The 141,967-nt window shown below is 34.0% G+C and overlaps 14 protein-coding genes, 3 long non-coding RNA genes and 1 other non-coding gene across 28 annotated transcripts; 10 read left to right on the top strand and 8 right to left on the bottom strand.

The window, feature by feature from the left end:
- Window positions 1-33,272: 33,272 nt before the first annotated feature.
- Window positions 33,273-33,734, bottom strand: LOC135144723 (transmembrane protein 50A-like). The gene has a single exon (XM_064076779.1). It carries the CDS (start codon window positions 33,732-33,734, stop codon window positions 33,273-33,275), a length of 462 nt encoding a protein of 153 aa, XP_063932849.1.
- Window positions 33,735-43,480: 9,746 nt separating this feature from the next.
- LOC135144738 (eukaryotic translation initiation factor 3 subunit J) lies at window positions 43,481-45,658 on the bottom strand. The gene is made up of 6 exons (XM_064076800.1): window positions 45,323-45,658; window positions 45,175-45,263; window positions 44,865-44,972; window positions 44,508-44,811; window positions 44,319-44,455; window positions 43,481-44,226 (listed from the first exon to the last, which is right to left on the bottom strand). Exons 1-6 carry the CDS (start codon window positions 45,333-45,335, stop codon window positions 44,176-44,178), a joined length of 702 nt encoding a protein of 233 aa, XP_063932870.1. The 5' UTR covers window positions 45,336-45,658; the 3' UTR covers window positions 43,481-44,175.
- Window positions 45,659-46,076: 418 nt separating this feature from the next.
- Window positions 46,077-48,048, top strand: LOC135144682 (probable splicing factor, arginine/serine-rich 7). Its single transcript, XM_064076736.1, has one exon. It carries the CDS (start codon window positions 46,237-46,239, stop codon window positions 47,935-47,937), a length of 1,701 nt encoding a protein of 566 aa, XP_063932806.1. The 5' UTR covers window positions 46,077-46,236; the 3' UTR covers window positions 47,938-48,048.
- Window positions 48,049-48,275: 227 nt separating this feature from the next.
- LOC135144805 (protein KRI1 homolog) lies at window positions 48,276-51,112 on the bottom strand. The gene is made up of 8 exons (XM_064076886.1): window positions 50,914-51,112; window positions 50,558-50,867; window positions 50,202-50,501; window positions 49,997-50,153; window positions 49,727-49,939; window positions 49,537-49,675; window positions 49,401-49,489; window positions 48,276-49,352 (listed from the first exon to the last, which is right to left on the bottom strand). Exons 1-8 carry the CDS (start codon window positions 51,020-51,022, stop codon window positions 48,384-48,386), a joined length of 2,286 nt encoding a protein of 761 aa, XP_063932956.1. The 5' UTR covers window positions 51,023-51,112; the 3' UTR covers window positions 48,276-48,383.
- Window positions 51,113-51,133: 21 nt separating this feature from the next.
- LOC135144807 (protein C1orf43 homolog) lies at window positions 51,134-52,526 on the top strand. The gene is made up of 4 exons (XM_064076888.1): window positions 51,134-51,580; window positions 51,629-51,791; window positions 51,843-52,062; window positions 52,110-52,526. Exons 1-4 carry the CDS (start codon window positions 51,383-51,385, stop codon window positions 52,342-52,344), a joined length of 816 nt encoding a protein of 271 aa, XP_063932958.1. The 5' UTR covers window positions 51,134-51,382; the 3' UTR covers window positions 52,345-52,526.
- On the bottom strand, window positions 52,190-61,106 carry LOC135144804 (focadhesin). The gene is made up of 12 exons (XM_064076884.1): window positions 60,709-61,106; window positions 60,457-60,660; window positions 60,233-60,407; window positions 59,894-60,179; window positions 59,070-59,844; window positions 58,816-59,019; window positions 58,526-58,767; window positions 58,032-58,477; window positions 57,726-57,983; window positions 53,092-53,294; window positions 52,722-53,019; window positions 52,190-52,672 (listed from the first exon to the last, which is right to left on the bottom strand). The coding sequence occupies exons 1-12, from the start codon at window positions 60,975-60,977 to the stop codon at window positions 52,523-52,525; spliced, it is 3,510 nt and encodes a 1,169-aa protein (XP_063932954.1). The 5' UTR covers window positions 60,978-61,106; the 3' UTR covers window positions 52,190-52,522.
- A 71-nt stretch (window positions 61,107-61,177) lies between these two features.
- Window positions 61,178-62,437, top strand: LOC135144808 (vesicle transport protein USE1). Its single transcript, XM_064076889.1, has 6 exons — window positions 61,178-61,314; window positions 61,385-61,533; window positions 61,585-61,709; window positions 61,758-61,927; window positions 61,976-62,117; window positions 62,167-62,437. The coding sequence occupies exons 2-6, from the start codon at window positions 61,385-61,387 to the stop codon at window positions 62,202-62,204; spliced, it is 624 nt and encodes a 207-aa protein (XP_063932959.1). The 5' UTR covers window positions 61,178-61,314; the 3' UTR covers window positions 62,205-62,437.
- Window positions 62,155-69,108, bottom strand: LOC135144806 (gamma-tubulin complex component 4). The gene is made up of 9 exons (XM_064076887.1): window positions 68,877-69,108; window positions 68,372-68,826; window positions 68,136-68,322; window positions 63,674-63,973; window positions 63,362-63,620; window positions 63,130-63,307; window positions 62,875-63,082; window positions 62,750-62,818; window positions 62,155-62,703 (listed from the first exon to the last, which is right to left on the bottom strand). The coding sequence occupies exons 1-9, from the start codon at window positions 68,925-68,927 to the stop codon at window positions 62,431-62,433; spliced, it is 1,980 nt and encodes a 659-aa protein (XP_063932957.1). The 5' UTR covers window positions 68,928-69,108; the 3' UTR covers window positions 62,155-62,430.
- Window positions 69,109-69,302: 194 nt separating this feature from the next.
- On the top strand, window positions 69,303-100,085 carry LOC135144851 (E3 SUMO-protein ligase PIAS3-like). Of its 6 annotated transcripts, none has more exons than XM_064076979.1 (10): window positions 69,304-69,442; window positions 69,500-69,649; window positions 70,131-70,297; window positions 70,359-70,500; window positions 83,785-84,189; window positions 85,267-85,507; window positions 85,558-85,792; window positions 85,845-86,008; window positions 98,891-99,058; window positions 99,112-100,085. In XM_064076979.1, exons 2-10 carry the CDS (start codon window positions 69,623-69,625, stop codon window positions 99,411-99,413), a joined length of 1,851 nt encoding a protein of 616 aa, XP_063933049.1. In that variant the 5' UTR covers window positions 69,304-69,442; window positions 69,500-69,622; the 3' UTR covers window positions 99,414-100,085. The 6 variants fall into 6 exon arrangements, with proteins under 6 accessions (XP_063933053.1, XP_063933049.1, XP_063933050.1 ...); XM_064076980.1 differs by adding an exon at window positions 69,991-70,083 and having other exon boundaries at window positions 69,304-69,649; XM_064076981.1 differs by adding an exon at window positions 69,738-69,792 and having other exon boundaries at window positions 69,304-69,649.
- On the top strand, window positions 86,016-90,539 carry LOC135144853 (THAP domain-containing protein 3-like). 3 transcript variants are annotated; one of them, XR_010283243.1, is made up of 5 exons: window positions 86,016-88,304; window positions 88,399-88,531; window positions 88,588-88,671; window positions 88,723-89,690; window positions 89,977-90,539. XR_010283243.1 is itself a non-coding variant. In XM_064076986.1 (4 exons), exons 1-4 carry the CDS (start codon window positions 88,088-88,090, stop codon window positions 88,988-88,990), a joined length of 702 nt encoding a protein of 233 aa, XP_063933056.1. In that variant the 5' UTR covers window positions 86,016-88,087; the 3' UTR covers window positions 88,991-90,539. The 3 variants fall into 3 exon arrangements, 1 of the variants encoding a protein (XP_063933056.1); XR_010283244.1 differs by having other exon boundaries at window positions 88,723-90,326; window positions 90,377-90,539; XM_064076986.1 differs by having other exon boundaries at window positions 88,723-90,539.
- LOC135144854 (uncharacterized) lies at window positions 90,188-91,113 on the bottom strand. Of its 2 annotated transcripts, XR_010283246.1 has the most exons (4): window positions 90,990-91,113; window positions 90,813-90,936; window positions 90,365-90,764; window positions 90,230-90,318 (listed from the first exon to the last, which is right to left on the bottom strand). It is a non-coding gene; the product is annotated as an uncharacterized LOC135144854 (long non-coding RNA). The 2 variants fall into 2 exon arrangements; XR_010283245.1 differs by having other exon boundaries at window positions 90,188-90,764; window positions 90,990-91,108.
- A 3,712-nt stretch (window positions 100,086-103,797) lies between the features above and the next one.
- On the top strand, window positions 103,798-105,171 carry LOC135144800 (uncharacterized). The gene is made up of 2 exons (XR_010283236.1): window positions 103,798-104,736; window positions 104,803-105,171. It is a non-coding gene; the product is annotated as an uncharacterized LOC135144800 (long non-coding RNA).
- A 6,373-nt stretch (window positions 105,172-111,544) lies between these two features.
- Window positions 111,545-116,143, top strand: LOC135144722 (uncharacterized). The gene is made up of 9 exons (XM_064076778.1): window positions 111,545-112,175; window positions 112,871-113,068; window positions 113,147-114,126; window positions 114,169-114,330; window positions 114,403-114,643; window positions 114,715-115,365; window positions 115,417-115,607; window positions 115,855-115,955; window positions 116,017-116,143. The coding sequence occupies exons 1-9, from the start codon at window positions 111,545-111,547 to the stop codon at window positions 116,141-116,143; spliced, it is 3,282 nt and encodes a 1,093-aa protein (XP_063932848.1).
- Window positions 116,144-117,250: 1,107 nt separating this feature from the next.
- On the bottom strand, window positions 117,251-121,390 carry LOC135144575 (luciferin 4-monooxygenase-like). The gene is made up of 6 exons (XM_064076600.1): window positions 121,067-121,390; window positions 118,568-119,118; window positions 118,194-118,505; window positions 117,789-118,143; window positions 117,571-117,736; window positions 117,251-117,514 (listed from the first exon to the last, which is right to left on the bottom strand). Exons 1-6 carry the CDS (start codon window positions 121,190-121,192, stop codon window positions 117,384-117,386), a joined length of 1,641 nt encoding a protein of 546 aa, XP_063932670.1. The 5' UTR covers window positions 121,193-121,390; the 3' UTR covers window positions 117,251-117,383.
- Window positions 120,201-120,274, bottom strand: Trnas-gga (transfer RNA serine (anticodon GGA)). The gene has a single exon. It is a non-coding gene; the product is annotated as a tRNA-Ser (tRNA).
- Window positions 121,391-123,318: 1,928 nt separating the features above from the next.
- Window positions 123,319-130,474, top strand: LOC135144576 (luciferin 4-monooxygenase-like). The gene is made up of 6 exons (XM_064076601.1): window positions 123,319-123,581; window positions 128,085-128,629; window positions 128,680-128,991; window positions 129,039-129,393; window positions 129,452-129,617; window positions 130,282-130,474. The coding sequence occupies exons 1-6, from the start codon at window positions 123,456-123,458 to the stop codon at window positions 130,410-130,412; spliced, it is 1,635 nt and encodes a 544-aa protein (XP_063932671.1). The 5' UTR covers window positions 123,319-123,455; the 3' UTR covers window positions 130,413-130,474.
- A 4,965-nt stretch (window positions 130,475-135,439) lies between these two features.
- Window positions 135,440-138,389, top strand: LOC135144721 (uncharacterized). Its single transcript, XM_064076777.1, has 2 exons — window positions 135,440-138,281; window positions 138,325-138,389. Exons 1-2 carry the CDS (start codon window positions 135,440-135,442, stop codon window positions 138,387-138,389), a joined length of 2,907 nt encoding a protein of 968 aa, XP_063932847.1.
- Window positions 138,390-138,861: 472 nt separating this feature from the next.
- On the top strand, window positions 138,862-141,184 carry LOC135144780 (uncharacterized). 3 transcript variants are annotated; one of them, XR_010283226.1, is made up of 6 exons: window positions 138,862-139,146; window positions 139,256-139,543; window positions 139,599-139,801; window positions 139,857-140,283; window positions 140,364-140,782; window positions 140,841-141,184. It is a non-coding gene; the product is annotated as an uncharacterized LOC135144780 (long non-coding RNA). The 3 variants fall into 3 exon arrangements; XR_010283225.1 differs by having other exon boundaries at window positions 138,862-139,543; XR_010283227.1 differs by having other exon boundaries at window positions 138,862-139,543; window positions 139,846-140,283.
- Window positions 141,185-141,967: the final 783 nt, after the last annotated feature.

Below are 141,967 nucleotides of genomic sequence, written 5' to 3'. Positions count from 1 at the left end.
AATATATTTTGACTAAAAATTTATTATGTTCTTTATAACCTTAAAACATCTGCAAGATTTCAAAGCATTCGGTTTTGTAGTTCCTGATTAAATCAATAAAATAAATTTACGCATTCATTAATTTTTTTGAGTCACCCTGTATATGCAAATCGAAAAAATTTGAATGGAATGATAAATCGCAAGAAGAGACTCACCATATTTTGTACATTTTAGATAGGATTTATTCAGCAAAATTTTGTGGTGACGTCATAAATTTTTTAGGGGGGACGACCAAATACATTTTGATCAAAAATTTACCATGCTTATGATAATTTTAAAATATCTTCAAGATTTCGAAGCATTCGGTTTTGTAGTTCCTGAGTAAATCAGTAAAATAAATTTATGCTTTCATTTATTTTCTTGAATCACCCTGTATATGCAAATCCAAAAAATATGAATTGAGTGATAGATCACAAGTACAGACTCATCATATTTTGTACATTTTAGATATGATTTATTCCACAAACTTTTGAGCTGACGTGATCAAGTTTTTGGAGGGGATAAGCAAATATTTTTTAACTAAAGATTTATGATGCTCTTTATAGCCTTAAAACATCTGCAACATTTCAAAGCATTCTGGTTAGCAGATTAAAAATTAAATTTCAAAATGTTGTTTTATAATTTTGATTTTTTTTTCCAAAAATCTGGACGTTTCGGGTGAAAAGTCGATTCAGAGTTGTAAACTACATGTGTAGGACTATGTTATTTTATACAATTGAAAACCCATTTACTATGTACAATTTTGAAGTGACGTCATCGCATTAGTGGTGGGGATGATTAGACAAATTTTGGTTAGCGTTTTACCATCTACATGATATTCTTAATATAACTACAAAATTTCACAACAATCGGTCGAGTACTTTCGGAGATTATCTGTCTAATAAAAATCCGGGACGGCAGACAGACAGACGGACAGACGGGCAGACGGACAGACGGACAGACGGACAGACGGACAGACGAACAGACGGACGGACAGACGGACGGACAGACGGACAGACGGACAGACAGACGGAAATGGGAGACCTATTTCTTCGTCTTCTAGGGGTCATGAAAGATCGAGAAAACGTAAAAGTAGAGAGTCGGCCGACGGACTCGATTACAATACTTCCTTTGCTTAAGCTCGGGAAGTAAAAATTGGTCTAAAGAGTTTAGACAGTACTTCCCTCGCTGTCGGAAACGTGACGACGGCATGCCTATTTTTTACTTCCCGAGCGAAAATATTTGCTTATCCCCTCCAAAAACTTGATGACGTCAGCTCGAAAATTTGCCGAATAAATCATATCTAAAATGTACAAAATATGATCAGTCTGTACTTGTGATCTATCACTCCATTCATATTTTTTGGATTTGCATATACAGGGTGATTCAAGAAAATAAATGAAAGCGTAAATTTATTTTACTGATTTACTCAGGAACTACAAAACCGAATGCTTCGAAATCTTGAAGATATTTTAAAATTATCATAAGCATGGTAAATTTTTGATCAAAATGTATTTGGTCGTCCCCCCTAAAAAATTTATGACGTCACCACAAAATTTTGCTGAATAAATCCTATCTAAAATGAACAAAATATGGTGAGTCTCTTTTTGTGATTTATCATTCCATTCAAATTTTTTCGATTTGCATATACAGGGTGACTCAAAAAAATTAATGAATGCGTAAATTTATTTTATTGATTTAATCAGGAACTACAAAACCGAATGCTTTGAAATCTTGCAGATGTTTTAAGGTTATAAAGAACATAATAAATTTTTAGTCAAAATATATTTGGTTATCTTCTACAAAAAACTGATGACGTCAGCTCAAAAGTTTGCCGAATAAATCGTATCTAAAATGTACAAAATATGATGAGTCTGTACTTGTGATTTATCATTCCATTCATATTTTTGGATTTGCATATGCAGGGTGACTCAAAAAAATTAATGAAGGCGTGAATTTATTTTATCGATTTAATCAGGAATTACAAAACCGAATGCTTTGAAATCTTGGGAATATTTTAAAGTTATTATAAGCATGGTAAACTTTTGTTCAAAATGTATTTGTTCATCCCTCCTAAAAAAATTGATGACGTCACCCTTAAATTTTGCTGAATAAATCCTATCTAAAATGCAAAAAATATGATGAGTTTGTATTTGTGATTTATCATTCCATTCATATTTTTTAGATTTTCTTAAGAGGTGGTTCAAAAAAATTAATGAAGTCAATTTATTTTATTGATTAAATTAAAGGCAACACTTATTATTAGTATTACACCCCAACCAACCCAATTTGGTAGACACAAAATTTGTTAAAGGAAAAACTCGGTTGAAACTTAAGGGTAGCACGCTTATTTACATCGACTTTAACATTACAGACCTGCATTTGTTTTATGCGCTCACTTGGTTCCGCGAATGTGAAATAGACATGTTTATAATCAACCAATTGTGAATTTCACCGTCAAGAAACCCAATGTTTTATATAATAAGCGGAAGTCGAAGCAATAAAACCGATGGTCGTTTTGTTTACAGTTTCTCTGTTTGACTCTCACGTATGCTGTTACGCTTGTCATCTTAAATTAAGAATGTTTATACATAAACGATTTTCAGTTGCCTTTCATATTACTAGAGAGCGGATTTTTGTCGGGCTACGTCACGATTAAAGGTGGGGACGCGCTGGATCGTCGGGACTCAGTAGCGGGTGATAGATAATCAAACGGCTAAGTAAATGAGAACGGGAATTAACAGCAGAGTGCAACGAAACAGCGTTATTCTAATCTCAAATAAACGAAGTGCAGTCCGCAACCGCAATGAATTCGCATCCCGTACGAGCCGTACCGAGTTTGGCCTTGCCTAGCCCGACAGAAATCCGCTCTCTAGATATTACACACCGGCGCCGTATACGTGAGTAAATTGTTTCGTTATTTTATTGATTATAAGAAATCAATATTCAAAACGACCCAATTCATTTTCGCGAAAATTTGGGAATACAATAATTTTATTCTTAGTATTACACTACATCTATCCCAACTGATATACGTGTCCTTGCAAAAATGTTGATGACGTCATCACAATTTTTTTTTAAATTCCCACTACAAAAATGTAATGAGAAAAAAAAAACACAATAGGCATGCAGTCGTCAAGTTTCCGACAGCGAGGGAAGTACTGTCTAAACTCTTTAGACCAATTTTTTTTTCTCATTACATTTTTGTAGCGGAGTATTCTAAAAAATTTTTGCGATGACGTCATCGACATTTTTGCAAGGACGCGTATATCAGTTTGGATAGATGTAAAAAAAAATAGGGTTGGGCGGTTGAAATGTATGTGCTGCGTAGGTATAGACCACGATAGACCAGTGGCTCGCAACCGATGTTACGCATCGTGAAGAAAATTATAGTAGAAACGTGTCTGTTGTATACAATAAAATTTTACAATGTCATTACGAGGGTTTGGCTAAGCTGTTCACTCATTGAGTGTCCCACCTCCTTGGCATGTTCAACCAGAAGAAGGGTAGCTAAGAACCGCTTCGGTTACTGGTCTTCCACTTTTTCAGTGATAAATCACAATTATATGTGCATTTTTTCGAAAAAATTTTGGAGTGGCGTGATCAATTTTTTAGGGGGGATGAGCAAATATATTTTGATCAAAAATTTACCATGCGTATGATAACTTTAAAACATCTCCAAGTTTTCAAAGGGTTTTGTAGTTCCTAATTAAATCAATAAAATAAATTCACGCATTCATTAATTTTTTTGGGTCACCCTGTAAATGCAAATCCAAAAAATATTAATGGAATGATAAATCACAAGAAGAGACTCATCATGTTTTGTACATTTTAGATAGGATTTATTCGGCAAAATTTTCAGGTAACGTCATCAATTTTTTGGAGGGGACAAGTAAATATATTTTGACTAAAAACTTATCATGCTTATTTATCATAACTGTAAACCATCTGCAAGATTTCCAAGCATTCGGTTTTGTAGATTCCAAATTAAATGTCAAAATATTGTTTCCTAATTTTTATTTTTTTTCCAAAAATCTGGACGTTTCGGGTAAAATCTCAATTCGGACTCATAAACTACATGTTAAGACTATGTTATCTGATACAATTTAAAACCCATTTACTATGTACAATTTTAAAGTGACGTCATCACATTAGTGGTCAGGAAGTTTAGACAAATTTTGGTTCGCGTTTTACTATCTACATGATACAGCTAATGCAAGCGCAAAATTTTACAACAATCCACCCAGTACTTTCGGAGATTATCTGTCTAATAAAAATCTGGGACGGCGGACAGACGGACAGACGGACAGACAGACGGAAACGGGAGACGTATTTATTTGTCCTCTAGGGGTCATGATAGGTCGAGAAAATGCAAAAGTAGAAATTCGGCCGACGAGCTCGATTACAATACTTCCTTTACTTTAGCTCGTGAAGTAAAACAGTTTTACAGGGTATGTCACAGCTATGTGAGATATCTCAGAATCTATAGACTAATAAATATTTTAAATGATTTCTTAGACTTAACCAGATCTTAACTTACTACAGTAAGTTTAGGTTATCAGGAAGAAAAGCTATTAAATTTTTTAAAAGACTTGAAAATCGAAGCCTTGTGCTCTTATACAGAAAGGCTTTTCTTCAGATATAATGTCATTAGGCTAGTACTAATGATGGTTAACATTACGAATTTATAAATATAGTTTTGTATTCAGTTTGTATCTGGACACTACACAAAGAAATTTGTTTACAAATTGTGATACGTTTTGTGTAATTCTTTGTATTAACTATCTGATCTTCAATAGCCAACAAAAGCCTTAGCTTTGACATGCAAACTGGCTTTTTCAGCTAAATCAGTTTTCTTCCTAACATGATCATCGCCTAAATCGTTGAAGAATTTTACGCTTTGCCCATCAATTAGGTTTTATAGTATCTGTATAGGGTGTACTTTTTCGATATTACATAGATGTAAGAGTGTGTTCTGAGACTTGGTTGTTTTATAAATTTTCGAAGTTTTGGAAACCTCTTTCTCAGTTTTCTCTTGATAAAGGGGAATCATTCAATGGATGGTCTTCAACGATGTGTATATTGTGCGAATTTTTTTTTTTTTTTGTATTGTTCATACTTTCTAATTTAGTTTTTGACCAATCAATTATTCCAAAAGAATATGTGAGTAACCGACCATAGAATGTGTTGATTACTTTCATGAAATATTTTTTCGTTTAATTGTATAAGTATGTGTATACATGTATGTATGGATTTATTATGAGATACTGTTCTTTAAAAGTTTCATTTTAGTTCACAAACAGTTATGCGTTATTTCTCATGTGCTTCGATGATTCCCCTATTCCGTCGTACATGTGCTGCTGAACACCTCTTGTGACTGCTTTACACCAAAGCACATGCCTGTGTCTCCAGAAAACTTCTGTTAGATTTAACAGTTGACGAACTGAGTTTTCGTATTCGCATATATTTCTATATCATCCCTACTCGTGTATAACAAGTAACTTAGTTTTTGGTTTGTTGTTAATTCCTATATTGAAACCTTAGTTGCAGCTATTGAGGATGTCGAAGAGAAAATTTATTGCCAAACAGTATACCGCACATGGTGAAATCCTTGGGAGTCGAAACTCCCACTTTTCCCGTCTGTCGGCTCTAAAGAGTGCCCAAAAGGAAGACTACTATAAAAGAGCTTTTCTCTACTTGAGTTCAACAGCAATGCGGAGGACGGCATCCGTCCGGTGGGGACTGGAGCCTACCCTAAAATGCCAACTTTTATCTACCGAGGGAAAACCTTGAACAAGTAGGTACTGGTAAACGATCGCCAGAATCTCCTGACATTGCATGCTGTAGGGTAGTCATAGCACCCTGAGCCTTCGGAGCTCACTCCCTAGTTTATACCATAGGAGGTGCAGTTGACTAAGTTGTTAGTGAATATGAGAAAAGGGTTGGATGAGATGCGAACTACAACTGAGTTAACTCGCTCTAAACATCATACTACCTGAATACCTTGCGGACCCGCAAGTGCTCCACATTTGGTCAAACGTTTCTACATTTCCATGTGCCAGTTTCGTGCAGTGGTTGTCCGTAAGTTTAGGGACCGTATGGTGCAGTACACTGTGCTCCTGAGTTCGACCCCGGCCAGTGCATCACTTTGCGACTTGGTCAGCCTTGCGGTTTGTGATTTGCAAACAGGCGGATTTGTTAACTTCTAAGACGTGAGAAGCTTTGTATTCGCGTCTACCTCCCTATAAAGTTGTACTCCAAGGAGTAGTCTCAGTAAGTACACTTTACAGAAGTTTAACTGTCGCTTGGCTTCCTATACGGGTAAGGCGAACTCACAACTTTCAATACTTAAATCTCTCCAGTGCAGTGTCCAGTTCGAAGAACCGGACATTTAATGCTTCGTCGGCCCGGCGACCATTTGTGGCAGTCTCGTGTCACTCCACATCTAGCCCTGGGCCCGTCAAAATGGTTCACCATGGCCGGGGTACCGGCGAGGTTAGCGTGGTAACTAATTTTCCGCTTTCCCCGTCAAAAGTTCTACATGACGGAAGAGATAAAAATATCTTCAAGCCTGCGCACTCGTTCGGCTTGCATGTACTCTTTGGCGCCCCAAGGTTTCATACCGGGAATGGTACTAACTGCGGCAGAAGTAGCAGGTACCAAATTTTAGAGCACTTTTACAACGACCTGAAGGGTTTGCCAGAGCTCCCGTTTGTGAAAACAGCCTGTACTATGAGAAGGTAGAAGCTGACATAAAGTAAGAGAGACTTTGTCTTCGCTTCTTTCTTCCATAAAGTTATGCCCTACCGGTCACAGTACTAGATAGGATCATACTGCTCCTCTCACGCTCCCCATACAGAGGTAACGCTTACCAGTCTCGGTTTTCCGGTTCCAGAGTCATCATAAGCTTTTTCGTAATTGACGGAAGCAATATACATATGTATGTATAAGTAGGTACCTATATTTCTCTTTTCTTTACTTACTTGTTCACAGATACTGGATTTAAACTAATTACTGCTAATTGTTCTTTACAACCGAAGGATCCTTTAATACATCCCGTTTGTTCGTTAATGATGACTGAATTATATTTTTTGTTAAGCATGAGGTCAGTATGTCATAAATTGCTAAGAAACATGTGATATATCTGTATTTTAATGGATTTTATTGTTATTGCTAAAATGAGGAAAACTTTGTTAGTAGGTATTTACAATAGGCGTAAAATTAGTTAATAATTAATTAATTTAAGTATTACAAATTTAAATAATTTAATACAAACACTGTATTAATTACTTTGCTGACATGGTTGCCTCGTTCTCACGTTGACGTTTCCTAGGATCTTTCCCTGTTCTTGTTCCTAATGAACCGAAACTTAACATGCAGAAACAAGACTATCAGCCATGACTTCCACTAAAAGCTTCCTTCCCTCCTTGACTAATTCAAATCATTCGCTACTTATTTAAATGAACAGTAACTCGGCATTGTTGTGTACGTGTAAAAGCGCACGACAGGATGTAACAGAACGTAACGCTACCAAATTGAGCGACAAAGCATTGTGTGTCTTCTATATTCAAAGGATGATCCCCACTGATTTACTCCGTATGATTCTCCTCGGAGATCCGAGTCGATGGAGTTGTTGTACAACTATTTTCGAGCTGATTTATATTGTCAACGCTCTTTTAGTCGCGAGCGAACATCCCAGAATCTCTAAAACCACGTAACGATACCCTCAAGACCCGCTTTTTTTGCTTCTAGCGAGGATAAAGTTGAGTTTTGATATGAAATGTTCTTGTCAGATGGATACTATAACTAAGTTCGTCCCCTCAGGGGCACGGAGACGGAAAAAGTGCCGCACTTCCTCTCTAAACAGTGATTTTTTTACGGATGAAGGAGGATGGAATTGATAAAAAGGAAGGCACGGATGCGCTGCGGAACACCGAAAAAGCTTGTCATCTCTATTCTCTCAAGAACAATAAAATGTCGATTTCACACCAGTTTGTCGCGTCCTGTCAACAGCGCGGAGAGATGGGAAAATACAATAAATGTTAAAAGGGGTGACTATACGGTAGTGGTGGTTTTTTCATAAGAGCTTCAATTTTTTATGTCTTTTACTTTCAGAAAATAATACATTTGGTTATTTGTAACACATGTTTTATGCTTCTCGAACGTAAGCTAGCTCTAACAATATGGAACAGTAAGTTCCCCGTTTCCAGTTTTATCGCGATAATTATTGCAGCTAAAACAGTTACGTTATCATCACTGTGTCAATTCAAAATCAACCAATCAGAACAGGATTTTCTATACGTTTACTAAAGGCGATCCTCGAGTTGTAATTCGATCGATTTCCAATTTCAACGAAAAAATAATTGATGAATCTATTTTAGAAAAAGCAGAATCATTGATCTGCTTTAAAAATAGTGTATAATTTGTTTACACGTTTTCATTTACGTTTTGGTAAAAAGTTTCGTAAAAAGGATAATATTTTTATTAAATACACGAGATGTACACAAACGAATGTTGGAAAGTCATTAAATATGGGTGGCTTTGTTTTAACTGTAGTTAGTGTACAGTGGTAGAAGAAGTTATTTTATAAAAGCTTACTTTTCTGGTTGCTTTACCACTTGGCAGCACGGTTATTAAATAAACTATTTATTTTAATCGTTCATTCGTGTGGTACTTTTCGTTCGACATAACAATTCTAAACACAAACAAAACTGAAATGGACGTTTCTAACCGACAAAGCATTAACTGAAATCCATGTTTATACTGTGTCGATTTCCACTTTCAAGCAAACTCATTTAACTTCTCAAAGTCGTTGTCTCGAATATTTGTTTGCTGCTTTACTACTTCACAACAGTCGGCTAGCCATTTTGTGATAATTCTCAGATTACTGGGTCTGGATTCACTCGTGAATTTTACAGCAGTTGTATTTAAAGTAGAAGGTAATAATGCTAACAATAACTGTGAGAACGAAAGGTTGGGCGATGGCAGTTATCCGTACAAGCACTCGAAGAGTTATACAACCAGTATTACATTACTTTCAGAATATACATAATAATAAATTATTGCATATTACACGATTTACACGTACAGGTTGTTCTAGCTGAACTGAGTTACTAAATTCACATACGAAGTAAATCGTACAGGATGCGTACAGTAGTATTCAAAATCTGAGTAAAAAAAATGTTACGGCATATAGTGACATAGTTAAAGTACCTAAGTAGTAACTATTCGCTTTTAAACCTGACAATCATCTTTGCTAAGTTCCTCTGTCAGTTACCTCAGTTGTGTCCTATTTTACGAATTATTTAAGATGTTGGTATTCTGTAAAAGCGAAGTTAATAATGACAAATTATTGATTAGTACACAAATTGTCAAAAATGTTTGGGTTCAAAAACAGTACTACCACTTTTTACTCCTAAAGCAAAAGTAGGGAATAAGAAAGACAACTAAAAATCTAGCATTAGCTAGAGAACGATTTCATTAACTATGCGTTTTTTAGAATCGGGCGCGTTGACTTCATCATTTGATGCACTACACGAAGACAAAAACGTGTGACTCTCAAGAGCAAAATAATTTTAACACAAATATTGACACTACATTAGCTCTTCTGTGTTGAGATTTTATCGACCAAAAGAGAGCTAATTAGAAGTAACTTAATGATAAATTTTCATTCCATTAAAGGAAATATTAATTACACTGGAAACAGATTTTAAATAATAATGATAATAAATTTATTAATGTATCAATGATAGTTTTAAACATGTGTATATATAAATACATAAAACTCGGAACAGAAGTCCTTATTATCATAAAAAGCTGCATGCATCAGCATATTTTTTATTTTCGTCAAAAATTGATTATGAGGCAGGAAAACAATTTCTTTCGAAATTTGGGTGAAGAAATGTATTCTTTAATAATAATTAACAACCCATCTGCTTTGATGAAATGTGAGGTAGTCAATATCAATACGTCCTTTCAAACGGACGTTGTTTGGACGTATGTCTGCTCTCCGAATATAATCTCTCCTATTATCTCTCATATAACTATAACCATAATATACATAGCGATGAAATTGCAAGAGTCTTTTTATTAATGAAAACTGATTTTGCGTCATTCCTGTATCCAAGACCAGAAATTATTCTAATAGCATGTCTCTGAAGTCTGAAAATACGTTTTGTATGACAGCTATGCCCCCAAATTGCATACAACGCCACTGACTGAAATAAAGAATAATATGCTGTTAGAAGAAAATCAAAAAACACATTTCCAGCTAATTGTCTCAAGACAAAGATAGACTTGCACAATGTATCTGATAAGATTTCGATATGAGACTCCTAAGAAATTTTACTGTCCAGTGTGTACCCGGATACGTTGTTATGCATGTATAAATTTAGATTTCCCATAGAAGAGACCATAATAAATGTTTTATCGTCATTTAGCATTAACTTGTTTGCTTGAAACCATTTCGAGGCGTCCAACCGCGGACGATCCACTAAGAAATCTAGATTATCGAGTTGGTATGCCGTTATGGCTGTATCATCTGCATACAGAACTGAATCCGTTACAATAAAACTAGTAAGATACTACTTACTTATATAAATGATCAATTATATATAATAAGAAGAGTAATAAACCCAGCACAGACCCTTGAGATACACCATATTTCAGAGTAGTTTCAGATGATACAGTGTACTTATAGTGCGTTAATTATGACCTCATGTTAAATATTTAGTTCTCTAAAAGTATCTCTAGGCAATACACAGTCTAACGCCTTGGAAAGATCACAGAAAGCTGTCCCACTGTATTGCTCGAGTTCAACGCCATCAGTTATGTGTGTGACTAAGTCTGCGGTAGCAGAAGTTGTAGACCGCCTGGTCGGACACCAAACTGCGCAGAGGAAAAAATATCATTTGCCTTAGGTATAGAAATGTAATAATTTCTAATTTTTGCTAAGCTTGGTATAATTGAGACTGGTCGATAATTTAAAACGTCATCAATGTTATCCTTTTTAAAGATAGGTGCAACTTATCCAGAGTGAGGAGAAGTATTAGAAGAATGGCGAAGTGATCCTAATTTAGCCCCCAATTCAAATGCATCCAGGGGCGACGTGTAAAAATAATTTTCATTCAAAATAATAATATGTAGGTATTACATCGTTCATTGATTAAATACATCCCTCTACAAATCTGCTGATAAAGGGGGCGGCTTTCCTTATTTACTGGTGTCTGATGTTTGTAACAAGCTCTTAGATTTATATAAAAAAATTGGTCTAAAGAGTTTAGACAGTACTTCCCTCGCTGTCGGAAACTTGACGACTGCATGCCTATTGTGTTTTTTTTCTCATTACATTTTTGTAGTGGGAATTTAAAAAAAAATTGCGATGACGTCATCAACATTTTTGCAAGGACACGTATATCAGTTGGGATAGATGTAGTGTAATACTAAGAATAAAATTATTATATTCTCAAATTTTCGGGAAAATGAATTGGGTCGTTTGAATATTGATTTGTAATAATCAATAAAATAACGAAACAATTTACTCACGTATACCTACGTATCAGAGGCAACTGAAAATCGTGTATGTATAAACATTCTTAATTTAAGATGACAGGCGTAACAGCATACGCGAGAGCCAAACAGAGAAACTGTAAACAAAACGACCGTCGGTTTTATTGCTTCGACTTCCGCTTATTATATAAAACATTGGGTTTTATTTTAATTCTTGACGGTGAAATTCACAATTGGTTGATTATAAACATGTCTATTTCACATTCGCGGAATCAAGTGAACGCATAAAACAAATGCAGGTCTGTAATGTTAAAGTCGATGTAAATAAGCGTGCTACCCTTATGTTTCAACCGAGTTTTTCCTTTAACAAATTTTGTGTCTACCAAATTGGGTTGGTTGGGGTGTAATACTAATAATGAGTGTTGCCTTTAATTTAATCAATAAAATAAATTGACTTCATTAATTTTTTTGAACCACCTCTTAAGAAAATCTAAAAAATATGAATGGAATGATAAATCACAAGTACAAACTCATCATATTTTTTGCATTTTAGATAGGATTTATTCAGCAAAATTTAAGGGTGACGTCATCAATTTTTTTAGGAGGGATGAACAAATACATTTTGAACAAAAGTTTACCATGCTTATAATAACTTTAAAATATTCCCAAGATTTCAAAGCATTCGGTTTTGTAATTCCTGATTAAATCGATAAAATAAATTCACGCCTTCATTAATTTTTTTGAGTCACCCTGCATATGCAAATCCAAAAATATGAATGGAATGATAAATCACAAGTACAGACTCATCATATTTTGTACATAGTAGATACGATTTATTCGGAAAACTTTTGAGCTGACCTCATCAGTTTTTTGTAGAAGATAACCAAATATATTTTGACTAAAAATTTATTATGCTCTTTATAACCTTAAAACATCTGCAAGATTTCAAAGCATTCGGTTTTGTAGTTCCTGATTAAATCAATAAAATAAATTTACGCATTCATTAATTTTTTTGAGTCACCCTGTATATGCAAATCGAAAAAATTTGAATGGAATGATAAATCACAAGAAGAGACTCACCATATTTTGTACATTTTAGATAGGATTTTTTCAGCAAAATTTTGTGGTGACATCATAAATTTTTTAGGGGGGACGACCAAATACGTTTTGATCAAAAATTTACCATGCTTATGATAATTTTAAAATGTCTTCAAGATTTCGAAGCATTCGGTTTTGTAGTTCCTGAGTAAATCAGTAAAATAAATTTACGCTTTCATTTATTTTCTTGAATCACCCTGTATATGCAAATCCAAAAAATATGAATGGAGTGATAGATCACAAGTACAGACTGATCATATTTTGTACATTTTAGATATGATTTATTCGGCAAATTTTCGAGCTGACGTCATCAAGTTTTTGGAGGGGATAAGCAAATATATTTTGACTAAACATTTATTATGCCCTTTATAACCTTAAAACATCTGCAAGATGTCAGAGCATTCCGTTTTGTAGTTCCTGATTAAATCAATAAAATATATTTACGCATTCATTAATTTTTTTGAGTCACCCTGTATACGCAAATCCAAAAAATATGAATGGAGTGATAAATTACAAGTACAGACTCAACATATTTTTACAGTTTGGATAGGATTTATTCGGCAAACTTTCGAGCTGACGTCATCAAGTTTTTGGAGGGGATAAGCAAATATTTTTTGACTAAAGATTTATGATGCTCTTTATAGCCTTAAAACATCTGCAACATTTCAAAGCATTCTGGTTAGCAGATTAAAAATTAAATTTCAAAATGTTGTTTTATAATTTTGATTTTTTTTCCAAAAATCTGGACGTTTCGGGTGAAAAGTTGATTCAGAGTTGTAAACTACATGTGTAGGACTATGTTATTTTATACAATTGAAAACCCATTTACTATGTACAATTTTGAAGTGACGTCATCGCATTAGTGGTGGGGATGATTAGACAAATTTTGGTTAGCGTTTTACCATCTACATGATATTCTTAATATAAGTACAAAATTTCACAACAATCGGTCGAGTACTTTCGGAGATTATCTGTCTAATAAAAATCCGGGACGGCAGACGGACAGACGGACGGACAGACGGACAGACGGACGGACAGACGGACGGACAGACGGACGGACAGACGGACGGACAGACGGACAGACGGACAGACGGACAGACAGACGGAAATGGGAGACCTATTTCTTCGTCTTCTAGGGGTCATGAAAGATCGAGAAAACGTAAAAGTAGAGAGTCGGCCGACGGACTCGATTACAATACTTCCTTTGCTTACGCTCGGGAAGTAAAAAAAACATTACAATCGGATCCAGTACTACTCAAACTACTATTTCACCCTCGCGGTTACACTCTAAGATAAGTGTGGTAATTTAGCTAAAGGTGTCTGCCCTTTCGGGGAATTGGGTGTTTCAAGAGACTGTGGTAGTAGTTATAACAACAATATATAGTGAACCAAGAGCTATAAGGTTATATGGCCATCATAAAATCATCCCATTGTGTCGAAGTTAAGTTGTTTACAATAGAAAAGGTTTTAGGGTCGTAAATAACGTGTCCACTGCAGCGCAACCGGCTCTTGTGGTTTCGTTCAGGGGCGGCTTTCACTAAATATGAAAATCCACCACTCCACTATTTCTTTACTACCTGCAGCCGCTGAGGGTTCCGAAATAACCAATCACTTTGAAAGCCGGCCCTGTTAAATATGAGCAAGAAATGTTTAGAAGATGATTTATTGCCAACCGGTAAGCTTAGTGCGAACCACACAAAGAGGGTATTTATTTGCGGTCAACTACTTCTATGATAGCCATATAACCTTATAGCTCTTGGTTCACTATACTTGGACTCGCACTGGCTGAGCTTGTGCTCTTTTGTGTCCCCTCGCTCCGATTGGAGTCACCGGGGAAAGTTGGTGCAATCCAGCACTAGGACTAGGCGGACGCAGAAGATTACGGTATAGAATGGATGAAAAGATCCTTGAGTCACCTGATGCTGGAAAAGAATCTTTAGTCACCCTACTCTTGGCCTTTGTCGTGACTTACTACGATGTTGCTTCGATTCAGTTTTTAACTGTCCCTGACTCGGCAGTAGATGAATCGACAAGAACAAAATGTCAACCGGTAGATCGCGGCTCGCTTCTTTTCTCTATGACCGCTACGATGTTTACACGGTCGCGCCTATACAGCGGGTCGCGTGAAATGTGCACAGATGTGTTTCAGTACCCATGGATAAACCACAAGTTGACACATCTATTATTTTACACACTCTATGTTAAGTTTGATGGATTATGAATAAGAGCAGCGGACAGTCGTTTTGTAGTTTTATTAAATAAATAACAAGTGTGTTCTAGAGCGAGTATGATATTATGACCGTTAGGTCCAGAGATTGAATATAAAGAGTATGTTAACCGCTTGAAGAGTGCTTGAAGAGTGAATGATGAATAGTGAATGATGTTTCCTGTGTTTCAAGGTGGTGGTGGCCCTGGCTCCCACCCTTACGGGTGGAGAGGGGTGAAACAGGTCCCCGCCAGAGGCACTAACATACCCCCCGCCTTGAAACAATTACATTGTTTTAATACCAAATAATAGAATGTTAGAGTGATAACATGATATCATAATGATCAATTCAAATGAGAATACATGAGTAAGATTTACTACAATTAACATTGTATAGAATGGATTAACAGTGATTATACAATATGGGCAATAAACTAAGAATAGCGATTTACAACAAGTTGCCCACATACAATAAGAATGAATATAATTTATAGGTACTTGGAATACACCTGAAAGAGAGATTTACAACTCTTTATCAGGTACAATACGAGTGGACAGACGTTATTTACAGTAGTGTGTATGTAATGAGTTAACAGATAACCAGAGCCCGAATTAGTAAATGGAAATACCGTTTCCGAATTGGCGCACTTTATGATGCAATTTCGACACTGCACAAACACTACGCGAACCAGATCGTCTTTGCCGCGATGCACTTGCACTATTCGTTGTAATCGCCACCGCAACGGGAGCCGGTTGTCTTCTTTGATCGGTAGTACCAGCGCTCCAGTGCCGGGAACGTTTCTTGAGAGGGTTTGCCACCTGGATCTCCCCTGCAGCGTCGTATGATATTCCGCGGACCAGCGCTTCCAGAAATGTTGGCGACAGGATTCACTCAATTGCCAACGGGAAAGGATGTTGACAGGAATAGTAGTGTATTCCTTTTCTACTGGAGTTGTCAATGGATGGCCAACAAGACAATGGCCCGGAGTCAGTGCGGCTGAATTAGTAACGTCGCTGGAAAGCGGCGTCACAGGGTGCGAATTCAGGACAGCTTCAATCCTGACCAAAAGCGCATACATCATCTCGTACGTTAGATGGTTGTATCCGATAATGCGCTGGATGTGAGTTTTTATGAATTTAATCCACGCTACCCACAAACCACCAAAATTGGGCGCACGCGGGGGAATTAAAGTCCATTTGATATTTTCTGGTTTTAGCTTATTCTGAAATTCTTTCCCTACTAGCAATTCGTTTAGCTTGCGCCTAGTACCTACGAAATTTGTGACGTCGTGACTAATGAATGCTGCATATAAGAACGATTTTTTTTTGTTATCCCACCTGATATCTAAAGTTTTATTATTGTATTGTTTGTCAGTTATTAAACGATTACTGTTGGATGTAGCCTGAGCGCATTCTTGTATATCGGGACAATTAGACGACCATTTACTTATCTTGGAACTTGCCTTCGCTAGAACGGTCTTTAACTCGTCTTTGGGCTCGATTAATTTGACTAAAGAATTTGAAACGAACAATGCCTTATCGACATAAAAACAATGATTGTGTTCAGGAGATTCTAGCCACATGATTTTTTGATAATTGCGGTCGTCAGAGTGAAGCCAACCGCACCGGTACATCTTCGATATATCACATGTATTGATATGAATTAAAGTAGTTAAAAGTTCGGGTTGAAAAACGGGGCCGGTTAATAAGTTGTCATTTAGGCTTAAATTGTTTGAGCTAGGATTTGAACGGTCAACAACCTCGCAGAGTTTATTGGAAGAAACGTGGGGATTTGAAACACAATTGTGTGGCAGGTAAATAGTATTATTTAACGAATTTTCGTTAAGTACCTTCAGGTGTACAAGGTCTAGGTACTTCCTTAGAAAGATAATAAAACCCTCGGTAAGTTTATGGTCACGACCCTCTGTGAACAATAACGGTTGGAGAACCCCTTCTTGGAAATTTCTTAATTGAAGTGGATTTTTGAAATAAGGGACTGTGGAACGACCCAACTTTCTCTCGACTGATAATAGCCACTTTGTGTGCATTTTTACGGAATTCTCTAATTGTGGCTGGTTTTCCGAGAAGAGGAGTTTAATTACGAAACGACCATCGGGTGAATGGCCGGTAGTATTTTGAAAAGGGGTTGCAAAAACAGAGGTTTTAAGACCTTTGCTTAATAACCTGCTTCCGGTTTTGACGGTTTCAACTTCCAAGAAATGAGAAATGATTTTGCTCAAACTAATCTTGTGATGACGGGAATTTCTTAAATGCCCAAAACTGCCATTAAGAATCAACCCCAGCGCGGTATTTTGAAGCGCCGGTGGATTTTTCATAAAATGATTTTGTATTTTAAGTTCGGCATTTTCTGAATGTTTATTCTTATCAAGAATTGCTACGATTGACGTGTCGATGCTATGAATATGTAATTCCAAAGACTTGCCCAAATTTTCGGTGATGAATTGAGATTTACTCCCGATGTCCAAGAAAACGCGACATTCTTTTACTTTACCTGATTGGCCCATTACGCGAATCAAACCGGTGGATAAAAGTACACTAGACGGAATAGCTAAATTACATTTCGAGGTGTCTTCAGGATTATCGGAATCCTCATCTGGTTTATTTTTGATTTCATTTTTGGGAAGGTTATTGTTTGTTTCTGCGTGCAAAAGCGTGTGGTGCTTCTTATGACATTGTTTACAACGCCTTGATATGTAACAATTTTTCGCGACATGATTACTTCTTAAACAATTGAAGCAACGATTCATTTTCTTTATTTGTTCCACTCTACCGTTGGGCGTTAAACTTAAAAAATTTGTACAATTGAATATGTTGTGCATTTGGGAACATATAAAACACGGGATTGATTGATTATTGCTTACTTGTACCTTCTTTGTGTTTGATTTTAATGATTTACCCAAATATTTGGTTTTGGATTCACATTGTTTACCGGTATCCAATAATGAGCTACAATCTTTCAAATTATCTGTATGATTTTTTATTGGAACTAACGCGGTGTCTGATTTTGGATTGGATGTGCTATCTATCTTAGTTTGGGACATGCCCACAGAGTTGCAAAAATTATTATCAGGATGATTTTTCGGTTTGTTGGATATTGAATTTGATAATAATTTGTGAGAATTCGGTATTAACTTATGCGTTTCTGAAATAATGACTTTTTTGTTGTCGATAGTTTTATACTTAATGAATAGTGCAGGGGTAAACTGCACTTTAACCGGAGCATTGGTAGTCTTATGAAGTTTAATGGGTTCTCCATTTAGCATGTTGTCCACCTTTATGGGTTTTAGATTTTCACAACGTTTTTCGAGATGAGCATTGTTAGTATTTACGTTAAACGAATTCGGGAAAGGAAGATGATACAACAAATCGGCTTTTTTGATTAGAGCGGTATATAATTCCGATATTTCATGGATATAGGTTTGCACGGGTCCGAGATTATAAACTGCGGGTTTGTTAGATTCTTCGCTACTCGTGTCATCTAAAAATACCACGATTTCCGATTTATGTTCAACTATAAGATTTTGTACGTTAGATTGTACCCGTTTCAAATCTTCCAACCTGCATCTTAACTCGCCTATTTTTTGGTGGTTTGTAACTTCCGAGATGAACTCCGCATGTGAATGTATATCATTAACAAGAACGATAAATTTCCAGAGAGATTTGTTATTCGACATCGTCAGTACGAGAATAATGAACTACGCAAAATGGACAAAACTAAAGCCTACCTGAGTTTCTTGATGAATGACCCTCGATGATTTGCACTGCACTCGCGGCCGTTACCGATTTTTGAATACTTGATGATTTAGGTGGAATGTTGAATTCCAAGCCACGATGATTTATCGAACTACACTTATCACTTATCACTGTTACTGATTTTCTGTCGCTGATCCGGCTCGAAGGACCATGTTAAGTTTGATGGATTATGAATAAGAGCAGCGGACAGTCGTTTTGTAGTTTTATTAAATAAATAACAAGTGTGTTCTAGAGCGAGTATGATATTATGACCGTTAGGTCCAGAGATTGAATATAAAGAGTATGTTAACCGCTTGAAGAGTGCTTGAAGAGTGAATGATGAATAGTGAATGATGTTTCCTGTGTTTCAAGGTGGTGGTGGCCCTGGCTCCCACCCTTACGGGTGGAGAGGGGTGAAACAGGTCCCCGCCAGAGGCACTAACACTCTATATAGCAAAATTTCGAGATAACGTCATCGAGTTTTTGGAGGAGATCATCAGGATGTTTAGGATAACTCTAAAAAGTTTGCAGCATTCTAAAAAAAAATAATGTTATTGTTCTACTTAGTTTATTTTTCGAAAAATTTAGATACCTAAAAGCAGGCATATGGAAGCATATTGCTATTTCATAAAATTGATATAGGCTACACCTGGCAAAGTTTCGAAATGGTAGGGACAAATAAACAAACAAATCGCCGATACACAGACAGGCAAACATGAGAAAGACATGTTTGTATTGTACAAACGGTAAAACGTGGAGAAAACATGTAATTACTATTTGTCGAATGTCACTGCTTATAAAATTTTCGTAGTTTATGCATTGAAAGAAATATGCAAAAATTTTCACGTCTAGTACTAGAGTGACAAATTCGACAAAAAAGTGATCAACGTTATATTACTTATTTATGCTTCACTAAAATATTAAGCGATGTATATTTTTCTTATTGTTCCCACATTAAATAGGATCAAGATATAGCCTTCAAAATTTAAACGGTTTAAATTTACATCGAACCGCACTTTCATAAAAATTTGTCATGAAAATTCAAATATTGACCAAACATGAGAGACTCAAAATATATTTAAAATATTTCCAATAGATTTCCTTTAGTCCACAAATGTTATGTAAAACTACAGAAGATTTAAGGAGAATAACCACAAAATGTTATAACCACCATCACGATACAGCCCACCATAACTGCAAAAGATGGCTTTTCCCATAAACATCTCGTTCTTCCATAAACCTCGCCGCGATGATCAAAAATAATTACTTTAAAAGCAGGTAGATCTCCGGCCATAATGAACAAACTGCGCAATAAACGTCGTGTTATCGCCAGTTTCAAAAGGCACCTCAGAGAAATTTTCCACCAATTTACAAACTTTATTTTGTTGTATTAGCATAAAAACGATATTACTTTTACGGCGTGATGGATATCCTGCCCGCCCACCCACGACGAACGCGTCAACAAAAGCTATAGCCAATAACCCAGCTTTTCCCTCTCAGAATCAAAGGGTGAGCTCCGAAGCCTCGAGTGAATATTGGAGATGAAAAAATAGCAGTAAAAATTGCCAAAACTGCACATATGGTTAAATTAAATTTCTCGCCGGATTTTGATGTGTAGCTAAAAATTTTTATAGTAGTCCATAACTTTTTTATTCGCCATCATTCTATCCCGTTTTATATAACCGAACATAAAACCCACGATTGCTCTTTATAATGGAATGTGCCTTATTGAATTTTTTATTGGTTGATATTGTTGTTATTGACGGTAGGAATGTATTTTGTACTTTGATTTATCTGCATGTAGTGCGCCCGTAAGCGCACTACCATTTTAATTACTGTTAATTGAACTATTTGCATACTGCTCAATATAATTGCTGTTTGTAAACGTAACATTATAATCTCATGTACACGGTAATTTGAACAACAAAATCATTACGTCATTTTTAATGCGACTTTATGGCTTCATAAAATAAAATTGATTAATTAAAGTCTTAATTAACATCATAATGTTGCTAATTTATGTGGCAGTAATAACTCCAGTTTTCTATCTACAGTGCTGTAAAACGAATCTTGTGCTAAACATTTCCCCCAAAAATAATTTATACAGTAGCGAATTGAAAATGCAAATTTAATAATTTATTTAAGACTTTTAATTCAAAGTTTAGAAAACCTAACAATTTCCTGAATTAAAGTGTCGTCATTTGTAAATGCAAATAAAATAACTAATAATAATAATAAAGATTTCTAAATATTATACCACTTGCAACTAGACGATATTACATCATTTAGACAGGTCTTCCTTACTTCACTCTGACTGATAACAAATAAAACACAACTTCCTCAATACCTTGCAGTTCTCAGGAAGCTCTTCCTGATCAAAATCTGGTCGTGGATTTCACACAAGTGTAAGAAACTGTTCAAAATCACACCAGTGAATGTTTACCGAGTAACATTTGATAAACTGAAGAAAAAAATCAGTAAAAACACAAAATTCCCAAAAACCATACAGTAAATATCCAGCTTTTGTGTCAAGAAAGTTTCTCATCTTCTAGAATACTTAAACCAGTTTACTTTCCAGAATTGACAAATAGACTTATTTCAATTACAGATTTTTTAATATTTTGTTTGTTTTTTTATTATCTAGGTCATTTTGATATCTAGAAAATAACTAACTCTAGATAATTGAATATAGTACCTTCTTAGAAATTTCAAACAAATTAGATAAAAGGCAACACTGTGTAAACAATTCTAAAAGATAGAAGACATGATTAAAGGATAAGTAACACCATATGATTGAAAAAAAAACCTCTTCCAGTAGGCCGTGCAATGTATTTTTAAAATAATGATGTTAGCATTGCAACTATTTAACCCTTTATTTGACAGTTATTTAAACATAATTGTCAAACTCAACAAGGAATGAGTTGGTGTTGCCATGTTGACAACAAATTTTCATTTGTAGCCCCAAATAAGTAAGTTCTCTTAAGTTGCGAGATAATAGATTTTTACAATAAATGTGTAATTTTCCATCACCAGATCGTTGAAACAGCCTGTAAATTAACTGAAATAAGTATAACGTAGGATAAAAATAGTCATAATTTTGCTGGGTTTCAGAATTTCAGTGAAATTAAATGAAATAAAGACAAAATATAAAATTTAGAATTATTAAAGAAATATATCGGTCCTGGAATGACGTCATCAATTTCTGAGCAGGGATGATGACATTGATAACCATTTATATTGCACATTTCGCACTAATGACTGCAATAGTTTCGGTAATTATTATTCACTTCAAAACTTTGAACACAAAAATGAGAATCTCAATTTTTTCACATGAAGCAAAACGCCAAAAACATAAAATTAGACAGTCGTCAAAATATAACATTTTAGAACTTTTTAAATCAGAATTTATATTTATTTTTCAAGCGATAAGCTAAAATATGTACTGAAATAGTGTTGCTGGAATAAAGGACTAGTTTGGTGTTTTCTTTATATTTCGTAGTATATGAGAGTGCAGATTTTTTGTTTTGTTTTGTCTGCCGTTTGTTATGGTTTCTATCTCGGCGTCTGGGTTGGAAAATTTTTAGATGGTGGTTCTTGCAACTTGCCAACCTTTAAATCTTTCTGTATTTAAAGATTAGCAGTAAAAAAGCTAATCTCTAAAAAATTGATCTTATTATCTGAAACAAAATAGTTAAATATACACCGTGACAAACTCTTTTACCTTTTCTGTTTTAGGGCGACGTATTATCCTAAAAAAGTTCAGTTCAATAAATTTACAAGTTTTTCCAAAAGTTATACTTCCAATTTCTTTGAAATTTTGACTTAATTCAGTTTTTAGTCTACTGTGTTTGTATTTTCTGTAAAATAATGTTTCAGTTTTCTGTAATAATTTTTCAGGAGCATTATTGTATACAAATAAAGATACAGATATTATGAACTGAAAGTTAAAATATATATGACACTATTTATTACAAATTTAATAAAAAGAAAAACGTACCTTGAAATATTATAGAATTCATAATCAATTATTGTTACTTACTGGTATGTACTTGATTCCAAAAAGAAACAAATTTGTGATTAATACTTAAGTAGCAGTATCTACTTTGATCTACAATTAAAAAATTACTTTTTGTGCTGGTGGTCCAAATGGCCTTATAAACGATAAGTTAGGACTTAATACGCGAAATGACATTTTACATTAATGATTACATTTTTATTACTTGAATGTTCTGCAGTAACGAAATTATTTTTATTATTATTACTAAAGCTGATAATAGTGATGCTCCTCATTATAGTATTATCTATTTTTACTCTTGGATTGACTACTTTTGAATTGTCGATCTTTCTTTTAATTTCTTGTTTGTAAAAACCGACGTTCAAACACAAGCATAATAAAACTAAATAATGACCTAAAATAAATCTTGAAAACATTTAGATAAATGCGGCAGATAAATGTGGAATAACATATCCCATCATAATTTATTAGATCCGAAAATAAATTTAGTAACTTTCATTTTTTATTCGTTTCTATAATTGTAATGATTGCTATGACTATAAAACTTATTTATTACTCAACAAAAATTAAGGCTTTAATGACAGCGAAGCGTACAACGCAGGACTTTTTCCCGACCTGGGGCCACACATCTAAATTAGAACTAAGTAATTTTTTCGAGAGGAGATCGGCAAAGATTACTTCTTTTTTTGTGTACGGAACACACCTTGTTACGGGCAAGCATGTTCAGTTTTTGCGAACACATCATCAACACGCAACTGAAATATTACATCTCTTAACCCGACTAGACCTATCACACCTGCCCAACCGTAGACAAAATTATGAGGTACATTAAAATAAGCTTTTTATGTTTATTTGATGGGAAAGTGTTGGTCAAATTAATATAATTTATAATGATTATATATCCGACTAATGGACTACGTGAGTAATGATTTTATCAAATTTATTCACGTATAAAATAATTCATTCTGAAAACAGCTTTAATAGGTTTTAAAATTCATAAAATCATTAATAGCAGAACGGAATAAATATGTTTATAATAACGTTAATTATAAATTATTGTGTTTGTTTGCCGCGAATAATAAATTTTGTGTAGGTACAGTCCGCGCTGAAGGCACGAACCTGTTTGGCAAAAATGTAGAGAATGTAGTCCTAATTTAATCACCGTGTTTGGTGTGTTTGATAATGAAAAAAATCTTGAAACCAATTATATATGTAATAGCATCAAAATGATTCAGTTTTACTAAATGAAAAATGATTTTATTTGCTTTTGATTTCGTCCTTTAGAGATGACCAATCGAGCAACTCTTCACAGATATTCCACATGTTTGATACATTGCAAAAGTAAATAGTTCAGATGATGTCATATGTGTGCATAGATTTATTTATTAGACGGTGATTAAAAAAATTATGAAAAACATTGATTTTATGAATTCCTTGAGATTAGTAGAAATCAGAACTAAACAGTACAATAAAACAGACTGTGTACATGAAATAACACCAACTGAAGAATGTTCATTACTGGGAATATAAACATGTAGACAATAATGAATTCAGAAGAAAATATTCCCTGTAATGAACTTAAATAATAAATAGTTTTCGAGATACGCATTGTAATTATGGCTGAGCTGATGCCCACACAACCATTCGTCGTTTTTTTCTTTGAAGATAACAGACGACCCATTCCAATAAACAAATTAAGAAAACCGTATAAAAAGCAACACACAACATCTTGTTCCGACAATAATAAAGCTTTTATGAGCATCGAACGAGTCCTAGATTGTCGAGTGGGACAATGACTTTCATAAAAAGTGCCGAGTCCCAAAGAAGATAACAATCTTGATGCACTTTTAACATTTAAAGCTAACAAAGTCAAACGTCGATCCTTCCAGATTAGTCCGCGTCCACTTTATATGGTCCTCAACTAGTTTTTACCGGAACACAGAACAATAATGCCGTTTTTAAATCGATCCGTTCATAGTTTAAGCGGATTTTCAGAATGAGTATATCATTTTTTGCCATCGAGTTTTGTCCTTTCGCTTTTGCATTCTCATTCTTTGCCATATAGAGAGAAACGGGTTTAGTATGTGTGGGCTGCTTTCTTGAGGGATCAAAGCCAAGTAAAAGTCAAATAAATTCCAATCCGTTAGACGTGAGATTAAGAGATTTGAGGGTAATTTTTATGGTTGGACGTCTATTATTAGGTGTAAGGTAGGGTAATTTGGCGCCTACACGAATCGTGCAACAGTGGTAATAAAGTTATCTTTTATCTAAATAATGAACAAGTCCGACTTCTCTATAAGGAAATACTTGTGTAATTACTTACTCTGATATCGTAGAAAATCAAGAAGCATATAAATGGGTGTTGGTACTTATAATAATTACACTTACCGGCTTTTGATAATCTCCTTGATCTTCATATGAAATTGCTACCAGTGGTTATTGTAATCTAAACAAGAAATCTCCTCACTTTTGTTTTTTTTTAAACAACACTAACTGCTAAATAATTATAGCCCGCGGCTTGCTTAACATTTTTCGAAAGCTGACATAACTCATCTAATTATGATAATAGTTTGTTCTTCGAAACCACGTCTAACGCACTAGGTAGCATTAAATTGCTCAATTCTTTGTAAAATGCGATTTTAATAGTGCCATTTGAGCATTATATGATTTCGAGTCGACATAAGTAATACATAAATGTTCGGATTAGTAGAAATACTCATTTTCATAAGAAGTTTGGAAAGCTAGTTTCTCGAACACGACTATGAGAATGCATAAGAATACGCACAACGTGTTTTGTAAATAATTCACACGAATGTTTTAAATATGAAATACATACGTTTTTTCTTAGACATCTTTTAATGCCACCAAGAACTAATTTATTTGATGTTTTTAGCATAGTTACGAAAAGATTTCAATAATTTTTTGGATTGATGTAAAAAGTAAGAAAAAGAGTTCCAGAATCTGTTTTAGTTGCGTAAGGTATTTATGGATTGGGATTCTTTTCTTAAATGCCCAATTCATTCGTAGTAAATTATGGAGATTGACAATTTCTCGGTTATCTGTTTCACTGAGATCAGAGAATGCTTGTTTATTCGTGGACAGTTTCAAGTGGTGTCTTATACTTATAATTGTCAATGGAATGAACAAACAAATTCTGGTTAGTACTTAACCATCCACAGGAAAGTCTTAAATTACACACAAAATTTTGCAGTAATTGGTTCAGTTTTTTCAAAAATTAAGTCTCTAATAAAATCTCTAATAAGCAGACGATAAACAGACGAAAACGGCAGATCCGATATTTTCATCTTGTATAAGTCATGAAACGTCTAAAAACATATAATATATAATCGGGGACCAAAAATAATGTCGCTATTACTTGCAACTGGCAAAAATATTTCTTAATATAATATTATATGTATGACCTGTATCTTTGTTAAGTTTATTTGAGCTTAGCATCCTAGATGACACGTAGCTAGCTAATGCGTAACTGGAGCTTGCGACTGCGATTTATCACCAAAGTTTTAAGAGAATTAACGTAGACGGGGTTAGGTGTTTAGGATAACGTTTGCCTTTTCGACAAAATAAATAAACATTTCAAACTAGCAAAACTAGCACTAATTATTTTAAGGCTTAAAATGGATTTTCTTTGTAACTTTTACCAGAGTAAAAATAAGTATGTTAAAAATGGAGTTAGGTGATATTTACAGATTTATGTTGAAAACGTCGAATACGTGTAGAGGGAGAAAATAAAAACAGTCTGTTATTTATTCAGAATTTAATTTAATTTAACATTGAGTAGTTATGTTTTAATTTATTTGGTAATGTGAGAATGTGACACTACCAAGATTATGTATATTATGTGTAGGACTTTGAAATTGTTTGAAATGGTGTAAAAATGGTAAAACGTTAAGCAAAATTTCCCTGTTAGTTCTCTCCAAATTTGCAAATTTACTAGCACTCTTTCATAACTGTGTGGCCGTGCCTGAGAGCCCCAAGAACCCGGAATAATAACACTTAGGGGTAGCTGCTTTTTATTCTCACTCTTAACTGTCTAACCTCTCTTCTCACAATTCCCCAGCGCGCACTCGCCTAGTGCCCGCGCTGCCAACTTAACATATCAAGCATCCCTACATCCCCCCTCTTTTGTATTATTCTTTACTTTAAACTAGATTTACAAAACTAAGATATAACTATTAAAATAACAACGTATCTAAATAATATAATACTAGAAAGTGGCTTAATCTATCACAAAATCTTTAAATCTGCCTGGTGGTTTTTTCGTGCGGTTTGGTCTCGCAGAGACGGGAGGTGTTGGCGTTTTTGGTTGTTTGTTGGTTGGTGAAGACATGATCTCTGGCTCAGAATTTCTTGGGGGATTTTCACCCAGCTCTGGTAGTTTTTGCAAATGTTGTCGGTTTCTTCTGACCTGGCCATGAGGAGTCTTTACCCAGTATGATCTTGGTGTTTCATCTGGCGTCTGCACCATTCCCTCTTCTTTTCGATGAATAAGCCACACTCGATCACCAGCTTTCAGCTCCGCATTATCTTTCGTGCGATGCCGTCTATCGTAGTGATGTTTTTGTCGTTGTTTTTCTGCCTCCATTTCTCTCCTAATTGCTTGATGGTTTGGCAGCTTTGGTACCAATCTTCTGCTTATTGCTGGCACCCTGTCCCGTAACTGCCTGCCAAACAACAGCTGGGCTGGGGAGGCTCCGCAGGATAAGGGAGTATTTCTGTAGGCCAGCATGCCCAGAAATGGATCCTCGTTCTTCTTCAAGATGGTTTTCAATAGTTTGACTGCACTTTCTGCTTGTCCATTACTCTGCTGGAATTCCGGGCTGCTGCTCACCCATCGAAATCCGTAGTCCTTGGCAAAAGTTCTGAACTCGAGGCTGTCGAACTGTTTACCATTATCGCTTCTTAATTCTTCCGGAATTCCATGGTGCGAGAATATGTCCTTGAGATATTCTATTGTTTCTAAGCTAGTCAGTTTTTTCAGCTTGCGAATTTCAGGGTATTTCGAGTAATAGTCCTGCACCACTAGGTAATTCTTTCCATTGTAGTAGGCGAGGTCCGCACCTAGGACTTTCCACGGACGGGATGGTACTGTGGAAGGGATCATTGGCTCGACTACAGGCTGGCGGTGCTTGATACAAGTCTCGCAATTTTCAACCATATCCTTCAGATGTCGGCGTATTTCAGGCCACCAAACTGTTGTCTTCGCTTTTTCCAGACATTTGGGCGTGCCCAGGTGTCCATCGTGTAGTACTCGCAAACATTGCTTGCGGAGGGCCCTGGGAATTACTAAGCGATCTCCATAACAGATTAGGTTATTGTGGATTTTTAATTCGTTACGAAATTTAAAGTATGGTGTCACGGCAGTAGGTGGTTTTCCTGGCCATGTTTCTACTACAAATTTCTTCAATAGTTGCATTTCTTGATCTTCCTCCTGATGTTTCCGTACCACCTCTTCTGAGCAGGAACTCGATGATAGTTCTGTCAACACTGCGTTGATATATATTTCCTGGTCCTTAAGCGCTGAATCGCCGTCGCGGTCGCCTTCGTGTAGAGGTGCGCGAGATAACGCGTCGGGTACATGGAATGTTTTTCCCGGGACGTATTGCACATCATAATTAAACTTTAACAACCGCATTCTTAGTCTTTGTAATCGGTTGGAGAGTTTATTAATTTCTTTCGTCGTTAATATCACTAACAGCGGTTTGTGGTCCGTTAGCACTAAAAAACGCGATCCTATGAGAAATTGCTCTAGCCGTTCGCATGCCCACGTGGCTGCGAGTGCTTCTTTTTCGATCTGAGCATACCGTTGCTCCGCGTCACTTAAGGTTTTGGAACAAAAGTACACTGGTTTCCAGTTGTCGTCATTTTGCTGTTGTTCCAACACAGCTCCAATTCCAAATGCTGAGGCGTCGGCTGCGACTCGTGTTGGTTTGTCGACGTCATATTTTGCTAATACGGGAGCTGATGCTATAGTTTCCTTTAAATTCTGGAATTCTTCCTCGTGTTTTTCTGTCCATACAAATGACGTGCTGTTTTTTATCGTCTCTCGTAGATACTTGGTTTTCTCGGCAACATTGCTAATAAATTTCGCGACATAATTTACCATACCAAGAAATCGTTTGACTTCTGTTGGGTTGTTGGGTGCTGGATAGTCACGAATAGCTGCTATGCTTTTTGGGTCAATTTTGATACCTTCCGCTCCAACAACATATCCCAAGTAAGAGGTTTCTGATTTGTTGAATTCACATTTGTCTTTGTTGAGCGTTAAACCGTGTTTCTTCACTACTGTTAGCACTTTGTCCAAATTTTCATTGTGTTCTTGACTGTTTCTGCCCGTGACTAGAATATCGTCAGCATGCACGTGTATCCAGTCAGACTGAAGTTCTTGTATTATTCCATACAGTGTTTTTTGAAATATTTCTGGAGCCGATGTTATACCGAAAGGTATTCTTCGATACATGTATCTTCCGAAAGGTGTTATGAACGCGGTGTATTTTCGTGATTCCGGTGTAATTTCCAGTTGCCAAAACTCGGAAGAGAAATTTAATTTCGAAAATAACTTGGCTTCCCTCAATTTGGCAAGCGTTTCGTCCACTGATGGGAGCTGATACCGTTCTCGTCTCACGAACTGATTTAATTGCGTAAAGTCTGCGCACACACGTACTTTACCGTTTTTCTTTTGTGCTACCACCATAGGTGCACACCACTCTGTTGGACTGTCCACACGTTCGATCACTTCTTGTGTCACCATTTTGTTTATTTCTTTTTCCACTTGCTTCATTAACGGAAGGGGTATTCTCCTGGGTGTCGCAATGGAGAATGAAACTGCGCCCTCCTCAACACAGATCTTATGCTGAAAGTTGTGTAACTTCCCCAAACCTTTGAATACTTCAGGCTTTTTGCGAGAATTTCTTCTTTGGTTGATCGCTTATTTTCTAGCCTCACTTGATCGATCATTTTTATCTCGTTTCCCAACCGCTGTACGATCTGTAGTTTCAGCAAAGCTGGTTCTCCCAGAAGGTTTTCGTTCGTGTCAGCGACGTAGGCTTTAATGACTTCTTGTCTCCCACCTATTTCTAAGGGAATTTTTATTTTGCCCAGCACAGGACATCTGTTTTGGCCCAAACCTGCTAATACTGTTCGAGTAGGTTTCAATCTGTAATGATTTTTTTAATTTCTCTTCATAGTCTTTTGAGGTTATGACCGATTCCTCAGCCCCTGTGTCAAGTTTAAAGACTAATTTTATTTCACCACAGTTGAGAGTCATGCGAAACCGGCTGGATCGCTGCACTCTGTTCACCTTAATAACTCGATAAAGCTCATAGTCACTGTTGTCAGTGCTACTTTGATCTGCTTGTACATTTTCATTAATTCGTTTCGTTCGGCACTCAGACCCATAGTGACCAATCAGTCGACATTTTCTGCATTTTTGGTTGTTGGCTGGACATTCTGTTCTGGGATGGCTTGGTTCTTTACCACAGCGCATACATTTGTTTCTGTTTTTCTTTTTTTCTGGTCGATTCCCTTGTTCTCGACTACTTTTCTGCTTTTGTGGCTTTTTGTTCTTGACAGCGCCTATATGCACCCCCTCTCTGAGCTCTTGGTTTTCTGTTTTGATCGTCTCAGCTTGCATAATTTTATTTACCGTCATTTCTAGGGTTAATTTTTCAGTCAATTGTAGTGACTCGGATAATTTTTGATCCCGTATGCCCACTACAAGTCGGTCACGAACCAATTCGTCCTCTAACTGTCCGTATTTACAGTCTTTACCTAGAGCAACAATGGCAGTAATATATTCTTGTGCGGACTCACCTTCTTTTTGGTTTCTCCGATTGAACTTGGCTCTTGCATAAATTATATTTGTAGTTCCAACAAAGTAGCCAGTAAAAAATTGTTTCGCCTCTGCGTACGTGTCGAATGAATACTCGTCTTTCTTTTTCGTTTCCAGAATCTTCGTGACTTTCTGGCCCATGTGGAGCAAAAGACTATTTATTTGTACTTTCTCGTCTGCTGTGTCCAACTTTGTCGTTATTCTGTAGCGTTCATAATGCGTTAGCCATGCCGTCCATTCGTTTTTGTCGAAACTAAATGCTTCGGGAGCCGGCACTGAATTAATTACGCTTGGTTTTGCAGTTGAGTGCAGATTCTGGAGCATTTGTTGTAGGACGTTCAGTTGTTGGCGTAGGTCAGCGATTTCCTGCTTATCGTCGCCGTTGTCCGTCATTTTGTGGATTTTCTTGTTTGTTTCTTTTTCGAACTTATCCGTTGGTTGTTTTCACACCTGACACCATGTGTGGCCGTGCCTGAGAGCCCCAAGAACCCGGAATAATAACACTTAGGGGTAGCTGCTTTTTATTCTCACTCTTAACTGTCTAACCTCTCTTCTCACAATTCCCCAGCGCGCACTCGCCTAGTGCCCGCGCTGCCAACTTAACATATCAAGCATCCCTACAATAACCCTGCCAACTAAATTTTAGCAAGACACTGAACATAAAATATTTCTTTAGCTATAATAATACACTTCTATTTTACTTTTATGCAAATGGGTTATCCTAAAGATTAAGTTTCTACCATCAAACTTTTCAAATTTATTTCATAGATTAATTTATGGATTGATATAAATACTCATGAACTAAAATGTATTAATTCATTGACACGCAAAATTGATGACGTCACCTGCAAAAAAATTAAGAAAGATACCTACAGCAAAAATAGCTTCTTCGACACATGCTTCCTTTTACTCTATCTCATTTCTAATGAAAAAAAGTCGACGATATTTGCTACGTGACTTATAAAGATTTTGTAAGTTAAAATCAGTGGTGTAAACGGGGTTCCGAATTTTACATAAATAATCGAAATATAGTTTTTGAAAAATGAGAAAGATGATAATAAACTAATTTAAAAATTGCTCTTGCATTATATAAAGAAAGTTATGGATGAGTTACGAGTATATTTAAAATTTCATAACAATGAGTTTGTTAACAACGATATATTACATTTTGAAAATGCATAGAAAATCCCATGCGTAAAAGTCAAGACGACTTCCCGTAACAGACATGCTACAATTTAGATCTAGCTGTTTCTTTTTCAAGCAAAAATACTAACTGTGTTGCCAATTAGTTCTTTAAGAAACGTCTAGAACAAATGGTCAACTGTGACACATTTACAGTATGTTTAAATACCAGGGGCGGCTTGTCCTATGAGGCAGGTGAGGCAGTGCCTCACCAATGAATTTTACGCCTTATTAGGATTTTTACTATTTTTTAACGACACATTTCGGCCAATGATTTGTGTCTTTTTTCTAAAATTTTAAAAATAAATATGGAAAATTATATTCTTATTTTTATCTCAGTAGGTACCCGTTGCTCCCTTAATTAAACAGCGCGCTGAAACTCTCGACACAACATGTATTTTGTGACGCGAATGAGGCAAACTCGGAGCTTGCCTCTACAGGGGACATAGAAATCATATCGTTAATAGGCAAGCAACCTGCAATACACTCATAAGCGGTATGAGTTGAAAAAGGACAAAAATGAGGCTAGCCTCATTTCCGTGCTTGCAAAAGAGATGGACAACAATATTTGCGCGCGGAGAACGTGCGACTAAAATGCAGTCTGCATTTGCAGAAGTATTCAAAATTAGGCCGTTAATTGTTTTGCCACAAATCTGTGTGTGTATAAATTGATTCAAAATTTCGGTAACAGAATTTTGTCTTAAAAGTGCCTACGTTTGTGTGTGTCGCGTTAGTGCTTTGTGCTTGTCATAATTTGATTTCGGTAATCGTTATTTAAGATTACGAGTAAATCGAAATTTTTCTCTACTAATGTTAAATGACAATAGCAGTTCTGTTTTTTCTACTTTCACGTATGATGATAAATTGTATGTAGTTAAGGAATTAAAACGGCCGGTTCCTGGTTTGAGTAAATCGTTAATTATTGATCTATAAAAAAGTTTAAAATAAATCCAGAGTATATATATTTCATATGTTTTTCGTTTTGTTTTTTGTTATAAATCAAATAGGTTTATTTTATGTTGTATTTGATTTTTTTCGATATGTTTTCTTTAAAGTTTATTTTAATTTTGTTTTTTTTTTTTAAGTTATATTAGTTTTTTCTGACCACGTTTCCCTTTCCTTTTGTCCTGTCATTCCCATCCTTTCCTTACAAGAGTTCCTTACACCTTCACGTTGGTTCTTGGTGGACAGTTAAATGAGTTTACAAATTTGTTTATTTGACTAAGTAGAAAATATTTAAGTAATCTTGATTTATTTATATTTTGGAGCGTATTGTGCTTTGCCTCATCAACTTTTCAAGTCATGAGCCGCCCCTGTTAAATACTGTTATAATTTATGTAATACATATTATATACAGATTTTATCACTAAAGATAATCATAGAATATCCTCGAATGTCGAATGTTACTTCCAACTTCATGCAATCTTTACGAAGTTACTAAAAGTGTTTTCTACTTCCTTCAACATAAATTTGGGATTTTATTGGTGGCACTTAGCCTCTTCTTCCTTTACATGTTTTAGAGCCCAGTTTTTGCAAAATTTTAATAAGTTAAAAATAGTAGAAACTCAAATGGTATTTCTTGTATTATCATTTATCAATAACTATTCAAAACCACTCCATTTATTGTTAATTTAATGCCCTCATTAGAAATAGTCCGATGACTTTGTACACTTCAACAGTACGGTGGCAAAGAATATAAACAACGTCTGTAACAAAATCCCAAATCCTGGCCACTTGTTCACCTGTTCTTTATCCAGCAGATAATCGTTAAACAGAATATAAGACGCACCAATTACAGATCCAAACGATACCATAAATCCGACCAGAAGACAGGTTCTGATTATCAAAGTTCCACAACAAGTGTTTGACGCATACAAATTAGGCTGCTGGATCAAACTGATCGGTATTAACATGACGATGACCATACCGGCAGTAGCGAATAATCCGGGCAGAAATTCACAGACGTCGACCAAGTTTTCAGCTATTAGAGCGATCATGATCCACCATCCGGAGAAAAAAAAGAGACTGGCCGTGCAGGCGAGGGCTGCGTTGAATTTTAATGGAGATACGTCGCCGATACATGGGAGAGTTAACACTTGGTACATTGTAAGGAGGTTGCGAAATTAATCAGTTTTTGACATTTTATTGATTTACATGTCAGTCGCGTAAGTTTTGGGATGGAAAAATTCGATGTGCTCTGAATGCCCTGAATAGGAAGAAAAACTATAGACAGTAACGATACTGATGGTATCGGTATATATAGTGAAGACTTATGAACTTTAAATATAATGAAGTGTAATAAAAACAACATTTGTCATAGTGCAGTTTTAAATTGACGATTACTTCCCCTTTAAATGTGAGTTAGGAGCAGTTATAAAATATACATTTGAAGATTTGTGCGCTTTAGAAGTTGAATTTAAAATATATGATGTGTATAGTAAGTACTAGGATTACGAAATACCCTACTGAAAATCATTAAATTAGTATGTATTAAGGCGTCCTTTAATTTTTGTCTTCTCATTCATTTAAGTATTACAGGTAGGACCTACTCTGTTTATCTGGTTTTCTTCTTTCAATGCTTTAGAATTTTAGTTTTAGAATTTTTTCGAAATATTTTTGTTTGATTTTAAGCGCATTATTCCATTATTTGCCTGCGCTGTATATATGTATATAGGTACATATATACAGGGTTAGTCACGAGAGAATTACTTCTGAAAATTATTTTTACGCAACCCACAATACGAATACCGTGTACCACTTGATACTAACTGAATTTAAAATAAAATGTTTAATCCATGATCGCTTTGAGTTTGGCATCTCATTTTGACAATTGTGGAAAAGGAGGTTACGCGAGTGTCCATGGTGGTACCGCAGCCAGTCGACGATCTTCTTCGGCACCGCTAATAAATTTGTCAGTGTGTCTCTTGATCTTTTGCAACCGATTAATCACGAGAAAATTATTTCTAAAAATTCCTTTTACGACATTTTATTCAAAGGTTACAACATAAACTCAAACAAGTAAGTAAATAATTTAACTACTAATCTGTTGAAAATGTTGGACATTTTGGGGGGATGCTACGGCTTTTTTGTAAATGGATGGTCGAAGAAGCCCAGAGGTTGCAGATTTGCATTTCGAAGAGGTTCTAGGTGACGCAGAGATGGCGAATTAACACATGCACATTAGCGGCGAACAACATTGGTAGAGCACTTACGGCTTCAGTATAGCCCAGATTGATCTGACCGTATGTCGTCGATCCAATGGGGCTCTAGAGCCGAGTCAACGATGAAAAAAAAAATGGTAAAAATTAATTAACGTCAAAGCGACACTGCCAAAGTCAAAGCAATCATGGATTAGGCATTTCATTTTAAATTTAGATAATATCAAGTGGTACAGGGTATTAGTATTTTGGGTTGCGTAAAAATAATTTTCAGAAGTAATTTTCTCGTGACTAACCCTGTATGTTACTGGACATAAAAAATATATTACCAAGTCCAATGTTGCAGTTCTAGGTATTTATAATGCGGTTCTGCTAAATAACACAGAAGCTAAATTTATGAAGTTCCTATAACTTTATAGATGTTAGAGAACTTTACAAGTACTTAATAATATGCTTGCATATCAGCAGGTCATATTTTTTTTTGAACTAAAAAAATAAGACAAATGTATGTAATAGTTCTAAACCTCCACCGTTTACCATGTTTTATTGTGTAATATGTTACACTAATAAACGTATTAAACATAACAATATTGTATTCATGTAATTTTAAAGAACTGAGAGGGTTATTTATGAAATAATCAATAATCTAAATCAGTTATTCATTCTGCAGAATTGCTTTCCCTCGTTTAAATAAAGAATGATTCATCTAATTTTTGTAAAGTTGTAACAAAAACAGTATACCATTGTAGTGAGTGTTTTCTACCACACCTAAAAATTGATAGGTACCTATATGTACTTATCCCCTCTACAAAGTTGTTGACGTAATCACAAAGAAGTATTAAAAAATTCGCCCGAGGATGTGTGTGAGGTTGATTGTTGCAGATGTGAGAGGATGGCCGTGTAAATAACTTTAGACATTTATATTTATATAAAACATGGCACTAGTTGGCTCAATTATCATGATATTTCATTTGAAAAGTATCAAACAAAATTATTTGGGCCGCTACATTTTGGAACAACAAAATATTTCTAGAATTTAAAATATCATCTTTAAAGCAAACGCTCTCGACAGCTACTGAAACAACATCTTTTTATGTTCCATAGTAACACAAGGCTTTTTTGTCTTGATACTGACATTTTATGGTCAGGAAAGAGTTAATAACATTTAATTTTCTTTTAGTTTGAAGGTTGTATGCTCCGTGATCACCAAACGAAGTTATAAGTTATTTAAATTTTCTGGTGAATTATCCTGAAATTATTGTTCCTAGTGTCCTAACTTGCATATACATATGTATTTATTATGTAAAAAATGAAAACCGAAAAACACGATAATTTATCAAAAGATGTGTTTTTTATGAGAAATGCTAAGCCTGGAATTTAAGCAGTTATTAGAAGGCTCATTATTTTGACAATTATTCTTGTTTAATAAACAGACCTATAAGGAATTCACGTTCGGTAGATGTAACTAGATTTGGTAACTTTTTTTTTAAGCTGTGTAACTGCGGACATAATTGTTCTAGTGTATAATGTATTACTGGAGTGTCAGAAAGTAAGTATCAAAAATGTGACATTTAAGTAAGTAAAGGTCAAATATCGAAAATGTGATGGTTTTGTGGTAATCTGGTGAATCCATTTTTGAACCAAGGAGAAAATCGCATCCCTCTAAAAGCCCAAAGAGCAACCCGCATGTAAAATTTTGAATCTTTTCCCTTCACTAGTTTTTTTAGGAGGACAAGCTTTAATGTCATCATCATGGAGCCACAATTTCACCATGGATCCGTTCTGGTATATCCATGTCTCATCCAAGAAAATGAAAAGTAAATCTTCACCACAATCACGCAATTGGAGATAGGTACCGCCTTAGAAATTTGATTCTGGCAGCTATAAGGGCCAATTTTGAATCGAACATGTTAAAATTTAAAGGTTGTTAAAAAATAAACAACCAATCAGCTTTATGAATTTAATTCGTTACCATGGAAATTCGCAATTTAACACCCTTTAAATTTAACAGGTTTGATTCAGAATTGCCCCTATAACGTGTTTAAAATGTGAAAAACTTCGCCTTCGGAAACCTAAATTTATACGTGTATTACGTACAATTATTTTCAAAGCCGAGTGTTTTACCTCTTACAAAACAATAACGATTATATAAAACTTAAAAACCAATTGTAGAACGGAACCAACAAAGCATGTAGGTATATAAATCTGCGCAGTCGTCTTTCTGATTCTGATTATAATATTAACGGCACAAGCGCCGCTATATCTGTATTATTTTAAAATACGAAAAACACTCGACAACACTAGCGAACTTTACGGAGAATATTTCTGCCACCAGTTTAACTGTTTCCGTTTTACCCATTTTTTTGAAAACCACGAAATATTTCTTGTTTCTTTTCCTTTAAAATGAGCTTTCTCGTGATTACTTTTATGGAAATTGTTTCCATGCTGTATTTAAGGATTTTCTTGAAACGAAACGTGTTGAAATTAGAAAAACTTCGGTTTTTTTTGCACACAATTCAGATTTGACATTTGAATTAGAAAATTAGACAGTTGATGCCAATCTTAAATTTCTAGTGATCTTAAGATTGCAACTTAACCACAGAAAAGTTTCTGTCAGTTACTTCTACCGAACGTGAATGCTTATTAATAATTTCAAAGTTTTAGTCTGTTTTCCAACCTAACATCAAAACAGTTAAAAAACCTTAAAAAATACTTACAGTTAGCTCAGAACAAATCGGTCTGTTTAGGATAATTTGATTTTTAGGTTTAAAACTATAAAGTTAAAAATATCAATGTATTTTCTGTGAATACCAATTCAAATTATTGAAATTTCAAGATTTGTTTCCTGTTCTTAAAGTAGGTAAGTCTAAGTATATTATAAAAGCTAAAATTCGCTTTGGGCTCATAAGGCTCATATTTCAAGGCATTTTTTTAAGTTTATACTACTTATATGTACCGGCTGTTTCATTTTTACGTAGGTACAAAATCAATAAATTTTCGAATTATTAAAATGAGTCATATTTAATTGAATTCCACACAGAGGGAAGACTGGGCAGTTAAAAGTGTGCACGCTTGTCTTAAGTTAAACCCGTACTCTCTAATTGCCCACACACAATCACTTCAAAGTTAAATTGTAAAATGTTGTTACGCAATTTTAGTATATTTTTTTTAAATCTGGATGTCAAGAGTAACAACACGGATTCATAAACTACAAATGGAAGAGTACGTTATTTTATAAAATTTAAGTAACATTTACTACTACAAGAGTTCAGAACAAATAGTTATTTTGAAGCAAAAACCTCAATTTTAGGTACTTTGCATAAACATTTACACGAAAATTTTAAATATTATCCTCCTCTTATTCCGAAATAGGTACACGATATTTAGAGAATCATAAAATCAGTTAAATTTTTACCAATTTGTCCTTTGTTTTTACTTCAATTTTTCACCATTTTGTCTTCTGTTCTTTTGCTGTCTACACAGGACAAATTAATTAATATTTTAATTCTCTTAAAAAAAAAAAGGACAATATTGCCGTGTCATAAAATTGTATCGTTTTGTTTGTTGGTTTCATTCTGAAGAATCGTTGCATAAAACATTTTTAGTAGGAATTTTTTCACGCAAAAAATACTTGATGACTGATTTATTTGGTGTTTTACTCTGTTTTAAGAAAATATCATAAAAAATGTAAGACAAATAACATACGATATAAATATAATCTAGCTGTAATCTCTGAACGTATTGTATACATCAACGTATACGTATTGTTGGTTGTATAACAATTTTTTGACTTTATTTTTATTTTTATATATTTACTATTTTTATTATTAGTCATGATACAAGTAAATATGGTATGGACCATGGTAGAAGAAAACATGGTATAGGCATACGCATCTGGTGTGACGTCAAGTGGGGTGAAATTAGCGCGAAATTTAAAATACAATTCGTTATCCAACAACTAATTGACGTATTGGACAGAGCAATGACAACTCAAGCTGAAATTCCCTAGACTTCCCTAGCGAAGCTCACAAGAGTCACAAGGTCGTTGATGCCACCTAACGTCACAAATGGATGCGCAGACCATTTTTAAATTGGTACATCGGATGCCTATACCATGTCTCCTTCTACCATGGTATGGACATCCCATGAACCAAAACTCGTCTTCTTCTGCGCAACGTTATCTGACGTCATGTGGAATGAATGACCTTCCACTTCTGTGTTGACATCTGATGTCAAATATCAATTTTAAGGGTTATGAGGCAGTTATGAGTTTTTGTGGTTATGAGGGTTATTGTTTATTGTTACCAAACTGATGCGTAAAAACAAATTGGTGGTTTGCTAGCGACCTAGCGTTGTTAAAAAAATAGCGGGGATGATAGCAAATAATAAGAAAATATGTATATTTCAGCCGAAGATACTCTGCAGAATAAAAATTGTGAAACATTGCAAATTGTTTTTACACTGATTGTGAATAGTAATAATAATTGTACAAAGAATCTCGTACATTTGGTAAGTACAAACCAATAATTTAATACACAACTATTAACCAGTATAGCGATCCTGTTACTGTCATTTGGCCGTCAATTGCCTTGGTGGTAACACGTCTTCCACGACTGTTTGCTGGTTACCGGTGACACTTTCTCGTTGAATAGGGCTGGAGTTACTTTGGGACTGGAATAGTGTTCTTTCCGGTCCGTTAACTCAATAATTCTAGTACAGTCTGTCGTAACCTCAAATCGTAAACACATAGTTGACAGATAGCGAAAATTACTAGCCTCGCGCTATCTTTGTTTAACACATAGGTTAGGTTCCTCTCTGTCGAATTCCGACCACAGGCAGTTTGCCGTACTTTCTAAAAGTAGTAGTAGATCTAGTGACTTTAGTTGGGCTCGGTAAATATTTCAATTTCCCGCCTGAATACAGCCAGGTGACGTCAGCAAACCTGCGTATGTCCATACCATATTTACTTGTATCATGTTATTAGTATTAAATTTATACCGTTGATCAGAAATAACTGAGTCTGTTGGCAGTAGTTTCTTAACAAAAATGTAAACTTTTCTTTCGTTTATGTTGACACAACGGAAGTAATTGTATGACAGATATGTCAATCGTGACATGTCATAAGTTTAGATCGCTTAGATTATCTTTTGAATACATTTTGCAAATTAAAATGTCAACAATCTGTCATTTTTGACAGCTGAGAACCAGAAATTATACAAAACATCATGATATTAGCTGTTCAAAAATTAAAAGACCACTTAACCGACAACATTGTCTAGAGAGATCTTTGGTGCCCAAATGTGCTGTCGCTGTCAAAAAAATTAAGGTCCTCGTTCCCTCGTTGTAGATTTATTACTCGGGACAACAAACAGTTGAGAAAGATGATATGATTAATAAAATAGTACTCATAATAGCCTTTGGATCCTATGTCATGACAACAACAAAAAAAAAAACGTTGTAAACAATAACTGGATTTTTTTTATCAAAATGTAAAGCAAAGATACGCAAGAGATTCGTGATGCTCCTGAAGCTGCTGTACTGAATTTGTGGCCTCTTAAATTAAATTTGTCTATGTATTTCTCTCCCTAGAGAGCAAATGTTCTGTTTTTCTCCAGATTTTGCGGTCATAGAAACCGACTTCTACTCCCGCGAGTACAAAGAATACATATATTTTTTCTACTCCCAAATGTATATTCACACTTTTCTAAATTGCATACTGAATGGAAATCTTTGCAATTGCAGCTAATTGAACGGATAGGAATTCATATCCTAACAAGAAAGGAGAGAGCTAAATAAGGTAAGTTAGAATAAATTGGTTTCTTTCAGGTCGGATGTTGTATTTTTATACAAAGGCAAGGTGTCGTATAGACTTATAATTCTTTTCCCTTCGTGATCTAGTAAGAATATTCACATACTACAAAAAAGTCATTACATTAAAAGCTCCTAATAATAATAGCGACAACCCACAGCGCTTCTTTCCCGAATTTACCTTATCTTCGTTTTGCTCGACCGACACTTTCTGCGCAGATATAGTATTTAACATTACTAGCATGGTAAAAGGGTTTTTACTGGCGGACAGAAGGAGCCAGTAAAAACCCGTTACCTTGCGTGTATTGTTCAATATTTTATTTGTTTTTCACTTGGAAATAACTATTATAAACTATTAAAAACTCTAGAAGGTCCAATATTTGAGAAACATCGTATGAGCTTTAGATTAGACGTATTGCCTTGGAAACGCACGTCAGCATGGCACTTATCATAGCACTTATTGTGTTGTCTACTCGGTTGTCTAGTTCTGTCATTTAGATTTTTCGATTTATCGTTTTCGATGTATTGAAATGAGTGTGGCGCAAGCTATATTACTGAGGACGCAGCAATTGTAAGTGAAAATTTGCCTGAATCAACTTTGGATGTCATTTCAACTTATAATAGTTTAAAATACATGGCTGTATGAGCACGAGCAGGGCTGTAAAATTTTTACAGTCTATAGCCAGTTAAGTGACATTTTCATGTTGAATACAGTGACTTGGTAAATTGATGTTTACAAGTGAGGAACAAATAAAAAATGTTATTTGTCAATTAGAAAGTGATAATGATTTCATAAATTGATTTGTATGAATATGATTGCAGGGACCACGAATAATAAATAGTAAGTAGTGTAAAAACTGTTTATTTGGTGAAATACAATTATTTGTAGGTATTGTTTAGTCAATAATGTGTTAGTACGAGTGTTGTTAACTTTTTAAATAATTGACAGTTTAATAGTTGTCATCACTGTCATTATGACAATCTGTGTATAACAACCATAACAACCTACCACACAAACCTAACATATCAACAAAACTGCGGTGTGCAAGATAAACAACGTTAAATATAGTTGGTTGTAGAAAAAGTAGACTAATAAAATAATATAGTCCTACACATGTAGTTTATGACTCCGTGTGAGTTTTTACCCGAAACGTCCAGATTTTTGGACAAAAAATCAAAATTACAAAACAACATTTTGCAATTTAATTTTGAATCTGCCAAACTGAATTCTTCGAAATCTTGCAGATGTTTTAAAGTTGTGATAAGTATAATAAATTTTTAATCAAAAAAATTGATGACATCACTTCAAAATATTGCGGAATAGATCATATCTTAATTGTGCAAAATATAACTCTATACTTGCGAATTATCACTGCATTAATATTTTTTAGATTTGCTTATACGGAGTGTCTAAAAAAAATTTATGACCGAGTCAATTTATTTTATTAATTAAATCAAGAATTGCAAAACTGAATATTTTGAAATCTTGCAGACGTTTTGAAATTGTTGTAAGCATGTTAACTTTTTAATCAAAATACTTATATCTGTTCATCAACCCCAAAAAATTGATGTCATCGCAAAATTTTGCCGGATAAATCCTACCTAAAATGTACAAAATATGATCATCAGTCTATATCTGTGATTTATCATTGCATTAATATTTTTTAAATTTGCTTATACAAGGTGAGTCAAAAAAATTAATGAATCAGTCAATTTATTGATGTTTCCTTCTCCTTTGCCACATTATACACCATTCTGTAAGCTAAGCGTTATGGGTGTAAGATGTAGTGACTTGTTTTCCAAGTGGAAGTCCCGAGTATGAATCCTACAGTGTTACAATTTTTTTTCCCCATCAAAACAAAAAAGGCACTCGATTTTCTCTACAATGTGAGAATACAAAATTTGAAAGAATATCTTGCAATTGTTTTTTTTTGTTTCTTTTTTTATAACTTGTTATAGTAGCCTGCATAGATATTGTAGCCGTCCATAGAGTCGAAATTTGCGAATAAAAATAAAATAAAACCGGTTCAAACGGAGCCGACGATGGCTTGCAAAGTCTGACATCACTCTGGCACACGTTGCACAGAGACGTATTTAATGTTAAATGTCATTTTTTCCGTTATGATATAATCTGTTTAATTTCTGAGCTGAATCTCGTCAATAAAATCGAAGCTCTGTTCACTGTACACAAGTTGTGGTATGGTATATTCATCGTTGCGGAGGCAGGTGGAGCGAAAAACCTGGTCATCTTAGCAGCAAACACGCCTATAAACTAGTCCACGTGGACTGTTTGTTTCCTGTCATATTTTAGTTTGCTTGAACCAATTGTGTTGCACCAAACGGTTATTACACTTGTTGAAATAAATTTTCAAACTTCCATCTTTCTCTAATTCATCGGTTTCGTAGCTGTGTGACAAATCGTTTGTCGTAGATAGAAAATAGTAAGATTACAGTGACCCTAAGATTTTGTGCAAACAGCCTTAAATACACCCCTGTGTGATATGACGCGTGCCGTAGTGACAGAACTTGCAAGCCGTCGTCGGCTCCGTTTGAGCCGGTTTTATTTTATTTTTATTCGCAAATCTCGACTCTATGGACGGCTACAATATCTATGCAGGCTACTATACAATATACTTACCTGCTGCATTTTTTAGTAGGTGCCCAAACTAAAGGTTTTTGTTTAGAAAATTTTGAAGTTACCAACACTTACGTTGCTGTTTCTTTTTGTTATGTTATCAAATCCTCATATCTCATTTGATTTTTGTAAAATTATATATGGAAATATCTAACTCTCAGGGTGTAACATCATTTATTTTTAAATTAATACGACAAAAATTAAAGCGAGCAAGAAAAACATTTTCAGGTAAATAATAATCTCAACGCAATTAATTTCTAAATTTAATTTTCTGAAAATAATTTATAATTTAACACATTAAAACCTATAACTACAAAACAAATCAGTTCCAAATTAACTAAAAAAAAAAATTATGCTAACTTTTAATATTCTCACAGAATTACGTTTAACAAAAACTAAGCACCGTTATATGCGCAGTCTGTCATTTCCTTTGATATTAAAAGACAAGTAACAAATTAATGTACAGCGTTAAGTAATTAATTCCAAAATTTTTTTAACTGTATTATTCAAAACCATACTCTCACTATTCACTACGTACTTAGAGAATGTACAAGTTTTGAAACTTTAAGTGACTTTACCATTAAAAAAATAACATCCTTGAAAATGTATATTGATATTAACAATTGCATCAAATCCATTAAATACAAGTTGTATGCAAATCTGCCATACAATAAAAAATTGCTTCATATATTACAATTTCTACACCTGTAGCAACAAAACCAGCAAATTAACATATTAAGTTAAAATACGACTATTAATTAGTATACAAAACACGATTTCAATAAAAAAAAATATGTTTAAAAAAAAAAGAAAACATATTGCATGATAAAATACACTACACCTTCATTACTTCCTTTTAAAAATACCATTTATAATTTAACAGTTAACTGTATGTATTGAAGATAATTATATTTATTAAAATCCTATCTAAAACTCTTCAATCTGCTACATGAAGTCATCATAATCATCATAGTCATTTACATATGCTGATAGAGGCTGAAAGAAAAAATTGAATTTGAAGTATTTGTTCAGTGAATAATACTATATTATCTCTTTATTTACTTAAAAAGATATATTATCACACTTACATTTCCATCGTCCAATTTTAATTTGGCTTTCCCTTTGCCCTTATTTTTCTTTGTTTTTTCACCCTTTTCAATTTTTTGTTTTTCCAAATATAGATTATCTAAAGTATTCTTAATTTTCTTAATATCTAATGAGGACACTACAACATCCACATTAACCATAATGACTCAAACGCTATAAATAGTACTTACTAGTGGCACAAAGATTTCTTAAAAGATTTTCAGTGAACTGTGGATATTCCGTACTTTTAGATAAAGGCAGAAGCTTCTTAGAGAGGACGTCTGTGAAATCTTGAAACTCTTCCTTGGTTGATGGTAGGTCGAGACCCTCCAGTCCAGCTGAAGTGTTATTTGCGTTTCCATAACCAAATGTAGTTTCAAGTGCTAATTTTAAATCCGACTCTTTCTCCATCTGAATTTTCTCTGCCGCTGATATCTCTTGCTCTTCTTCCTGTTGTTCCCTCAGCCTTTTTTCAATCTCTTCTCTCTTACGCCTCTATTAATCCAGTAAAAGTGATTTTTTTGTACATGTGAATCAACAATACTTACTTCTTTTTCGGCAATTCTGTCCTGTAGTGTTGGTTTTTTTGCTTTGGGCTTTGAATCTTCAACTGGAGTCTCAACAACTTTTTCTTCCTCTTCATCTTCCCAGCTCTCCTGTAAACCACATTCATTGTATGCTCATCAAAAACTAGATCACAGGTAAAAATAATATAACTTTCACTACATCATGAGGCAGTTCTGTGATCACTAAAAACTTGATGATTCATCAAGTAATCACATATTTATAACTTTGTTGCCAAATAATGAAATTTAATTAACTCTGCCAAAGGATAAACTTATAAAAAAAACTTCTTACCTTGACGTCCTCATCTTCGTCCTCGCCTTCCCATTTGTTGGAAGCGAGCACACCAGGTGTAACTACTGGAGGCTCGAAATTATCGTCGTCTGAAATATCCCCGTCATGTAAGCAACTTCATAACGAAAAATACGTGTTGCACACTTACCCCACGATTCCATATTGTTGAAAATAGATTCCAAATTAGCACAAAACGACCTCAACCTCTAAATTCACGTGTGCTAAATGTGCGACTGCAATAAATTCCACCAGATGACACTGTCAAAGTGTCACCAAACCCACTTTTCTCGAAGCTTCCGCGAATTATCTAGGATATAGATATATCAAACAATACGTTTAGGCTTTTTGTGTCTTTGGCAAGAAGCAGAAAAATAACCGAAATTGTTTGAAAACGTCGAATTTACAACCGAAAACGACCCTCGAACACCCATTTCACTTTGACACTGACGAAGTACTAACACGTTGCCAACATAACTGTCAATGTAACAACTGAAAGGAACCAAACCTCGATTTCCTTGATTATTCTTGCTTAATAATAAATTCACAGATACGTCACATATTCTTGAAAATGTGTTAAAAACGCATGGCCCGCACTTAATTTAATTATTTTGCTCTGTTTTAAATTAAAACATAAAATTAAATTATACAGAGCCGGAGTGAACACAAAGGACGCATCTTTGTTTTTCGAAAATACTTGTTTCATTTTGATAAGGTAACGTTTTGTTAAATTTGTAAAGGAATAGATCAAGGTTATTTTATAGTGATACTATAGTCATCACTATAAATTAATCTTGGTTTCTAGGCTTGTAATTCAAATTTTATCCAATCCGGTCCTGATGTTAGAACGAAACTTTTTGTTAGTAACATACAGTTGATAAGTTGGCAACATTGTAAGTTGTCAAATGTCAAAGGGTCAATTCTAGAAGCGGAGCGCCGTAGTTCGTTCTCGTTCAGTTTCGGTTGTGTATTGCTGTAAATGTATCTTCTACGTTAAAAATCGTTTACATTGAGATTACTGCAAATGGTGTAATAAGCTAATAAGTATTTCAAAACCCAATAACCATGGTTGTTGGTAACACAAAAGTGGTCCAAGTGACCAATATAGCCCCCCAAGCTACCAAGGATCAAATGCAAACGCTTTTCGGCTATTTGGGCAAAATCGAAGACATTCGTCTGTACCCTACAATTCGAGATGTCTCATGTCCTGTGCAGTCTCGAATTTGTTACGTTAAATTTGTAGATTCAGCCACAGTAGGTGTAGCCCAACACATGACCAACACTGTATTCATTGATAGAGCTCTGATTGTAATTCCTGTCATAAATGGAGATATTCCTGACGAGTACTATGCCCTCGAGATGACAAGAAATGGTACAATCGTTCCAGGCTTTAATGTCAACGAACCTAAACTGCCCCCGCATGTAAGTAATTCGTTTCAAGGTACTGGCGAAGACAAAGTCGTGGTAACGACAGACCCACATTTAATTGACAACGGTCTGGCACCGTATCCACCTCTACCAGCCAAGTACGACAGCATTAAAGTGGAAGAAACCCGCCGAACTGTTCAACTTGTCAATGTTGACCCCACTATTCCATCTGACGAAATAATCCAATTTTTCACACAAGCTGGAGAAGTCAAATATGTGCGCACCTGTGACGTTCCGTCCGACAACGCCACACACATTTTAATCGAGTTCACAGAACAACCGAGCGTCGTAAACGCCCTAAAATTAAATGGAGAGGACTTCAAAGGAAAACCCTTGGAAATCATCCATGCCATTCAACCAATCATCAAACCTCAAGCGAAAAGCAATGAAGCCGCCCAGAAGGAAATAGAAGAAGCAATGTCCAGAATTAAAGAAGCGCAAAACATGATCAACGCATCCATAGAACCCGTCATTGGAATGCTGACCAAGGATAAACGAAGTTCACGCAGATCCAGGTCGAGATCCAGAGGTAGAAGGCGTCGATCGCGCTCGAGATCCCTATCACGTGGCTCTCGCAGCCGCCGCCGTCGCTCGACGTCACGGTCACGCAGATCCAGATCTCGCGATCGTCGAAAACGCTCGAAATCTAGATCGAGGAAGCGGTCCAGGTCGCGTTCGAGGCGATCACGCTCCAGAAGATCCAGATCTAGACGATCGCGGTCTAAATCGGCGTCGAAAACGAGGACTAGACACAGATCCAAAGAAAGAGAATCGAGAGAATCGCGGGCTAGGTCTAGAGACAAAGATAGCAAGACGAGAGATCGTTCGAAGGATCGCAAGCGAGAGAAGGACAGAAAGTCGAAGGAAAAAGAAGTCAGACGTTCAAAGGAGAAAGAGCCGAGTAAACCGAAGGAAAAACCGACTAGGGAGACGAAAGATAAGAAGAGCGATAAAGAAAGTAGTATTGAAGCTGCAGCTGAAAAGAAGAGGTCGAGGTCGAGGTCGCGCAGTCGCAGGAGCAGGTCGCGGGATCGGAAGAAGGAGAAGGATAGGAAGAGATCGAGGTCTAGGGGAAGGAAGAGGACACCGTCACCGAGGCCCTCTAGGAAAAGGAGTAGGTCCAGGAGTCGAGATAGGGATAGGAAAAGGGACAAAAAGGATAGGAAAGATAAAAGAGAGCGGTCGAGGTCAAGGTCGAAAATTCCGAGAAATTATGATGAAGAGGAAAAAGGCTTTGATTCTGAAAAGGAGAAATCGTCGGCTAGAGAACCAGATTCTACCAACGAGAAGGAGTCATCAGAAAAATCTGATAATATGGATATTTCTAATTCACCATAGCTTGATGTATAATATATTAATTCGTTTTTTCTCTAAATGTAAATTTAACATAGTATGTTATAATTTTACGTTTGTATCTATAGCTCTCAATTAATAAATCGCTTCAAACTCCTTTTTTGTTTAAATTTTCATGAACGGTAAAGAAACGCATTTTTTTTTAACATCAGAATCGTTGGGGAATTTTAATATAGTAGGTGCCCACATGACACAAAAAATCAGAAATTGTTTTTTGTTTTATTTAAAGAGTTACGCACCAAAGTAATTGTTGTTAAACAACACTTTACAGGGTCAAGTCTGATTAATATTTGGAAACTGAACTTTGCTAAAAATAACACACATTATTCCACAGAGAAAGTGTATTCTGTAGAAATACAAGACTGTAACTTTTATAAGAATTCTGAACATTGCAATAATATAACATTATATTAAAATGTAAAAATTAACAATTACAATTTTCCATATTTCAATTTATTTTTGAACTTTTTAGGATTAATTCCATATGCTGACAGCCTAGCGTCAGATATGTCTGGAGTTTGTTTTTTCTGTTTAAATTCTTTTTTCCTTTTTTTGTTTGGAATATTATCATTGCTTGCATTTGTTGAAAGTTTCCTTTTTTTACTGATCTTTGTTAAGGCTTCATTGTTTTCAACAGCACTGTTGTTACTTTGTGCTTTCTTGTTTTTCTTCTTCCTTTTCTTCTTTTTATTTTGTTTATTTTCAGACGCGGTATCTTTAATATCTACCACCTTATGATCTTTCGTGTTTTCAGAAGCTTCTACTTGCGTTTGTTTCTTCTTCTTTTTCTTCTTTTCCATGTGTCCATTTATAAACTCTTCGTTCTCTTTTTGTTGTTGCTCTATACTTTCACTTTTTTCATCCTCTTCCGGTTCAATTACACCCTTTTTACATCTAATTTTTTTCCCTTTCTTTTTTTTCTTACCAATAATCTGCTTGGTTTCTTCAATTTTTTCACCTTCATCATTTTCTTCGCTTTCAAACAAGCTTGGCAAGATTTTCTTTTTCAATTCAATATTTTTGCCTTTCTTTACATACGCGATTTGATCATATTTTTCTACATGATCAGGACGGTGTTGTAAAGCTTTTTTTAGGGAACACCACTTATTTAATTCACGATCTTTTGCCATTAATATTTCTTCAACAGTTAATCCGAAATCGTTTGGGGCTACTTTTCTGTATTTAAATTTGCAAGGTATATCACCTATTATGTCCTCACAATCAAGCTTGTAATATTCATCTAAATATTCTTCATATGATTTGTCATTAGGATCAAACACCGGTTTTGGTTGGCTGACAGCTTTAGCAAAAAGAGATTTTCTTTTACGTTTTTTCCTACCTTTCGTGTTTTCTATTAATTCTTGTTTCGCTGCAGCTTTTGGGTCATAATCACAATCCATCTACAAATGGAACATTAGTAGCACAGTTGATGCGTTGCATTTACTTACATTAAAGTCTTCATCTTCACAGTGAGGTACATTATCTTCACTTAATTCACCTGCTTCACCTTTGTCTCCTTCCCACCGTTCCCAGTTTTCTACAGAAAAGTAATAAGAGTTTTGTTAAACTATTTTTCAGTGTTACCTAGTTCTAAGTACTCATCAAGTTCTGGAAATACAGGTTTGACATTTTCTTCAGGTCCTTTGTAGAATTCATCATTGAATAAACTCTGCATTTTTTTGTCGTGAGCTTCAGGATCAAAATCTCCCTCTAAATCTTCATCCTAAAAAATTACAAAATAAATATATGCATTTCTCTACTTCAAAATTGTCACTTTAAATTCTATGTCATCATTTCCCGTGATGTCTTTTAACTGTTGAATTTTATCTTCAATTTCTTTTTTTTTTAGTTCTTGAAGTTTTTGTAATTCTTGCATCTTTTGTTCCTTTTCTTTCTGTTTTCTCTCTTTAGTTTCAGCCCTCTTAAGTTTCCTCTTATCATCTGTTTTTCTTAGAGAATGTTCCATAGTTCTTGGAAAACGTTTGATCTACAATCAATTAAATTACAAATAACTTCATGTTATATTAATATTTAATACACTTACAAATTCTTGATCAGGTTCCTCAAATCTAAAATTATACTTGTGTTCAAATTCTTGTTGTTTTTCTATTGCATCTTCATCCTCTGATAAATCCTTATCAGAATCATGTATTATTTCTTCATATGTTGGAATATAATTATCATCTTCTTGGCTCAAAAATCTAAAATTATTATTAAAGTCCTTAATGGAAACAACTAAATGTTCTTACTTTTTCTGTAGAATGTAATCCCTCAAAAATTTTTCCCCTTCATCTAACTCTGGATTATTCCAATAATCCTTAAGAGGTTTCAAATCGGCCTCTGCTTCTTTATCATCAATTTGGTCTTTCTGTCCCGCCAACCATTCTAAATATTCAGCTTCTTCTTTCTGTTTCTCTTCTTCAGTTTTATGCCTTACTTTAAGTATGCCACCCCATTCCCCATCCTCATTTTCATTGTCAGACATTTCATTCAATGCTTGTTTAAAACTTTTTTTAATTTTCTTTTGTTCCTCAACATATGTAGGTGAACTATAAAAATAAAAAGAATATGATGAGCTATTTCTCCCAAAATTTTTTTTACTTACACAGATCGTGAATTTTCTTCTTCCTCACTGTCACTAAATTTTCCATTTGTTTTTAAAATCATCTCTCTTTCATAATCATTTATATATAAAGGCTTTTCTTTTTTGGTCTTCTTTTTATTTACTTGTTTATCTTCCGAATCATCAAAAAATTTCACATTTTCATCATATATCCGCGGATCTTTGTTCTTCAAACATGATAACGTTTTAAAAAACTGTTTTTCTATTTCTTCCGTTAACTCGACGCCTTCCTCGTCATCATCAGAAGAAGTTGAATCGTCGTCCAGCAGTTCTTCTCCATATTTAGTTTTAACTAAAAGTAGATTGTTAGCTGCGCCACAAATTGGTGAAGTAGTTACATTTATTGAGCTCTTCTTTTCTCCTCCACGTATCGTAGTTCTTCGCATATTCGTTTTTTATGTTTAATTCAATTTCTGAGTCAGAATCGTCTTCAAGTATTTTGGACATTTTAGAAGTTCTAAAAATTAGTAATTACAGTACCAAATGTGAGGTTACGATGTCAAACGTGCCTAGCTTTGGTAACATTTTGTTGTTCGCTGTTGGCAGTTCGATTTGTCAACTGTCACCTGTCTCGAAAATGTCAATTTTATTGCAAATAATAAAAATAAATAAATATAAATGTGTTCGGTGGTGTATGTTTATACCAGAGTGTTTTATATAAATAATATATACAATTTTTATTAAAAATGTGTAAATATTTGTCGTCAACATGTTAAAAATGTGTGGCGGTTAAAACTGGTTATCCGGTGTAGTAATTTGTTAAAACATAGAAAGAATTGTTAAATGTCTAGGTAATAAGTTTACCAAATGCCTGCACACGCAGAAAAATTAACGAAACCAAAGAACATGTCTGAAGAACTTTCTGGTGTCACAGTTGTTATAATAATAGGCTTAGGTGTATTGACTTTCCTACTGTTGTTCATATTTGCAAAAAGGCAAATAATGCGTTTTGCACTTAGGTCTAGAAGAGGGCCACATGTACCTCTAGGGCATGATGGTTCTAAGGTAATTGCAATTTTTTGTCGCCATAGAAACAAAGGTCATGTTTTTTAGATGTTGAAACGAGAAATTGAAAGACGAATAGACCTTATACCTAGGATAGTATGTGAACCTTTATTGATAAGCAAAAAAGACCCTAGATATATAGTATACCCTGGTCAGCAGATTCCTGCTCACTACTACCGACTAAAAGCAGTTGATGATGTGAAAATTCTAGGTTATCTTTCAAATACCCTGAGTAACCTAAATTTTTACACTGTGTTTTTAGAGGGTGAAATAACTAAGCAGGACAGTTGCTTGGTTCGGCACCCGAGCGAAAATTTAAGAGCCTATTTACTAACAACCCTAGCAGCCCCACTGAATGGTAGCGGACAAAGATTAATACATCAATTCTGTGATCTTTATGAACATGCTCGTCATGACCCTAATCATTTCGGAGATGAAGAATACCAGCAATATAACCGGCTTTTATTAAAGTTACTTGATGCGTAAGTTGTTAGTGGTGGAAGTTTCACCCCTATATTTTTCATTTTAGGGCGAAACTACTAAAATCCTACAATAGTAGAAAATCATCTCCTAATCGGACCCCTCATAGGCAAAAACAAACAGCACAAGAAAAAAATAGAAATTTATTAGACCCAACAAGATTACATCCTTTACCTCCTAATTATGTGGTTGAGGAAGAAATTTTGAGCGTCTCTGAACGTATCGATTCCAGACCGACATCGCTGACTGTTCCGCCACTTGCTGACAATGAAACATCTGTATGATGTTGAATTTTTATACCAAATAGCAATAGAAAAAGGTTCATCTTGGGCCTACTACTAACTGTACGCTTAGCCAATAGTTAAATTATTTAGTTTCAGAAAGTAAAAATTTTATCATTCATGTAGTGTAGTTATTGTAAAGTCTGATTCAAATTTGAAAATAAATATTTCTTTAAAAAAATTAACATTCAGAGTTTAAGTATTTGGTCCATTTCATGTTCTTGTGGAACTCTGTTTCATGCCTTAGTGCTTGCAAGCATTGGGCGAACATGTTTCTGTATTCCTTGTGGAACATTTTCTCAGTGTACATGTGATAAAACCACTCCAGTGCCTGGAATTTGACATTAAAAGTATTAAAAAAATGAGAATCAAAAACTAACCTGAGTTGTACATATGCTCCAGTGGTTCACATCTAACAATGTTGCAATGGCTCGGGGAAATAATTTGTACATTGCTTCACAATCTGAAAAGTCTTTTAGAAAAACGGAGTGTCCAGAAAATACGACTACTGCTAGTATAAAAACGTTACACAGAAAAAAGATTTCTTTTTGTTCGGATTTTTCAACCGTGATTGCTTGGATTTGTCCAATCAATTCAAGCACCCATAAAACGCAGTCTGTGTTATTTTTGTGTTTTTCAAAAACTGCAGCGAATTGTTCGAAGATAAATGGAATAGATCTGTAATACGAACAAAAATGTATTGTTGGTTGCATAAGGACTCAATTTTGGGATATTTTGAAATTTACTTACTCAGTAAAAGAGCTGCCACTTTCCATTAGCCCGTTCAATACATTTAAGGGTGCGTTACTGCTATTTATTGCGAGGTAACAACGTATTATGACGGCTCTTTTAAACCACTCTGTACCGATTTCTTTAACAGACTTTGGTGAACTCATGTCATTAATGCATTGTGTTGGAAATAGGATAACGCATTCGAGGAGTAGTTGGAACAACTGAAATTAAAGATAATATTCAATTTATCTATAACTTGGTGTTTTGTGTATGTGTTAAACATTTTTCAAAATTTTTCACTTAAAACTTCTTCTCAGTAAAACTTTTTAAACTGTATTGAGTGATTCAGTTTAGCGGAACTATTAATACATAATTAATTTGAAAACCTTCGATTACCCTAATGTAAAATGTTTAGCAAGTTTTTCTGGAAGTGATTATCAACTTATTTTTTTTATTAAATAAAATGACATGCATATATGTAGTCTAAGTATCTGATGTTTTTTTTTTGTTTCTACATGATGTGAACTGATGTTCTCCAAACTATAAAAGGAAAACCCTTTCTCTGAAATAGACTAATAAATTGATCTCCGTACCTTACAGCTTATTTTTGTTTTTTGTGACTTTATTTAAAAGAAGTGATGTATTTTGCACCGACCTATGCCGACACCACATGCAGTTTCCCCACACAAAATGATTAATTAACCCACAACGGAGCAAAATATTTTGAATATGATTATTATTCTTATTTGATCGTAATTAAATACAGACGTGGGTTTTCTCACATTTTCTAGAAAATGAAGTTCTTAATTTTATTAAAAAATTGGTCGAAGGCCGTAAGTATAATCCGACAAATTCAGCTATTTAAAAAAATTATAAAATTAGATTTTACGATTTTCGTTTTGTGATAACCTCTGTAAAGTAAAAACCAGCGGCATAAATAACAGGATAAAAAGTCCTTCAGCACTAGGTAATAGCAATCTGAAGTGTTTATTTATGTTTATACATCGAAAGAATGTCACGTAGAAATTAGTTTGATTTGAATGAGTTTGTCTTCTTAAAACAGAGGACCAAAATTATTAATTAAAGCACAATCGAACAAAATGTTATGAACATTATAATTCTTATTTTATTTCGAGAAAATGGGGTGACTGACTCGTTTTTAATTTGACCAATAAAAAATTTGTGATGACGTCATCAACATGAATATTACTAGTCACAGCACAAAAGAAAAGTAGTCACAGCGCAGTGCAAGAAAAAAATTGGTAGAATGTTATTTCGACAGAACTTCCCTAGCCCCTAAAGTACTGTCGAACAAATATATATAACTTCGAAAAATTATTACCAACTTTAACTTTGAGAATTTTTTTTTTTCATCTTTATGTCAGTTTTTCCATATAATTTTTTTTATAAGGTCATTAAGATTTTAGCAAGGGCACATATATCAATTTAGTATTAATAGACTCCTTAAGAGTTTTGGCACCCTTGGAATCCTCGAAATCTTTGAAATTTAGAGAAGACTTTGAACTTTCACAGTTTTCACAAATTTAGTAACATTTTTAGAATTGAGTAAACTTTTGAATTTTCCGGAAGTTCCAGATTTTCTAAATGTCTTCGGATATGCCAGAATTCAACACTTTCCTCAGTTTTCAAGATTTCTAGGTCTTCCAGATTTTTCACACTTACTAGATATTTCCAGATTTTCTAAAATTAACAGACCCTAAGAGTCTTTAAATCTTTGAAATATTTGGAATCTTCAGAATCTCTGAGATGTATAGGAAAATAATCAGGATGTTCAAGACCCCTAATACTTGTAGGATTTATACAAACTAAAAGAAGTATTCTTCAGTTTTTATGATTTTTAGATTTTTAGGATCTATGTTTTGCTGAGTCTTTGGTATCTTTAAAAGTTTTGTCATCTTAAGAGTTAATGCGTTTTTTTACAAATACAATAATTTTAAAAACCCTTTTAACGTTTGAGTCCTTGGAGTATTTAGAATCTTTAGAGTTTTCAGAGTCCTTAGAGTCTTAACAGTCTTTGGAAATTTTGGGTACTTCAGAGTTACTAGAAATTTTACAAAGTTTAGAATTTTTATAATCTTCTTGGATGTTTCTTCTATTTAGAACCTAAAACTTTAGTTTATTTAGCATCTTTGGTGTCTTTACAATTCGCAAATTCTAGTGTACGAAAACTTTAAAATTTTTAGAATGTGTCGAGTCTTTAGAATTTTTGAAAGGTTTGAAACCTTTTAAATATTTCAAACATTTGGAAATTTTGGAATTTTTAGAATATCTACAATCTTAAGATTGTGTAGTTTTGAAATTTTGAGATTTAATATTTTCTAATTTTCTTTTAATTTTTGGGAATTTTCGTAACTTGTAAAATTTTCGAAATTTTCAGAATGTCCAGATTTTACAGATTAGCCCAACTTTTCAGATTTTCCGAAGTTCACAAAATGACCAGAATTTCTACATTTTCCAAAATTTCTAAAATTATCACGATCCGGTTATATCAGAATTTTGAAATTCAACCTTTTCCAATATTTTCAAGATTTCTAGGTCTACTACATTTTCCCCACATTTTCTTAATTTTTTCAGATTTTTTAAAATTTATAGATCTCAAGAGTCTAAATCTTAGGAATTTTTGGAATCTCTGGAATCTTTACAGTCTCCAAGATTTATAAGATAATAATTAGGGTGTTCAAGGCCTTCAGTTCTTTTAAGATTTATAAAAATTAATTTCCGATCTTTATGATTTTTAGGTCTTCAAGATTTTTCTTTTCTTTAAAGTCTTCGGAATTTTTAAAATCTTTGGCATTTTAAGAATTCACGCGATTTTTACAAGTTTTAGAAACTTTGGCTTTTTGGAATTTCTCTAGAACCTTTAGAACCTTTCAAATATTTGCAACAGAATTTTAGCTTTTGACCTCTTAGAGTCCTTATAGTCTTTAGACCCTTTCCAATATATGGAAATTTTGAACAGTTTGGGAATTACTAGGAGTTTTATAAAGCCTAAAATTCTGTAATTTCTAGGATCATTAGTACCCCCAGGTTCTTTAAAATTTGTAAGATTTTGTTGGATATTGTTTATACATATTTAGAACATTAGAACTTTAGTTTATTTAGAATTTTTACAATTCGCAATTTCTAGTGTATGTAATCCGTGAAAGCTTTTATACTTTTTGAACTTGAAACTTTGGAATCTTTAGAATCTAGAATCACTAGAATCTAGAATCACTAGAATTTCTATAGTCTTTAGAGCTGTCAGATTTTCATTATTTTTAGATACTTCAGTACTTCTAGAATTTGAAATATTTTAGACCTTTAGGATTTTTATCATCTTTCCAATTTTCAAGTATTTGGAATCTGTGGACTCTTCGGAATTTTTTAAACTACTGAAATGTCTTTGGAATTTTTATATTGCCGGCTTCTTTAGCTTTTTCATTTTTTGAAAGTCCTGAAATCCTTGTAGTCTTTACAGTTTTTGGCATCCTTGAAAGCCTTAAAGCCTGATTTATAGCTATTCCGCATACGCAAACGGACTCGGATGACGCAGCGGAAGAAAGTTCAACATAAGGTTTTAACATGCATTCATTTATAACAACTCCGCATCCGGAAGCGGGTCCGTAACCGATGCAAGTTCTTGCGGTTCTTATAGACATACAGACAGACAGACAGAAACAGGAGAACACTTTTTTGGCACTCTAAAGGTCATGACACGTCGAGAAAATATGGAAGTGGCAATTCAACCAATTGACTCGATTACCATACTTCCCTAGTTTACGCTCGGGAAGTAAAAAGGAAAGGGCCAAGTTCGCCATCGAACCTATGACGGAATGTCGCCGATTCGCCGACAAAGCCGCTGAACCACTGCGCCCCGAGTTTATATATCTCGTAATATAACGTTATTATACCGTGCAAAAAACTGTAAGCGAATTTGTATACTACAAGTATAGGAGTATATTTTTGTGTAACATTTAGTTCATTTTAAAATACGGTTCATTGAGATAACGTCATCAAATTGTTGGTGGGGATGATTAGCCAAATTTTGGTTAGCATCTATCCATCTACATGATATTTTTAACACATATATAAAATTTGACAACAATCGGTCAACTTTGTTCGTACTGTAGGGGTCATGAAACGTCGAGAAAACATAAAAGTGGCAATTCTTCCGATGGATTCGAATACTACACTTCGTTAGTATACGATTGGGAAGTAAAAAACGCACACACAAGGTAGGGTTCCACTTTTGTTGACGGTTACAAGTCAAGACCAAATTTTTAAATTTTTCAGGGGCCTTAAAATTTTGTTCAAATGTCAAAATTATGACGGGATGTTCGGGTTATCTTATCACAGCAAATAAATCCTTTAAAAAAATGTTCGTTGCAATTTAAAAAAAAGTGTTAGTATGCGTTGCGATATCGGCGCCATATATGCGTCATATTTGCAATGTACGAAATGAGGCTTTCCCCTTCGAGCTAAAAACAATATGGTTAATAATCTTCATCTGTTCAAGACATAACGTCGCGGAGTTTTAGCTGAGACGTGTGTGTACAATATTAACACCACCCAACAGACACTGTTTAAGTCAATAGCTCAAAAACTGGCGCAGATAAAAACAAAAATTTGACAATGACACAAATAAATCTTACTTTTGACGAGTTATCACTTTCGTTAAAAACATCGCTGATAATTTGAGCAATAACCAATTTATTCGCCTCCTGAATGTCTTCGTCCTTCAAAGTATGCTTCACATGTACCAAAATGTTGTTTAACACTTCTTCATTTCCATTTTTAAAAAGCTCAACTGCATTATAAATAGTGCCTTCCAAAAACGGTTTCAATGTGAACGGCTGCACACTATTAGCCAGATGTTTCAAATTACAATAAATTAGTAAAACATCATTTTCCTGAAAACATACTTCCAATATAATTTTTACAACGACGAATTAACTTACATTTGTGTGATCTTGCACCAACGCTTCTATATAATTTACAATAAACCTTCTCGCGGTGCCTGACAAAACAACCTGATGAGCTGCAATGTTTATACAACAATTTTTCGCTTCGGGCTCGTGGAATAGTTCTTGAAGGAAACACCAGTCTAGAGGCGGCAGAGGCTTGCTATATTTTTGGCTAAAGGTGCGCAAACATTGCAAATATACTTCTTTATTAGTACTGCCTTTCCATTTTAACATTTTTGACTTGATGTACGTGGATATTCCTCTCACGACACTATTTACAGGTAAATATGAATAATCCGCAGGCTCTCTCGTCCCTTTAACTTGATACACGAATTTCAGGTAGTTTGAAATTTCGATTGACATTAATTTAATAAGGAAATCGCCGGCTATTTTTAATTTTGATGCGGCGCAATTTTTCAAAAAACGGACCCAACAATGACCTGGAATTTTTCAATATAGTTTGGTTCACGAACAATCGAGAAAAATACCAGGTACGACGTGCCCCGTTCTCCTAGTGTTTAAAGTTTCTTCGTCGAAAAATTCTTCAGGCATTTGTGCTACGATTTGGTCTGTGGAGAAGTTCGTAAGGGCGCTTAATGTGGCGGTCCAAACTTCGTCGCTTGGATTTAGCAATAAATATTCCCATAATTTGGCAACAACATCCTCTGTGAGTTTAGGGTAAGCTTCGGAGTACGACAGTGACGGGATTTCGGCCATCAGTAGACACAGACTGGAATTTTTGTGTCACATTTTTACCAACAAAAAAATTAAAAGAAACCTTTTTATTACAGGAACTCTATTTTCAGACTTAAACATTGGCTCAAGAGTGGCCCATGTTGTTACAGCGTCAATGATTTCTGACTTACAAAGTAAAGTTATTCCATCAATTGCTAAAGCACACGCTGTAGCACCATCAGCGTTGTTGCATTCGTTTAAGATCTTGGATAAATGAGCCACGATCTCTTTTCCATAAAGTTCAGGTCTATAAATTGTTAAAAAAAATTAAAGTATTTTTTTTTATTTTTTGCTTACTTCATTGCACACAACTCCTTCAAAATGTGTGCTTTAGTCACAAAAAACTCCCACCTATCACCCTGATTGTTATACGGAGCGATCAAAAAATTTTCCAAGTATGGATAACATTTACTATCAATCTTCCATAAATCTAACATTAGTGTTGTACTAAATGTTTTCATCGTATTGCGTCCTTTATTCAAAGCTTGAATTGTACCCACAATCTTTTGAAAATTACTTTTAGTGATTGCCATTGTTGGAACAGCCTTTAGAAGCTGATAATGTATTTTTGAATCAGTTACGTTCGTCAATTTAAAAAGAATCACCGTAAGGACATCCGAGGCCAATGTTTTATTGTAATCAACGCACTTTAAAATTAAATCAAACACTCTTATGGTGATGGTTGTTTGTTCAAACTCTGTTAGAAACAAACCAGTTAGAAAATTAAAGATTTTGATGATAAAAAAAATAGGTGCGTTTTCAAGTTTTTCAAGCCAGCTGATTATGTCGTTCTCAGTTTTCCAACTCTCAAGTAATATGTACATTTGGATGGAAAAGTAAACTTCGCTATTTGTACTTATTAGTTCTTGCGAATTTTGAATAAATTGTAAAAACCCCTTTAGACGGGTGCGACTTTCTTCACTTTGTTTTTGTAAAAGCGAAAATAAGTTATTTGCGTATAAAATACTATCTCCTATTAAATCAGAAGGGTTTGTTATCCACTGTAAAAGTGAGGATTTAAAAATATTTTTCGTGACTGCATCACATTCTGCTTTTGAAATTATTACTTTACCTAAAACATTTTTCATTCAATTGAAGTTAACTTAAATATTATAACTTACTCAGTTTTAACAAATGTAACAAATACACTGATGGACATGATGACATGCACTTTGCGAGTGTCAGTAAAATTGGATTTAAAATGATTTTATTATTTACATTTTCTAATGAATTCATGGCACAGAACATCATGGTTCTTGGATCGAAATTATTTAAAATGAGCTGATATATCGCAGAAATTTGCCACAAAAGTAATAAGTCTGGATCAATAATACATTTTTGTCTATTTAATTCCGATAATTCAATTAAAAAATCGCTGTTGACTTGTATAGCATCTCTACTTTCTAACTAAAATTATAATATATTTTTTCCCTAAAAATAAAATAAAATAATAGTCTTACCTGCATCCATGACAACACTGTGTTAACAAGATTGCTATCATTTCTAAAAACCGCTTCTTTTTGTATAAGAAAACTCCACAATTTTTGTTTAAATGTTAACATGTGGTTTCCATCAGGGTGGCACAACGTGTATAAAAATACCGGTTTGTACAGCTCGTTGTAGTAAGAGATGACACTGAAATATGTTGTTAGTAAAAGTGTGAAAATAAATTTAAGAGAAAAACCTTGTGTCGGCGGTTCGGTATGACAACATAATTTCCCTAAATACCGAAGACCAATAACTAATATCTTCGTTTAACATTATTATGAATGGGTGTTGAGGCAATCGCAAATTGAAATTTGATTTGTAAGAATTATTTAATGACATTTCTTTTTCTAAATCCACTAATAGTAAACTATTTATTAAAAACGCTACATCTGATGAACATCTAAAAGCAGATAATTATTTAAAAATAGTCGTGTGTTATCTAACAAACTTGGTGGTTGTAATAACTGAGATCAAATCTGTAATTATAGATTTCACAAGGGCACAATCACCAGCCCGCACTATATTCAAAATTCCCTCTGCTGCTACTACATTTATGGCACTGCTGCTACTGAAACACTTTTCTTTCAAGAATTTAAATTCTGCTACATCTAAAATATCATTTTCTTTTTTATTTTTGATGATTTGGACTAGTTTGGAAACGGTTTGTGCGACCACCACGGGATCTCCAGAATTTAGTTTATTATTTAAATCTTCCATTGTTTATATATTCTGGACATACTCTTATTATGAAAAGAGGTTTTAATCAATAACTTTCCTCAATACACATGCTTTTTGAAAATAATTCACGATCAGGCAGCATGCATTTTTTAGGTTAATTCTTTCACTTTTGACAGATGTTGACAAACAATAATACGAGATCAACCAATAATGTGTCAGCAATCAAGGCCACATTAATCAGCTGACATAACCTACATTAAACTGTCAAATAAGAATGGAACACGTCAAACTAATCCAAGTAAAACTTATTTAAATTAATAAGTTCATGTAATAAATGAAAATTGAAAGGTAGCATGATTTCAGTGTACTAACAGATGTAAGTAAAAAACATGTGTTTTTTACGAAACATAATTTCCGTTTCGTGATTATTGTATTGTTTTATTTAGATGGGGTTATCAAGACAGGAAGTTAATTTACGCCGGTTACTCGCAAAATGCGAACTTATGTGTAAAAGTAAACAAAAAGATGATGAACGTATGCCTAAGTATGTTGAATCCCTTGAAGATATGTATTATGAAGTGAAAAAATTGTCCGAGTAGATATTGTTTTGTTTATTTAGTGTTTAAAACTAACGTTTAACTTCTAGCCCCAATAACGAATTTTTGGCTACTTACCTACGAAGGATAGCATTCATCAAAGCAGAATTAGGAATCACTACAAGTAAATATGAAACAGAAAATGAATCCGAGCTTCTTAGAGAGGACCTTTTGGGTCAGCTAATGCAGGAACTATTATGTCTTATTAACAGTGTGCTTGTAGGTGTAAGACACAGAAATGCACAAAAAAATCCTTCTACAGATGATCTGGACCAAATAATTAATTACCATGAGAATATGCAGCAGAAAATTACAGATGACATGCTTACACTTACAAAGAATCTTAAAGAACAATCTGAACTAGCTAATAAAATAATAAAAAAAGACACCGAGGTAAGTAAAAAAAATAGATTTCTGTAATTGTTAAGTGTGTTTTTACAGGTCGTGAATAGGTCCTCACAGCTGACTGATCAAAATTATGGTAAACTAGTTACAGAGTCAAATAAATTAGCTGAACATTCCAAAAGGGCTTGGAAATGTTGGATGTGGATTATGTTAATTGTTGTAATTGTTGTTTTTATAAGTAAGAACTGTTTGAAGGACGAATTTAAAACTAAAAATCACTTTTTCAGATATGGTTTTATTTATGAAAGTTATGAAGAAAAAATAAATATTTGAACTGGTTTCCTTCTAAGAGTGGAGTGTTCACTTCTTGTTTTCAAAAGTCACGTCCGCTGGGTTATAATGGGACATGGCTTAATGGTGGTTGAGTATTGTCCGTAATTAAGTTTTATTAAAAATGGCTTCAATGTGATGACTTGTTGCATAGTCAATAATTATTATAAGTTATCTTTTTGTACAATATATACAATGCAGTGACAAATATACACAAAATATTATGAACCATGCGTTAAGTTAAAGTCTGGCTTACTCCTACTAAAGTATCGATTGAAATCAAGCTGATACAATAATTGTAAGAGATGTTGCCCGTTTGCTTTTTCATGCAGTCTGTAAAGAATGAAAAGCAGTGATTCCACAATTGTATCTGTACGTTTTTGGAACTCTTCCAGTTCCATTACTTCAGGTTCAGTTAATTCAATCCCCCAGGTACTGGCTATGACACAAAAACTATCACACAACTCCAACAAACGGATGATTACGTTATAAACCTAAAATTTAAACTTATTTTCATGAAAATTAAGTAGGAAAGTTTACCTTGCTGGGTACATTAAACTGCACCGCAGGCATTTGGTGCAAGTGATGTTTGTTTTGGTATGTGTGACCCTGAAAAAAGAAGAGCCCCGTATATAATTTTGTTACAACAAAAATTAAATACATACTTCATCAGGCGTCAACACAAAAGTCTGCGCCAACAAATTACTAATAAATTCGTGATGAACTTTAATAATGTCTTCAAATTCATTAGCGTTTTCCACCGCCTTTAAAAGTAGAGAAAATTGAGCTTCAATCACATCTACTTGTAAATAATACTGTAGGTTGTTCACTAAGAAAATCAAGTGTTGGCGTAAGGTCCACACGCGGCGATCTCTAAAATTCAAAATTAAAAATTAAAATAACACACAGTTATCACCTACATGTTTTGTTTCCCAGACATGTGTGAATGCCACAACTTATTTAAATGTATTTGAGTTTTGCTCAGTCTTAACAGGTAGCAAAATAATTTATTATATAGTTCCATCGACTTTGGGTGGAACACTATATGTAGTGGCCAATTAATTTCAAAATTGAGCTGCAATTTGGACCACGGGTTGCCTAAAAGAATTATCAAGTTAAATAATTATTGTTAAATAACTGTTATCAACAAACTTGTTGCTTCTGACTTTGAAGTGCTGAGCTCAAAGCGCAAGTACGTTTTGTCGTTCTCTCCATATATTTTCCTCGCAGTTTCCAAAAAAATGAAATTTAAATTGTAAGCGTTGTGGTCTAGCGTTGTACTCTTTATGTGATTTTCTGCCACAGCTATAAACTGATGGAAAAGCTCTCCTCTTCCTAGTGCGTAATAGTCTCTAATGAGTTGCAGGTGTTGTTTTAAATTGCCCTCATCCAACATGACTGACCACAAATACTTAAAAATTACGATTTGAAAACAACTGCATGAAAAGTGAACAGAGATAATACTTTGGTCAATTTTATTCTACATTCTTCTATTGCTCTTTGAAACTCCACTTGATCGAAAGTTTGCTTCTCTAGAGCCTGAATTTTCTTGTAGTACTCTATGTCTTTTCCTTCCCAAATGTCTCTTCGATATTTAGTTTGATATTGATCGTCTGTTACTCTTTTGGGGTCGTTTCGCACAATCCACACAATCCGCCCCATAAAGAGTATACTTTCAGCTGTATCTATTGTTACAAACATAGGGACCATGTTCCAGTTAATATAAAATTTTCTTACTGGTGGAGGTCTTCTGATTCTGTTCCTCTTAAAAAAAGAAGAAAAAACAATAGTTTTAAGGCTTGTTATTGTCTTCATTTAAAGGGATATAAACCAAAAGTGTTGTATTAACCTATTTTTCTATTTATTCAAATGCATAAAAAATTATTAATTGTAAGTTTATATTTTGTGGCGGCACAATCTGTACTTGTGATTTATCATATTTTTTTGATTTGCATATACAGGGTGACAAAAAAATTAATGAATGCGTGAATTTGTTTTATTGATTTAATCAGGAACTACAAAACCGAATACTTTGCAATCTTGGAGTTGTTTTAAAGTTATCATAAGTATGGTAAATTTTTGATCAAAAGGTATTTGCTCACCTGGCCTAAAAAATTGATGACGTCACACAATATGCAAAGTATGATGAGTCTATACTTGTGATTTATCACTGCATTAATATTTTTTAGATTTGCTTACACGGGGTGTCTCAAAAAAAAATTAATGAGTAAAGCAATTTATTTTATTGATTAAATCAAGAATTACAAAACTGAACACTTTGAAATCTTGTAGACGTTTTGAAGATATTGTAAGCACGGTAACTTTTTAATCAAAATGTATCTGTTTATCAACCCCCAAAAAGTGATTGTCATCTCAAAATTTTGCCGAACAAATCCTTTCGAAAGTGTGCTTGTAATTATTTATCATTGCATTCATACTTTTTAGATTTGCTTATACAGGGTGACTCAAAAAAATTAATGAATTAGTCAATTTATTATTAATCAAATTAAGAATAAGTCATCCCATTTTTTCGAAAATGTGAGAATACGCTCGTCTTTATAACAATAAAATAATGATAAGGTAAGAATTATAATAACATTCAGAATATTTTGTTCAATTGAGGTTTATGAATAATTTTAGTCATCTGTTTTGAGGCGATAAACTTATTAAAATCAAACAAATGTCTACGTGACATTCTTCCGATGTATAAACATCAACATTTTAAACACTACCCATATTGCTTAGATACTACTATTCCCGTTGATAATGTGCTGTAAATATATTTTACAATGTCCGCACAGAGACGGTTTATACAGATATGCTTGTGATGCTGGACAACCAGACCCCTGAAGTTAAGGAAGCCCTTCTGGCCTAAATGTAACGGAAAATAAAATTTATTTGTTTTTAATTTGGTTATTACAAAAATACGATTTAGTCTTCCACTGACCGTTTGTTGACACATACGATCTCGAGATTGTGCAAAATGCAAAACTGACCACTTCCGAGCGTTCCACTAATTTATGACTTGCAGCCAGGCAGCCAACTGCACAAAGAGTGGCCGCCTGAGTTTTGTTTGCAGTATCGTTTCTCATTCTTATTTTGCTTTTTTTATCGTTCAATAAAGTATACCGCACACTTTTGAAATTATTGCATTTGCGTTCATATTTTTTCGATTTGCTTATACAGGGTGATGCAAAAAAAAAAAAATAATGACTCAATTTACTTTATTGAATAAATCAAGAACTGCAAAACCGAATGCCTTGAAATCTTGTAAACGTTTTGAAGTTATTGCAGGCCTTGTAAATTTTTAATTAAAATACGAGGTAAGCGCCAAATATTCTCGACCTGATATATTTGCGATTGCTTGTCGGGGAATTTGTACAACTCATGAAAGATTAGTATGTGTGTAAAATCTCAAGCTCCACTGCCCATTAGTTCTGACACATTTGAGAAGTAAAGTAAAAAAAATGATGGACTCATCAACAATATTTTAACAAGGACAACTCCGACACGTGCAATATGATACTAATACAGTAGAACCCCTCTTATCCGTACTAATGGCTGCTCGACCCCCCGCCGGATAAGAGAAAAACACGGATAATAGGATTGAATTAAAAAATGATTAATTTAACGTATTTATTCAAAAAAATACAAATAAACTTTAACTTTTATTTAAAATAGTCAGTTATTAATGCCTGTTTCTTTATCATTTGATTTTTTATTTTTCTTTGTAAATTGCGAACACTCATCAAGTCAGCAGCCAGTTGGTGTACCGGAATTCCTTGTCCAGATTTTTGAATTATTTCTGCTTTTTCCTCTAAAGTCAAAACAATTTTTTTCCGTACACCGGACATGGTTCGATCTGTGTCTTCAAAACGACTGAATTCTTAAAAATAATTACGACTGAATTCTTAAAAATAATTCCTTAACACAACATCCGCCCGAATAACTGAATCTGATTCTTGGAAAAATCGGGCTATCGCACGGATTTGTGAAATCGTCCAAACAGCACGGGTAACTGAGAGACCGGGTAACTGAGACACGGATAAGAGGGGTTTTACTGTAATAAAGCACTAGAGTGTAACGTTCTAGAGATTTGTTCAACAAAAAAATATAATGGATAATAGCAGTAATATTGTAAAAAAGGAAAATCCCAATACGACTTGAACCCGCGCAATTCTCGCCTCTCAACGCGAACATTACGCAGTAACCGAGCAAGCGACCTCGTATAAAATTTCACAATTCACAATTTCGACTTTTTTCAGAAAATTTGGATAAATTGGGGAAAATCTGAAGACGGATTTATAAAAAACAAGTACAGGAGTATATTATTTTATAAAATTTAAACTTACTTTGAACAATTTTGGGGAGATCCCATCAAGTTTTTCGTGGGAATGATTGCACAAATTGTGATTAGCGTTTTACAATTTACATGATATTCCTAATATACATACATACAAAATTTGACAACCATCGGTTCAGTAGTTTTGCAGATTATCTGTTTACAAAAATCGTCACGGACAGCGGAGACAGGCAGACAGACAAATTTTCGTTAGCATTTTACTTCATCCATGATATTGTTAAAACAAATTTAAAACATTTAAAATTTCGCAACAATTAGTTTAGTAGTTTCAAAGATTATCTGTCTAATAAAAATCGCTGACACGCGGCAGGCAGACAGAAACAGAAGACCTATCTGACTGTGTTCTAGGAGATATAAAACGCAGAGAAAACATGAGAAACTATGATTTAACCATTACAAAAATCTACAAATTTTAAAAATCAACTGTTTTTTTTTTAACAAATCCGTATTTTTTACGGCTTACAAAATCACAATACCATGTATTTATTTTTTCAAATCAATAAGGTTTGTGACGATGACGCATGTACTTGTTAGAACTCCATCACAAATTTTTAAATACATTTTTCAAATATATGAAAACAAGTATTTAGACCAAAAATGTATTATAAAAGATGAATTACAAAATTTTCTTCAGAAAAAGCAACGTATTAACTATCATCAATCAATTTTGGTAAAAAATGTCCAGATAAACTCACTTAAAAAGCACCATTTTTACTAAAGTCAATTAAAGAAAAACTATGGCAGTCATTAATAAATAGATTATAACCAGGGTTGGAATAAAATCGGATTTTTTACAAAAAAATAAAAAATCAATGATTTAAAAAAAAAAATCACGTTTTTTTTTAATTGCTTTTGGTTTTCTATTTTTCTTCGATTTTTTAAGTTTTTCGGTTACTCACATTAATTCAAACTTTAAAAATAGTAAGAAAAAAATAAAAAATTATGTGACTTTAGTTTGAACTTTTATTTTTATTTAGTTCTAAAAACTGTATATTTTATTTATTTATCCCAGATGTCTTTTTTGCTATTACTTTACGACACTGCCAAAGTTAAAAGAATCGGACTGTACTTGTACAGCCCTAGCGGTGTCTCAGAAAGGTAAATTGGGGCGGTACGCAGGTTGTATCCTTATTGAAAAAAAAAAAAAAAAATCAAAAAAATCAAAACTGATTTAAATCAATGATTTAAAAAAAAATCACTTGATTTAAATCAGGCCAACCGTGATTATAACAACAAAATATCCTATTTTTGGTGTTTGTGGGGTATCATCAACGTGATAGCGTTATCTTGCATAGAATGATTAACAAAAATTGGAAAAAGTGTTTCAAAGGATGTTTTAAAAATGTATGACCTGATGGCTGGACAATCCCACCCAAGAACTATTCACGTCAGCTCAAAAAATTACATTTATATGGGCATACGTTTCAAAGACAAGATAATTTTTTGTAAATAACTTAATTTTATAGATTAAAAAAACGAGAAAAATATACCGTTATCACCCCTACCTAGTTATGTTATTACATATAATAAATACAGGAAAGTACTAATAATAACGTTACTTACAATTCTGTCCACAGCTGACCATGAACTGCACATGGAAGTTTCATCCATTTGTTCAGGATACAAAAAATCCTCATCCCAACATTTTCCATCACATATAAAAAATTCATTATCAATATCGACTAGATCTCCATATATTATCCAATTACACAAATGTCGATAGAATATAACATTAAAAGAATGGGTGATCCTAAAAATTCCGTATTAGCAATTATAACAATACATTGAAACTACCATACTTTTCAGCGGCATTCACAATACAATCAACACCACAATAAATGTACTTATGCAACCTCCCCATTAACAAACACCCGTGCAGATTTTCCTTTTGTAAGACATCAATAACAGACTTCAACATATTAAACAAAACTTGATACTTTTCCAAACAACTGAATATGAAAGTAAGCGGTAACTGTGGATTTTGTAAAAAAGACTCTTCCAGGCGAACAATCTCATTTCGGTAATCCCCCAAAACATCGAGCACCCCATTTCCGAACGCTTTAATATATAAACCATGGGGAGTTAGCTGTATACTGCCTTCATTCACTTGGCCAAAATCAGTAGTTTTAGTTTGCTGTACTTTTTTACAGAACGCCACAATCCAGTGGTAGTTAGAAGCTATTTCCATAATATGTTGAAGCAGTTCTTTCTCCCCAGGGTGAAGAAATTCCTGTAGTTCATATAAATTTGACAACTAAAACGTAATCGGATTAGAGTCACGAAAACAAGTTGATATCAAACAACCTCTGATTCTTCAGATTTGTGCCACAAGTGAATTAGTGTTTCATGGAGCATGTTGATGATTTGAGGTTAGTTGCAAGAATTTTATTCAGCGTTCAATTGTTACTAGTTAATCATTAACTGCAACAAAAATTTTACGGACGTTAATTTGTTGACAAAAAATAAACAATTGGACAAATGAGGATAAATTTTCAATAGCAGTTTAGGACAAATTTTGTAGAAATGCTGCCAACGTTATAAATTGCAACTAGTGTCAGTGTGAAAGTTTTGGGTCAATACATTATAAGTTAAGAGTTTTAAGTGTAAGACAAGAAAGAATTGTTGCATTCTAATTTAAAATATTTGTTTAATGCGATGTAAACGTGTATGTAATGTATAGAAAAATAATTACAAAATGTGTCTTGTGCTCATTTAGTGGCGTTGCGTTGGCAGCTCTGCTATTTGTAGTCCATTTTTGAGGTGAGAGTTGGTTAGACACCAACTTGATTTGGTTATTGGTATAATTGTGAAAATAACGAGCTTTTGGCGGCAGTTAGCGAATCTAAAACTATTCGGTGTGAATTTAACCTGTAAGTGTTTCTTTCTTCTAAGTAGTAGTGTAACTAAAGTTCGATGTGAAATATTAGTAGGCTTTGAAGTGACAGTCGACGCCAGTTAACTTTGATGTCAACATTTTTGTGTTATTCAGTTGTTTAAATGGTTGAATTGAGGCTGAATTTGTTGTACTCAAACTGGATCAGCAACAGGAAATGTCAGAAAACATAGATGAGTTGCGGGTAAGGAACAGAGATTTCTTATAACCTTAACGTACAACCTCCCCAGAACTTAGTTGTGCTTGGACGATAGTGGCAATATATGTTTCAGCTTATCTCAAAGACTAAAACATATTTGATTGCTCATTGCTATTCGCACCGTCCATGTAAGTAGTCGTTGTTTCTTGCTCATTCGATTCAAGTTCTTCCACCAAACGTTAGCCCCTGTGTATTGTCTTCGACCAAGTAGTACCCTTGTTACTTGTCACAGTCACATACCCAAGACAATTTTTGTCAAAACGATCATTTTGTGTCACTTCCGGTTTTCATACATCAAAATTGACACTTAACAATAGAAATTTCAGCTATTAAGTTGTCATTAGCTGTCCATCTCCACATTGCCTACTTCTCACGACCGGTTTAGTGACCAGTGATTTTCAAATTTCGCACACCAGACGGTAAATATCATGCTGCCGTAACACCAACATGTTTGCTTTTGTTCAAGAATATGCTAATAACGTTTCGGGTGTCCGAGCTGCAGATGTTATTGGGTTTTGCTGGCAGGAATAAGTCAGGAAGAAAAACAGAACTTCAGCAGAGGGCTTTAGAGCTCTTGAGAGTCAGATCACATCCTATTCATCAGAAAATCAGGGATTTATATAAAACAATCCAGTTAGTATAAACACGTTTTATGTACTTTTTGTGTCTTAATTTTTTCAAAATGGATTTTCAGACAAAGTGGAACTTTAAATCAAGTACCAACTCCTTCTGTATCTCCTGGTAATAAGGATTTAAGCATGCCGCAAACGCAGGGTTCAGTACCGAGGACCACAGCCACAGTGCACCCATACAATATAGACAGTCGGCAATTGGCGGTAAGTAAAACCAGAGTTGTCTATGGAAAAATTTAATGCTCTTTGGGTGAAGCTGAAGTGCATAAAAGAAGGTTTTTGTCGCTAGATGGCGCTGGTACTAATTCTGACGACTACCAGTTGGACGCAATACATTAACTAGAATTTAGTACGCAAGGCCAGCGATCCTTCTGAGATTCAGATGGGAGATGATGAATGAGTGTGTCAGAATCATTTCTGAAGTCTGTAGCTCTTTTTGTTACGACATTTTGGCAGACGTTACTTTTCTGATCCCATTGTCAAATCATTCTCTGAGGGATCAATTTAAAGAAATTTAACAATAAGTAGGTTTATTATAACTGGAGAGCGGAAAATATGATCATATGATATGCATCAAATTTATGCAAATATGCAGTAACTTTCTTCATATATGCAGAGATATGCAGTTGCATGTGCTCCAAAAATAAAAAATAATAATCGAGTTAAATTTATTTACAAATTACAAAAACAGGTTTTCCGAGCTGATGTTTTATTACAAAAAATACATAAAACACATTTTTAAAGATAATATTCTTATACTAAAAAATAAATATAACGAGAACAAATTAAAAAATAGTAGTAAACGACTATTTAATTACCATTTTGGTAACAATTTACCTTTAAATATTTTTCGAAATATTCTAACAAAAAGTTTTTCAGGTGATTCTAAAGTATTTGTAAATAGAAAAACTGTACTATGTCCACAGATGCAAAAATACTTACCGGTTTAGAGCAGGCGCGACAAAATACAGTTCCTTCTTGAAGAATAAGTTCAGGAAAAGGTTTAATCCACAAATTAATTTGAGTTATCTTCGACATATTGATACACGTATATCGCTTTAAATGCTTTCAATGCAAACTCACGATGAAACATAACAGGATAACGTCCCTTCGACCACTATAAACCATACTATTCTCAAACCTTTCCTAGTTATTGGAAGCTCAGGACACTATTTGCAACATGCTTAATGAAATTTCGTCTTTCTAGATAAATGCCGATAGAATGACAATTATTTTTTTTAATTAGCATAAAAATGCAAAATATGCACCCGTTACGTGAAATCTGCGGTAGAAGGCAAACCTATGCAAATATGCAATTTTTTTATAGCTATATTCATTTCTAATTTACTAATTAGTATGATTCGTGCACTTAAATATGAAGACTTATATGCAAAAAATAACGGATATCCAAATTTCATAGAATCCGCTCTCTAGTTATAACGTTTCACAAGTTTCAGAGTGGGGGTTGCAGAATGAGTTGAGTGAAGTAATGAAGAGACAAGGAATGTAATTTGGGGGAGTGTAATTAGATGTTTGAAGTGGGAAAACTACCTTGTAGTAGTAGTGATTCGTTGCTTTTAATACGACATTATTACATGTAAATTTAAATGCACAGGTTTTTAAAAACCACTTCTTTTTTTTTTGTATCTTCATTTAGTTTTTAGATAATAATGCAAGAATAACAAAATTTCAAAAATCACTATTAACAGGGAAGATCATAAAAATTAAGCAACCGTGAAAACCGCAATTAGGCGTTAGGTAACAAGATCCTACCATAAGTAAAATCTTCTTTGCTATTACCTTTCATTCGAAATCTTACAGTCACATGAAATGACCATCCTCCATAATTCTTTGTTCGAGTTAAAGAGACTATGACCACAGGATTTGATGACTGGATACATTTTTAAATATGTCATAAACACACGAGCCAAATTTTCGCCGTATTGCGTACCGTTAATGTGTAGTATCGTTGAAAAACTATAGCAGAATATGAACTAGGTTTTAAAATACGATGTCAAAAAACAGCAGAAAAATGAAATTTTGAAAATATGAAGATTTAAAACAAAATCGATTTACAACGAAATTGTAATAAATAAAAGTTACATTTTAAAAACATAACTTAAGAGTCGGTACGTGAATTTGGAAATTCTCTTGTCATTTTCTATTCATTTGTGTTAAAATGAGTTTTTTATTTTTCAAAATGAAAGTCGTTTTTTTTTTCTCGAGCTTTCATGTCTTTTACATTTTCTGCTATTTAATGCATCATATTTTAGGTTTTACTTCAAGTTTTGTCTGCGATTTTTAACGGTAATAATAGTACTGATTCTAGAGGACTGTGATTGTATTCATGTCTTTAGATTTCTTTAAAAATATCGTTCTTTGTTACCTGCACGAAACGTGTTCCAAAATTTTGATGAAACGATTTTTTTTTATTATTGCAAATTTTGAAATTGATCTGCGAAAGAGTAATCATTAATACATACGTTGTTCAATAACAAGTTGTTCCAATTGAAATTGAAAGTCGTGCCTCAAACAATGCGTAAATGCCGCAGATCGTAATTCATGTGCCGTATCTGAGACATCGCTTGACTTTGAAAAGAAGGAAGTATAGTAATCAAGTCCATGCCAGTTTTATGTTTTTTGGATCTGTTATGACCCCAAGAGTACGAAAAAAGTGATTCTCTGTTTCGGTATTTTGAAATGATTTAAATGTCATACAACAATATAATCCTATGGTTGTGGTGTACGAATCCGCTTTGAGATTTCCCAAATTTTTGTAAAAAAAATTAACACAGGATGAGGACCGGTGGTCGCACGTTGAATGCCAAACTTAAGCTGGTCTTACACTGCGCAATAAAGTGAACAAGAAGTTGAACAAGTTTTAACGCAAGTAATATTGTGCAGTATCATACCAGAAATTGTGTGGAATGAAAAATTGTTTCGCAGAAAATAGAGCATGCTCTATTTTTGAAGCAATTTGTACACAATTTGTTGGTAATTCCGTGTAAAATGACTGAAACAGAGACTTTAAATACATAGACTGGCTGTTAGTAACATTTCTAATGCATTTTGGTGAAACCACGGCGCATGGTAGTATGGACGCTATTGCTATAGCTTTTATGTCAAATTAAGTGAGGTTGTGGTGGTTAGCATCAGTAGTTTCTAGCACAGAACGTTTCTAGACCTCGAAATAAAAGTGGTTGTGTGTCGGGACTTACGAGATTGTTTGTAAATATGGCCATTAAAAATGATTTGGTAACTAAATTGTTTGCCTTAACTTTGCAAAGTAGGACCATACATTTTTTTTCTACATAATGAACATTTGTTTAGTATGGATTAGTTGGACGTAAATAATTCTTATTTTAATTTATTGCTTAAATTAATTTTGAGAAATTATTTGACTCTTGGAATAGGTTATGAGTGCCGCTTAAGTACTGAGCGTGAAAAAGCTATCTCTTTAAGACAAAAATTCACGAAATTAATTTTGTTTCAAGGACGTTAATATTTTTAAAGGAATTTACATATACATATAGATATTATTATGCTAAATAAATAATTACAATTTGTTGTCTTTTTTATTTAACATTTTAAATTGCATTTTGTGACCGGAAAATTCAAATTTCGCGCACTTAGGGTTATAAGCAATATGGCGGTCGAAAAACTTCACATTTTTCCTGACACAGCCAACAACTTCAGTTCTTGCAGTTGATTGTATTTTTTCCTAGCCAAACGTATCGAGGCAGAATATAATGCTTCAAGGTTAGATTTCCAGATATAAGATACAGAAAAAACGAAAATGTTCCTTGGCATAAAAAAAAATAATTTAAAAAATGACACCCTGAATGGATTCAACCACATATTAGGGGACCATTCTAAATGTGCAAATTATTTTTGTAAACAAAGTGGACAAGGAAGTTCAACAGTTTTGTCTGATGAATTTGAAATTCTACGTTGTATGAAAAATTTTATGCCGCAAATTTATCATCTAGTTTTAAAAATGTAATAAGGGCCAGACAGCATTTACAGATACGTTATAAACAAATAACATGTCACAAAAAGAAACGTTCTTTAAAAAGAAAACAGCGCACACAAAGTGCAGATTTTAATTATGGACATATCGTCGCCTGAGAACTTGTTTGATCTACAGACCAGAGCGCACTCATGCCAATATCGACTCTAAGCGACTCATCTGATACATATCCACTACGAAGAACTAATCCGTTTCGACCATCTGGTCGGACTTTACATTTCAAATTGTATTATCAAATGGTAGAATGCTCACCAAAATTTGTCACCAACAATGAAATGACGTATTTTCCAAATTTTACAGTAGTGGATGTAATTTAAATTTTATATCCTCTGTTTATGGTTTATGAATCCGTGTTGAGTTTTTACCTTAGATGTCAAGATTTTTGGAAAAAAAATCAACAATATTTTCCAATTTATAGTTATTGGAAGCAAATGTTATTAAAATGTTAAAAAGTAGCATAGTCCTGAACTTGTGGTTTTTAAATACATTATTGAGATTATTCGGCTTTTCGATTTCTCGATTTTTCAACTTTAGATGATTCAACTTTTCAATAATTCAATTTTGGACATTTTCAATTTTTCTATTCTTTAAATTTTCGGTTTCTCCATTTTTTTTATTTTTCGATTTTTCTATTTTCCGATGTTTCAATGATACAATTTCTCAATTTTTATCCTTTTCAATTTTACTATTTCTAAATATTTTTCAAATTTTGACGTTTTTAAAAAAAAATCAGTTTTTCGATTTCTGAAGTAATCTTTTTTCTTGATTTTCCCATTTCTTCCCAAAGTTTTGATTTTTCATTTCTTTAAACTTACGATTTTTCGATTTCTGGATTTCCCGATTTTCAGTTTTTCGTTTTTTAAACTATACATTTTTCAATTTTACGACTGTTTTTTATTTCGATTTCTCAATTTTTCAACTTTTCGATATTTTACTTTCTCAATTTTTTAAAATTCTAGATTTTTGATTTCTCAAGTTTTCAGTTCCTCTATATTTCAATATTTCAATTTTCGGGATTTTTAAAATTTTCGATTTTCCATCTTTTTTTTTAACTTTTCGATTTTCAAATTTTCGATGTTTCGATTTTTCAATTTCTCGATTTTTAAATTTTAGATTTTCCAATTTTAATTTTTTGGATTTTTTCATGTTTGGATTATTTATTATTGCTAAACGTAAACGTAAAAAATAACTACCAAAATTGTGATTAAAAATATGCAAAAATTAATAGAAAATAGAACACAATGCTGCTAAAACATAAAAATAACTGTACTTTCCCAAAAAAAAAATCTATTGTGTGATTACGGTTCCATTATTAATTCCACTAATTTAGGACGTTTTGTTAGTATCAAACAACTGGGGAGCCCAAATTCTTGGTGCAGGGGCTACCCGGGTGTTATTTATGTCGCTAGCTTTTACTTTATAGAGATTATTGCAAAAACGAAAATCGCAAAATCAAATTTTATAATTTTTTTAAACAAGCGTTATTTGTCGTATTTCTGCAAGGGTGGGGGAACTTCTGTCGAAATAACCTTCGACCATTTTTTTTAATTGATTGACATTTTAAAACTTCACGTTATTTTTTCGTCCCAATCCAGGATCAATTTGAATTTCTTATAGATTCAAGGTTCTATTACTGGTTCCGGTGGTCAAGGAGAATCGGAAAATTTATATTCAGATAACCGAGATTTAAAACATATTTGTCACAATTCAAAGGATTTCCCTTATTTCATGGGAGAGATTATGTAAGAACTAACTAAGAACTAACTATACATATAGGGTGCCCCTGCGATGTGGAGTCGGATAGAACTCGTATGGGGGTATAATTCCAAATTATTTTCAAATATACAGATTGTTTTGGTTAAAAGATACACGATAAACTCCAAAGTTATGTGTAAAATGTAAGTGTTCCATTTTAAAAAATAAAATCACACGGTATAAGTCTTGAGATTGTTGAAATACAATACTAAAATTTATCAACCGTTTTTTAACACAGTAATATGTGTTTCGTACACATGTTTATGGTTGCTGGGAGTTAGGCAAGCAGCAATTCCTTTCTACTCCGTTATTGCCCACCCTTGATTACCACCCCCCGTTTACCCCCACCCACACAAGAAAGTTCAAAAATATAAGTAATGGAAGTTGTTGTCGTTCGTTAACCACCGAACTTGAAACATCTCACCCCGGCCATTTTGTTTGTTTGTATTGTTGTTTATCAGTATGTACAACAGGCCCAGGTGCCCTGCACCGAACCAGGTAAAGTTGGTTTTTCTTTACATTTTTGAAATTTAACAATATTATAATTTTTATGTATAGTTTCGATACCATCTATTACTGTCTTTGTTCTTAGTTTTGTGTACGTTATTTTCTCTTTCCAATGATGGCCTATCTACATACTAATAGATGTGTCGAGAATCACTGAAAAGGAATTATCAAGCCCGATTTTCGCAAACAATTTATTTCATAACCTAAATGACTGCATTCAAAAATTAAACCTTTCAAAAAATAGTAAAAAAAGAGCAGTCATATTAACAAATACAGTGTTTGAATTGAGTTCACAGTGTTTTACCATAGACTATGTATTTATCACTTTATTGTAAATACTTCCTACCGTGGGTTGTCTTTTTTCTGTAATACACTGGTTAGTGGTTATGAATAATGGACTGGATTACTTCAAAATGAACTATAGTTCTGAAAAGAACCGATTTTATAAACCGAAAAAATAGAATAATAATCATAAAAAACTGTACACGGACGACAACGAAAACAGCAACGTACACCACTGTAAAACAGCTGACAGTGACAGTTGAAAGCACCCCTCAAATTTGAAAGTGGACTCGCCCGACCCAGAATTGGTGGTCTGCGTCACTTTATTGGTGTGCTGTTTTCAAATGATTTCTACTCTAATCTTGTAAACTATGGTGCCGATTGTTCTAAATTTTTTATACATATATTAGAAACATTTAGGAATATCGTGTATGGTAAATGCTAATCAAAATTTGTCTGATCATCCCCACCAACCATAATGTGACGTCATTTTCAACTTTTATAAGTAAATGTTGCTTAAATTTTATAAAATAGCATACTCCTTAACTTGTAGTTTATAAATCCGTGTTGACATCTAGATTTTTGGAAAAAAATCAAAACTGAATAATATTTTACAATTTAATTTTGAAATTGCAAAACCGAATGCCTCGAAACCTTGCAAACGTTTTAAGATTATCGGAAACATGGTAGAGCTCACTCACTCTTAAGTTATACACAGCTGTAAACTTGCGCAGAAGTCCAAAATTGGTCGGGCCAAGTCCACTTTTAAATTTAAGGGGTGGACGGCACCCTCAGAGGCACCCGTCATCGTTTCTTAGTCATAGTGGACTTTTCTACCTGGGTATTTGCAATTTATTAGCCTATTCATTTGTATTGTGCCAGCGTATTGATCAGTTCACTTAAGTTTATGTTTGCCTGTGTTATAGTTCTGTGTTTTATTTATTAAATTAAGTAAGCCACCCCCTCCTGAAGTGCGCACGTTACGCTACTGACTGAAAGTCAGTTGTCAGATTGTGATGAGTCACCATGTTGAACTTACAGTGAGCGAACTCTAAATCGTTAATCAAAATTTATCCGTTTACAACCTCTCTAAAAACTGATATCAATATTTTCCCAAATAAATCCTATCTAAAACCTTTTTCCCGAAAATTTGGGAATACAATTGTTAGTATTACATTGCATCTACCCAAATTGATATACGTGTCCTTGCAAAAATGTTGATGACGTGATCACAAAATTTTTTAAAGGAAAAACACATTTGAAACATGCGGATACTTCACATTTACTTTTGCATTACATACATATCTTTATTTTAACGTATTCTAACGGGTTCTAATAAAAAAATTAATAAAATTCGTAAAATCAAATTTTGTAATTTTTCGAAAAAGTTGGATGTTTTGTTCTACTTCAGGGACGAGGGAAGTACTGTCTAAATGGACCAATTTTTTACTACTTACTTAAGTTGTGCCATATGTTGCGTTTCTAAAATGTTTGGATTTCATAATTAAAGGTGATTTTTGTGATGTAATTCTACTCGGTATTTAATATACGGGCTGCCACTGATAAATCTCCCTAGCCGTATATCTTGAGAAATATATTGAAATTCTGTAAGCGCCGTTGTCTTTAGCTTGAAGGGTGAAGTTTAATTTAGTACACTCCAATTATGGCTTTCGAGGCAAAACTATGTTGTTGAAATTGTAACGTAATTTTTTTTAGGGAATTTCGATAGATTATTAAATTACAATTCTAGTAATATAAAACACTTTTATGTGTTGTATTGCTTTTAAATGTAAATAATAGGAGTATCAATTGTCATAGACACAGACAAATGTGCAAACACAGTACGTTTAAAATTACGTTTAAGTTGTAGTAAATTTTGTATTTAGTGTGATCTTACTAATTGTTTGCAAAATAGAGTGGTAGTAGTTCATTTCATTTAACTTAAACTTTTTAATATTCATATTTTTATTTTTTTATCGACTGAAAATAAACTAAATATCTGAGTGTAACGATTGTAATCGTAATTTAATAATCTATAAAAATCAGTGAAAAGTATATATGTTGCAATTTGCGACGCTGACGCCTGGATGTGTGTCATATTTGGAATGTACTAAATTCCGCAGCTTTATTTGGGATTGAAGGAAAAAAAAACAGGAATATGTATGTAGATGCGTCAGTTACAGTCTAGTTAAATTATCAAACATTTGCATTGTTTGCTGAAAAAAGATCAACAGACCTGAAAAATTATGCTATGTCGATGTATTTTTATGTACATACGAGTTGTAAAAAAATGCACCTCTTTGTATATGTATACATACTTTAACTAAAAAAAAAAAATCGACAAAGATTGGAGCGAAGATTTGTTTTTAATTGATAATCTAATTGAAAAATTTGTAAATTAGTAAAAATATTACGTTTCTGGAATCTTAATCATTGGTATTTGTTTAGTTCGGTTTTTCAACTGAAAAAAGTTTAGTAAGAAGTATCAGAAACATTTTATTCAATAATATAGCAGTTCATGTAGGGTCAAAATAATTCCGTACGATTTCCCATGGGGGGGCTTTCAATTGTGGCATCACAAGATGCATAGTTTCTTTATATAATTTAAAATGGCTGTGATAATTTAATAATGATTTCTCGTTAAGCATATGTCTCGTTGAACTGTTTTTTTTTTAATAAAAGAATCGTCATTGCAAGAACACTGTCACGTGAATTATTTTTCTTTAAGATAGCTGTACGTAACTCTTACAGATTTGGCATACATAGTGTGGAAACTACTTATGTATAGATCACACAAACGTGTAAAAATTATGTACTTAAATAGTAACAAAATTGAAGATTCTTACTGTTGTAGTAAATGCTCAATCAGCAACTTCTAACGTGTTTTAAATTTATTTTGAAATTGCGGTTGGAGCGAGTGGTTCCCACACTAATATAAAAAGACTTATTATTACGTTGTTCATATTTCGCCGCAAATTGGAGTTATCTGCTAACTAAAATAAAATTTTGCATGATCTTTATATTTGAAAATAAAATCCCACTTAAACAACATTGAAAATTTCATACTTAAGTAAGAAAATTACTATATTGTGGTTGTCGTGGTGTCTTCATCGATGTTTTTAACAAAAAATGCCTCTCAAGTTGGCTTTTCCACTTCTTGTAAAATCACAGTCAAGTTTGTAGAAAAGTATAGCATAGTATAGTGTGCTTTAAGCTTTTCAGTTATCAGTCAGATAGGTATGGTAGGGATAATTTTTCTACCTGTTATTGTTCCCATTACGAGTGAGAATCTGAAACTCTTCAGTCGTTTTGTTTACGCGGTATCTGCATTACGAGTGTGTTTTTTTAAAATGTGGCTTGATAATTACTGCGAGAACATCTATTTCTGTCACCCTTTCTGCGTATTGTGCAACAATAGAGTAAGTTATTTTTGAATGATGGTTAAGTGGGGCCGTTATTAAAATAACGTCAATAATTATTGTTTTTCTTTTATTCCTAATTTTGTTAACAGGAATTCACATGTAGACAGTCCGACATTCGGTGTTGTGTTCGTTTTTTCGTACCAGTTAACAAATTTTGATTCTTATGTAGAAATTTCCAATGCACTGGTTGGGGTTGTTGTTTTTTTGTTGCTTTATCGTTATTTCTGATTTTAAGTAAATGTGTTAATTCCATTCAGAATTTTAAAGAAATTATTTTTCGACCTATCTTTACTACATATTTATAGTTGTCTTTCTTTTCTATATTATTCATTTTTATTGGCCATTTTTTATGTTTCTGTGTTAACTACTTAGAACCAAGTTATTACAACATAAAATATTTATAAAGAAATTTGACTATCTCGTTGGATATCTACCATTGTTAGAAAGCTGGAATCATCAGACTATATTTTTCATATAAAATAATTAATGGTCTGGTTAATAATTTAGATATTTTCTATGAAATTGGAGTTCATGTTTCGAAAATTTTTCCCCTGTATTCCGATTTTCACGATGTTTTTTGCTTACAAATCTATGTTAATTGCTAATAGAGCTTGAATTTTTTGAGAAGTTTTCATTTTTTGTTGTTGTCTGTATTATTCGTCTTAATAAGTCATGAGTATTCGTAAAAATTGGTCACAAGTTACTTAGAGAGAACTTATCTCACCCCTAAGCACGGTCCAAATAGTCCAGTTTCTCAGATAAACGACAAAATTTGATTCTGTGAATTTTTTCTCGCTATGACTTCAAATAATAAAAAAAGTAATCAACTTTTTGCTCGCAACAGATAGATGTATGAATTTCGATACGTAGAGTTTAATTGCTATAAACATTACAATAATTCTAGGATTAAAAAAGTGAGAGACGCTGTTTTCGATTTCATTAATAAAATTTGCTTTATATATTATTTATTTAAGACATTTTGCATGAGCAATTCTTAAAAATGTGTGCAAAAATAAATCACAACTGCAGACCTAAAATGTTTTGGACATTGTAGATGCGATTGAAACATTTTTAGATGACGTAGTAGTATTAATTTATTATTTGCCTTACAGGCTTAATAATATTCCCAGTAGGGGTACAAATTAACTTAATCTACATTTAAAGACGTTAATTTTTAGATGACGTTATCAAGTTTTTGGACAGGATAAACAGATAAATTTTGATTAACAATTTACCATGTTTACGATAATCTTAAAACAAGATTTCATAGCAATCGGTTTTGTTGTCACTAGGTTAAATTGTAAAATATAGTACAGTTTTAATGTTTTTTTTTTAATCTAGAAGTTTAAAATAAAAAATAAGGGCGGATTAATAAATCACAATCACAGTTATTTTGCACATTTTAAGTAGGATTTATTTTTAGACAATTTATTGATATAATTTGTGTGTATTTTGAATTGTATATTTAATTTCTTTAGTTCTCTAAAGAAATTTAATCTCAAGAAATTAAAATAGTACAAACGAAAGTCAAGTGGTGTAGAATAAGTAAAAGACAAAAAAGAAACATAATAAATGCAAGCAAAGATTACTAGTAAAGCATGGTCAAACTCTCTTCAGATGATTAAAATTGTGGGATATTACGATAACCCAAATGACCTAAAAGCAGCGTTGTTCTTAGATCAAATTAGATATTATTCTATTTATTAGTGGTGGGACGGTAGTTCTTTACGGCTAAACGAATATAAATTTAACACAGACATATCAGATATATTGCATTACGTATGATTAATCAGAAGGCATGGGTATGTGCGGATTCATTGCAGTCATGGTGTTTCATAATACCTTATCTGAAAAAGTAACATCTGCAAATAATAAGAATTATTCACTGGGGTTGCATAGTCACCATAGTTCACGCTTTTGCACGCTATCTGTTTTAAATATTTATGTTTTGAGAAATCGAAATATCATATTGTACTGCGTGTAAAGAGATTTTGAAATTCTTTAATGCGGTTGTTTTAAATCTAAAAAACTATTTTAGAGACGGATCGTCGCCAGTTTTTGTGTAGATTTTTATTTTGGCAGTCGATATTTGTACAATATGGAGAATATTTGCGGAAAAAATGTAATCTCGTTATACTAATACGTTTGTAACGATTTTGTTGCGTTGACGGCATTTTGTCCGTAATTGATAGCCTCTTGAATTTAAAAACGCCATTTTCAAGTTGAACTGCGAAATGTTTTACAATTTTGATTTTTTCCCAAAAATCTGGGTGTTTAGGATAAAAATTCAACACGAGTGCATAAATCACAAATACAGGAATATCTTATTTTGTGAATTTTACATAATATTTATTATTGTAAATCTCGGAGATGGCGTCATCGTATTGATTGTCTACATTTTGATTATCGTTTTACTATCTACACAATATTCTTAATACACATAAAATTTGACAACAATCGGTCCAGTACTTAGGTCGGAAACACGAGACCTATATTTTTGTACTTTGGGGGTGATGAAACGTCGAGAAAATATGAAATCAGGAGGAAATTTTCGTATAAACAACTCAACATTTGTTTGTGGTGACCCTTAGTAATCTACGATATTTAAACAATTTTTGGAAGTGTCCGTAAGAATATGAAAATAGTCAATTAAACTTTGGAAGTATTTCTACTCTCAGTTCTAAAAAATGTTTACCTATACTAAGCGTAAATTTTTATTTCAAAAGTAGGAATGTCGTAGTCTTAAATCTTTGATAAAATAAAGGAAGAAGTATAATCTGTGAGGTATGTAAGTGATTTAAAATTAGACCGTTTTTACCTATTTCAAAAATGTCTATGAATATGAACAAGGAAATTATTTATTGTTAAAAAACTAGTAGTTAGGTGCTGTGGTATTACCTTAATGCATCGGATCAGATAATACCAGTATGGATTAGGTAATATGAATGAACTTGAGAAAATGCTTTTACTATACTTCTCTTGCTTACTCTCTCCTAGCATTCAAATGTTTTTATCTTTTTCTAGTAGGAATACAAGCATTTGTTCAAGTTCATTAACTCATACTCATGAAGTTTATTTAGTAGAAAATAAGATTTTGTATAATTTTCAAGAGATAATGTAACAATAAAAGCAAACAGTTCTGTGTCGAAAAATAAAGCGAGAACGTACTTTAATATGTAATATTTTTGCAGCGGAAATTTACTGTTACGTTATCAAGGTTGAATCCAGTAAATAATAACATTTTATAAAAATAGTATCCTAAAATTATTGTTTCATCAAATGGAATTTAAGCTTGAATTTGTTGCAAGTAAGTGCAGTTCAACGAAAGTTAATTAAAACATCCCACTAACCAGTAATACAAATAATATTTTGGAGGTCTGATGTGTGTAAAACACATTGTATGCAAAGATTCACTAATTGTTGTGTTTATTGCGTCAGATTTGTACCAAATTTTACGAATTAACAGTATTTTATTGTGATCTTTCTTTGCAGACTCGTCAACCATCAATGTACAACCAAAACGTGTACAACCCGTATCCACAATACGCCCAACAGAAAACTCAACAGGGTAGCGTGCCAGTCAACAACTTCCCTGTACATCCAGATGTAAAATTCCGTCGACTACCATTTTTTGACATCATATCAGACTTGTTGAAACCTTCAACGCTTGTCCCTCAAAGCAACCAACGAATGCAAGAGGCCACATTTTATTTTCATTTGACTCCCCAACAAGCAACAGACATCGCCAGTTCACGTGACATTAGGCCAGGAGTTAAATGCGACTACGTCAAACAGGTCCAGTTGAGGTTTTGCTTGCTGGAAACTACCTGCGAGCAAGATGACTATTTTCCGCCTAACGTTATTGTAAAAGTGAACAACAAACCATGCCCTCTACCTGTGAGTATTATTTTAATGAATGTTCTTAAAACGTTTTTACATTGTAAAATATTACATTTTTTTAAATAGTTCATGGTGCTGCTAGCTTTAAATACTTAGTTTTATGAATTGTTTGCCCGAATTGGTTGGATTATTTTTACTTTCTGAGTGTAAACTGAGCTGGCCTTTCATGGTTTCTCGATGTTTCATAGCTTCGTCGTACCCATGAAAGTCATCTATGAAAAACCTGGATATGTTGTACTGTACTTCAGAGATGAGGGAAGTTCTGTCTAAATAACCTGAGACCTTTTTTTTTAAAGAATCTACTGCAGTGATTGAATTAACAAAACTCGAAGAAAAATGTAAAGAAATGTCTATATTTTGTCATAGCAAACAAGAAGGCAGAAATAATTATAAGTGAAATATTTAGCGAAGGATCCAGTAAAACAATTAGAGAAAATTCCAAATAATCAAGCGTATTAAAAAAAATATTTATCAATGTGTATTATTTTTCCAAAATTAAAAGTGTCGCTAATAAATTTTCCATAATTTAGCTTTAATAATTTGACTCGATCGTGGTGAAATACCGAGACATCAAAGTCATCCATGGTTTTTTAAAGATGTGTCTTTGATCGGTGCATGCTTGTTCAACTCAAACTTTCAAATCTTCAAAAATTTATTGCTGCCGTAGATCGTATTTTTTGTTGCTTTCTCGGTATTTATGATTAAATTGATGAACCTTTTAATTAAGAAGCTTGTCTGAATTGTAAAAGGGGTTAAACATTAAAGACGGTGATAACTAAGCAAACACTAAATGACACTTTACCAGGGACATTATTATTATTATCGTTTTTTTATTATTGTTTATTATGAGTCTGTTGTATCTTGTTACCTTATGAATACTTTTTTTAACATATCTTTTTTGAGGGTCAGTTTTGTCAGTTACAATCTCTGTATTTTCACCGATTCGTTACTAACTCTGTTATTGGGTTGTCTAACCCTTCACAGTTATAAAATAAAATTTTAGTAGATATAAAAACTACGGAATATATGTAGTTTCCATGTAATTTTGTACTAATTTGATCATTTAAATTGCAGAACCCAATTCCTACAAATAAGCCAGGTGTTGAGCCTAAACGCCCTCCAAGACCAGTCAACATCACACCGATGGTGAAACTGAGCCCAATTGTTGCCAACATGATAACTGTGCAATGGGCTCCGGACTACGGCCGAGGGTACGCAATTTCCGTGGCTTTAGTCCAAAAATTAACTTCCTCTGACTTACTTCAACGCTTGAAGGCCAAAGGCGCCAAACATTCCGATCATACAAGGGGCCTAAGTACGTTTTTTCGTTTGTAATTTTCATTTTACTAATGGTTTTTTTCACAGTCAAAGAAAAATTAAAGGAAGATGCAGATTCTGAAATTACTACGACCTGCCTCAGGGTATCTCTTATTTGTCCTTTGGGCAAAATGAGAATGACCACACCTTGTCGGGCTATTACGTGCAATCATTTGCAGTGCTTCGATTCCTCGTTGTTTTTGCAAATGAACGAACGAAAACCGACCTGGTGTTGTCCAGTTTGTGATAAACCTGCTCTATATGATAATTTAGTGATTGATGGGTAAGTTGTACTTTTTTGGTATGTGTTTTGTCTTTATTTTTTCTTTTGTTAGGTATTTTCAAGAGGTGTTGGCTTCGTCCAATCTGCCTCCTGATATGAATGAGATTCAGTTGCATAAAGACGGTTCATGGAGCACTAGTGTATCTGAAAAGAAAGTTGCGAAAAGCGAAAAAGTTCCTATAGATGATTCCATCGAAATTATTGCGGACGATGTCGGTATGTAAAATGTGTTGTATGTTGCGGTCCTCTTTTTTGTAGGTTAGTAGGTTTTGTAAGTTAGGTTGTTTCATGGTGAATATTTTTATTTTAAATCAATTTTAGACTTTACGTCAATTACAAATTTTTATACCATATAACCACGAAAAAAAGTCGTCCAGTAGGCCATGAAATTTATTTTTAAAATAGTGTTGTTGGCATTGCTGCTATTTGACAGTAACTGTGTGAGGCATTGTTTTAGCCAACATAATTTTTAATTAAATTTTAATGCTCTCTGTGCTCAAAAATGTGTCTGATTTGTGCATTTTGCTAAATATTACGTTTATGCTTAAAGATGAAAAGGTTTATTTAGCACGTATTTGACGTATGTTAAATGCAACATGTGGAACTATGCAATCTGTGGTTATAGGATATTCGTTTTCAACGAAAACTGTCAAATTTGACATCAAAGACGATTCTAAAAAGTCTCTTAGTGAATGTTGCTTTTATATGATTCAGAACAACGGAATAAATACGTGAAATCTGAGAAAATTATTATTATATACGCGGGTTTGAGCCGATCTATGGAAACGGTGACAACTCGACCTTTTATGTTGACGACGAATGTTTTCGCCGATCGCCTTACGACTCTGTACCGACCGTCGTATGGCTGTTGAAGCGGCTGCTTGGGACCATCGCGTCTTGGCGTACAAAAACTTGTTCGGAGGTGGCGAGATTTTTGAAAACGAAGGTCTTCTTTGTTCCGTGTCGCGTTCCATCACATGGTTTCAAGTTACGCACGTGTTAACGTAATTCTTTGACGAAGCTTGCGGTGTTGTCTGCGCTGTTTTGGGATTGATAACGACGCCGTACTGTTTTAAACGCTGAAATACAGTTTCCAAGCGCTGGCGGTGTTCTTCTGGTGATGCGGATGCGACGAGGATGTCGTCGATATAATTATGCGTAGCAAAAATCGAGACTGCAGCACCTCGTCCATGAATCGCTGGAACGTCTGCGCTGCGTTTCGTAAGCCGAACGTCATAAATTGAAATTCAAACAAGCCAAATGGGGCAGTCTTCGGAACGTCTTCTTCTGCGACCGAGATCTGGTTGAATGCGCGTACCAGATCTATCGTTGAAAATGTGATTTTGTCGTGTAAGGATTGCACAAAATCTTGGATGTGCCTCACCGGGTACCTTCGGGGCAGGTTCTCGCGTTGAGGGCACGGTAATCCCCTCCATTCGTCGCCCTTTTTGGGCACCATGTGAAGCGGTGAAGACCATGAACTTTGGGAAGGACGGAATTGTTTTCTTGCTGCCGGAGTCTGTCGGGCGCGAGTCTTCGGGGACGTTGCGCAATGAGAGGGCCCGACGTAGTTACGATGTGGTGGCGGGTGGAATGTTTCACCATCTTAGGGGTTCCGTCTGTGCGTGTGACATCGGGAAACCGTTGGAGGAGTTCCTACAAATCAAATCATTTATATGTCTGCATGACGACCAATAAAAAATTGCATTTCGGGGATACTTTGCACTATTGCAAAATTATCAGATTTGATATTTAGTTGAAACTTATAAATAATAAGACCAATTTCAAATGTTTATTTACAATTGTCTTTAAGGGACAATTATTACGTGCACAAACAATTAAGGAGACTTATACTTCAAAGTTTCTGTCCTGTACATATGAACATACAATCTCTGTGTTTTTTCTAATACACTGAATTAAAAATTGTGACAATGTGACATGCACCCGGGATATTAGTATTGAAAGTTCAATACAACATAAACATTATTTAGTTCGTCGTCTTCGTTGATTCGTTATTAAAGTCTCTTTAGTCTGTACCACGGTGGTATGCATAGGGTGGTATGTCCGTGCTCTCTCCAATCCCTTAAAAAAATTGACATATGATGGAGATAGAGAAAGGGATCTGTAATGCCGGCTGAATGTCTATATTCGGAATGGAAAGAAGCTATAGGGGGAGCTACGCAAAAACAGTATGGTGGCCGATATCGGGATAAAGCGTGTTTGTTGTTTACATTGTGACAACGTGTTGTTTCGATAGTTCTATTTCACGTTGGTTCATTGTGATACCAGTTCAAAATGACTGAAAAAAGGCGCAACAAAAGTAACAATTATTGTTGTGTACCAATGTGCAACACATATTATTCAAAGGAAGTATCATTTCACAAGTTTCCAATGAAGAATAAGCTGATACTTCTTGAATGGGTCAGGGTTCTAAAAATTGGAAAGAAAGTTACGAAAAACATGCAAGTTTGTAATAAACATTTTCGGGATGAAGATTATTTTTTCAATCGACGTAAGTAAAATATAAAAATATTAATACCTAACCTGTGTGAAGTCTATCATCATGATTTGAAACTCACAGTTAGTATAAAAATAATATATTTTAGGTCTTCACTGTCAAGCATATAAGTTGAAACAAAATGTAATACCGACACAAAATCTGCCAAAAGGCTCGCATGAAAGAAAACTTAATAAATACCTGAGAATGGAGAGGCAGCGAAGATCTGTAAATCGTGAAAAGTACTAATTTACTTATTAGTAATAATGACGTGTATTGAGCAATATATTTTTTACAGGAATAAAAAGATAATTATATGCGATCAATTATCCAGCAACATTGCTACTAACCTTGAAGAATTTAGACAAGTCCCGAATAATATGTATGTAAAATTTAAGTTAAAATATCTGAAGACGATGTTTTTATTTTTCAGAACGTATAATAGAAACGAAATGGAGACTGCGGAAACCTTAATATCTTTGGGACAAACAAATCCTTCAGAAATCATCTGTACAAATAATGATACGCCCAAAATAAAAGAATATCTTGATAAAGGTGTCCAGTGCAATACTGAGAAATTTAATAAATTTGATGTGTCGGACATCGTAAATTCAGATTATAAATTGATATTTTTAACAGAAATACACAATATGGCTTTGCTGAATGTAATGTCTCCAGATAGCGGTAATAAATATGACTGAAGTTAATAATAATGCAAATAATAGGTAAAAAAGTCAATTTGTAAACGTACAACAAGGTGCCTTATGTGTTTGCACTTATCCTTCCCTACCTTACAACTATATTTTCGAAAATATGTATTAAGTATAAATGTTCAAATTTTGTCTGGTATCGTTACCTCCAAAATACTCCAAAATGAATTTAGATTTCGTGAGGCACTGCTGCAATTTTCGATGCCCTTCAAATCCGCAATTGCTAATTAGGTTTGTCAAATAAAGTTCTTCGGTCTTGCACGTAACTGTATACATATATTGCTTATTGAAATCAAAATTATAAGTAACAACGAAATAAACCACCGGCTTTCGGGTTGTCGTATTTGACATAATTTGACATACCCATATGTAAAGACGTACAGTTAAATCCATAAGCTTGTAACCACTCGTTAAATTGTAAGGTTGGCATTACAGCCAATGGTGTTTTGCACATGAACAGATTGGTAACGGCGCATGTGTCAAAATTTGACAATTACGCACGAAAGAGTTTTATTTAAATATCTCACAGTTTGTTATTAAACCATATCATTGAAAAATTGTACCAACACGGCATATTGTGATAAATAAGTAGATGAAAATGGCACTTGCCAACTGCCACAATGAATTGAAACTTGCTTATCCCCAAGCATCCTCCCGAGAACTTGAATTCAAGCTTGTAAAAATCTTTTCAGTATGTAGTTATTCTTATACCATGGAAAGAGAGTACTCTACTATGAGAGTAACGTATCGACATTCGGAACTTTTTTCATGTTATTACAACATGGTGGTCTGTCGAAGGACTTTTAGTTTTAACTACCTCAAGTTGAAAGTGTATATCTCGCTTTTTAGTACATTGTCTTTTCAAGTTTTATACCCACTCTTTATATCCTACACAATACAACTAAATGTCCCTCATTAAATTCAAGCATTGCATACTTTCCCTGTAAACTTATCATTAATTGCTATCCTTTCCATAGTGTTCCCGATGTCAAGCCCACAAAATTATAACCCAACACCAATCTCTAGAACCGTTACAAGAAGCAAAGTGGAAACCAAAACAAAAATCGCAGTGGTATTCAAATTTGGAATTTAAAGAAGATCTAACCTACCGTATATTTGACAAAAACAAAAAAAATGAGTTTTTTTACTCTTCAGGATTTGTTTATTTTTGCGAAAGAACATCCAGAATATACAGCAAGTTTAAATACTTTACGTCGAGTATTAAAATCCATGGGATTCAGATTTAAGAAAGTTAACAACAGAAAAATAATTGCTTTTTGGTTATTTGGTCTATGTGTTCCCAATGTTTCTAACCACTCCTGTAACAGTAAGTTTAAATAAGCAGTCAAATTATTTTCAACATACTTATTATTTTAGCCTCTGAATTTTGTGATGTTATATTTTTTTCATTATTACCACTAAAATCCTCAGGACGGAGGAGCATAGCCAGACCTATCGCCTTCAACCAAATTCCTTGTACATTTTGTAAATAATAAGTAGTACCAAATATTAGAGTTATTAAACATAACATTAAAGACTTGTTGGTGTCCCATTTTTTTCATGAAAAATTGCTCATCCATTGCGACTAATTAAGGTGATCTACCCATTATAGCCAATTTTGGTGTTGCTCGCGAGGTTGATCATTTCAGTCGAGAGATCTGGTCCTTCGAGTCATATCATATCATAGTTAGCCACACATATAATTATCACGTATACTCATGTACAATAATTTAAACAAATTCTGAATATCTCAGTTATTCCCCATCTGTAAAGTAATTTTGATGAAGCAGCAACAATAAATAAATCAATTCACCTTGTTTTTTTACCAGCCCAATATTTGATTTCATTCGTGACCACAATATTTTTGGGTTCATTTTATCGTAATTCGTAAACATATCGACTGCAAGTCTAAATTACAGCAGGTGGCATTCTTCTTTCTACAGATGAAAGATAAAATACGTTTCTATCGTTGCTCTTGTATCATAATTACCATGAAGACTCAGGTTATCCTGTTTTTATTGAAAATTGTTTATCAATTTTTACAATATTGCCTGTGCAGGAGTGCAAGAATTGCAGTGAAGTCGAACGTAATCATGTGTCGCGAACACATGAATGAACTGACATTATATTGACAGCTCACCAGATATGTCACCAGGTTACTAAAAGACAGATTTACACTGAATAATTTTTTAAAATTTACACTAGGGAGTGGTTACAACCTTATGGATTTGAGTTTAGTAATATTATCAAGTGTAATGTGTTGGTTTACTATTTTATAGGTAGTAATTATGATGATTTGAATGCTATTAAACATATTAAAGCAGACACAGGGCAGTACTTGTCAGACATTCTATTAATATTGTTAATTTAGACACATTAAACTTTGTATTAGCACAGTGACAAAAAGGATTATACATAGTTCCTGTAACTTCCGAAGTGAGTGACATCTTCTGATATTTTCTCTTTTGACAAGTTAGACGATTGTAACCCATTGGAGATACTTTAATAACGAATCAACGAAGACGACGATTTAGTTCTAGAAAGTCGATTTATAATTTTGCAAATGCTGTCACAAATCGTATTGTATCATTGGCTTTCTTTTAATTTGGACAATCTCTTTATTCAATTTTTTTAAAACACACTTAGCTTGTTTTGTTTTAAATCCCTTATGTTATGCTTTGTGTTCACTGTTAAAAAACACACTTCTAGGTTTTTTTTTCACTTGGTAGTTTTACGCTTTTTGGCTTCTGCCATTTATCCTGTCCAAAATCGACTTTTGTTGATTGAACCATTTTGTAGGATTTTGTATAGGATTGAAAATTAGACAATGGACGTTAAGAAGAAGTATTTGATGAAATCTTTAATATTTGGTATCATTTTTTTTTGTACACTTTTCTGAGTCATTCTCTTAAAAACAAAAGGGAAGGGAGCTGTGGAAAAAAAAAACAAATCCCATTTCCCATTGCCATCCGCTAGTATGTTCAATCGCACTGAATAGTCTAAAACGGGGCGTAATGGAAAAGTTGGAATTTCTAATGAAATAATGATTAAAGCGTCTACAAAGGTAATTGCAAATGTCCAGTTTCAGGAAACAATTGTAAAGTGGTGTATTTTCAAGTCACAGCAGAGGAATGAACTTAAAATTAAGCATTTGCTATAGCGTGAAATTATAAAAATAATAATCACACAGTACTACTGGAAATACAAAATAGTGTGACTTAAAAGCGTGTTACAATAAAATCAAGAAAAACAAACAGTATAGATTTGAATACTATTTTATTCACAATCGTTTTAATTTGCTTGAAAATAAAACAAAAATGTCCCAATTTAAAACGTAATGTACTCCATTTGTTAGAAGTAATTTCACCACGAAAGTGTACAGGGGCGGGGCTTAAGTTGCGCGATTTGTAGTCGGGCTAGCAGTGACGTAATATCGATGCGTTGAGAAGGGAGGCTCGGCTGAGTTTTACTTTTTTCAAAAACAATGGACCTATCTACTGAATAGTCGTAAAAGATACACCCAAATATAGCATGCGCAGTCACCATGTGTAAAGTTACTGCGTAATTCAAAAGTCTGACAATGAACGAGACCAGCACCGGTCTCGGATATAACATGGCAGATGGCGTAGGTGTGCTGTAGTTGTTTGTTTATGTTCATCATGTCAAAGAAGTGCAAGACAAACCGATATGACTCAGTTGCCTCTCGAGGATGCCGAGCGCCACCGAGCGTTTTAAATTGCACGATGTTGATTCGCTGTTTTAAAAATTGCGGTAAAGATGTTGGCTCTATACCCAAGATGTTACTTACCATGGTTACTTTGGTTGACAAGAACTATGATTTTCACATATTTATACTCCGGCGGAGTATAAATGCTTAATTTATACGCCACTCAAACACTTGATACTTTATGTGTCGAGTATGGACGATTAAACGCCGAGCGATAGCGAGGCGAATGAAGTCCATACGAGTCACGTGAAGTCACTTAAACTCCGAATGAAATACAATATTTTATTTTCAAACGATTTTTACTTCCCGAGCGTAAGCAAAGGAAGTATTGTAATCGAGTCCGTCGGCCGACTCTCAACTTTTACGTTTTCTCGATCTTTCATGACCCCTAGAAGACGAAGAAATAGGTCTCCCATTTCCGTCTGTCTGTCCGTCTGTCCGTCCGTCTGCCGTCCCGGATTTTTATTAGACAGATAATCTCCGAAAGTACTCGACCGATTGTTGTGAAATTTTGTACTTATATTAAGAATATCATGTAGATGGTAAAACGCTAACCAAAATTTGTCTAATCCTCACCACTAATGCGATGACGTCACTTCAAAATTGTACATAGTAAATGGGTTTTCAATTGTATAAAATAACATAGTCCTACACATGTAGTTTACAACTCTGAATCGACTTTTCACCCGAAACGTCCAGATTTTTGGAAAAAAAATCAAAATTATAAAACAACATTTTGAAATTTAATTTTTAATCTGCTAACCAGAATGCTTTGAAATGTTGCAGATGCTTTAAGGCTATAAAGAGCATCATAAATCTTTAGTCAAAAAATATTTGCTTATCCCCTCCAAAAACTTGATGACGTCAGCTCAAAAGTTTGTGGAATAAATCATATCTAAAATGTACAAAATATGATGAGTCTGTACTTGTGATCTATCACTCCATTCATATTTTTTGGATTTGCATATACAGGGTGACTCAAAAAAATTAATGAATGCGTAAATATATTTTATTGATTTAATCAGGAACTACAAAACCGAATGCTCTGAAATCTTGCAGATGTTTTAAGGTCATAAAGAGCATAATAAATGTTTAGTCAAAATATATTTGCTTATCCCCTCCAAAAACTTGATGACGTCAGCTCGAAAGTTTGCCGAATAAATCATATCTAAAATGTACAAAATATGATGAGCCTGTACTTGTCATTTATCACTCCATTCATATTTTTTGGATTTGCATATACAGAGTGACTCAAAAAAATTAATGAATGCGTAAATATATTTTATTGATTTAATCAGGAACTACAAAACGGAATGCTCTGACATCTTGCAGATGTTTTAAGGTTATAAAGAGCATAATAAATGTTTAGTCAAAATATATTTGCTTATCCCCTCCAAAAACTTGATGACGTCAGCTCGAAAATTTGCCGAATAAATCATATCTAAAATGTACAAAATATGATCAGTCTGTACTTGTGATCTATCACTCCATTCATATTTTTTGGATTTGCATATACAGGGTGATTCAAGAAAATAAATGAAAGCGTAAATTTATTTTACTGATTTACTCAGGAACTACAAAACCGAATGCTTCGAAATCTTGAAGATATTTTAAAATTATCATAAGCATGGTAAATTTTTGATCAAAACGTATTTGGTCGTCCCCCCTAAAAAATTTATGACGTCACCACAAAATTTTGCTGAATAAATCCTATCTAAAATGTACAAAATATGGTGAGTCTCTTCTTGTGATTTATCATTCCATTCAAATTTTTTCGATTTGCATATACAGGGTGACTCAAAAAAATTAATGAATGCGTAAATTTATTTTATTGATTTAAACAGGAACTACAGAACCGAATGCTTTGAAATCTTGCAGATGTTTTAAGGTTATAAAGAGCATAATAAATTTTTAGTCAAAATATATTTGGTTATCTTCTACAAAAAACTGATGACGTCAGCTCAAAAGTTTGCCGAATAATTCGTATCTAAAATGTACAAAATATGATGAGTCTGTACTTGTGATTTATCATTCCATTCATATTTTTGGATTTGCATATGCAGGGTGACTCAAAAAAATTAATGAAGGCGTGAATTTATTTTATCGATTTAATCAGGAACTACAAAACCGAATGCTTTGAAATCTTGGGAATATTTTAAAGTTATTATAAGCATGGTAAACTTTTGTTCAAAATGTATTTGTTCATCCCTCCTAAAAAAATTGATGACGTCACCCTTAAATTTTGCTGAATAAATCCTATCTAAAATGCAAAAAATATGATGAGTTTGTACTTGTGATTTATCATTCCATTCATATTTTTTAGATTTTCTTAAGAGGTGGTTCAAAAAAATTAATGAAGTCAATTTATTTTATTGATTAAATTAAAGGCAACACTTATTATTAGTATTACACCCCAACCAACCCAATTTGGTAGACACAAAATTTGTTAAAGGAAAAACTCGGTTGAAACATAAGGGTAGCACGCTTATTTACATCGACTTTAACATTACAGACCTGCATTTGTTTTATGCGTTCACTTGGTTCCGCGAATGTGAAATAGACATGTTTATAATCAACCAATTGTGAATTTCACCGTCAAGAATTAAAATAAAACCCAATGTTTTATATAATAAGCGGAAGTCGAAGCAATAAAACCGATGGTCGTTTTGTTTACAGTTTCTCTGTTTGACTCTCACGTATGCTGTTACGCCTGTCATCTTAAATTAAGAATGTTTATACATACACGATTTTCAGTTGCCTCTGATACGTATTGTTTCGTTATTTTATTGATTATTACAAATCAATATTCAAAACGACCCAATTCATTTTCCCGAAAATTTGAGAATATAATAATTTTATTCTTAGTATTACACTACATCTATCCCAACTGATATACGTGTCCTTGCAAAAATGTTGATGACATCATCGCAATTTTTTTTTAAATTCCCACTACAAAAATGTAATGAGAAAAAAAAACACAATAGGCATGCAGTCGTCAAGTTTGCGACAGCGATGGGAAGTACTGTCTAAACTCTTTAGACCAATTTTTTTCTTTTGAAATGATTATTTCCTATCTTCTTGTTTCATTAAGGAATTGTCTTGATTTCACTTACCATGGTTAGTATGGTTGACAACCACTATGATTTTCACATATTTATACTCCGGCCGAGTATAAATGTTTTATTTATACGCCGGCGGAGTATAAGTAGTACTTCTACGCCGCTCAAAAACGGTGTCATACAAATGACACTTAAACCCCGGTAAGAGCATCATAAAGTGTCGGTTATATGACGTTTGAAAATAAACACTTATTACGGGCCAATTTCGAGATTTGCTCTCGTTGCTAGGTTATAATCAATCTATGTGATACCTTGAGTTTGTGTTACTATAAAGCGAACTTGAATTTGACACGTGAATGTACTATTTAAAGTAGGTACAGTTTGGGACACGGAATTTCAAACGACCTGTCAATCATAATGACAATAAGGTATAAGACTACAATGTTTTGAAATGTCAGAAAGTTGGTTGTCGTTTGAAATTCCGTGTCCCTAACTGTACATTAAAACAAAAACAATACGAATTACTAAAAAATTTATTATATTACATATATGTTATTAAAATGGTTCTACGCCCTCGAATTCTGTTAAAAGAAATTTATTTGAATTCTTTTAAAACAAACACGATACGAATTGTTACAAAATTTTTGAAAAAAAAAACTGTTTTCTACATCGCAAGAAGAACACAAGACAAGAATATAAACACAAGTGAACACCACGAAAAACATTTAACGAATGATGTGTTGACAACAATTTGTTTACTGAAGCTGATGCACGCCAATGGGGGATGCGATCACCCCTTAAATTTAAAAATAGACTTGGCCCGACTCATTTTCGTTTGGTGCGCAAGTTTATAGGTGTGCTTATCTGAAAACGCACAGTCTCTACTCTATAAGAATTCCATAGTCTTGTAAGTCCGTAACAAATAATAATCTCTAACGTTCGTATTTTGTCTCACTTCCTCTCATTGCAGTTGGGATGGTACGTATTGCCTAGCATTTTAGGGGCGGTCCTAAAGATCTACCGAAACGTTCGTACAAAACAGAAGTTCTCAAACAAAAAATTACGGTTTTGTTGAACTTGAAAAGGAGATGAAAAACAGATGAAATGTAAATTTTAAATTAGTATTATGTTTAATTTTCAGAACATCTTACTAATGGGAAAACGCATTAAGATAACTTTCTCTGTACAGAAACGATTATGAATTTTCTAAGTAGTTGGCAAATTGACACTTAAGTACCTACCTATTGCAGAGGGTATTTACGTTAATGTTCAGGGATTAGTAGATTTGGATTTGGACAATTGAGAAGTAATTGTTAATCTAAATGATGAGTCTTCTGATGAAGACGATATTTGACTTTTTGTGGTAATAATTAAGAATTAGGGAATATTGTTGTATTTATATTCCAGTTTTTTTTATTATGAATTTAGTATTGCATTTCTTTTTTTTTTCTCATTCTTATTGCTACTCTTTGTGCCATTATGCCCACATTGTTTTTCTTTTCTTTTTGTTTCCTGTAATTGGGTGCTTACCCGTTGGAAATAAACATTATTATTAAAACGTTTTTACGCGCAAGTGAACGGTGGGAATTGTTTATTCGATTTTGCATTTTGCATTTAATTAAATCTAATTCTACCATTTAAAATCAAGTTGCCTGGAATTTATAGGTCCATCCACAATCGTTTTAAATATATCTTGACAAGCTTTACAATTTTTACATTTTAGTTAGAAAGCAACATTCACTTCTATCTCAAGGGTGGAAACTGAGATAAGTTGCATGTCACTTTCCACCTTTTTAAAAGTCAGTAATGTGACACTTTCAAACTTTTTAAAAGTCAGATTACTGATCGATTGTGAATAAATATATAAAATATGTACTTACTTTCTGGTAAAGGTTGTTGGACAAATATATTCCAATTATATATTTCTACAGTGTCTTAAAAGCGCAACATAATAAATAGGAGTATTTAAGAACAGTAGTAAATGTTATGCCTCGGCACAACTTGTTACACTTTTTCGAAGTGAAACGCAGCACAAACACTACTAACAGGTTTTACTAAACTGAAGACAATTTTAGGATCTTTTACACAGTAGTCGATAGCGCCATCACTTTAGAATCACAATAACTGTCCGCTACAAGACTTGAATGTATTCTTAATGATTACAACAGCAGGGCTCCCTTATACTCCTATATCCAAATTATAACAAAGAAAGTACATGGTTCAGTTTAAATGGAAAACAAGAAAGAACAAAATCCATCCAGATCTTTGATATTGACAAATTGATACAATTATTGAATTAATGCATCAGAAGAGATAAAAACTTAATTAGTTAGTTGCCTACATTAGCCTACAGATTTGCAATAAAATATTATACTTAATATTAATTAAATGATTAATAAAAATACGGGTTCTTAACATAAAAATTGCCCTTTTATCTGCGATAGTTCTAAGTTGGAGTAGTTTACAATGACCTAAGATGTTTTATGTTGAGTTGTGCAAATAACCAGGGTGAGGACCCTTTTATTACTTAGCAAACTGTCACAAAACTATCATAGTATTGCATATTGATCATTAAATATGGCGTCGAAGAAGATACTTCATATTAAGGATTTAATAGTTATTTTAGGTTAGTTTCGTTGTTATTAAGTGGGTATAAATTATTTCCTGGATTTCGTTTTATTAGGGACACACCTGATTTCTTTGGTCTTCGTTTCATTGTCAATCCTCCGTTAATGTATAGGGCAGAATAAGATGACAATCAACAACGTATACAGCAAACCCAGAATGTGATGGCGAGCAACGGGGGTGCGCAGTTGACGCATCTGTAAACTCATTCCACCAAGCACAGTACAATAACATAGTGCACTGGTGTACATAAGATTTTTCTTAGCATATGATGGACTCTACGAACCGCAAATCAGTGTCATGCCATTGGAACTACCCTTCCACTGCCCCTTTGTGACGTCATCTGCGTACTTGTATCCCCACCGCTTGCCATCACAATCTGGGTTTGCTGTATATGTACAAGCGCAATGACGTACCCCTCAAGTTTAAGCTAGAATAAGTAATAATAAGTTTCTAACAACCTCCTATTTTGTCTCTTAGAAGTGGTAAGCTCGGGTACTACAGCAACGTCGTCAACAGACAAAACAAAAGAAGAGAAATCAAAAGAAAAAGTAGTGGATCTCACATGTTCGGACTCCGATGACGACGAGCCTCTAGCCAAACGAAGAGTTGTGAACCCCAAACCCGATTCCACTATAAAATTCTCAGGTAACCGTACCTCCACTTCGTAGCAATAAAAATCAATTTTAGAATCTTTGTAGACACGACCAGTATTTCCTCGAGCAGCAATCAGTCGCGGGTCACCACAACACCAGGCCCGTCTTCAGTTTCCAGTTCGGGATACCCCGCTAGCCCGTCCATCATCACTTTGGACAGCCCATCGCCACCGCGATCCCCTCAAAACGAGCAGCAGACTCAGCAACTGGCGTCGTGCATGATGGCCAATCAAAATGGGACAAGCAACAACCAACCCACCAATCTTTTCAGTCCAGGTTCTATGCCATTCTTGGATCTGGACAATGAGGCCGCCAGTGCTAACATGAACTACCCGACGGGGTACTAAAGACGATCATTGATCGATTTGTGTATTTATGATTCGACTGGGTTAATTTTTGTAGAAAGATAGTTTTATTTTTTTGTTTTTCGTTTAATTGTAGGGTAGAGATTGTGTTACCAAATATTTCTGATGCACTGTATATACCACTTTGGTGTTTTTTCAGTGGTTCATTCAGTAAGTATTGTCAGTGTAGTTTGTTTTAAGTCTCAAACAAATAAAGATTCTCAGTTTGGTTAACCGTTGCAACTTCGTATGTTTTGGTTTTGTTGCATTTGAGGTTACTCCGGACTTCGACTGGTTCTGTGGTTGCTATCATGATTTATTCTGGTATTCAGATCGGATAGTTGACTGTTGGACTTTTTAGTGAACGGATTACCAATATTTTTGTACAGAAACTAGTGTTGAATTATCCATTTGCAGTTATTCATGTTTCATATATTATAGTAACGCGTTTAAACTTCAGTGCGTGTCGCAAGTTACATCTAAAGTAAAAATTTTAGCGCTGGTGCGTTGGAGGCAGTTTCTCGTAATTGAATTTCTTTTTTGTACAATATTATATTTTTTTAAGAAACTTTAAATGTCTACAGGTATTTGATTTTTTTGTATTCCTATGCAAACCTGTTATTATCACTTCAATTCTTTTGTGAAAATTAAAGTATAATAAATTTTTATATAAAAGTTTGTTGAGTTTTATTAGAGAAGTATACAGAGGAAATTATGTTTTAAGAGTATTATTGATGAAAGTGATAATTAATAAATTCTGAGCGAATGTTTATATTTTGCACAATAATTTAACACTATTGAAACTTTTGACCTCTACATGGTAATAATTTTTTTACTTAGAACCAGGAAGGCTTGTTTTACTAAAACGAAAATAACATTCATTACTCATTAGAGGTCAGTTTAATTAAATTAAAGAATTTCTAGTTTCCAGGTTTTTTACGCCTTTCGAGTCTTAAGTGACAGGTACACTGGACGTATATATTGTGCGTTTACGGCTTTGACGTTTAAAGTACTTTACAGCCGACCCTTCAATAAAACTTAGCAAATGCAAGCCATGGCACGTGTCAGGGACGGCCGAGACAGTACTACCTTGTGAGAAAAATCAGAACAGCTCTTTTCAGGTAGGTTAGCAGTAAGCGGGTTTAGTACATCCGGCTGTGACGCCCTATTGAATTATAATGGGATTTAAATTGGTGTGAAGCCATAAACGCACAAAATGTTTACGTCTACTGTATCAACACAAACTTTGTAATACTTTTCAAGAAAATAAAATGGTATCCAACTTTAAATATTTATTACTGGTATTCACTATGAAAATTATTTTGTTTTTTTTTCCCACTAACGACCCAAATACGTCAGATGCGTGGCGATCAACATTGCTTAAAATTTTCTAAAGTAAACGTTTTGTGATTATGTGTATAATATGTGTGATAATTGATAATATAATTATCAAACAAGTGATTTCATACTGATCTCAAAAGAAGAGAATTCAACGCGTAAAAAATAATTTCTTCGTTGTATTATGGTGTCCAGATTTGAAAAATTAAATTTCGCCCTGGAAAAAAACACCGCGAAACTGCGCATTTGAAAAATAAAAAAGTGGTAACGTAGGTAATCACCCATGTTTTAGTGCGTTTGAGGGAATAGTGAAAAAATCACACTTAGGTTGTCAGTTCTAGGGAGTTTTGTAAGACAGGGTAGGTTGAATATAAAAGAGTATACCATATTTTCTGTTTTTAGCGCATAACTTCTTGTTTTGTGGGCGTAAACACGCGTGAAAATTGGTACATAAATTTTTGTTTGTAATTTCATTAAAGGACGTTTGTTTAAACAAAAATGAATCGCATTCGACACCACTGGTCCCCCCAAGGAATGTAATTTCTGTAACACTAGTTAATTAGTGATTCTCTAATTTGAAATGTGTGAAACTTCAACGAATTCGTCTGCACGTGTTATTTTCGTTTTATTGCATGTAAATTCATAGTTCATGTTAAGATTTTTAACTCTTCATGGCTCAAATACAATGATTTAACTATGTGAGAACCCAAACTTTCCGCCTTAAATTGACCTTGAAAAACTTTGAAAGGCCCGCGAAAAATTAAAAAATTCAAAATTTGGCCTTGGTTGTGATCGTCTGACAAAAGGAAACCTATGTTGTGTTTTTTTTTTTCAAAAGTGGTGAGAAGACGTTCTTTCATACAAGTGAGCATACATTGCGTGCGAGTCGAGAGCGCAAGAAATAATAGACAAAATTTTTGGGACGGGGCTAAAAATCGCGCCCCTTTTCTAGCAGGAAAAGTGCTGCGAGCGAGGGCGACACGGACTTGCCATCTCGCATTCACTCCTCAGCCCCAAAAAACTCCTATGGTATATTCACCAACATATAATACATCGCAAATGGAACACATAAAAATATGAAAGAAAAGACAACCGCGAATTGACAGACATACACATATGAGAACCAAACAAGTACAAAACCCCTGCGCTAATGTTTTGAATCAATGCAAATATTTGAATATCACAAATTTAATAAAAACAAAGCAAAATCTGAATTAAAGTAACTGGATGCAAATACACAAGTTATTATGCGCGTGTGGCGTCAGATTTAAAATTACGGCAGTCAAAAAAAATACCCATAGGGCGTTCTAGCACAAAGAGTTTAGGGCTACCGGTCGGGGCTGTTCTCCCCCCACGACGGTGATTCTATCTATCGCAAGCCTACCCGCACAGCACATCTCCATTACGAACATGCCGTCCGAAACTAGGCCGTTACGATCACAGATCCGCAGTTGGGTCTCGACCATTGGGCCAAGTCGACAGCGCTACAACATCGCGACCGCCCCTGAATCTGTTTAAACCTGTACCCTTTGTGCAGGTGACGCGATAAATCTCCCCAGCTCGACTAGGAACCGCACTTCGCTTCTACCACGTTTTCTGTGTTATTTAACCTCAATTCCATTTTAAATGTTCAATTTCTTATGACTCTGATATTAACAACAACTGAACAAGTTTCAAAAGCGCAATAAACAACATTTAAATTCGCCATACAATCTTGTGAAATTTTAAACAACAAATAATTCTCATGTGAGATTGAAATTGGACATTAGATAATTTATACGATGGAAACATTCATCAAAATATTGTGGTGACCGAATTTAAATCAAACTTTTCGCGCTGAAATTAATTGACAACGGCGCGAAATCACATTTAAATAATTTTAATTTGAAAAAAAAAAGAGTTCAATCACAAAAAGGAAATCCTTAAACATAGGCAACCAAATATGCATGGATGGTCTAATGCACGTAGCGCTTAGGAGTTAGTTTGCATGATCTTTGGGTTAGATGGCAGCACGTAGCGCTAGGGTAATTTCAGTTAGAGGGTTGGTAGAAAAGCGGCATGGCGGTAGAATGTGTCATTCTGGTGTGTTTCGTGTAAGTGTAACCACGTGGTAAGAGCTAGGTTTAAATTAGTTGGTTTGGTAGTTAATAAAACGGGAGGAAGCCTTTGTTTAACGACGATCAAACGTATTTTTCATAATGATACAGTTGTCCCCAACCCGCGCGGTAAATTCTTGCGCCCTTTTAATCGAAAATTGCAGACTTCCGGTCGGACGCGAACACGTGTTGTGAATCTGTTTCTTTGTTTGTAAATTCACCAATCAAGCTAGTTTTTCTTAATAGTCAGCTAGTGCAAACACAATTTAACAATCAGGATTATTTAAATTAACCATTTGCTAGAAGATTTCATGAAATTCACTTAGTCAGGAAAAACACCTTATGTTTAATTACGAATAGGTCTCTGGATGCATATACGTAAGTGTTACATTATAACACTGTGATAACCCAAACTTCCCGCTTCAAAATTTGACCTTGAAACAGTTTGAAAGGCCCGCAAAAATTTAAAAATTCAAAGTTTGGCCTTGGCTATGATCGTCTAACAAATAGGAACCTACGTTGTGTTTTTTTTTTTTGTTTTTGAAAAATGGCGGGAAGACGTTCTTTCATACAAGTGCATACACTGTCGAGAGCGCAAGAAATAATAGACAAAAATTGTTTTGGAGGGGGGAAACGGCACCACCCTCACAGGGGGAAAGGCGCTGCGAAGATTTACCCCTCAGCGCAAAAACCCCCTTGGTTTTATTCCCGGACGACATTTTATTACATTTCAAACACCTTAAGATATGTGAAAGAAAAACACTCGCGAATTGACAGACATACACACACGAAAAACGAACAAACGGAAATTCTGTACATCTGTTTGGAATCAATGCAAATATTTGAATATCACAAATTTAATAAAACAAAGCAAAAACTGAATCAAGTAACTGGATGCAAATACACAAGTTATTACAGGCGTGTGGCGGCCGATCTCCCTTTCCCCCTTTTTTTTTTTTTGTTACGGCAGTTAACAGGAGCACAAGAAAAGTACCCCTGGAGCGTTGTAGCATAAGCGGAGTCTGAGCTACCGGTCTGGAACTGTTCTCCCTCCGCGACGATGATTCTATCTATCGCAAAGCCTACCCCACACGCATATCCCATGACGAACTTTGCCCTGCGGAACTAGGCCATTACGGTCGTCCAACCCGCAAAGATCTCGACTATTGGGCCAAATCGAGAAATTCACAACGTCGGCGGCCGCCCCCTGAATCTATCCAAACCTGTGGACTTGTACAGGTGGCGCGATAAATCTCGCCAGCTCGACTAGGAACCAAACCTCGCTTCTGCCACGTTTTCTGTGTCATTTAACCTCAATTCCATTTTAAAATATTCAATCTCTTATAACTCTGATATTAACAACAACTGAACAAGTGTTAAAGTTTCAAAGAGCAATAAACAACATTTAAATTCGCCATACAATCTTGTGAAATCTTAGACAACAAATAATTCTTATGTGGGATTAAAGTTGGGCATCAAATAATTTATATGATAGAAAACATTCATCAACAAAGTATTTACAAAACAAAACTTAGCAAGGATTTATGAGACGAAAGATCTGGTGTGAAATAAACTTGTACAAATAGAAATGTTATGTGAGGTTAGAACTGTAGAACATGAAATTTACGTTCAATTAAGAGGTCTATTTTGTAACTCTTAACGATCTCGCTAGAGCATCGTTAACTTACGATAATCGTTCCCATAACGATTTTGGGACTGATAGCGATTTTGTAACATCTATCGTCTCGTTACATAGCGATCGTATCGTTAGAATGTCATCGTTCCGGAACGATAGGTTTCAGCTCACCGTTAGAAGTGTCAGAACACGTTAGAAAAGTATTTATACAATGAAGAGGAACGTTTTGGTGCAAATATGGGTAGAGAAGGTAAATGTAAGTAATTAATGTATGTTTGGATTAGGTTGATAACTTATTATAGGTATATTTTTTTTACTGCAGAGACAGAATGAGAAATTTGTCTCGGGTCTTAAGAGATGTAAACGACCCCTTGATCGTTCGAGAAGAAACCTTTAGGAAGACCTACCAACTGCCGCAGAGTTCTGTATTATTCACCAGAAGTTGCAGGAAAAATTATATACTCATGTGCTATTTCACACAACATCTTACGCATAAGAAATATCGAAAATGACGAGATCAATATTGTCTATGGCAAGGAGAACGATAATAATGAAGAACTTGAATATGAAGAACACAATTTACTACATGAATGGCATATCGCAAGAAATAATTTAATAATACAGCATTTTCAATAATGTATTTATTATTTTTTTTACAACATAATGAAATTATTAAACAGTTCCTCTTTCACATAGTCTTAAATTTCTGGCCTTCTTTCAAACATTGAATTTCCAATCTACAAATCTCTGGAACACACAGTGACGTTTACTTACCAGGCAGTACATTGTAATTAGAGTGCTCATGTTATATTCTTGGTGTACTAAAAAACACAGAGGTTATGGTTTATTGTGTAACAGTATTTATAAAGATTAAACATCTCAGTTCTCATAATTGATTGGTCATGACTAAACAAGATGTTCACTTTGTCATAACCAAAGTGTTGATGTAAGCAGAACAATTGCTAATAGTTGTACGATAAATTATAGTAAAGTACACATTTTTTAAAAGAGTGCTCGGGAGATTCATTAATTACACATACCTCTCTGAACTGCTGAACACTTTTTTGTGGTCCTCCCACAGAATTTAGTTTTGCTACCAACCCTTCCCATATCTTTTCTAAAAGATCTGGCTTGTCCGCTACGAACTTTTGGGCCCTAAAATCTACATTACCTTCTAACTCCTCCACATACAACTCATGTTACTCTTGGGTAATACGCTGGGCCCTTTTACGTTTTTCCACTGCTCCCGTGAACGTATTGTAAACTGAATTTCGTGTTAGTGTGATTATTTTGATGTTTTTCTTTTATAATTATTGTTTACTTACATGTTATAAAGTTCACAAATTTGTCCAAACTTCAATCAGTAGCAAAACAAATGTCACATGTCACAACAGAGAACAACGTAATCTAGACGCTACGCAAATTTAAATACTACCGATTCTAAAAACATTTGATTCATCGTTCCGCTAACGATTTCAAAGCTTTACGATTACGATAGTGTTTATAAAATTGGAAATTTGTACAATCTCGCTAAACTGATTTTACGATTGCTTCTAACGATCATCGTTTGGGAACGAGATCGTTCCGGAGCGATAAATTACAAAATAGACACCTAAATTTATACAACAAATAAAATTACTGAGGTTAAAATTGTGAGATTAAAGAAATATTGTATGATGTGAAAATTTGCAGAGTTAACAAAATTTACATGAGATTAATTTTTGCCACACTTTATCAACGGTTCAAACAAAGAGTTTACATTATGCCAAATTATATCATGATCTAAATGATTGGTTACTTCAAAAATAATTTACTTTGAGAAGTTAAAATACTACGAACTGGTTACCCCAACAAAACACATAATAAACAAACACAAAAATATCCAATCATCGCTCCGAGGGAAAAAGCGTCTCGGTGATGTTAAAATCCAAAGTCGTTGCGAGGAAAAAGCGTCTCGGTAACGTGAATTTTCTGTAGCGTTGGGGGCATGCCTTAATTAATTAATCAATCTGGCGTTGCGAAACATGCCCCGATGAATTAATCGTGATAACGATGATAACCACCTAAGGGGAGAAAATATCATAACCCCCCGCCAGTCCGCAGTATAATGAACTTGTTTAACTGCCGTAAATGAACTATTAGCAATCTTGTGTGAAGAATTTAGAAGTGTTATAATGTAACACTTACGTATATGCATCCAGAGACCTATTCGTAATTAAACATAAGGTGTTTTTCCTGACTAAGTGAATTTCATGAAATCTTCTAGCAAATGGTTAATTTAAATAATCCTGATTGTTAAATTGTGTTTGCACTAGCTGACTATTAAGAAAAAGTAGCTTGATTGGTGAATTTTCAAACAAAGAACAGATTCACAACACGTGTTCGCGTCCGACCGGAAGTCTGCAATTTTCGATTAAAAGGGCGCAAGAATTTAACGCGCGGGTTGGGGACAACTGTATCATTATGAAAAATACGTTTGATCGTCGTTAAACAAAGGCTTCCTCCCGTTTTATTAACTACCAACCCAACTAATTTAAACCTAGTTCTTACCACGTGGTCACACACACACAGCCACATTCGTAATGAATCTACCATGCGGTTTTTCTACCAACCCTCTAACTGAAATTACCCTAGCGCTACGTTCTGCCACCTACTCAAAGATCATGCAAACTAACTCCTAAGCGCTACGTGCATTAGACCATCCATGCATATTTGGTTGCCTATGTTTAAGGATTTCCTTTTTGTGATTGAACTCTTTTTTTTCAAATTAAAATTATTCAAATGTGATTTCGCGCCGTTGTCAATTAATTTCAGCGCGAAAAGTTTGATTTAAATTCGGTCACCACAACACTTCTAAATTCTTCACACAAGATTGCTAATAGTTCATTTACGGCAGTTAAACAAGTTCATTATACTGCGGACTGGCGGGGGGGTTATGATATTTTCTCCCCTTAGGTGGTTATCATCGTTATCACGATTAATTCATCGGGGCATGCTTCGCAACGCCAGATTGATTAATTAATTAAGGCATGCCCCCAACGCTACAGAAAATTCACGTTACCGAGACGCTTTTTCCTCGCAACGATTTGGGATTTACATCACCGAGACGCTTTTTCCCTCGGAGCGATGATTGGATATTTTTGTATTTGTTTATTATGTGTTTTGTTGGGGTAACCAGTTCGTAGTATTTTAACTTCTCAAAGTAAATTATTTTTGAAGTAACCAATCATTTAGATCATGATATAATTTGGCATAATGTAAACTCTTTGTTTGAACTGTTGATAAAGTGTGGCAAATATTAATCTTCTGTAAATTATGTTAACTCTGCAATTTTTCACATCGTACTATATTTCTTAATCTCACAATCTTAACCTCAGTAATTTTATTTGTTGTATAAATTTAATTGAACGTAAATTTCATGTTCTACAGTTCTAACCTCACATAACATTTCTATTTGTACAAGTTTATTTCACACCAGATCTTTCGTCTCATAAATCCTTGCTAAGTTTTGTTTTGTAAATACTTTGTTGATGAATGTTTTCTATCATATAAATTATTTGATGTCCAACTTTAATCCCACATAAGAATTATTTATTGTTTAAGATTTCACAAGATTGTATGGCGAATTTAAATGTTGTTTATTGCTCTTTGAAACTTTAACACTTGTTCAGTTGTTGTTAACATCAGAGTTATAAGAGATTGAATGTTTTAAAATGGAATTGAGGTTAAATGACACAGAAAACGTGGCAGAAGCGAGGTTTGGTTCCTAGTCGAGCTGGCGAGATTTATCGCGCCACCTGTACAAGTCCACAGGTTTGGATAGATTCAGGGGGCGGCCGCCGACGTTGTGAATTTCTCGATTTGGCCCAATAGTCGAGATCTTTGCGGGTTGGAAGACCGTAATGGCCTAGTTCCGCAGGGCAAAGTTCGTCATGGGATATGCGTGTGGGGTAGGCTTTGCGATAGATAGAATCATCGTCGCGGGGGGAGAACAGTTCCAGACCGGTAGCTCAGACTCCGCTTATGCTACAACGCTCCAGGGGTACTTTTCTTGTGCTCCTGTTAACTGCCGTAACAAAAAAAAAAGGGAAAGGGAGATCGGCCGCCACACGCCCGTAATAACTTGTGTACTGGCATCCAGTTACTTGATTCAGCTTTTGCTTTGTTTTACTAAATTTGTGATATTCAAATATTTGCATTGATTCCAAACAGATGTACAGATTTTCCGTTTGTTCGTTTTTCGTGTGTGTATGTCTGTCAATTCGCGAGTGTTTTTCTTTCCCATATCTTAAGGTGTTTGAAATGTAATATATATGTCGTCCGGGAATAAAAACCAAAGGGGGTTTTTGCGCTGAGGAGTAAATCTTCGAAGCGTCTTTCCCCCTGTGAGGGTGCCGTACTCGCCCTCCAAAACAATTTTTTGCCTATTATTTCTTGCGCTCTCGACAGTGTATGCACTTGTATGAAAGAACTTCTTCCCGCCATTTTTCAAAACCAAAAAAAAAAAACACACAACGTAGGTTCTCATTTGTTAGACGATCACAGCCAAGGCCAAACTTTGAATTTTTAAATTTTTCGCGGGCCTTTCAAACTGTTTCAAGGTCAAATTTTAAAGGCGGGAAGTTTGGGTTATCACAATATTTACAGATTTATAGCCAAAAATATGATGTGAAATAAAATTGTGAAAATAAAAATATTATGTGAGGTTAAAACTGTAGAGCAAGAAATTTACGTTCAATTAAAATTATTCAACGTGGAAAATTACCGAAGTTAAAATTGTGAGATTAGAGAAATATTGTATGAGGTGAAAAATGGCAAAGTGAACAAAATTTACATGAGATTAATACTTGCCACACTTTATCAATGATTCAAACAAAGACTTTACATTATGTCAAATTATGTCATGGTCCAAGAGATTGGTTACTTCAAAAAACAATTTACTTTGAGAGTTTAAAATACCGTGAACTGGTTACCCCAACGAGACACAATAAATAAACACAAAAATATCCAGTCATCGTTGCGAGGAAAAAGCGTCTCGGTGATGTAAATTTTATCATTGCGAGGAAATACTTCGATGATGTAAATTTTAACGTTGCGAGGAAACGCCTCGATGATGTAAATTTTAACGTTGCGAGGAAAAAGCGTCTCGGTGATGTGATCAATCTTTAGCGTGGCGAGGATAATATGCCACAGTGATGTAAGCAATCTTTAGCGTTGTGAGGACATGCCTCAGTAATGTAATCAATCTTTAGCGTTGTGAGGACATGCCTGAGTGATGTAATCATGATAACGATGATAATTACGATGATAACCGCCTAAGGGAAGAAATTGTTTTAACCTCTCTGTCAGTCCACGGTATAATGAATTTTGTTAATTTTACTGCTGTAAATGAACTAAGCAATCTTGTGTGAAGAATTAAGAAGTGTTATAATGTAACACATACATAAATATATGCATCCAGAAACGTATTTATAACTTGTTAAACAAAGAATTGTTATCCTGACTAAGTGAATTCCATGAAATCTTCTAGCAAGTGGTTTATTTAAATAATCCTGATTGTTAAATTGTGTTGGCACTAGCTGACGATTAAAAAACTAACTTGATTGGTGAATTTACAAACAATAAAACAAATTCATAGCACGTGGTCCGATTAAAAAGCCGTAAGAATTAGCCGTCGCCGTCGACATTACGATTGATTGGCGTTAAACAAAGGCTTCCTCCCTTTTATTAACTACCAAACCAGCTAATTTAAACCTAGCTACTTACAGCGTCTTTTCACCATGCGTCCACTACACCGAACAGAAACATCATGGTGCATCCCCCTCTCGTCATGCCGCTAGCCGCTAGCTTGTCTACCACTACCGCCCTCTAATAAGCCGAACTACCAACTAGTCCCAAGTGCTAATGTGCATATGTGGTTGCCTATGTTTAACGATTTTTTTGAGTGAATTTTCTTCTTTCAAATTCAAATTATTCAAATGTGATTTCGCACCGCTGTTAATTAATTTCAACCCGAAAATTTTGATTCAAATTCGGTCACCACAACTACAATAATAATGGAAATATTCGCGTAAAACACGAAAACAGGAACTTGACTTATTGAGGCTCAAGTTTTTTAGTTACAATATTTCGAAAATTCTGCATGTCTTTACTTAAGTTATTACATTTTCCACAGTTCGTAATTTCTTATTCGAGATTTATAGCATTTAAGCTAATCTTAAACCTCGATCCATTTTGAGAGAAAGGATTTATCTTATTAGTATTAGTAGACAGCGGATTTCTGTCGGGCTACGTCACGATTATAGGTGGGGACGCGCTGGATCGCCGGGACTCAGTAGCGGGTGATAGATAATCACTAAATTTAATCGTCACTTATTCCATAAATACAATTAACGATTTATTAATCAAACGGCTAAGTAAATTAGAACGCTAATTAACAGCAGAGGGCAACGAAGCAGCGTTATTCTAATCTCAAATAAACGAATTGCAGCCCGTAACTGCAATGAATTCCCATCCCGTACCGAGTTTGGCCTTGCCTAGCCCGACAGAAATCCGCTCTCTACTTGTTAGTTAAAATTAATATCATCGTGGGCTCGAAAACGGGAGGGCTTTAATGTTTTCGTACTTATTTTGATTTTGATCGTTTTGAATATGTGTTTACTGTGCTTATTTCATATGTGCTTTGTTTTATGTGAATTGAGAATTCATTCGATCCAGTGATTTTAACCTTATTTTAACATGAATTAATACCTAAATTCTTTGTTGTTTGAAATTCTTGATAGAGTGTGGTATAATTGTTGCGAAGCCACTTTTTCCTGGATTGGTTTGCCTAGGTGCTGTGACCTTTGTGACCCCTTAGGGGGTCGGTAAGTTATATTTTTAGGGTTCTTATTTAATGTATGCCCATTTTTCCTCCTTTAACAATATTAGTGATCCACTAGTGGATATCAGTATCTATAACATCTTATCGGAGAAAAAGTGTGACTGCAGCACTTTTTACTTATCGAAATCTGATTATTTTGTGTTTTTACTTGCTGGTTCGGTGTTAATATTTTTATACTGAAATGGCAATCAAATGCAACAAATGTAATCGGCAAATTACCAGAAGTGAGGATCACATAACATGTTCAGCTCAATGCGGTGGAAATTATCATTTATTTTGTGTGAATCTGGATGAGGATACTTTTAATCGCCTTAAAAAATCAAAGCAAATCAGTACTTGGTGTTGTAATCTTTGTGGAGTGAACAGAATTGCAGGAGCTGCCTCTAATGTGCTAGATTCTCTTACAAGTTCTTCTCTGTCGGAATCTTGTCTTGAAGATATGTTACATAAAGTTTTTTCTGTTTATGTTGATCCTATTATGGTCCAACTAGATACTTTAAATGCTCAGGTTACAAAGTTAACTGCAGAAAATAAGTCTCTGCGTGATGAAGTATTCAGTTTAAATCAAGTGATTAGAAACACATCTCAAACAGGTCTATCAAAACTTAATGAACAGGACTTGAATAATAAAAGGAGTTATGCAGAATCTCTTCGTGAAAAATCAGCTGAGTCTATAATAGTGAAGCCTAAAGACAAAGAACAATCGGTTACTAAAACAAAATCAGATGTTATTCGTTCTATTGATGCTTTGAATTCATCAGTTCATATAGGCAAAGTAAAAAATCTAAAAGAAGGGGCTGTATTGTTGGGATGTAAGGATGTCAAGGAGCTCAAAAAATAACTAAAGAAAAATTGTCTCAGACTTATGAAATAAAAGAAGTGAAACCGCTTAAACCTCGTCTGCGTATAGTTGGTATATCTACTGATATGAATGAAAATGATACATTGCGTTTTATTACTAAGCAAAATGAGTTTATCTTTACTCCGGATTCTTACTGTAAAATTCTGAAAATTTTTCCTGTCAAAAAAAAGAATGAGTATTCGCAAGTACTGTTAGAGGTTGATTATGATACTTACAAGAAAGCACTTAACATTGGGCACTGTATGGTGGGTTTGGATGGTTGCAACATATATGATGCAGTTGAAATTAAAAGATGTTACCAGTGTAATGGATTTAACCATACATCTAAGACTTGCAAGAGTAAGGAGCCATCATGTCCTCGTTGTGCTGAATCACATTTGCTGAAAGACTGTAATGCCGTTGAATTAAAATGCTCAAATTGTGCCGCTTTTAACCGGAAAAATCACAATGAAGATTTAAATGTTGATCATGCTGTTTGGGAGTATCAGAAATGTATATCATATCAGCGAATGCTTGAGAAAATTAAACAAGATGTGTTTGTCGAAGTTCCATAGCAATTACAGTCTCCCAAAGAAAAATTTTTGTCAATGTACTATCAGAATGTTCGTGGTTTAAACTCCAAATTAACCCATTTTTTGAATTCAGTATCTTCTTGTGACTTTGACTTAATTGCTTTGTCAGAAACATGGCTTCACAGTGGTGTTTTTAACAGTGAGCTTTTTAATAGTAATTATTTGGTGGTTCGAAAAGATAGAGACTTCTTGAATACCAATAAATCAAGGGGGGGAGGGGTACTCATTGGTATCAAATCTAATCTCATATTTTCAGAGGTGGACTTGTCCAGTACGCCTTTTTCTAATTTACATCTTGTTGATATTTTAGCAGTAAAGGTATTAATATCCTCTTTTTCCATCATTTTAGTTGTCATATACATTCCGCCTTCACTGCCTTTAGAATATTATCACCAAATATTTGATGCTTTTGTAATGCTAGATTCGGCATATAATTCTAATGTAGTTATTATAGGTGATTTCAATATTCCCGAGTTTTTTGCATCTGTCGATGGCCTGATAAGTGGTAAAAGTCTTGCGCTTTCTTCTCTAATGGACACCCTTAATGTGAAACAATACAATAATATTCTTAATAAAAATAATCGATTATTAGATCTGGTTCTAACTAATACATCTTGTTCTGTGCTAAAATCAGATGATCCACTGGTAGAGGAAGATCCAGTACATCCTTCCTTAATTGTATCCATATTAGTCAAAACTTCGTCAGATAATTTTTTACATGCTATTACCAATGAAACATCTTACAACTTCCGCAAAGCTAATTATGTTGCTCTTTATCACGACATTTTAAATATCGATTGGTCCTTCCTTCGGAATTGCTGTGATGCGAATGCTGCTTGTCATTTGTTTTATAATGTTTTGTATGAATTTTTTGATAAACATGTGCCAAAATATAAAAAAAAGAAGTACGCCTACCCTATTTGGTTTACCCCGCAACTTATCAGTAAAATTCGATTAAAAAATAAGACAAGGAAAAAATACTTGAAGTATGGAAATCCTGCTGATGAGTTGATTTTTAAAGAACTAAGGCGTGAAATTAAGCGAGCGACATTAGCAGCTCACAAAAAATTTGTTGATGAGGCTGAAAATCGAATTAACACTGACCCAACAAAATTTTGGCAATATATACGGTATAAAAGACGCGGCACCGGCATTCCAGCTTGTATGACCTTCAATGATACTACTATATCAGGACCAGAAAATATAGTTAATGCCTTTGCCCGATTTTATGAATCTATATATATTCCAACTTCGACCTGCAGGGTGGATGAATTCGAATCTGATCGTATGGGGTTCTGTGTGAGTTTGCACACGACTAACGAAAATAAAGTACTAGCGGTTCTTAATAAACTTAAATCTAACAATGTTCAGGGTCCTGACGGCATACCGGCGTTTGTTATCAAGGATTGTGCATCTGTTTTAGCTGAACCATTATCAATTCTTTTTAATTTAAGTATTTCTACTGAAACGTATCCAGATCAATTGAAGGTTTCTAAGATAATTCCAGTTTATAAGGGCAAGAGTCGTAGTGCTGTTGAAAACTATCGACCTATTTCAATCATAAATAACTTTAGTAAAGTTTTTGAAACAATTATTTACAATTAGTTATATCCTCAAGTATCACATTCCATTTCACAGCATCAACATGGGTTCATCCAAGGTCGGTCTACGACTACAAATCTTTTTGATATCACAGGTTTTATTGCAAATTCCATTGACAACGAGTTACAAACTGATGTTATATATCTTGATTTCAGTCGGGCTTTTGATAGGCTGGACCATGGTGTTTTGATTAAAAAGTTATATTCGCGTGGTTTTACACCTAATTTGTTCACTTGTTTGCCTCGTATCTGCAAAATAGGAAACAATATGTTCATTGTTTTGGACATAATTCTGGCTGTATAAATGTTACATCAGGTGTGCCGCAGGGTTCTGTTCTGGGCCCTCTTCTTTTCTTACTGTTTATTGATGACATAACTGCTGGCTTGAATGTAAGCTATTCTCTTTATGCAGACGATGTTAAAGTATTTAACAAAATTGCTACAGTAGAAGATTGCATTAAACTCCATTTAAATCTGAATAAAATTACAACATGGTGTGATTTGAATAAGCTAGTTTTAAATAAAGACAAGTGTCGTGCGATGTCATATTCTTTGAAAAAGAAGATAATTTTTTTTAACTATGCGTTAGATGCAATTATATTGAGCAAACCGGAAACAATTTCTGACCTTGGTGTTATTTTTGATCCCAAATTGTCATTTGCAAGCCACATTAATAAACTTATCTCTGATTGCAGGAAAACGATGGGTTTTATAATAAGAAATGCTAGAGATTTTCAAAATGCTCACACCATCACACGACTTTTTAAATCCTTTTTGGAAAGCAAATTATATTATGCATGTTTAATCTGGTGCCCCCATCATAACATTTATGTCACTAATTTGGAACGTATCATCCGCAAATTTTTGAAGTATTTGTCTTATCGGGAAGACGGAGTGTATCCTCCAATTGGTATGCCTCAGCAGGATTTATTAAATAGATATAATTTTACCAGCTTTTTGAATACGTGTAAAAGATTTTACATGGTTTTTCTATTTAAACTTCTTCATAATGGTGTAGATTGTCCCATCATATTATCACAAATTACATTTAATGTGAGTTCGCGCAGTGTCCTGTCCCGTTATTATGATCTGTTTTATTTGCCAGTCCCAAGAACGGATATTGCTAAGTTTTCACCGATGTTTACCATGTGCAGAATCGGTAATGTGTTCCATCGTGAAGTAGATCTCTTTTCATCATCGCTTAGAGAAGTACGTGGTTTTGATTACAGTAAACTTTAGGATACTTTGGTTAGACTATAAAATATTCTATAATTGGGGTTTCACCCTGTAGAATATTCACTTAATAATAATATTAATAATAATAATAATAATAATAATTAAATTTTGCTTGTTTCCTCCCTTGTATAATTAGATAATTACAAGATTTACAGGTTTTATAATATTCAATGCGCTAGAGATGAGCGATACCGTGATTTTGTGATCACGGTGATCACAGCGACCGTTTCTTTTGAATCACGCTGATTTTGTCACGGTGATCTATCAAGTAACGGCGAGCGACGAAAGTAACGATTTAATACTTGGATCCACGACACTGGCGTAAACCAAACCGAATATTCACGGTTCTTTCTTGTCACCGTGACTTGGACGGTGATCGCAGGAACGGTTTCAATATTCTCTCGCCAAGAAACGGTGATCATAGGAACGGTTTCAATATTCTTTCGCGGAGGAACGGTGAAACGGTGTGCCATGTGAACAGCAGAAAATTCCGATACATCGATGAATGAATAAATAATAATTGTTGGGATCAAATAAATAACAACAAATCATATAGTAAATGTAAATTTATTGCCACATAAAAACATCATATTGCATAAAATGCATAATTAATTCGAAAAAATTCCCTCCAAATGACTAGATGTCGCCTCAGATTTTATAGCAAACTGTATGAAAAGAAAATAAAAGCAAAATTCACCATTCACTGCCCGTCACGGTTACCAACAGTGACAAACAGATCTCGGTGAAATAATCATCGCTAGTGAAATATCGCGGATATCTACAATGCGCGTGCCGGCAGCAGAGTGACGGATCCGCACCCAGATGTAGAGCTTTTTTCTCATTGTCATTGTTCATATGAATGTTTATCTGCAATACCGGATTTTTGCCGCCCTAAATCAGGCCGTCCATCTGATTTTCCTTCCTTGCGAGGATCGAGGTAAAGTCCAGAAATGTGAGTGTTAATTGCACGTCCCGTCCTCATGCTGCATGGTTTGCTTTCACTCATCTTGGTTTGTTGTATTCGATCCTTCATGTTTAAATTTGCCGTCATACCACCATCCAGTTACTCTAATTCAGATTTCTTTTTTCTTTATGTATTTAAATTTGTGAAATTCAAACGTTTTTGAAACCCGGGGAGGTTTCTGCAGCTGAGTCCGCTTACTTCACAGGTTTTCAATCTTCAGAAGGGAGGAATAAACAATTTGCGTTCCATATTTTGTATTTTATTTAAAGGTAGGTTTAACCTTGGGTTCATCACTTTGTATATGAACGCACTTCGCCACTTTTCAAAACAATGTAGGGTTTCATTTTCGTAAGTTTCTCGAACAGTTTGATCATGTCAATCAGAATAGGGCAGTAGAAGTAAGTCGGAGTAGGATAGGTCACTTTTTAAGTGATGCGCGGATAAATGACCGGTAGGTAGTTACGCTGAGCTCTTAGGAATGTGGTGAAATTAAAGAATAGCAGACGAATTTGTATGCTGTAATTCTAGGATCTCGAAAGTTTTTATTAATCTAATCAATGCATATTATTACTTGGTCTTAGTATCCGAAGTCGTGCCTAAATAGCGGTTATTTCCGGATCACTGGTGGGTCGTAAATAATAGTAATAAAACATTATTGTTCTTTGAATTTATAGATATACATTTTATAGACAAATTTGTAGGAATCAGTCTCTTCTTCTAAAATTCATCTAATTACAATTGACAAAAATAAAAAATCTCTAAATAACAAAATACACATCTATCTACTAGAGTTTTGACTTAAGTTTTATTACCATTTTCTTAAGCTCTTGACGAAGAATTTTTCCAGTGGGATTTTTAGGAATATTTTTGACAAAAACAACTCCTCCTCGTAAGCGCTTTTGTGAAGATACTTTCTCTAAAGAATAATCATGATAACAGAATAAAATATTCCGAAATAATAAGCGAAATTACTAGACAAAAAATGTGTTATTTCCTCCTCGGTTAGGTACGAATTGGGTTCTTGTACAACAAAAGCCAACGGCAACTCCCCGCTTTTTTCATCTCGTATTCCAACAACACCAACGTCTCTTATTTTTGGATGTTTAAGTAAAATAGCTTCTAGTTCAGCTGGTGCAACCTCCAAGGATAATAACATGAACTAATATAAAATAATTCACTTGATAACTTACCTGAAAACCTTTATATTTAATCAACTCCTTAATTCTCCCAACTATATAAAAATTCTTTAATTCGTCATAATATCCTAAATCTCCTGAAAGAAGCCAACCATCTGAAGTAAACGACCGTTTGGTAGCTTCTTCGTTTCCGTAATAGCCCATCATGACCATAGCACCTTTAAAACATAATTCACCAATTTGATTAGGACCCAACGATTTCCCGCTTTCAACGTCTCTAACTTTACAAGTCATGTAGGTGTGCACTTGGCCACAAGAACCATGATTTGGAACTCCTTTTGGTACAGTAATCACAGCAATTGTGGCTTCTGTTAAGCCATAGCTTTGTCTAACAGAATCTATATTTAGCCTGTAAAAACAACACGAGTTATGAATTTCACGCGCATGTAATTTAAAAACCTCTGCTTTAGACTTTCTTCAATATCTTTACTGAGTGGTGCAGCACCGCAAACAATATCTTTAATACTTGACAAGTCATAATTTTCCACTAGAGGACTTTTTGCTAAAAATACCACAATAGGAGGAACAACCCACAACGATTCAATTTGATGGTCTTGAATCGTCTTCAGAAACAGTTCTTCTTGGAATTTTCCAATTACGATTATTTTCTGTTTCAAGATTAAAGCAACGAAGTTGGTGATGAGACCAAATCCGTGAAAGAATGGAAGGAAGCCTAAGAATTTTTCTGCTCGGAGGCCATAGCGAGAATCTCTTAAATTTTTTTGTTTAGTTTTGAGACGAGAATCATAATGAATTAAAAATATTTTACTTACAATGTGTGTAAATAACGCACCATTACATTGCTGTGAGATACCATTACACCTTTTGGTAGACCTGTAGTTCCGGAAGAACACAAAATGAATGCAACTTGCTTGTCTGCATCAAATTCAGTTACTAAGAAGTTTTTCGATTTAAAATTGCCAAGTAAACTTCGGCTGATAAATCCCTCCATTGTTTCGGAGTCTTGTAGATGTAGATCATCAACATCGTCAATGGTTATGATTTTCTCAATGTATGAAAGTTTATTCTTTTTCAAGTGAATATACTTTGCACTAACTGTTTTTGAACAAAATATGATTTTAGGTTTACTAATATTTAAGCAATGAATCATTTCTTCTTCTGTATAGTTGGGGTTAATGGGAGCTACGATAGCACCTATATATAAGCTAGAGATAACTGGAATATAGAATTGTAGACTATTTTCACTACTGACTGTAATAATGGTGTTGTATCCATATCCATTTTTCACTAAACTTCTGGCTAAATCAGACGTTTTTGTTAGTATTTCTTGATATGAAATCGATCGTCCAGATTCAGCGTCGACCTACAATTTTGTAGGTACTTACAAAATTTAGTAAAAACAATAAAGGTGCTGGAAAAGAACTTATTTTTTCATATTAAAGTGAAATTTTGCTTTAATTTAAATTGTCATTCAGTGCTAAATGTGAAAATTAACATCCAAACAAGTTATTCAACCACAAAATTCTTAATTAAATTCTTAAAATCCAAAACGTATTAGGTATAGATTTTTAAAATTGGTTAAGGTCATTGGTTTATAGGATCCTAACTCGAGCTATCGTCAGAGAACACTCAAATAAACTTTGTACTCCTTTTAGTTTGGGTTCATCGTGCTTCTAAAACGTTCATAAAGCGTATAATTGTCTTAATTTTCGAAAGTGGGTGTCATTCTTTTTGCCTCCATTTCGTGTAGTTTTAGGTAGAACGATTATAATAATTTATGGAATTTATCTGTATCATTTTGTTAGTAATATTGCGGAATTAGTTATTCAAATTAATGGGTTCTATCTTCCGATAACTTTTGTTTATGTTTATTGTTTCTTCTGCTACTTCTTTCACTACTTGGCACCATTTGATTGCAGTTCTTGATGATGATCCAGGTTGTGATTTGTTTTCCACGATTTAGTTGATTGGGCATGAGCATGCTTTGGGAAGGGGCTTTGATTTATTAGATTATTATGTAAGGAATGCGGTAGTGTCGAAAACACGAAATGTTGAAATGATTGCAAACTGCCAACCTCCGCACACCCCCCTGGCGAAATCAGGTGGCATAATGTTTAGGTGGATAAAATAGTAGACTTAGCAATATTTAGTTTATTTAAGGCGTGTGCATAAATTGGGAGTAGTAACAAGTAGTAGTAGTTATTGGATTTATTGGTAGTGTAGAAGTGTGTACGTGTACAACAGAACAATGGAATAAAAGTTGTGAAAGTGAGTTACTTACTAGTATGTTTTCACCCTGGTAACCACCCATCAGGGGATTCATGACAAACAGAGTTTATCACAATTAAATATAACATGCTACAGGCTTTTTAAATAATGTAATAACCAGAAATAATCCTCTTATTAACGTATCGTATCTGGTTGTAGGTAAGCAGAGAAAAATGTTGTGCTTCGATGGGATTCGAACCCCACGCCTCTCGCTCTCCAGGCAAGCATCTTAACCACTCGACCACGAGGCCACTTATCTTTCTCTGCTTACCGACGTGTTATTGTGCTGCCACACTGGTAAACTTGATTTTGTCATGTCGTGTAGTAATATATATGTACGAGGTAATTTTTAAAAAACATGTATTTGGCACCAATGTATCTTCACTTAACTCTGCTAGATTGAAAACATATACTTACTTCCATAACAAATGTCAAATGTTCTAATCTAATCGAGTAGTTTAAATTAATAATAAAAGATGCCAGGTAAAAAATAAGAAAATACGTATAACAATTTTTGGATAGTACTGGAACAAAGTTGTTCCTGTTTGTAATATCTGTAATAAAGTTTTGAAAACTACCTCAAAACGAAAACTTCTCATAGGTACATTTTCTGTTTTATGTAATTACAGTTTATAACTATTTTTATTTATATAAATGTATTATATTTGAAGAAATATGTGCAGAAGAAATACCTAATTAAAGTAAAGCAGAAAATGTATGCGAAAGCGAAATCATATTTTTAGAAAATGGAAAATGATGCACCAGTATCACAGGTTGTGATATAAATAGATTGCTTAGTTATTATTGTTAATACATTTCATTGTAAATAAGTCCTGGCTTTTGAGAACTGAACATGAAACCGATATTTATTTGGTCAAAATATTAAATTTGATAAATGTTAAAAATTGGCGTCATAAAGTCTAGTTTATTGATGCCGTAAAAAATCATAAAAAACTACTTGTAATTATACTGTATAATGACAGCTCATTAACTACTTACAAACCCTGGTTAGGTTAGACAGTTTAAATTAAAAAAATACTCACCATTGCCTCATGGTTATTAGAATTAGCCGACAAACTGTCATAAATTAATTTCCCCAAAGAAAGATTTCGCAATGGTTCCAGGGGTGCAGGTCCATCGATTACGTATTTATTATCTTCTTGATACATTTTAAAAATTAAAAAATGGTACGGTTGTGGAATGTACTATGAAAATACTGCATTATATAAGTGTAACGTTCTTTACAATTTTGTTTTAATTATTACAAACAAAACAAAAACTAAGCTGTCAGGTTAGGGATTTATTTGAAAAGAACTAACACAATGGGTTGTAAAAATGATTCAAATAACTTACTTAGTTACTTAGTTTTAATTGCCAAATATATTATTTGTGCCATTAATTCCCAAGGGATAAAAATCTGTGGTTGTCAAAAATAAAATAAAATATAATGAAATTTTTCCATTTTTCGAGTTTAACTTGATAATTTAGTAAGCAGTCAATTATCAGATGAAAGTGACACCAGTAAGCCTCCCCTTGTTTTACATTGTTAGTCTTTAAAATAAAAAAATATGTTTATTTATCTAGTTTAAAAAATGTGCATCGTAGCAAACTTTTCCACAGTTTAGAGATAGAAAATATTTTGTTGATAACCTTATTTATTTCAAATGACTGATAATATGTATTTTTGGTGTCTGTTTAAATATGGAGGGTGTTTAAATTTACATGAAATGCTTTGATTATTTTTTAGTCGATGATTTCTTCATTTCGATTAAATTCCTTCCTCCCAACTTTTTTCATAGATTCTGATTTTTTGTTAAAAATTATCCATTAAATCCATTGGACCAATAAAATTTTTTTGGGTTGACCTGGATTTAAATGGGTTTATTGCCATTCTAACTGACTGCTCTTAACGGGGCCAAGGCAAAAATATTAACTAAAAAGGTAACAATACCAATCTAGTTAAATCTTAATTGAGTTAGTCATCAGTGGATGTTAATAATTTTCACTTATTGTGGAACTTTCATCATTAACTCTTGATGTATAATTTTGTCTGGCAAGGAGTTCTGATCATAACAAAGTAAAAAAGTAGTCTTATTATTAGATATAATTATTACCATCATATTATCTGTCAGAATTAAAAAAAGGAATTAAAATTAGAACTTATTCATTTATAAGAAGCATAAAACAAGACAATGAAGAGAACAACATAATGAAAGATAGAGTCTTATTAGAAGAAGAAATTCAAAGTACATCGCTCTCAAAAAATTCTCAGACACTGAAATTTTAGTTGATTAATTTTCGACATACGAAAGCCACTGTTCTAGGGAACGTACCCACTGATAAAAATATCTGGGAAGTGACCTGAGTATTACCAAGATATATTAGCTATATTTAGCTTTTCCTTTATCTAGCAATGATATTTGCGATACCTGTGATTATTATAAAGATAAAAATATTTCCCTCCAAAATAAAGAAAAGTTAAAAGTAATCAAGTGCGATGTTTACTGACTCCAAATTTCACCATTAGCCAAAGTTTTTACTTGCATAAGTTGTGGACCCTAAACTATACAACTTAACAATGCGAACGAAAATAATTCATGGTGCATGATGTGGAACGAAGTCAAGGGTAGCTGAGAGAGAAACGATATGGCTTCTTGTTTTTTCAAGTGGCTAAATGAAATAATGTTTTAACGTGCAGATTTAAAGCACTCAACTGTATGGATCGACTGTGCAGGTCAAAACGCAATCTATTGAAATATATATTGAAGTAGATATGTAGTTACTAGTTAGGTGTGTTTTCTGTAAGTTTCCGACTATCAGAAAAATTTATCACAAATTTTTACTAAGGGGGCACACGCAAATGGAAATGGATTGCCAACATAGTGTTATAGAAAGGCAAAAAAAAAGAAAAAAAGATTATCTTACAGTAGCAGCTTTACATAAAAGTAAAAATATTTTTAATGTGGTTATTACTTTGGTTAATTCTAATACCTACTGTTCTCATTGCTTTCACATTTATTTCGTTTGCATGAAATAAATTCGGTCCATTTTTGATTTATGTGTACGAGAAGTTATTCGTTTTTTTCTTCTCAAAGAATTTCATTTAGTTTTCTTCACTGCCATAGGTAACAAAATTGTTTTCAAAGTTAAAACTTGTGTCGAGATTGTTTGCGGTGATAATAAATGTTATGTATTTATGTTAGGTAAATACAATTCCAGTGGGTTAGTTTATGTTTTCAGTCGTTTTGAACCCATTATTAGTTGAAATATACATGTTTATTTATTTTTATTTTGACAAGAAAATTCATTTGCCAAAGGTTCCCCTACTACTACTTAGTTACATGACTTGGCGGTGATAAAACTTTGATACGACGCTCGGCCTTACAGTGGATATTGTTATTGCTCGGAGTGTATGGACGTGTGTTTGCCATAATGGTGAAAGAAGACGACACTTACGTTATTCGTGGACCTCCACCACTACACCCTCTTCTTGATATTTCTTTAGGAAGGTTGATGTATGACAGTTTTTTGACCAATCCGAATAAACATGAGGCCTTAGTAAGTAAAATAAATACATTTCCACTTTTTTAAGTTTTATTTTAATTCTGAATTTGGAAACTGTACGTCCTTGTGAAATGATTTTTGTACATTGTACAGTGATACTTCATGTTTTAGTGTAAATATTGAAATACAAACGAGATAAGAGCAGCAACGTAATTTACGAAGTAGAAGATTATGCACGTTTAATAAAATAATAAGAGGATTAGATTTAGTTAATGAACAAAATATATGGTTGAGTGAATAATTTAACTTAATAGTTAAAATAAAAATAGGAGTGAACGTTATATGTATGTTTCTGGAGTTTTCTGTAGTAATAACAAAATATACTAGGGGTATATGGGATAATTTTATTTTCAACCAAATTTTTTGAATATGTAACATCTTGTGATGACGGCATCAACTTTTTAGTAAGGTCAAATATTTATTTCAATTTGGATAAGTACTACAGAGTAATACTAATAATAACAGTACCTACTGTGCCTCCAGAACGTAAACAAAATGAGATAGACAATTTTTATTTAATCAAGAAAAAAATTGTATCAATCATATCATTTCTGGAATTAAGTTGTTGATTTTAGACAAACCATGAGATCATATCAAGTTTTTCGAGGGGATAAACGAATACAGTTTATTGGTGACATATCATGTTTATAGCGGTTTAAATATTTCAGAATAGTCGGTTTTGTAGTTTCAAAGGTAACAATAAGATGTTGTAGAATTTTTTTTTTCAAAAATCTGGATTTCAAAGTTAAAAACCGAGGATTATTAATTATTAATTTATAGAAACATACTATTTTACAACAATAAAATAAGATTTATTCAGTAAAATTGTCACCAAATTGTTGATGGGAATGACTAGACAAAGTTTGGTTAGAGTTTTACTGTCTAATAATTGAATTAATTTTAAAGAAATTAATCAGCATCACATGCAAATTTTATTGTGAATTGCGCTGTAAGAATTTTGGACGTTCCAGTATTTTCATTTTATCCTGTTTACGTATTTTGCAAAATTTGGAGGGAGTATAATAGCTTACATCACATTTATATGATTTTTCAAGTCCGTACCACAACTATCCAGTTCGTAACAATCGTATACGACTAAATTGTTTGGGGCCCATTAAATCAAGAAATGGAACAACTGTAAAACATCTCCAAGATTTCAAAGCATTCGGTTTTGTAGTTTCTGATTAAATAAATAAAATATATTTACGCATTCATTAATTTTTTTGAGTCACTATGCAAATCCAAAAAAATATGAATGGAATGATAAATTACAAGTACAGACTCATCATAGTTTCTACATGTTAGATAGGATTTATTCGGCAAACTTTTGAGGTGACGTCATCAATTTTTTGGAGGGGACAAGTAAATATATTTTGAATAAAAACCATTTGGAAGATTTCAAAGCATTTGGTTTTGCAGATTCCAAATTAAATGTCAAAATGTTGTTTCCTAATTTTTATTTTTTTCCAAAAATATGGACGTTTCGGGTAAAATCTCAATTCGGACTCATAAATTACATGTGTAAGACTATGTTATTTGATACAATTTAAAACCCATTTACTATATACAGTTTTGAAGTGACGTCTTCGCATTAGTGGTGGGGATAATTAAACAAATTTTGGTTAGCGTTACATGATACACATAGTATAAATGCAAAATTTGACAACAATCGGTACAGTACTTTTGGAGATTATCTGTCTAATAAAAATCCGTGACGGCAGACAGACGGACAGACGGACAGACAGACGGAAACGGGAGACCTATTTCTTCGTCCTCTAAGGGTCATGATAGGTCGAGAAAAAGCAAAAGTAGAGAGTCGGCTGACGGACTCGATTACAATACTTCCTTGGCTTACGGTCGGGAAGTAAAAATATTTGCTCTAGAAATCGTTTTTTCCATAAAGGATTATCTAAGAAATGACTTTTTTGATATACTTAGAAATATAGAACACTAAAACTTATGTTATATAGGCAATTTACTTTGTAGTTCTTATGATATGTAGACGACACTTCTAATCTTAACAGCAAATAATTTATTTTAGTTTACTACCCAGACAGTTGTTTTCATAATAAAAATAACATAACAAGAAAATTACGCTGTTTGATTTATGCTAAAGGTCCAACCAGGCGGCATTCGTGTTTTTACTGATAACGACAAATTTTCTGTCTCAAATTATATATTTTAAAAACTTTTGTCGCCTCAAAACTGTTAATGACAGCATAACTATAATTATTTTTATGTAACAAATTAAAATTTAGATAAAAGTAAAGTAAACAATTTATTTATTTCTTAGTTATCATATTTTTTTCTGAAATTTATTAATAATTTTAATCTTGCATTTTCATATATTTTTATGTGTCTTTATTAACGAATTCCGTAATAAAATAATATTAACCAAGGATTAATGCTTAACATAATTGATATGAAGCGTTTATGAAAAACGTGCGAATGAATGAAAAATGTAACAATAAACATACATGACAATAGTGATGTAACTATTACGAGTAATTAGTCGACGGTACTGTATATTAAATAACAATACTTGCAGAGCAAGGAGTTTCTAAAACAAATTGCACGTTATGCTTTTTCTATGATCGCGCATTGAGACAATATAAATATTTTTTGTTACTTTTATTATAAAAACATATTGAATGCTATGTTATATGCAAATTTGGTAGATGTAGGTACACTCCTAATATGTAATTTATGAGGTGAGCAAGTATAGTAAGTATGGTATAATTAAAAGTGACATTGCACGTCAAAGTATGCTTAGAATTCAACTTAGGTAAGTATATCAACAGACGATTCAGAGAAATCGTGGAAATTACAAAAATAAATCTGGGTTTTTCTGATTTTTATTTTATTGTAGTAGGATTGATGAACAAGTGGTCTGCCGTTTCCGTCTGTCTGTCGTCTGTGTCGACAGAAAAAAAATCCGAAATTACTGGACCGAACGTCGTAAAATTGTATGTATTTTAAGAGTATCGTATAGATGGTAAAACGCTAACCAAAATTTGTCTCATCATTTTCAGCAGCAATTAGATACCGTCCATGCAAAAATTTTTTTAGTTAGGTCATTAAAATTTTATAAAGTTACATACTTTTGTACTTGTGGTTTATGAATACATTTTGATTTTTATTATTATTATTTATTCTTTAATTACACTCGACCGCAAAATTAACCGGACACTAGATTTTTTTTAAATATAGCAGCAGATATTTGATTAAAAAAAAATGTAATTAAATATTAAAGTAAATACCATTATGCAAATCACGTATTATAAAAAATAAAAACTTGACTTTCCTAACAACTGAAAAAAGAATTTTTTTATGTTAAAATATATATTTTTTTAATCTGACACTGCAAAGCTGCAAAATTACTGGGCAGAATCATGGTTTAATACCGCGTATTTCCTGCTCGAGCCAAATTGCTAAAAAAAGGGTCTTATGATATGATATCGCCTAAAAACTTCGCTACATCATTTATTTTACATGTTTACATATGTATAAATACTGTAAATTACTTTGCAGAACATTTTAAAACATTGATAAGGAAAAATATGAGTAAGTGTCCGGTTAATTTTGCGGTTTTCCTTAGTCACACAGTACAACTATCATAAAAAAATTAATTTCTCAAAATTATTTTACATAATTTTTCAAAGCTGCATTTGTTCGACTGTACTGCAGGGGTGAGGGAAGTTCGGTCTAAATAGCTTTGGACCAATTTTCTTGCGTGCCATAGTTTAGTACAATTTTCAAGATTTAGTCAGCCTGGCAAATACGTGTTATGAAAAAACTAGGCTAAGTTCAATGAAAACTGCGCTTAGTCTTGTGACCGCGAATTCTCGCCTTAAATTTTTCAGATTCCGTAAAGGGGACGATATGAGTCAGTTTCCATGTTTTAGTGAGTGTAGATTTGACGTCTACAATCAGAATATTGAAATGTTAGTAGAACATTTTTTAGTATGTTGAATGACGTTCTTGATACCTTGAGGGTATGAAAACCCCAAGCAAACGTTCACATTCAAACTAGAAATTAGTGGAGACTCTAGACACCCTTAGATGTCTCTTATTGTTCGAAAAGGAGAATGTTTCGTTCATCACATCATAATAATCATATTTAACCAAGCAAATTAGCACTTGTTTTAAAATCTTTCCATACTTGTGCTTTCCACGCAACAAACTTACAAAAAAATTCTCAAAAAAGGCATGCCTAATTGTGCATCATATTTCCTTTATTCAGAAAGATTTACACTTTGTGGGAAATTATAGTGCAAAAAATTAGAGTATAGTAAAGTTGCTCAGCGACAATAGATCAATTTAAGGCAATAAATTATTCTAATTGCCATTGTTTGTAAGTGGTGTATTATATTCTTCACTATTGTTATGTAAACCAACCTTGAGATACAAAAAGTCTTCACAACACATTTGAAAACCTGACTTATTAAGTCGTTTTGTTTTTATGATTTTTGTGTAAACTATTTTCAAAATTTACAGGTGGATGCTATTACTGGGGAATCCATTTCGTATCCTAAACTACTGGAATTAACATGTTCTTTAGCTGAAAGTTTGAGAAAAAGCGGCTATGGTATTAACACCGTAGTCTCTGTTAGTAGCGAAAACAACATACAATTTTTTATACCTGTTATTGCTTCTTTGTTTATCGGTGCCACAGTAGCTCCCGTAAATCATAACTATACAGATCATGAAACAGTACACTCTCTCACTATTTGTCAACCCAAAGTGGTTTTCTGTTCCAAAGCAGTTACTGAAAAATTTGTAAACTTGAAAAATACTAAATTGGATTTCATAGAAAAAATTATCGTAATTGATAGTGACGAAGCAGTATATGGAGCTGAAACAATGGACGAGTTTGTGAGAACAACGTTAAAAGGATATAATCCTTTGAGGAGATTTCAATTGGCAGAATTTGATAATAGTAAACATATTGCACTCATTATGTGTTCTTCTGGTACAACTGGACTCCCAAAGGGTGTTATGCAAACACATAGTAATATGATGGTACGATATATGCATTCCATGTAAGATTATGCACTGTATATTGTGGCAAAGTTTGAATTTATGTTTTTAGAGATCCTCGATATGTACGACAGGAAGATAACTTCCTAGGAATACTTCCATTTTTTCATGGGTATGGGCTAACTACAAACTTCTTTGCACTAGCGATGGGCCAGAAAATTATAGTGATTAAGAGGTTTCAAGAAGAATTGTTTCTTAGAACTGTACAAAACTTTAGAATCTCAAATCTTTGGTTAGCACCACCTTTAATAGTCCTACTTGCCAAAAGTCCCTTGGTAGCAAAATATGATTTATCGTGTGTTAAAGAAGTAACTAGTGGAGCTGCTCCTCTAAGCAAAGACACTGAAGAAACTGTTAAAAGAAGGTTGCAATCCCAATCATTTAAAATCCCTGTTGAAAATATCTTTACAGACTGAATGTACGGACAATTCGACAAGGATATGGTTTAACGGAAGCTACCTTAGCAGTGATTATGATGTCCTTAAATGACGAAAAACCAGGTTCTTCTGGTAAAGTGGTTTCATATATGTCGTGTAAAGTTAGAGATCCAGAAACTGGAAAATCGCTGGGTCCTGGAAAAGTTGGTGAATTGTGCTTCAAAGGTCTGATGGTGACACCAGGATATTATAGAAATCAGGAAGCTACTAGAGATTCTTTTACTACGGATGGGTGGCTTTTAACTGGAGATTTGGCTTATTATGATAAAGAAGGTTACTTCTATGTCGTCGATAGGTTGAAGGAATTGATTAAATATAAAGGTTTTCAGGTGATATTTAACAATTTTTGTAGTTTTTGAATATTTTTTTGTTATTACGTAATTATAGGTTGCACCTGCTGAACTGGAGTCTATTATATTGAATCATCCAAAAGTGCAAGATGTAGGTGTGGTGGGTCTTCCTAATGAAGAAGCAGGAGAACTACCACTTGCATACGTCGTGAAAAAAGAAAATGTGAATATGACCGAAAAGGAAATTATAAATTTTCTTGCGGGTAAGTGTTATTATTATTTCTTAAGCTAAGAGTTAAATTAAAAAAAAACACATTTTAAATATACAAAGACTTAAAGTAGCGGTTTGGCTGAAAATGAATATGGCGAGTCTGAAATTTGCTGATGAAGGAAAACCTATTGTTTTTTAGATAGGATTCCTTTTGCCTATTTTCTAAATGTTGCTACTCTGTAAACAAGATCAGTCCTAAGATTTAGGTCAGGCGAAATTTCCAAATAAAAATGGTTTGAACAATTCGTTTCAACAATGTTGATTCAGCCACATCTTCGCAGCTGTATTTATTGCCTTTGTTGTCACCTAATGTATTGTGTGATTCTTGTCTCTGGTGGGTGATTTATTTCCTGCACAGATGGCAGTCTAAAGTAATGTTATCGACTGGATGAGATGAAATGCGTTGTATATATATGTCACGTCATAAGAGATTGATTGTTAGATTCATTGCTAAGTAATCCTTCATTTATTATTTAAAACATATTAACATAAAAAAAATAATTAACGGATTTTTATGCAACATTTAGCTTTTGTGGACAAAAAAGGCATATCTATTTTGCTAGTGCAACAAAAGTTTAAAAATTTTCACTCTTGTATCAAAAAAGGCAACATATTCAAAATCCTGACCGATTGGTAAACTTTTAATTTATTTTCAGAAAAAGTTTCCTCCCAGAAGAGGCTGCGTGGTGGTGTCGTTTTTGTGCCTTCAATCCCCAAAAATCCCAGTGGAAAAATTCTTCGAAGAGAACTTCGCAAAATGTTGACTACTTACAAGTCAAAATTGTAGCTAGTAATAAATCTGTTCTACTTGTAATGAAAACAATACAATACCACCGATTTAGAACGCAAGTTTGATCTTCTTTAATTTAATTTATATTGTAAGTTGTATGCACTTAGTACCTTTTTTCCATGAACTAAGGCAACTGGATGACAACCATGATTTATTTTGAGGTAACACTTAATTATTACTTGTTCAGTAATCTTGTTTTTTGTACGTGAACATTGTTCAACTGGTGTAATTAAAAACATATCGTATTATATATATATATATATATATATAAACAGTTAGGAACAAATTGATGTAGGCACAGAAAGTAAAAAAAGTTGAATAATTTGCCATGCACTTAGTAGTCATTCATTATAAATTTGTGGAAGTGCGGAAAAATGTCCCTGCCGGAGTGGGATTTGAATCCACGTCTTCCTTCTGTCCGACATGATTATCTCTCTTCACTTCGATTATATTGTGTTGCCATGTGTTGTGGGTGACGTTGGGCTCCAATATGAAGGAGGTCGGTGGTGTTGCGGTTATTATTAATATTATTATTAAGTACAGTATCCCACGGGTGAGAAGCCAATTACAGGACACAAGAAAAAAATAAACAATGTTAAATATAAAATGCACTATAAATGAATGAGGAACATAAAGCCTTCTAAATGCTGCAGTGTGCAGTTAAATATGTCAACGTCATTCTCAAGATTTAAGTTAGAGAGTATTTGGATTAGGGGAGAACCAACTCCACTAATCATAATAGGTAGGTACTTAGATAAATAAAAGTTGTTCTTACTACGTGCATTTATTCGGTTCATCTTGATCGATATATTACGCAAGATCGCAGGACATTCTTGTTTTCTCCTAGGATTTTAACCAGAAAATATGATATAAATACGCTTGTTTAATAAAAATGTAGTTAAACTACGGTTTCTCTCTCTTAACTGAACTTTTCGTTTTCTTTCCCTTCACTGCCCCTAACGAAAGTGGGCGAAACGTCTAAATCTTCTTTAAATTTCATACGGATCAAACTCGAAAAACGTCTTTATAACAATGACTCTGGCCATGAAAACCTTCGAATCCATTTCAATAAAACATCGCATTTTATAAATTTATGAAGCGGTAATCCTTAAAAATAAACTTGGTAGATACACACCATTCAGTATGTAACACTTGCAAACCATCGCGTTTATTAGAGACAGCCGACGCATTTTTCTGATGGGAACTTTCCCAGAAAACGAAGATGTCATTTCTGTTGAATAATGGTTTATTACACCGTCCCATCTTACTGCCCAAAATTCCGAAATTACCCTGCAATATCCGTCCGTACCCAAGTTCCCAAAAATCCCCATAGACCGAGCACGTTTTCGGTTTGATGCACTTTACACAATGGGCCCCAGCAATAACGTGGAATCCCATCGTTTAGAGCTATGAAATTGAAACGTTTTTGATCGAAGCCATTAAGCACCAGATATGTCAGTCTTTGCGCGGAACTTATTCGTAGAGATAGATGTTTTGCCGTGATTGTAGATTTGATAATTGTAAATAGTAAAGGGTTTTTTGAGAAAAGAGCTTTAGTTTCGGCCGGACAGATTGTCTCACTTCCGGATTTGTAGAGGCGTGTTTTGCATTGCCGCTTCGAGCATGGGCCGAAGAAATCGGCCAGCAAATTCCGAAGCGAGGTAATTTTTATTAGGGTTCGAGATAGGAAATTCTCACCGTTTACAATAAGCACAGAGTACCTCTGTAACTTACGTTTGTTGTTGTAAGCCGATTGTACGGGAAGGATATTTCTATGAATTGGACGAATTTGCCGACAGACCACCCGCTCAAAGTCCTTGCTCGCTTTTTAGGTCAAAGCTGTGGGAAATAGCCCCCGGCGCGAAACCGCCCCCGAAAGGAGGTGGTTGGCTAAGAAGTACCCCCTCTAATCAGGAAGGTACGACTTGGCTTCAAAATTTTGTCCAAAAATTTAGTTACTGTTTCGGTTCTGAAGTGGTCGGTCGGGAACTTCTCCTGCGGGTTGATTCTTGTGTTTTTGTGTAGGCTTGTGTTAAATTGTTAGCTTTTAATTTAACTTCAGTTTAAGTGTTCAGATAGTTAAGGTTGTCTTTGTTTTTGTGTTTTGCTTTAATAATTTTCCTAACGTGTGCGATTAATAAAGGAGGCTGGTCGAAACTACTTTGTAGTTTTCTTCCTTTTTTTTGACAACCCCTCTTTGCGGTTCGCGAACATCAATAGTAAAATATGTGACCTGGTGTCGACGCCGCCATCAAAAAGGTAAGAGCAATCATTTTGTTTATTCTCACATTAATATTGTTGGGACCCACACCGGTCTGGCTAGACCGGGTTACAAGTATGTAGCTGACTACTTTTAAAAACTTTCGTTGTATTCTTTCCAGAGAAGAAATATGGATTCTCAAAGCTTACAAAAATTCCTGTCCGGAAAGTTATGCAACGAAAACTTTGATATGCAGATAACATCTCAGCTGGATGTTTTTAACTTAGCTTGTAATAAGATCGCTTTTAAATACAGTCTTCGTGATAATATAGTGATATCGGAGGTTATGGATTTTTGTCTGGGAAATAAAAAGAGAAACTGCCAACAACAATCCGTGTTTCAAGAATGTATATTAGAAATATCAGAGTAGTTTTCGCCATATTAAAGTGACGCACCAAAATATCCAATATCTATGTAACAAAGTACTGCAAAGTGATTAATCACACCGAAGGCTGGACAAAGTACTGCCTTTGGGAGAATTTGAATGGCGAGTTAAGTGACGTGCTAGTATCAAGTGAACAATGGTAACGAATGAATGAAATTAGGGTTGTAAGGCTTCCAGGTTATAGATTTGGTACATCTTTCTGCAGGTTTTCGGAAAGACATGGGGATGGTGCAATTTATTTAAAAGGGTCATGAGTCAGAGAACGGCGAAGTCGTTTTAATTACTACGCGTGTACACAGTATTTGTAGTGCGCTAGGATTTAACCATGCCGTTACCATTATACTCTATAATGGTTAAATCCTTATTTATGATTGTTCTATCACCGACCGTAGTAATCTATTGTTAAGAAAGTTAACTTTTACACATCACAAAACTGAACTAGAACTGGGGAAACTATACAGGTGCGTATTGAAAATAAGCGATAAAGCAGCGATCCAAACGCAATGTAGTCGGCCAACTAATTGATCGACACCTTGCCGCGCTTGTCATGTGCACGCATGTGGTGGTCCGCACAGTTCTTAAACCCAAGGCCGCCGTTTTTTGGATAACCCAAACATCTCTGGAGCTCTACTTTGTGTTTTTTCTATATAGCGGAATGCTTTTATATGCAAAATGTTCAATCCCAAGGTTGGACAAGTGCCCCTAAATCAAACACAAAATATGAAAGACGAAATTGTTTATTCCTTCATTCTGGAGAGCTAAAGATAGTTGTGAAATAAGCTCAACTGTTAAGTAGGAGGACTTATTCCCCAACCGAGAAACTTCCCCAGCCTTCAACAATGAAATCAAATGTTTTGAATCAATGCAAATAATTAATATTTACAAATTTAAAAACACAAAGAACAAAGAGAAATCGTCATCAAAATAACTAGATAAAAATACACAAGTTACTATGGATGTGTGAGGGTAAATTTAAATTATGCTAGTCGAGAAAGCAGCAAACGAGCTGCAGCGAATGTTGTAACGAGCTCGGAATTTAACTTGTTCGTCGTAACATACATTTCAAATTTATTTGCCCAAAAAACCGCCGCATATTACACTCTTTACTCGGTCTTAGCAAAATATACAGCTTTTGGTACAAGTTGCACCTTTCAGAAACCATGTGTTTCGCTTTCACTGACCTTGTGTTTTTATGTCATTAAAAGTCAAACCTTATGTTTCCTGAACTTGTAACTCAGTGGAAATATATGCATAGTTTGTTTCTTTACCTGTACTTTTGCAGTCCACATACATCTTTATTTTAACTTATAGGGGTTATAAAAAAATAAAATTCGCAAAATTAAATTTTATAATTTTTCGAAAAAAATGTATTTGTTCAAGTATCTTTCATGGGAGAGGGAAGTTTTATCTAAAGAACTTTGGACAATTTTTTTATTATTTAAAGTTGGATGAGGATTTGCAAAAGTGGCTAAAAAATTTTCAGAGTATGTATTTGTAGACTGGTGCAATTGTATTCGCGGATGTTTAATGTTATTTATTATGATCAAATTGTCATAATTTTTTATTTCTGGAGTCTTTCACAATGATACTAAAACATATTGGGCACAAAAACATCATTTTAATTCGCACCAACTCAATTGTTGGTGCTCGTTAGTAGAATTTATTAATTATTTACACGTTTATGTTACTAAAATAAAAATATTAGCAATAAACATGAATGTTACAACGTAAAAAAAAACAAGTAAACTGCTAATCAAAGTTCTTTATGTAATAAATATAATAATTATTTTTATGTTCAACTCAATTATAATCACCTCAATTATGATACTATCCACAGTCCATAATCTGTCTGATTATTGTGCATACAAGTAGAATAAAAATTGTGTTTTGGACTCCAGTGGTGGCAACTGTCCATAATTTATCACTTTATTCGACTGTATGTTGAGACGGAAACCGGGTACCTACCCCCACCTTCGAACGACAGGGACGGGCCCTCGCAAGGGACAGGGTCCGAACAAATTTCATAGCATTTTAAGACATTGTAACACGAGGTTCAATAAAGAGTGTTAGTGGCATCTACGGCCTTTTTCTTTTCTGCTGAGCCTCATAGCTCGTGGCAGATGGTCCTTCGAATATTATACAAAACATTGGTCCTTCGAGCCGGATCGTAATCATCGAATCAGAGGGAAGTTTATGGAAGATACCTCATCAGGTTGCAGTGGCGTGTCCCCAGTCAAGGTGCGGTCGGGTGCAATTGGTAAGTCTTTGTGCATGTTAATTCAGTTTGTGCGTTTCCTCTTAAATCAACTAACCGTATTTGTACCACCATATAAACAGTTATATTTGTTAGTCATTTTCAATTCAACTTAAAAAAAAAACATGACCGAAGAAGAACTTAAAGTATTAATAGCTCGTAGAGGTTTAATAAAAGGTAAAGTAACGCGAATCAAATCTTATGTAGAAAAATTCACCGCAAGCGATAATACTCGTACGTATCAAATTAGGTCTAGATTATTAAATTTGCGCGAAGCCTTTAGAGAATTTGATAATATTCAAAATCAGATAGAATTAATTGAGTCTAGCGAAAGACAAAACAAAGAGCGAGATGAGTTCGAAACCACCTATTATGATTTAGAGGCACACATGCAGCTTTTGATCGACGATGGATCAACGATCCCACCGTCAACCAGTAGTTCAGGTAGTAGTGATACCACTAATCAATCACGAGTAATTAACCCGGTAAGGTTGCCCACATTGGAATTGCCGTCGTTTACGGGGAATTATTTGCAGTGGACCCCATTTTCAGACACCTTTAAATCGTTGATTCACGAAAGTCAGTTGTACAGTGATATTGAAAAGTTTCATTACTTAAAATCATGTTTAAAAGGCGATGCTCATAAAACTGTTGAAATGCTAAGCGTATCAGCTTCAAATTATAAGGTCGCGTGGGAATTGTTAGAAAAACGGTTCAATAATCAGCGGTTAATTATTCAAGAGCACGTGGTAGCTATTTTGAATACTCCACAAATAATTAAAAACTCAGCCTCTTCATTGCGCAAATTGTTAGACACCGTTAAAGTAAACATGGAAGCACTAAAGGTGCTTCAGCAAGATACCGAAAAGTGTGATATATTTGTTGTTCCCATTGTAGTGTCAAAATTTGATTTTCTTACAAAAAGGGAGTGGGAATCAGGTTTATCAAATCAGGTACCGTCATTGAAGGAACTGCTAGAGTTTTTAGAAAAACGAACCTTACTGTTAGAATCGTTAAATTCACATGACATGGCAAATCATAAAGTTCAAAATACCTCGAATTTTCATAAGCATTTCGCGAAATCAAATAACAACGTTACTAAAACTACTGCATCCAACACAGGTCTAAGCAATGATAATAAGGATACGTTAAAATGTTTTTTGTGTCAGCAATCTCATACGTTATACCATTGTCACAAATTTCTTGCATTGCCCATAATGGAAAGATTAAATAAGGTCAGATTATTAAAGCTTTGTCAGAACTGTTTTAGAAGAAACCACACAGTCGATAAATGCAAGGCAAGTTTATGCAAATTTTGCAATGAGAGGCATAATTCTTTATTACATATTGATTATCCCGCTACAACTAGCGATAATAACTCCAACAGTCATTCGGTTGCTTCACATTCAATGAGTAAGGAATCCAGTACTCAGGCTTTATTGTCAACAGCGATTGTACTAGTTTCAAGTGCAAAAAACACTTGGGTAAAATTGCGAGCTCTACTCGATGTGGGATCCCAACACAATTTTATATCTGAAAAGGCGGTAAAACTTTTAGGGCTTGAAACTAAGAAAACTGATTGGGTCATCAATGGCATTGGCGATTGTCAAGGTAGAAGTCGTGATGCATGCGAAATTATCGTTAAATCTGTTTATGATGATTCGCCAAACTATGAAGTACAATGTTTAGTTTTGCGTAAAATTACTAATAATTTGCCATTAATCTCTTTGGAGAAATGCCATTTAGAAATTCCGTCTAATTTAAACCTGGCCGATGTAGAATTTTTTAAAACGGGTGAAATAGATCTTTTATTAGGAGTAGGCATTTTTTGGAAAATAATGAAAATGGGCCAAATAAAAACAACAAATGGTTCCCTACACTTCCAAGAATCTTCGCTTGGCTGGTTGGCAGGCGGCGATGTTCAATGTCATAATCCTTTACCCTTCTCGGTATGCCATTTGTCTCTTAATTCAATAGACCGACAAATTAAAAGGTTTTGGAAAATTGAGGAATGGCCTGCCAACGCAAATATTCCTTTCTCCGAAGAAGAGCGGAAATGTGAACAACACTTTATGAGTACCTATAAACGAAATGTAGACGGGCGGTTTATCCTAAAATTGCCTTTCAAAGCGTCTTCCGAAAGATTAGGAACATCTGCAGAGGTAGCCATAAAACGATTTGCGGCACTTGAAAGAAAGTTTATTAACGACCCTCCTTTAAAAGAGCGTTACAGGTCATTTATGGAAGAGTATGAACAGTTAAAACACATGGAACCAATACCATTAGCATCAATAACTGATTCAAATTGTTTTTATTTGCCTCATCACGCAGTGGTGCGCGAAACTCGGGAATTTGTCAAAATCCGAGTCGTATTCGATGCCAGTTGTAAATCATCGAGTAATATCAGTCTAAATGATATACTAGCGGTTGGCCCAAAAATACAGGATGACCTAATTTCCATATTGCTAAGATTTAGATTCCACAGGTACGTAATTTCGAGCGACATTAACAAAATGTATAGACAAATATTAATAGCTCCGGAAGATAGACAATTTCAAAGAATAGTATGGCGTGAGGACGCACATAAGCCGTTACGCGTCTTTCAGTTAAATACAGTGACTTATGGCACCGCTTCGGCGCCATTTCTTGCGGTACGCTGTTTGCAACAGTTAGCCGATGAAAATCGTGAAATATACCCTAAGGTTTATCCAGTAATAGTACACGATTTTTACATGGACGATGTACTCACGGGGGCCGACACAATAGAAGAAGTTGTGAAAATTCGAGACCAATTAATAGAGGTATTAACAAGCGGGGGTTTTGAACTAAGGAAATGGGCGTCGAACAACTCAAATATTTTACCTGATGATATTTCCCTGAATACTTCGGATACAAACGGTCAAAACAATGATTTTATCAGTTTTGATAAAGAGGGGGAGTCAAAAACTTTGGGTCTTTATTGGAATTGTAAACAGGATTCGTTAAGGTATAACATCAATTGTGATTATAGGTCGCATGAAAACTTCACAAAACGAAAAATACTATCAATTGTCTCCAAAATATTCAATCCTTTAAACCTGGTTGGCCCAGTTTCTGTAAAGGCCAAGTTAATTATTCAAAAATTATTGGAGTTAAAATTAGGGTGGGATGAAACAATTCCCTCTGAAACTATGACTATTTGGCTACAATTATTAAAAGAATTACCTATTTTAAATAATTGCTTAACTCAGCGTAGTGTAATCGACAAATACCCGTATTGTCTTATCGAAATTCATGGTTTTTGCGACGCTTCGCAACGTGCCTATGGAGCCTCTCTCTATGTACGTACATTGATTAAATACATATAGATAGACCCATGCTATTGTTTGGAGCGAACAGGCCAACGGCCGGCGAACAAGAGATGGCGCACCAACGGTCGGCCGTCAAACGCCGGCGAAAAGCTTGGACACCAATCACGCGCATAGGTAACACAAATCACACTAATAATATATTTAATAAATCTACCACTCGATAGAGGGCGACGAAAAAATGTGTAAAAATCCAGAGATATGGAGAAGGAGAATGAGCTTCGACTTCTGCGCATCGGTACACTATGGGGGCCGCCATTTTATCAGTTAACCTTAAAGTTTTGTTTACCTACGAGGTTACGACGTTGTTGAACCAGTTGTAATTTGGAGTTAAAATTATTACTTAATTTGTTTTACCGTTAGTGTACTTGTGAACGTGCTTGTTAGTGTTAAAGGACATTATTATTGACAACAAACATGTCTTGTACAGTTTCTCACTGTAAAAATTGTCAACGATTTCGTTCAGAAGGTGTATCTTTTCATCAGTAAGTTTTCTTCATTATCTTATTAAAATCGAATACGTAGATATTTATAATTAATAACAATTGGTTATTGCAATACTATGTGATCAATATTTATTATATCTGATTTTAGGTTTCCGAAAGATCGAAAACTTTTAAAAAAGTGGCTGATTGTTGTGAAAAAAGATGACAGCTTCAAACTGACTAAGTATAAGCTGGTGTGCTCAGATCATTTCACAACAACTGATTTCATTGTTGTAAATGAGTGAAAACGATTGAAATCGAACGCAATTCCCAGTGTGAATTTAGATGAAAGTGTAGAAGCTTCTTCAACTTCAATGAGTACTGTGAGTGCTACTTCAGCTGAAATTTGAGAAGAGTCTCCATCGATTATACCTCAAGGTGTAAAGAGGACATTAAGGTTTGAATATTTTATTATATTGAATTTTTTACTACTGTTAATAATTATTATTTAGTGCTGCGCAGAGATACCATGGAAAAAGCAGTAGCAGTACAAGTGGAAGTAAAAGCAAGAACTCAAAAAGTAGTTCTGACAGGAGGGAAGGTGATAAGCTGGCGTTACATAAAGAAACTACATGAATTACAAAATGATGAATTCCTAAATGTTGCAAACAAGTTGAAAAAGGCACATTTGGAGTGATGGAAACATAAAATGAAAGTAAGTTGTTTTCCTGACAATATTGCTTATTGACAATAATTAAGTTCTATTATAGGTGAGTTTAGCAGCACAAACTGTTAGCAAGAGTTGCGGATGCACTTGAATTTTTAAAAGATCTTGGTATTAGTGACTTTCAAGGTTGTGAAACAACAATAGAATTCATCAGAAGGATAGAGTCTTTATTTGATATTCTCAATTCCCGAAGTGTACGTGCTAAGAATTTTAAGGCACCTTTGAGAGAAAACAATGAAGAAATGTGGCGTCCATTTCTCATCGACACCAGTGAGTATCTTCTGAATTTGAAGGATGTCACTGGCGGGCCTTTGTGGTGCACGCCCCGAAAAACGTCAATTCTGGGCTTTGTTATTTCCGCTACGTCGTTCATGGGAATTTTTGATGAATTTGTTAGTAGTAAGAGGTTGAATGACTTGCTAACATAAATGTAGTCAAGATCATCTAGAAATTTTCTTCTGCTCAGTGCGGTAAGCTTTTAAAAAAACAATTGTATTACTTTTTTATGCACTGGAATTACACAAATCTGTATTTATTTTTCTGTTTTCAGATCGAGAAATGGGTGAAACAATAACCCTACTCCTCTACGATTTTGTAAAACTTAGAAGATTGCTTCTATTTACAAACATAACGAGGGAAGGAGGAAATTGTAAAGTGCTTTGCACCACCTGTCTGCTCTCTGTTAACATTGGCCCAAAGCAAAAGAGCACAAATGTTCAACAATCAGTTGACGTGTTTGTCTTGAAAAAATATGATCTCGATATTTTGACTGAAGCACTTGCAGATCATGACTATGACCGTCTAAGTTTATTGGGCTGAGTGAAGTGGCAGAAAACGTGGCATATATTGGTAGCTATGTTGTCAAAATGGTGGTGAAGACGTTTAAGTGCGCAGACTGCATTTTTTCTTGTATTGAAACAAGAAGAAGTGACTTACACTTTTACAGATTATTGGACAAAAAAAACATGGGTAAAATCAAATACTTACAATAGTTATTTTTTAAGTCTTAACAAAATTTTGATTTTAGGTGGGCTTATTAAACCTTTTGCTGGGGTTGTGAAGACTTGTTGTTACTGTTAATACGAAAAATTTTGCAACTCACCAATAAACTTCCAAGCGATGAACAATTTTTTAAAACTTTCGGCATGCCAGCATTCTTTTTCCTAATTTAGAAGACCCACGCACTCGAGACGGTGGCCATCGATGAAGGCCATTTATATATTCTTATTAAACAAATAATTAATGCCTACATGCGAATAAGAATGTTTCATTTGAGCAAAAGACTTTCATGTCTTGCTCAAGGCACTTCTGTTAGACATGTGTACACATAATTAGTACTGTTTTCGCATCAATAAATATATTGAAGTATAATTATGTTTATTTATTCGTTTAAGGTGAAATATATTTTAGTTGTGATTTCTTATTAGGTGATTGTAATTAATGATTTTAAACTTCCCGCCCAATAATGAAGCAATTGTCTAGGGATATCAAGTTCTGTTAGTGATTTGTGATTATGTTGGCAACAGTCAACTGATAAAATGGCTGCTTTCAATTTTAGACCAAGGATTTCGTCTGCGCATGGGGAAGCTCATTCTCCTTCTCCATATCTCTGTAAAAATCTCATAGTTAGCATTTAAATAATATGCAACGTTGCCAGATGAGCCTAACACAAATTTGCCGTTATTTCTAGCCGAGTAGGATTTATTTCGTTTAAAAGTTTCTGATAAAGAAATGGGATTATTATAATGAATAAAAATAAATAAAACAAACAAATTATTAAGTACTTGTTATTTTAAATACTTGTTAGTGCTAACATTATTATAAATACGGTCCGGTAACTCAAATTTTATAGAAAGAGTGAGATGTTTCAGGACGAGGCGACCGTAGGGAGCCGAGTTTTTAATTTCGAAACGAGTTCTGCGAAAAGAGTTATCGGAGGTATGTCGTTATGGATTTTATTTCATACTGTCAACATATTTTTTTTGTTCGATAAAATAATTACTATTTTGGAAAAAGTTCAAATCAAGTCACTTTTTCTGACATCGTTAGCAACCGCTGTTTGGCTAATGTTTTAATTTGTTTATTCGTGCAAATCAGCATCAAATGTTTAAACTAAAATTTATTAGTCTAGAGACGGACAGATATATACTAAAG

The sequence above is a fragment of the Zophobas morio genome, unplaced genomic scaffold, assembly GCF_036711695.1.
Source record: "Zophobas morio isolate AGI-343-1 ecotype UQ-CSIRO unplaced genomic scaffold, CSIRO_AGI_Zmor_V1 ptg000108l, whole genome shotgun sequence".
Classification (NCBI taxonomy): Eukaryota; Metazoa; Arthropoda; class Insecta; order Coleoptera; family Tenebrionidae; genus Zophobas; species Zophobas morio.
Note: the sequence above shows the minus strand (reverse complement) of the source record. Positions and strands in the feature narration are given on the sequence as shown.

Bases quoted from the DNA above. Each gene is read 5' to 3' on its own strand.
- LOC135144723 (XM_064076779.1), bottom strand. From the start codon at position 33,734: ATGTACCAAGTGTTAACTCTCCCATGTATCGGCGACGTATCTCCATTA.
- LOC135144738 (XM_064076800.1), bottom strand. The intron at 44,973-45,174 runs GTAAGAAGTTTT...TGTGGTTTACAG, and splicing joins ACGAAGATGAGGACGTCAAG to GAGAGCTGGGAAGATGAAGA. The intron at 44,812-44,864 runs GTAAGTATTGTT...CTGGATTAATAG, and splicing joins ACAGAATTGCCGAAAAAGAA to AGGCGTAAGAGAGAAGAGAT.
- LOC135144682 (XM_064076736.1), top strand. From the start codon at position 46,237: ATGGTTGTTGGTAACACAAAAGTGGTCCAAGTGACCAATATAGCCCCC.
- LOC135144805 (XM_064076886.1), bottom strand. From the start codon at position 51,022: ATGTCCAAAATACTTGAAGACGATTCTGACTCAGAAATTGAATTAAAC. The intron at 50,502-50,557 runs GTAAGTAAAAAA...TTATTTTTATAG, and splicing joins GAAGAAAATTCACGATCTGT to TTCACCTACATATGTTGAGG. The intron at 49,353-49,400 runs GTAAGTAAATGC...TTCCATTTGTAG, and splicing joins GTGAAGATGAAGACTTTAAT to ATGGATTGTGATTATGACCC.
- LOC135144807 (XM_064076888.1), top strand. From the start codon at position 51,383: ATGCCTGCACACGCAGAAAAATTAACGAAACCAAAGAACATGTCTGAA. The intron at 51,581-51,628 runs GTAATTGCAATT...CATGTTTTTTAG, and splicing joins TAGGGCATGATGGTTCTAAG to ATGTTGAAACGAGAAATTGA. The intron at 52,063-52,109 runs GTAAGTTGTTAG...TTTTCATTTTAG, and splicing joins TTATTAAAGTTACTTGATGC to GGCGAAACTACTAAAATCCT.
- LOC135144804 (XM_064076884.1), bottom strand. From the start codon at position 60,977: ATGGAAGATTTAAATAATAAACTAAATTCTGGAGATCCCGTGGTGGTC. The intron at 60,408-60,456 runs GTTTTTCTCTTA...AACATATTTCAG, and splicing joins TACCGAACCGCCGACACAAG to TGTCATCTCTTACTACAACG. The intron at 59,845-59,893 runs GTAAGTTATAAT...AAAATGTTTTAG, and splicing joins GTTACATTTGTTAAAACTGA to GTAAAGTAATAATTTCAAAA.
- LOC135144808 (XM_064076889.1), top strand. From the start codon at position 61,385: ATGGGGTTATCAAGACAGGAAGTTAATTTACGCCGGTTACTCGCAAAA. The intron at 61,710-61,757 runs GTCAGCTAATGC...GTGTGCTTGTAG, and splicing joins TCTTAGAGAGGACCTTTTGG to GTGTAAGACACAGAAATGCA. The intron at 61,928-61,975 runs GTAAGTAAAAAA...GTGTTTTTACAG, and splicing joins TAATAAAAAAAGACACCGAG to GTCGTGAATAGGTCCTCACA.
- LOC135144806 (XM_064076887.1), bottom strand. From the start codon at position 68,927: ATGCTCCATGAAACACTAATTCACTTGTGGCACAAATCTGAAGAATCA. The intron at 68,827-68,876 runs GTTGTTTGATAT...ATTACGTTTTAG, and splicing joins ACAAATCTGAAGAATCAGAG to TTGTCAAATTTATATGAACT. The intron at 68,323-68,371 runs GTATGGTAGTTT...CGGAATTTTTAG, and splicing joins ATTGTGAATGCCGCTGAAAA to GATCACCCATTCTTTTAATG.
- LOC135144851 (XM_064076979.1), top strand. From the start codon at position 69,623: ATGTCAGAAAACATAGATGAGTTGCGG. The intron at 84,190-85,266 runs GTGAGTATTATT...TTTAAATTGCAG, and splicing joins ACAAACCATGCCCTCTACCT to AACCCAATTCCTACAAATAA. The intron at 85,793-85,844 runs GTAAGTTGTACT...TTCTTTTGTTAG, and splicing joins GATAATTTAGTGATTGATGG to GTATTTTCAAGAGGTGTTGG.
- LOC135144853 (XM_064076986.1), top strand. From the start codon at position 88,088: ATGACTGAAAAAAGGCGCAACAAAAGTAACAATTATTGTTGTGTACCA. The intron at 88,305-88,398 runs GTAAGTAAAATA...AATATATTTTAG, and splicing joins AGATTATTTTTTCAATCGAC to GTCTTCACTGTCAAGCATAT. The intron at 88,672-88,722 runs GTATGTAAAATT...TTTATTTTTCAG, and splicing joins AGACAAGTCCCGAATAATAT to AACGTATAATAGAAACGAAA.
- LOC135144722 (XM_064076778.1), top strand. From the start codon at position 111,545: ATGGCAATCAAATGCAACAAATGTAATCGGCAAATTACCAGAAGTGAG. The intron at 114,127-114,168 runs GTACTAGCGGTT...AACAATGTTCAG, and splicing joins ACACGACTAACGAAAATAAA to GGTCCTGACGGCATACCGGC. The intron at 114,331-114,402 runs GTTGAAAACTAT...ATTTACAATTAG, and splicing joins AGGGCAAGAGTCGTAGTGCT to TTATATCCTCAAGTATCACA.
- LOC135144575 (XM_064076600.1), bottom strand. From the start codon at position 121,192: ATGTATCAAGAAGATAATAAATACGTAATCGATGGACCTGCACCCCTG. The intron at 119,119-121,066 runs GTGAGTATTTTT...ACAAAATTGTAG, and splicing joins CTAATAACCATGAGGCAATG to GTCGACGCTGAATCTGGACG. The intron at 117,515-117,570 runs GTAATTTCGCTT...ATTATTCTTTAG, and splicing joins AATAACACATTTTTTGTCTA to AGAAAGTATCTTCACAAAAG.
- LOC135144576 (XM_064076601.1), top strand. From the start codon at position 123,456: ATGGTGAAAGAAGACGACACTTACGTTATTCGTGGACCTCCACCACTA. The intron at 123,582-128,084 runs GTAAGTAAAATA...CAAAATTTACAG, and splicing joins CGAATAAACATGAGGCCTTA to GTGGATGCTATTACTGGGGA. The intron at 129,394-129,451 runs GTGATATTTAAC...ACGTAATTATAG, and splicing joins TTAAATATAAAGGTTTTCAG to GTTGCACCTGCTGAACTGGA.
- LOC135144721 (XM_064076777.1), top strand. From the start codon at position 135,440: ATGACCGAAGAAGAACTTAAAGTATTAATAGCTCGTAGAGGTTTAATA. The intron at 138,282-138,324 runs GTAAACAGGATT...TTGTGATTATAG, and splicing joins TTTGGGTCTTTATTGGAATT to GTCGCATGAAAACTTCACAA.